Raw genomic sequence first — 144,179 nt, 5'->3', positions numbered from 1 at the left:
AAAATATATTTTAAAATGCATTAGCCTACATTAAAACTGTACATGAAATAGGGCGCTTGGGATGGTGTGGAAAAACTATTATTGGTGTATTTTTTTACCACATGTATATGGATGCCTCGGGACCTGTGCTCCCTGGGGTGTGATCTTTATAAGTGAAAGTGCATTGTTGTCCTGGGGGAGGAAGTGCTGTAGGCTAATTGTGGCTATCCAGGTGTCCATAATGAAAACTGCACAAAGAAAAGGAATACGGATTTATTAGAGAAAACATTATTGCCACCCAAAGATGGATATGATATGTACAAAACGTTAGGATAATATATAGGCTTAGGGCATATAACAAAAATGTGAACTTGTCTTGCTCTCAAAATGAATAAGTGTATTCATATTTTTGTTAGGCTACTTTATATATTCGATGCTGTACATTTTGATTTATGTCAAATCAATTCAATGACAAGGCATTGAAATAGTTATTGACGCCTAGTATTCCCACATACTACCCAGATTCGCGATGACGACTCGGAAATTAAATATATTAACTATTATGACTGTTCAATGTATGTTATTGTCTCATTTTGGCATTGCTAAGACGATGTTTCTGGTTTAATGACAAGTCCTATACATTCGTAATTTTGACAGCTGTACTTTCAGGGAGAGGTAATAAAACACGGTCTGTTTGGACAGCTCTGGAGCGTTGACAAAACTGGAATCCATCAAGATGATACTTGGGGTGTGAAATGTCGCTCCGCAAGAACACGCCCGATCATAACCTTGATTTAATTGTTTTGTTATCGGCCATAAATCAGGTAGCGAACATTGTGGCTGATGTAGACTATAACAATAATTTTCAGAAGTTAAAATAAGGCTGTGTAATGTTATAGGCCTATTGAACCTTATTCAGCTCTAGTAGGCCAAATCTGGGAAGTAGAGGTGCTAAGGGTGCTGCAGCATCCCCTCGCAATTGTTTCCACAGCGGCTTGTTATTACAACAATTTTACAGTGTGTGACATTGGTACAGATCTATCGCCTCGGCCCTTTTAGAGGCTCTGCTTTACCTCAATGGTGAAGGGTTGCGCTAAATACATGCAAAATGGATCACTCTAGCACACAGTCGCAGACAATACTTAAAGAGAGCTTTAGTTTTTTTGGCCCACGGGGTTGCCAAGTGACCTGGGCCATCGGTCACATGGGCGTCATTACACAGAGTGCGCACTGTTCCTCGAATCTTCTCGGCCTCACGGGATGCCTGCCAGGACACTGGGAGAGAAAAATAAGTAATGGTTTGTTATGATGACCTTTTACGTTTCCATTAGTCTCCTCTCTTATTTAGCGCTGTAACCCCGGAGTACTCAGCAAATGTGATTTAACCCTGTGTACATTGACCCAGCGAGTAATCAGAAGGCCCTAAATGCACCAGTCACAAGAGGCGAAGAGGGGAGCGACTTTAATCTGCAACGGGGCTGTTTTTATGTAAACACAGAGGTTGTTAATGTACAGACACTGGGACACCATCGTATTTAAAAGCTTCCATTAAATAAGCCCTTCGATTGTTTAAACCACAGGGCAGACTGAGGCGAGTGTAGTTAGTCTACCACTCCTAATGTCCATCTAATGACCCCGTAATGTTTTATCTACACTCTTCTGTGGGGCAAAGGTAGGAGAACAGCATAATTCTATGACCACAAATGGAGAGAAAAAAATATATAATGTCGCCCACACTGTAGCCTTTCAGTATCTTCTTTTTCAATTATGTGATTTTAATGATGTGCCTTCTGGTTAATTATTTTTATTTGAGTTTAATATGGCCTAAAACCACAATAACTGTGGAGACTAGGCTACATTTAGGTTTGGTTGTTTGCATTATAAATCTGGATGTTTCTGTTTGAGTGGTAAGTATAGGGTTTTGCTCTCTTTTTTCTCAAAGAGATGGGGAAAGAAAAACATTAGACAATTATATTTAATTGGGAGGAGTGAGTTGAAATACAGCTAGGCCTACTAACTTTGAAAAGTCATTATATATGGATTTAATAAAATGTGTTTGTGACTTATTCAATAGCTAAATATACCAGGGATATAGATCACTTCCCCATTTGGATTGGAACAAGGGGGCATTTATGTGTCACTTGTCTGGGGTGGACATATTCAGAGACAATCACTGTTATAGCCTGTGATGAAGTTTGTGGAGTTAAATTTAATGGCCATATGAGTGGAACTCTCCGGAAGGTGATTGCTGGCCTAAAGGATAGGGGGAAATCCATGAGGTTTCCATATTTTCCCATGATCAGTGGTGGAAGATAAGGACATTTCAATTGTTATGTTTCCTGCGTGATGAGCCCTGTCTCCACTGATGGGCAGCTGGGCTATAGCTCCTCTCCTCTTGGCTGGTCCTATCAACAGACCAACACTGATAGGCCTCCAAATATCCAAACAAACAGCCTAAGTCTCCCAAAGGGTCCTGATGGATTTAGATGATGTTTTAATCGCAAATAAAGGAATACATTAAGAGCTCTCTCCTATTAGATTCAAAACCTGGATAATGTGGTCTGTGTCCTAATGTGGCCTACTGAGGCCTATAGGGATATATTTTATGTGCTAGCCTGGTGTTCCAACCCTCTGTCACAGAGGTCATGGGAATACTCATATGGACCAACACAGACATAACACAGACAATTGATGTTTGTTGAACCAGTGGGCGGACAGACACCCTGAAACAATCCTCAAAAACATCTAGACCTTTTCACATGATGGAGAGCCCATTTCCCTCATAACATGGGGGTCAATTAAACAGAACTGATTAAAATATGAATACATATAATAAAACCACATTTGGGGTTACAAACGGGACAATCCTGTTTTCAAATGACGTTGGATAACTCCCTTAACATTTTTTTTTGCTTTGAAAATAATGGCACTATGCCATACAGAAGGCCGTGTACAATGGCCCAGGTCCCATTAAATCTACGAAAGTTCCTTCCTGAGACAAACATTGCCAGAAATAGTCATCTTGGCCTGGGTGGACGTTTTACCAGAGTGGAGTAATAATTCTCAGTGTAGTAATGGAAATGATTTAATTGACTCCCAAAATCTGATCCGAGAGAGTTGTTAGATGAGGCGCTCAATCAGCCTTCCTGAGCTCGGATAAGGCTTCCTGAAAAATACACACTGAGGAATCAACTGACAACAATAGGCTTGAAGACAGCTGTAGCTGTCAAACTTATATATCTTTTTATCTGCCACTGTTTACTGGGACTATGCATGGGTTGACATTTTCTTTTTCAACGTGCTTATACAGTTGTCTTAGGAAGTTCTGATAGCCTCAATCAACATTTCCAGGATAAAGTATAATACAAAGCACTTTTAAATGGACTATGTGTAGCTATTACAATGTTGTTGGTGTTTAAACACAAACTTGCATTGATATAATTGAAAAACAAAGGCAAATGAACAATTTTATCAGAGCTGAAACAATAACTGAAGGCCTTTGTCACATGGGTCATACTTTCATTTTCAACTGGACAAACCTGACATTCACTCACTATGAAATCATTTCCTTAATTAAATGGCACTATTTTACTGACTTACTGACATTCTTGAGTGTCAAGACTCCAGTGCTTTGACATTTTTTAGTGTGCATGTTTTAATGCTTCCCTCTGAAGGCTCATCAGCACCTGAAATAACTTAGGCGTGCTAACCCTTTGTGCCTCTGCTACATCCTTTTCCCTGGATTGTTTTGACTGCATGATCGGGGGCAAACGTTAGCCTACATTTAATTTGTAATTTGAACCCGGAAAAGTGTCATCTGAAAACACCACGATAGCAGGCAGTCGCCAATAGACCCTGCCGCCAATGAATCAAGTCTAATGAATGCAGTAATGACAATGGGTTAAACAGTGCATGGGCCTATATCTGTGGCGTGGGAATTTGGGAACGTGTACCTGCACGATACAAACTCGTCTCCATGTCAGACATGCACGCATGCAGGCACACAGGCAAACAAACACACACGCACACTACTTTCTCAATTTTAGAGGAGTGTATGAGAATGTAAGCATGTTATAAAGATTCGGTTTGATTAAAAAACAAAAACAACAACAATATTCCATGTATATTATATTATTATAAAAGTAAAGCATGTCTTTATTCATTATTATCTATATGGATATGATTGTACTTTTATTATTATGATGATGCTGATTATGATTGTGATTATTTTTATATTATTATCCATATAAAATGACAAAAAAGTATAGACCTATTCCTACTTACAATAATACTTAAAAAAAAAATACAATTTACCCTTACATATTTGTCATTGTTATAATAATCAGCCCCCCATTATGTTCGTTACCCGGTGAAGTATTGCCTCTGAAGTTAATTTTGTTTTCGTTTAAGAGGGGAATAGATTTCCTCTGTTTATTATGAGCATAGGGACGGATTTGCGTCACCCTGCAACTTGCAGGTCGAGATAAAGTTGCACAAATATTGAAAAAAGGAAGTTCTAACAGTAATTATAAAGTTTCCCCCTCTACTACGGAAGAAATAAGGATTGCTGCTGTATCCTAAAATAGTAGAACATGTTCTATTTTGAGACAAATTTAACAGGCATATCTGCTCATTTCGCACAAATCACAGCCCATAAAAACAGAGTAATCTGAAGCTAATAGAAGCTATAGTTTCCTGCGCTCGGCGCTGCATATACAATGTAGATCATGGTACCTCACTTGTATTAGCTTGTAACCTAAATGTATGATATTCGATTGATGATATTGTCAGAAATTAAACATGGCACAAAAATATGAAATCTTTGTCAAATGCAATCTTCAATATTGTCCGTGTTTACTTTGTGTATCCTAAATCGTTTAATTGACAGTTGTTTTGCAATGCAGAAAATATGAAAATGTGATTCCAGTTGTTCAGCCTAATCATTTTTGTATCAACTTTTTAAAAACGTATTTTGAAACAAATAAAGCTGAATACATAACAGCCGAGTGCAAGGAGAAACGTAATTACATTATTAGATACATGTTCATCTTGCAGAAGACGTTTGCCCTTGCATTTATTGTTGTCGTTGCTGCATGCCATCCATGATGAACAAGATAGTGACGAAGATGATGTTGTCTGTGACTGCTGTTGAAAATGGTTATGAAGATATTCAATATATGGTCATTAGCAACACTTAACTCTGCACATCTCCATCACAAGGGCGTGTTTGGGTGTCGAAACCAAACTTCTATTGGCTAGAAAGCAACCAATCCGTGTCAGAGGAAAAACTTCAACGTTGAAGTACTTAGACCAAAGACTAACATGTCAGAGTTGTGTGAGAGATTTCTGGCACTTACACAAAGACTGCAGCCTTTCTGACTACAGTTAACTCAACGTTACATGCCAAATTTATTGTTGTATCATCGTTTGTGATCAACCGAGGGGCAACATTACGAGTTCAGGATGTATACGGCAGGACTCAATCCGTTTTACGCATCAAATTTTAGTCTTTGGTCTGCTTATTGCGCGGGTGGTTTCGCTGTGGATACAATGAAGAAGCCCTCATTTTGCATTGCTGACATTTTGCAGGTTGGGGATGCCGAGAACATCCCCGGATCCTCGGCCCTCATGGCTCATATGGGACACCGTTCTCAGGTCCACACCTCTGGATCTCCGTTGCGTCCTTCCCCGGTGGGGCCAGAACAGTCGGTCTACGGTGGGAGACTGAACCCCGGGTCTCCATATCACAGGCACGGAATACACTTAACGTCTGTATCTAGAACGAGTTTCAATTCCCAACAAGCTCCCCCACCATCAAGCAAGGACCTCAAGTTCGGAATCGATCGGATATTGTCAACAGACTTCGACCCAAAAACAAAAGACATATTGTCTTTAAGAGGTAACCTTTTAAATGAACTTTCATACCGTTGTCAAAATGAATTCTCTAAAATAACTATTTATAGGCCCACATCAAGATTCTCTTACTGCCATAGAAAGCATTCAATAATTTCATCATGTTGTAAAGGCACTTTTTATTTTTTATAATGTGGCTGTATTGACTTAATTAAAAGCTACGTTTATAAATTACTGACCTCGAAGGCAGTGGCAACATCATGCACTTTATTATTTACGCACACAAAACCTCTATATGAATATCCAAACTGCCACAGTTGCCTCACTATAAAACGAGGTATTATTTAGCTTGGGACGGCAGATAGCCTAGTGGTTAGAGTGTTGGGCCACTAAGCGAAAGTTTGATAGATCGAATCCCCCCGCTGACAAGGTAAAAATCTGTCGTTCAGCCCCTGAACATGACACCAATTTTCTAGGATATCCAACTATAATTTCCACTGGTCCTAAACCGTCATTGTGATTAAGAATTTGACTTGCCTAGTTAAATAAAGGGTTAAACATTCAGACTCGCACACCAAAGTCATTTTTAGGTGAAAAGTTTTATCATTGACAAATACTCTTATATATCATACGTTGCGGTCATTTCTTACTTATTTATCTCTCGCCCTGTGACAGATCTTACGTCCATTGTTAGCTCGAATCGTCAGTCAGGGATCCACATGCCCGTGCAGCCCTCGGCGAACCAGTACTTCGCATCCATAGACCCAGCGATGAGCGACACGTCCTCCATGATGAGCTCACTAAACTGCGCCAGGCAATCAGGGCAGCATCAGTTTCAGGACACCTTCCCAGGTAGTGTAGCCGTCAGCACATAGGCTACATAGGGACTTTTCCAGCACACATGGCATTTAAGGACAAACAATATTTGTACATAGCCTTTATTATTCAGACTTTGCTCAGTGTTTTTAAACCATAGGCCTATCTTCTGTTGATCGTGTTTTTCAAGTGAATATAATTTGCCTTGTATGTTTGCTTGATACCACTTTTCTAGGATATCCAACTATAATTTACCAGTGCACTTTGACATTTTAACGAATAAATAACATTGCTCAACCTTTATGTCCCTTTATTTATACAGGTCCGTATGCTGTCCTCACAAAAGACACGATACCACAGACATACAAAAGGAAGAGGTCCTGGTCGCGAGCGGTCTTCTCCAACCTGCAAAGAAAAGGACTTGAGAAGCGATTCGAAATACAGAAATACGTCACCAAACCCGACAGAAAACAACTGGCTGCAATGCTTGGCCTAACAGATGCACAGGTACGTTACTTGCATCATGTTGTAGCCTATAGGCCCCAATTTTATGGACATGTTTGAGTTATTTTAAGAATTCTTTCTTCTTGAGATGGAAAGACATATGCCTAATAGTGTAATACATATATTCAATACGTTTAGCTGAAGCGTTAAAGATTGCGCGATAGAAATATACCATAAAAGCCATTTGCGACTTGAGCCGACATATGGAGCGTTTACCGTGAATGCAGTCTCCGCTAAATCATGAACATTGTCTTTAAATTTCAATAATGCTGTAACGGTGAACTTTCGCGATACGGATTGAATAGAGCCCTGGTCTTGTGTTGTTAAGACAGGAAGCCGCCACTCAGAGGACACACCCGGTAATATATCCTAGTAGGCAACTGTATAATTGCGCAATCGAGAACTTTTAGGGAAATGAAAGTCGATTACAACGAATTATTGCAAATGGAGAAAGGTCATAATCTTACGTAACTCCATTGGGTTAAGCAATACACATAATACTAGCCTACAGCCCATCTGATGTGTTTAATAGCCATATGTTTTTGTAGGCTATAGGCCCACATTTACGCAACGTATGCCCACCTTTACCCACACGGTTGTTTTATTCTGCATTAACTTTATTGTAGCCTACCTAGGCTACTGTCAAGTTATTCATTATGAAATGTAGGCTATGATTTCCTTATCAATACGGTTTTGTTGTGTTATGTAGAGACTGTCCTTTTATGCTATCAATTAGGTCTCTGGGTCATATTTCCATGGAGCAAAAATCATTGTCAACATGTTGGCGAGTAGCCTAGGAATCAGGATCATGCTGTTGACATCTAAACGAGCTTTTGCACTTTCTCGTCAGGTCAAAGTGTGGTTCCAGAACAGGCGAATGAAGTGGAGGCATTCGAAAGAAGCCCAGGCACAGAAGGACAAGGACAAGGAGACACTGGACAAGTCACTGACAGAGGCCGAGCCCAAAGAGCCGGAAGTGTCTGAGTGTGAGAGTGAAGCGAGCTGCGAGTCCGAATTCGAGGAAGGACAGGAGGACAAGAGTGACGTGGACATTTCTGAGCATAACAAGACTAGTGTGATCATGACCGGGGCCACCCCTGTGAGTACGGAAGAGGCAACTTCAGTCGGAGCCCTCACAGAAACTGTGGCATCATCACAAATGTAAATATGAGTGCAAAGTCAAACGTAATTTTAAAAAAATGTAACAATAATAATTTAATATAAATATTATTTTGTTAAATTGATATACAGTGAAGTTTGTCTTAAAGTGGAGGGCCAGTAGGATGCCCTACAGCAGAGGCTATGGGTTATTATTATTTTTACTTTCGACTCCTTCAATCTTTCAGCTCTGTTAGTCAGTATTAGGCGATGTGCATGACTTTTTCCTCAAATTAAGGAAATATTCTGTTGTGAATTTTAATCTGAAACAGCGTTTCGCGTTCTGAAATCCCAGAAAATGACACAATGTTAATGTATTTTACTCTGGAAGCGTTAATACATATTGTTGTATTTTATATTTTTCAATAATTATTTGCACTGGAAATATTGTAAATAAAACATTTCTTTCTTTCGATTTTCGATTAAATGTCACATGTTATATATATATTATTATTAATGATATTATTATTTTTTAATTGCATTATTTTGCCCATTATTACTTCCTCTTTCGGGTCTAATCGAATGCTGAAAACATCACTGAAGGAGAGAGAACTTCACAACTGACATGGTCTTTGACTAGCCTAGCCTATAGGCTAGTCAAGACCATGTCAGTTGTGAAGTTCTCTCTCCTTCAGTGATGTTTTCAGCATTCGATTAGACCCGAAAGAGGAAGTAATAATGGGCCAAATAATGCAATTAAAAAATAATAATATCATAATATCATAGGCTAATATTCACTCCCAAAACAGTTATCTGAAGTGGATAATACCATTTTATTTTCATCATAGGCTATACATTTAGGATTGTACATTTCTTTCCTACAGTATATACAAAGTAAGATGATGGTCATGATGATGATATAGGTTTACTATTTAATTCCTCACAGCTTACATGCCGATAAAATAATATTTGTCTAGGACTTCGCTGCCACGTATGCCTTATTTCACCGTGTGAAGTGATCAGAGGGGTGGGATATATGTTTATGTTTCATGCTTAAAAGAATCAATAAATCCTACCTAGTCTATCATTCTATATTGCAATTATGTAATTCATAAAGTAATATTTAGCTTTTTGGGAATAAGCATAAAACCCAATAATGGGTACACTCAAGATGAAATGGAATGTGAAAACATGGTGGAGCCTGTAATAACTTATCTCAACAATTTGGTGTAAATAGATAAAACTTATCAAGGGTTTTGTCTCTCACAAGTCCAACACCATCTAACCGTTTGCATTTACGAATGCAAGTTACGCAAGTCGTTTAAAAAAAATGGTAGCCTATCGATGCGTTTTCAATGAGCCGTTTGCCTTAGTTAATTTTATTTTCAGTAGGTTACCTTGTTCTGTTACATTAATTAAATCATTCTGAGGTAAATGAAAGTGTCTAAAATAAACTGAGGGCAAAAAAAAAAATGGTTACACCAAGGCCCACAAATAGGTATCCTCCTAACTCCGGGAGTCAGTGGCTGCATTTACACAGACAGCCCAATTCTACTCTTTTTTTCTCAGTAATTGGTATTTTGACCAATCACATCAGACCTCTCCACATCAGATATTTTTCAGAGCTGACATGATTGGTCAAAAGTCAAATTAGTGAAACATATAGAATATGTAGGCTACCTGCGTAAACGCAGCCAGTGAGTAACAGACCATTAAAGTTAGTCCGCTGAACTAATGAAGAATTAGATACGCCTTATTTAGCAGTCACTACTTGCTGAGTTCGTTGTAATCCACACAGTAATGGCATAATAACAACTTTGAATTACATTTAAAAACATGCCTATATTATTTATAGCAGGTTATGTTAAACTCCATGTATTAAACTAGGCCTATAGTCTATACCCTTACTGACAGCCAATATTGTAGTGCAGTATTATGGATACCTCACTTTGTCCAGTCCCAATGGAAGTGTGAAAAGAAGCATGCGGTGCCTTCAGGAAGTATTCACACTTCTTGAGTTTTTCCACATTTTGTTGTCTACAGCCTGAATTTGAAATTGATTAAATTGATATATTTTTGTCACTGGCCTACACACAATAACCCAAAATGTCAAAGTAGAATGATGTTTTTAGAATTTTTTGCAAATTAAAACAAAATAAAAAGCTGAAATGGCTTGAGTCAATAAGTATTCAACCCCTTTGTTATGGCAAGCCTAAATAAGTTCAGGAGTAAAAACTTGCTTAACAAGTCACATAATAAGTTGGATGGACTGACTCTGTGTGCAATAATAGTGTTTAACATTATTTTTGAATGACTACCTCATCTCTGTACCCCACACATACAATTATCTGTAATGTCCCTCAGTCGAGCAGTACATTTCAAACACAGATCCAACCTCAAAGACCAAGAAGGTTTTCCAAAGCCTCAAAAAGAAAGGTACCTACTGAATATCCCTTTGAGCATGGGGAAGTTATTAATTACACTTTGGATGGGGTACCAATACACCCAGTCACTACAAAGATAAAGGTGTCCTTCCTAACTCAGTTGCTGGAGAGGAAGGAAACCGCTCAGGGATTTCACCATGAGGCAAATGGTGACTTTAAAACAGTTATAGAGTTTAATGTCTGTATTGGTATTTTTGGAATGTTATTAGGATTCCCATTAGTTGTTGCTAAAGCAGCAGCTACTCATCCTCAGGTCCACACAAAACATGAAACATGACATAACACAGAACATTAATCAACAATAACAGCTCAAGTACAGAACTACATTAATTAAAAAAAAAGTACACACGCAGCCTACATATCAATACATATGTAACAGTATAGCTTCCGTCCCTCTCCTCGCCTTGAACCAGGGACCCTCTGCACACAACTGACACCCACAAAGCATCATTACCCATCGCGCCACAAAAGCCACGGCCCTTGCAGAGCAAGGGGAACAACTACTTCAGGTCGCAGAGCGAGTGACGACACCCGATTGAAATGCTATTAGCGCGCACCACTGCTAACTAACTAGCCATTTCACATCGGTTACACATACATACACACTATCTAGGTCAAATAAGGGGATTGGCGTTGTGTCGTGAGGTGTTGCTTTATCTGTTTTTGAAACCAAGTTTGCTGTTCATTTCAGCAATATGAGATGGAAGGGAGTTCCATGCAATAATGGCCCTTTATAATACTGTATGCTTTCTTGAATTTGTTCTGGATTTGGGGACTGTGAAAATAACCCTTATGGCATGTCTGGTCGTGTAAGTGTGTGTTTCAGAGCTATGTGTAAGTTGGCTATGCAAACAATTAGGAATTTTCAACACATTGTTTCTTATAAAAATAAGAAAGATTGCAGCCTGTCTCTCCTCAACTCTTAGCCAATCGAGAATGGCATGTGTAGTATTTATATTAGACATCTGATTGCAATGAAGAGCAAGATGTGCTGCTCTGTTCTGGGCCAGATGCAGCTTATCTAGGTCTTTCTTTGCAGCACTCGACCACATGACTGGACAATAATCAAGATTAGACAAAAGTAGAGCCTTTTCGAGTGTGGTGTCAAAAAAGCAGAGCATCTCTTTACAACCATTTAATCTATATGTTTTGACCATGACAGTTTACAATCTAAGGTAACACCAAGTAATTTAATTTCTTCAACTTGTTCAACAGCCACATGAATCATTGCCAGATGCAGCTCAGGTCTAGAACTTAGGGAATAATTTGTATCAAATACAATGCTCTTAGTTTAAAAGATGTTAATGACCAGTTTGTTACTGGTCACCCATTCCAAAACAGACTGCAACTCTTTAAGGGTTTCAGTGACTTAATAAGATGTGGTTGCTGATGTGTATATGGTTGAATCATCAGTGTACATGGATACACATGCTTTGTTTGATGCCAGTGGCAGGTCATTGGTAAAAATAGAAAAAGAGTAGAGGGGCTATAGAATCGCCCTGCGGTACACCACACTTAACATGTTTGACATTGTAGAAGCTTCCATTAAAGAAAACCCTCTGAGTTCTATTAGATAGATAGCTCTGAATCCACGAAATGGCAGAGGTTGAAAAGCCATAACATTTTCTCAACAACAGGTTATGGTCAATAATGTCAAAGGCTGCACTGAAATCTAACAGTACAGCTCCCACAATCTTCTTATTATCAATTTCTTTCAACCAATCATCAGTCATTTGTGGTAGTGCAGTACATGTTGAGTGCCCTTCTCTATAAGCTGCCCTTCTCTATAAGCATGCTGAAAGTCTGTTGTTAATTAGTTTACAGAGAAATAACATTGTATTTGGTTGAACACAATTTTTTTCAACAGTTTGCTAAGAGTTGGCAGCAATCTGATAGGTCTGCTGTTAGATCCAGTAAAGGCCGCTTTACCACTCTTGGGTAGCGGATTGACTTTGGATTCCCTCCAGGCCTGAGGACCAAGACTTTCCTCCACAGTAGGCTCAGATTAAATATATGACTGATATGGGTGGCTATAGAGTCAGCTACCATCCTCAGTAGCTTTCCATCTAAGTTGTCAATGCCAGGAAGTTTGTCATTATTGACAATGATTTTTCCACCTCTCCTACACTAACTTAACAAAATTCAAACTTGCAATGTTTTTCTTTCATTATTTGTTTTCTTATGCAAGACTATGATGGCTCACTGTTTCTTGTTGGCATTTCCTACCTAAGTTTGCCCATTTCCCCAATGAAGTAATCATTAAAATATTTGGCAACATCAAATGGTTTTGTGATGAATAAGCCATCTTATTCAATGAAAGATGGAGTTGAATTTTTCTTTCTGCCCATAATTTAATTGAAAGTACTCCAAAGTTTTTTTCCATAATTCTTTATATAATTCTTGGCTTAATAAAACAGTTTATTCTTCTTTTTGTTCAGTTTGGTCACATCATTTCTCAATTTGCAGTAAGTCAGCCAGTCAGATGTGCAGCCAGACTTATTAGCCATACCTTTGCCCCATCTCTTTCAACTATACAGCGTTTCAATTCCTCATCAATCCATGGAGCCTTAACAGTTCTAACAGTCAGTTTCTTAACAGGTGCATGTTTATCAATAATTGGAAGAAGCAATTTCATAAATGTATCAAGTGCAGCGTCTGGATGCTTCTTATTAATCACATCAGACCAACACATATCTTTAACATCATCCACAACAAACTAATATGATCTCTTATACACTCTTTTGGAACTTTGGCTTTCCTGGATATAGCCATTACATTGTGATCACTGAATCCACTGGGTATGAATATAGTTTTAGAGCGAAGTTCAACAGTATAAGTGAAAATGTGATCAGTACATGTGGATGATCTTGTTCCTGTATCGTTTGTAAACACCCTGGTAGGTTGATTAATAACCTGAACCTGTAACGTCCTGACCAGTAAAAGGGGTTATTTGTTATTGTAGTTTGGTCAGGGCGTGGCAGGGGGTGTTTGTTTTGTGTGTTTCGGTGTTTTTGGTTTATGTTCTATGTTATCTATTTCTGTGTTTATCTAGTTCTTATATTTCTATGTTGTGTATTTTGGGTTGATCTCTAATTGGAGGCAGCTGAATCTGATTAGAGATCACATTTAAGTAGGGATTTTTCTTTATGGGTTTTGTGGGTAGTTGTTTTTCGTATAGTCCTTGTGTCCTTACGGAACTGTTGGTTGACGTCGATTTATTTTGTTTAAAGTGTTCACTTATATAAATAAAAGAAGATGAGCATGATACCTGCTGTGCCTTGGTCCACTTTCTACGACGCGCCTGACAGAACCAGATTACAGGCACTGGTTACAGTGAGAAGCTTCCTCTTGAGTGGACAGCCTGATGAAAACCTGTCAATATTCAGGTCTCTAAGAATGTAGACTTCTCTGTTTACATAACACATATTATCAAGCATTTCACACATATTATTTAGATACTGACTGTTAGAACTTGGTGGCCTATAGCAACACCCCAAAATAAAAGGTTTTAAATGTGCCAGGTGAACCTGAAACCACAACACTTCAATAACACTTGACATGAGATATTTTCTAAGCATTACAGGGATATGGCTCTGAATTTATACAGCAACACCTCCCCCATAAGCATTCCTGTCTCTTCTATAGATGTTATATCCTTGTATTGCTACTGCTGTATCATCAAATTAATTATCTAAGTGATTCTCAGAAATGTCTTATATATTACTGTTATCTGATGTTAGCAAGTTATTGATTTCATTAACCTTATTTCTCATGCTACATATATTAAAATTGGCTATTTTCAGCCCTTCCTGGGTAGCTTAACAGAGATAGACAAAATATGGAAAAGAGAAAATAAAGCAAGAGAAAAAATATACATTCAACAGTACATTAATCAGTTGGTGTGTGTAAGTATTTGTGTGTGCTGCAGGGTTGAAGCTACCAACTCATAGGCTTGGCTCTCTCATCCCTTCCAGGCATTTGGGAGGGAGGGTGGACAATGAGCCTGTCATAGTGGATGTAAGCAATGCCCCCATGTGCTCTGGCAGCTTTCAAGGTTGGAATAAGTTCTTTCCTCTTCAGGCACACATCTTCAGGATGGTCCACATTGAAGAACATATAGACTCAGCAATAAAAGAAACGTCCCTTTTTCAGGACCCTGTCTTTCAAAGATAATTCGTAAAAATCCAAATAACTTCACAGATCTTCATTGTAAAGGGTTTAAACACTGTTTCCCATGCTTGTTCAATGAACCATAAACAATTAATGAACATGCACCTGTGGAACGGTCATTAAGACACTAACAGCTTACAGTTGGTAGGCAATTAAGGTCACAGTTATGAAAATTTAGGACGCTAAAGAGGACTTTCTACTGAAAATGAAAAACACCAAAAGAAAGATGCCCAGGGTCCCTACTCATCTGCATGAATGTGCCTTAGTCATGCTGCAAGGAGGCATGAGGACTGCAGATGTGGCCAGGGCAATAAATTGCAATGTCCGTACTGTGAGACGCCTAAGACAGCACTACAGGGAGACAGCTGACCGTCCTCGCAGTGGCAGAGCACATGTAATAACACCTGCACAGGATCAGTGCATCCGAACATCAGACCTGCGGGACAGGTACAGGATGGCAACAACAAATGCCCGAGTTACACCAGGAATGCACAATCCCTCCATCAGTGCTCAGACTGTCCGCAATAGGCTGAGAGAGGCTGGACTGAGGGCTTGTAGGCCTGTTATAAGGCAGGTCCTCACCAGACATCACCGGCAACAACATCGCCTATGGGCACAAACCCACCGTCGCTGGACCAGATAGGTTTTGTCTCAACAGGGGTGATGGTCGGATTCGCGTTTATTGTCGAAGGAATGAGCGTTACACCGAGGCCTGTACTCTGGAGCAGGATCGATTTGGAGGTGGAGGGTCCGTCATGGTCTGGGGCGGTGTGTCACAGCACCATCGGACTGAGCTTGTTGTCATTGCAGGCAATCTCAATGCTGTGCGTTACAGGGAAGACATCCTCCTCCCTCATGTGGTACCCTTCCTTCAGGCTCATCCTGACATGACCCTCCAGCATGACAATGCCACCAGCCATACTGCTCGTTTTGTGCGCGATTTCCTGCAAGACAGGAATGTCAGTGTTCTGCCATGGCCAGCGAAGAGCCTGGATCTCAATCCCATTGAGCACGTCTGGGACCTGTTGGATCGGAGGGTGAGGGCTAGGGCCATTCCCCCAAGAAATGTTTGGCAACTTGCAGGTGCCTTGGTGGAAGAGTTGGGTAACATCTCACAGCAAGAACTGGCAAATCTGGTGCAGTCCATGAGGAGGAGATGCACTGCAGTACTTAATGCAGCTGGTGGCCACATCATATACTGACTGTTACTTTTGATTTTGACCCCCCCTTTGTTCAGGGACACATTATTCAATTTCTGTTAGTCACATGACTGTGGAACTTGTTCATTTTATGTCTCAGTTGTTGAATCTTGCTATATTCATACAAATATTTACACATGTTAAGTTTGCTGAAAATAAACGCAGTTGACAGTGAGAGGACGTTTCTTTTTTTGCTGAGTTTATGTTCCTTTCAAGTTCTTGGCTCTTTCCAGAACAGCTACCTTGTCCTTGAACCTCAGGAACTTGACCACTATTGGCCTGGGCCTGTCACCTGGGCCGGTGGTGGGTTTTCCAGTTCTGTGGGCGCGCTCCACCCCAAACCTCCTGTGGTCCATCTTCAGTTTCTCCGAGATAATTTCCTTCACTTTGTCCTCAGACTCCGTTCAGGTCTATTTTGGAGATTCTGCAATTCCGACCACAGCCGTGTTGTTCCGCCTTGATTGTCCCTCATGATAATCTGATATCTTTATCATTCTTATCATGGATTCACATACATAACTTATATCCTCTCTCAATGACTTACAGATTGCTATCATCTTGCCGTTCTCCTGTTTAAACGTATCGAGCTGACCCTGGGAGAACTGCAAACTGGACCTCTCTGGACCTCTCTTCAGGTCGTCCATTCTTTTATTAGTTGACTCCACCAGTATTTAGACAAAAAACTTCCTTCACATCAACATCAACATCCTTCACCTGTGATAGATAGACACCAGTGTTCTCAACGGTACTCCCGCCAGCTTTGGTCTTTGTCATGGTAGCAACACTGTTACCTCTCACAGTTCCAGACAGGGCAGGTCGCAGGGAAGATTGAAAACAACAACAAACAGCAGGGATCTAGACAGCCACAAGCCTGGGACAATCCGCAGTCCCAGCCACAATGTCTAACCGCATCACAGACTGTGTTCAAGCCCTCAGGAAAACCCTGCTAGCTTGAAAGGCAGCTAGCTAACAGCTGGGCTATTTGCTACGCCAAACAGCTCCTCAGACCCGGCCTTGGTGGGCAGGATCACTGGAGAGATAGTAGCAGTCCCATCAACTGATGCCAACCGCGTCGCGGGATCCAAACTCAAAAGATAGCTACTGTAGCTACTAAGTAACTTTCAATAGACTTTCAAAATATTCTAAAACAATAAACTTTCCAAAAGAACAGTCCGAGCTCTCCCTTGTTCCGCATTCAACAGGAAGTGTTGTGTACTGTGGTTGGAGAAAACTGAGTATGGATCAACAGCATTGTAGTTACTCCACAATACTAACCTAGTTGACAGAGTGAAAAGGAAACCTGTACAGAAAAAACTATTCAAAAACATCCATCCTGTTTGCAATAACTGCAATAACTGCTAAAAATATTGCAAAGAAAGGAACTTTTACAAAACATTATGCTTGGGGAAAACCAACACAACTCATCACTGAGTACCGCTCTCCATATTTCCAAGCATAGTGGTGGCTGCATCATGTTATGGGCATGATTGTAATTGTTAAGCACAGGGGAGTTTTCAGGATACAAAATAAACGTAATAGAGCTAAGCATCGGCAACACTCTAGATGAAAATCTGGTTCAGTCTGCTTTCCACCAGACACTGGTTGATGAATTGACCTTTCAGCAGGACAATAACCTAAAACACAAGTTCAAATCTACACAGGAGTTGCTTACCAAGAAGACAGTGAATGTTCCTGAATGGCCTGCTGAAACTTACCCAGAAAGACTCACAGCTGTAATTGATTCCAAAAGGTGCTTCTACAAAGTGTTGACTCAGGCGTGTGAATACTTACTGTATGTAAATTAGATATTTCATTACATTTGCAAACATTACCAAAAATGTGTTTTCACTTTGTCATTATGGGCTATTGTGTGTAGATGGCTGATATTTTTCTTTAATGTAATCCATTTTGAATTCAGGCTGTAACATAACAAAATATGGTGTAAGTCAAGGGGTATGGGAAATGTATTAAGGCACTGTATGTATCTGCAATAGTTGTATAATATTGCAAACTTGACTCAGTTCATATAATTTGGTCATTTTTTTTATATCCCTCCATTTTGTATAATATCGAGGCCTATTTGTCTTTCTCTTAGTGAGACATTTTCTATCCATAAACAGTTTCTAAAGCAGAGTCAAGAGTTGGCTATGGTGATTAAAGTGAAAACATGCTATGTCCTAAGCGCAACACTAATAGCATGCATCACCGAGACAGAATAACGATGCCAACCTGTCAAGCCTCAGTGCTTCACAAAGACCATTTGTTGCATATCGGAATCATAAGCTCTTGATAAATGAGAATTTGGACATCTCTTGGCTTATAAGACCTTTCCCTAAGCATGTTCATGTAATTCCGCTAAGCCCTTTCCTCTAAAGAATGTTAGTCAGAAGAAATCTGTCGCGCCAAAGAAAGTGCAGAGAAGAAGGGAAATGTATAGTTTGTATACATTTGCTGGCTCCAGATGTCAGCGACGAAACGGATGAGTATATTATATAAGATATAAGAATATCTTATATAAGAATCAAGCCCTACTCCATTTATGGACCTCTAATGCTTCTCTTTTAAGCTGCCCGACAGACAATAAAGTTGGTAGATAATTGCCTTGTTTCGATAACAGATATATTTAATTGATTACAGCAATAAGGCAATACATTTCACATATATAAATGTTGCATATAATGTCTGTTTCTCACCACATTCCTTTAAGACTAGTGTATGTTCTATATCAGCTAGGCCTTCTTGGTACATGGAATGCAAATTAATAAAATGTAGCCTAAGTCGGCATTCTGTTTAGGTGTAGGCCTATAAAGTTGGCCAAAATATACACCATTTGTAAAGGAGTCTGAATGACAATATATCATTTATATAAACACAAATCTCTCATTATCCATGAAAATAAAGGAACGGACAACGTCAAGTAATGAAACAGTGTTAAGCTTCATAATTTGGCCAATGTATAAGGGAAATATATTGTAAATATCAATATCATACAACATGTTCCATACATCTAAAATGTGTATTGTAAAGCAAAGGTGTTTATCAAATTGAATATTGAATATTTGTAACGATCGTCGTGCAGGAAGGAAGAAGTGGACCAAGGCGCAGCTGGGAGCGAACACATGTTATTTATTACAGATTGAAATAACACGGTCAAAACAGAGAATACATGTATCGCTACTGCTCCAACAAAAGAGACAACAACCCACAAACATCGTGGGGGGAAAAGGAACTTAAATATGATTCCCCAATCAGAGGCAACTAGCGACAGCTGTCTCTGATTGGGAATCGACAGCACCCAACATAGAAATACGCCCCAAAGCAAGGCTATACCAAAAACATAGAAAATAAACTATAGAAATGCCACACCCTGACCAAAATAGAAGAGTTCACCTGGTCAGGGCGTGACAATATTAACTAAAGGGGACAGCGTGTCTCATTTTTATGAACTGGGGTGCAAAGTGTTTCTTGGTAGTCTTAAACAAATCTACTTTGAAACAAAACTATACACCTCACACACATAGTTATGGGCTTAAACAAAGAAGACATGTACCCTGTGAGATATAGAGTTGAAATGTATTACATTTTTAGTTTGCATCTCAATATAACACTTTATATACATCACAGAAGATTGACATATAACAAAACCATTTGACATAGAAACATCACATTTTCTGCTTTTATTTGTATATTTATTAATTATAAAATTATGAAAAATATGAATACAATTCCACTCATGAGGCCACTAGAGGGTGATTTGGTCATTTGACCACAGAAAAGGGGTATGCATAGGCTAAGCGTGATTTCATGGTATATCTTTATGAGGGGAGTTAGGCTACATGCATCGATTACCATGTTGTACACAAAAGACATGATCAACATGTTTGTCCAAACTTTGCTGTCTGTTGTAACAGTATTGCCAAACATAAGCACGGCACAAACAGTCAGTCAAGATAATAATTTAATATACATTTAATTTTCATCTGCCCAAAAGTGGAAAAGCTAGGTAGCCTAATCCTGCGGTACTTCCATGGTCATTGAGAAGTAAAATAGCTGTTAGTATGGTCTGTGTGTGGTTAAAACGCAGATTGATTTTTGCCCCAATGCAAAACTCAAGTAGGGAGAAACATGCATCATACATACATATATAATACATACAGTACCAGTGAAAAGTTTGGACACACCTACTCATTCAAGGGTTTTTCCTTATTTTTATAAGGAATCATGTAGTAACCAAAAAGTGTTAAACTAATCAAAACATATTTTACGTTTTAGATTCTTCAAAGTAGCCGGTCTTTGCCTTGATGACAGCTTTGCACACTCTGTTGTAAAATTCGCGGACGGCGTCGGGCCGTGCACCGGGGCCTGATCTTCCGGGAAGTCATCGAATGGAGTCTCTCGGACATTCGGTTTCTGTTTTATAAAATGTTCAAATTTTGGTCATTTCTCACCTGTCCCGGATTATACCACAAGAGGGCGAATGGAATCATATTGCAAATGTAACAAACATCACGAATCACGACGTGGCCTTTTCTCCTAAACGGAAAAGACTTTGAAGATGAAACTTGGTGAGGATTGGTTTGGCATAATGGGCAGTTGGCCGCGAACAAGTCAAGGCCTCAACGCTTTTTGAGATAAGGCCATTTTTCTGGGATTAAAGGTCAAAAATTAAAATAGAGGGCAAATTTGACCGCTTCACGTCAAAGTACATGAGCCTACAGTGTCAGGAAAAAAAGAACCAGACATTTATCTATCGTCATTTAACCTGTTATGGCTAGGGGGCAGTATTTTCACGGCTGGATAAAAACGTACCCGATTTAATCTGGTTACTACTCTTGCCCAGTAACTAGAATATGCATATAATTATTGGCTTTGGATAGAAAACACCCTAAAGTTTCTAAAACTGTTTGAATAGTGTCTGTGAGTATAACAGAACTCATATGGCAGCCAAAAACCTGAGAAGATTTCATGCAGGAAGTGGCCTGTCTGACAAGGTGTCGTTCTTCTTGTCTCTGTATATTGAAGAGTGAGGATCTTAGCTGTCCCGTGACACTTCCTACGGCTGCCATAGGCTCTCAGAAGGCGGCAAAACGCTGAATCGTGGCTTTGCAGGCTCTGGCTGAAACAAAGTAGCTCGTTTGGGTAGTGGCTGGTTACAGTACTGTGAGACTCAGGCTCGTGCCCGCGTCGACCGAAAGCTTTGTTTTCTTTCCTCTGTTTAGCTAAATGGACATTCCCGGTCGGAATATTATCGCTTTTTTACGAGAAAAATGAAATAAAAATGGATTTTAAACAGCGGTTGACATGTTTCGAAGTACGGTAATGGAATATTTAGATTTTTTTGGTCACGAATTGCGCCATGCGCACGACCCTTCTTTACCATTCGGATAGTGTCTGGGACGCACGAACAAAATGCCGCTATTCGGATATAACGATGGATTATTTTGGACCAAACCAACATTTGTTATTGAAGTAGCAGTCCTGGGAGTGCATTCTAACGAAGACAACAAAAGGTAATCAAACTTTTATAATAGTAAATCTGATATTGGTGAGTGCTAAACTTGCCGGGTGTCTAAATAGCTAGCCCGTGATGGCTGGGCTATGTACTTAGAATATTGCAAAATGTGCTTTCACCAAAAAGCTATTTTAAAATCGGACATATCGAGTGCATAGAGGAGTTCTGTATCTATAATTCTTAAAATAATTGTTATGCTTTTTGTGAACGTTTATCGTGAGTAATTTAGTACATTCACCGGAAGTTTGCGGGGGGTATGCTAGTTCTGAACGTCACATGCTAATGTAAAAAGCTGGTTTTTGATATAAATATGAACTTGATTGAACAAAACATGCATGTATTGTATAACATAATGTGCTAGGGTTGTCATCTGATGAAGATCAAAGGTTAGTGCTACATTTAGCTGTGGTTTGGGTTTATGTGACATTATATGCTAGCTTGAAATATGGGTGTCTGATTATTTCTGGCTCGGTACTCTGCTGACATAATCTAATGTTTTGCTTTCGTTGTAAAGCCTTTTTGAAATCGGACAGTGTGGTTAGATTAACGAGAGTCAAGCGTCCCACCTAGCCCATAGAGGTTAAAAAACAACAGTCCCACTTCTCCCTCATCATGCATGACAAATAGACCATCTAGGTTGATTCATGGCTTAACATAGGGCTATATATCATTTGAGCAGTATAAATGCCATTTGTACATGGTTCACTGACTTTTGGGTTTGGAAATCGACTTCCTATGATCGTACATGGCAAATGGACAAACATCCTGATTTGGCACATTCAATTCTTTCATACATGTATAATTGACAAAAAAATATTTGGACATTTCTAATGGCATTTGGCAAAAAAAAGAAAAAATTATGTCACTTTTGCAAATGGACAAAACATATGCCTTATGTACAAGCAAAAACAACAAAAAAATGATGTCAATTAAATATGTCAATAGTATGTTCATACAGCTCTTATACGTGTGTAATTGACAAAAAAAATCGAAAGAATTCGAAAAACGGTCCAGAAAGCACTTTTTTAAGGGGGTGATAAGTTTTACATTTTTTTTAAAAAATTCAAAATTTGACTCTTGGGTGTTGACTTGTTTTACATTTGCAATATGAAAATCCACGGTGGCGCACGCTCGCCATCTATAGGATTTTTGGGGTGTGACACTTGGCATTTGCCATATGAAATTTGCAATATGATTTGGATGAATGTGGACCAAATTGGGTGGTATTGTCCATTGGGTTTATGATTCATACAGTGCCAATATGTTCCCAATTCATTTTTGTCCATTTGGAGGGGGTCTTCCCTTACAATAAGGACCGGTGGAGGCAGGTTTGGGACGACTCCCACTGGTCCCGTGTGTTGTCCCTTTGTGGTCTGTAGGTGGAGTAGTGTGGTAGGGTAGTCCTTGGTCTCACCGTGTATGCATGTGATGGCCATGGTGTCAGTCAGGTTCTGGGACTGGGCGAAGTCAGGTCGGATCAGGGTCACCATACTCCCAGACTCCAAAAGTTCCATGGTGTCCTTTCCGTTGGCTCTTACTGTGGGGAAGGACCGCTCTCCTCAGCCCAGCATGCCCACAGTAAACCGCTGGGATGCCCGGTGGTTACCTCACTGGCTGAGGTGAAGGCATCGGGACATTGCGGTCTGGACAGTTCCATGCAATGTGTTCCGTCTCACGACACTCATAGCACTTCCTGCTGTCCAGGTTCAGGAAGGGGCGTTGTCTCGGGGAGCTGGCTGTTGGTGTCACCGCATCCTTGGCTGGGGTCCCGGTGTGGTCCTCCTTCCTTTTTCGCTCCTTCGGGTGAGTGGAGGGTTCCGCCTTCCGTGGTTGTCCGCCGCGCAGGACCTCCAAAGCCACCTGTTGTCCTTCCACCAGCTGATCTGCACTCTGCAGGTTAGCTTGGCTGGCTAACTTTTTAGCTTAGAACGGAAGAGAGCTTATACATTTATCTATGACCACTTTCTCGATGGTCGTGAGCATTCTTGGCCAGCCTAATTAGATCATGCATTTGTGATTGGGGGGGATGCTGTAAGATCATACGCCCAATCATGGAATCTTTGTGTCCTGTTAATCAGGGTGTAACCATACCGGCGCAAGATCTCCTTTTTCAGCACTTCGTAATGCGTCGCCTGGTCAACCATCAGATACTGATAGGTATTCTATACCACGCCTGATAGAAAGGTTTCTAGCAGGCTGGCCCATTGCTCATGGGGCCATTTATCCCTAGCTGCTGTCCTCTAGAAGGCTTGTAGGGAAACCTCGATGTCGTCAGACTCTGTCAGCTTCAGTATAAACCTACTAGGTTTTGGACAAGAGACTGCTGTGCCTGCCGCTATGCTGGCCTGGGCAGCTATCAGCTGGCTGAGTTCAGCTCGCAGGAGAGCGGTCTGCTGACGTGGTTCCTCCAGCAACTCCCGATGCATAGTCGCTGTGCTATGTTCGCTTCCATCAGTTGTCTCACCAATGTGCTCTGTGTCTCACCATCGTGCTCTGTGTCTGTTTAATTATGGAGCTTGGTTTGGGTTGCCCGCATTCTCCACCATATATATGTAGCAGGCACAAGGGTGTGGGGTTTCCACGTCACCAAGTTCAATAACAAAACATGCACCAGTAGCACAAATAGAATGCAAATGTGGAGTTTATTAGGGATTTTGGTACACTTTGAAAGAAGGGGGAATTCACCAGTCACCTCACAGTCCACAAGCCGTTCTCTTTGTCCGTTCCATTTTCCAGGGATAATACTCACACTCGGGTCCTCAGCCAATCCGGTCCGGTACACAAGGGAGGTAGTCCGACAGTCCAGGTCACAATGGGTAATCTCACAGTTATTGCCCTCTCTTCTTCCACTCTTCATCACGCACTTGGCTCTCTCCTACTCTGCCCCTTTGTGCAGGCTGCTTCCTCCTTTATCTCCAAGCACTCCCTGGCTTAACAAATGACATCCTTGCCTCATTGGGGCAGGAAGTCCATATAAGGCCCGGGGGTGGAGCCAACAGACTGCCAGATATCTCCCCTCAATAACCAATCCCCTCACCTCTCCCTGCAGTCTGCCACAATATGTTGATTTGTTTAACACTTTTTTGGTTACTACATGATTCCATATGTGTTATTTCATAGTTTTGATGTCCTCACTATTATTCTACAATGTAGAAAATAGTAAATATAAAGAAAAACCTTGGAATGAGTAGGTGTGTCCAAATTTTGACTGGTACTGTACATCTGGGCAGCATATCAAACAGAAGACACAGATACACAGTATTTGGCGATTTAATGCTATTTTTTCATCATCATTGCAAACATTGGCTAAGCAGAACGCAGACAGGCAGTCAAAGTAGTGTTCTTTTTTTCAAGAACTCTGTCTTGTGGCTACAATATGGTAGCAACTATAAAGACTGGCCTACATCATCACTCAAAAAGCTGATTGTTTTTGCTCCAATGCAATGTGGAGGGACTGCATCCTGCCAGCCTGGTCTCCGGGACACTCAATTAGTATGACATTTTACGTTTGGTATGGTTAAATAAGACTGAAGTTTACTTAAGGCAAAAACAAAAGGTGGGTGGGTGTACAATGCAAACATCTAGCACTCCAAAAGTAGCGTGTTCGAATCTCATCATGAACTTTATAATTTTAGCTTATTAGCAATTTGCAACTACTTAGTACTCTTGAGCTAATTTGAAACTACGTAGCATGTTAGTTAACCCTTCCCCTAACACTAACCTTAACCCTTTAACCTAACTCTTAACCTTAACCCTAACTTTAACCTTAACCTTAACCCCTAACCCCTAGCCATTAGCCCTAGCCTAGATAACATTAGCGTTAGTCATATTGCCAACTTGCTAACATTAGCCACAACAAATTGGAATTCGTAATGTATCATTCGTATTACAAATTTGTAACATATTGTACAAATAACTGTTCATATCATACGAATTGTAATTTGTAACATATCATACGAAATGGATGATGGACAGCCACAAATTAATACCTACCATACAAAATGTAACATATACTAAATTGTGACAGGCAGATTTATATACTATACCTTTAAATCTGAGTCCAGGTTGGTTCTGCTTGTGCAACTGCAACATTTATTACAACAAAGAAGATTGTAGCCTTCATAATAGGATATCTAATTTTGGGAATGTTTGTTCAAATCGCAGCAGGGTTTTTATTTCAGCTGTTCAGAAATATGAGGCAGTGGACATACAACATCATGGTTCAGAAGAGGGTGAGTAAAGAGTGAAACGTGAAGGGTCGGGGAGTGTGAGCAGCAGCTACGGAGAAAAATGTGTGCGTAAATCAACACCAATTTCTGATTCTAGAGCTTACTCCAAAATTCAGATATCGAAACAACTTCATGATATCAACTGTTGTTTTCATTTTCAATTGTCCACTCATCCCACTGGTCACAGATGTCAATTCATCGTCTATTCCTTGTTGGTTCAATGTAATTTCATTGAAATGACGCCGGAAGCAATGTTAATTCAACCAGTGTATGCCCAGTGGGATGGCATCATGACATTAATAACATTACATCAAGGAGGTTGAGACCATTGTGACCATTGAAGGTCCTTTATCTGAGACTTGTGTCAGGGATACAACTTCATAGACAGTGACCCCGGCAGCCGGCTCAGACCACCAGAAGCTCTCTCCACCATGGGGTCCACTTTCCTTCTCCAGAAAGACGACTGACCCCTGGAGATCAACTGTTTTTCCGTTTAAGCCCAGCGCCATCTTGAATTTCACTTTTCATTTTCCCCTATCCTCGCCTGCTACCTGCTGCCTTTTGTTTCTTTCCATATAGGAGGATATTTTACACCAGAACAGTTGGACTAAATAAATAAAATGCCCTTTCCCATAAAACAAAGAGCCTATATTTATAAAGTAGGTGCAGTTTTATAATCCGAGGTCTTAATTCAAAACTGTAGAAAGTTGGTTTGTTTTCAAAACTGTAGAAAGTTGGTATTATGTTGACCATGTTTCCATGGAATATATCCTCACAGCTCTGGACAGTTTATCAGCCAAGTATTACCTGTTAAGCACACACATATAAAATGTCAGGGTGGGTTGATTCTCGACTGATCCTTGAAAAGTTGTAAATTACACGAGTATTTGCAAACATAAAATAACAATAACAATCCCATAATACTGCAAGGCCTTGATTTGTGATCTGTCTTAAGAACATTTATTACCAGTATAGGAGAAAGTCCATCTGGCCCATGTGTAATGTCAGCCTCCCGCCCTCCCTTAAAACCTGTCCTGTAAGTTCTTTTTGGCAATCCAGAACAGGACTAGCCCATAAAACAAATCAACCACACAGATGTCCTCATATTCAACCTTTTTGAAAAAGTAACTGTGTAAAACAAATTGCCTTCGGAAAAAACGTGGAGTTTCTGCCTTCAAACACATTGGTTGAGGGATTAGTATGATGACTTAAAAACTGTGAAGTCTCGAGCACTTTGAGGCATTATCTGTGAGGTTGGTGGATAGGCTGATGGAGAAGTCTCCTGTAACTCCACGTCTCAGTATTAGCAGCCAGAGGTTCGCCATTGAAAGACAAAAAGCAACATCATGATTCACCAAGTGCCTGGAAAACTGGAGACGGTCGAAGACAAAAATGACCAAAGCCAAAGGCTGAGTTGTATTTGAGTTGTGTTTTGACATACAGCATTTGTTTGAAATTAGTTTACCTTGTCATTTACATACCTGGCAGTGTTCAAAGTTGATCTAACTGCAGCATCCTAGGGAGGACAGACACTTCGCTTTTTTTATTACCTAATTTCATCAATAATGTAGATATCATATTTGATTTTGAGGTGTAACAGGTCGGAGTTATTTTTCTAATCATATTAAATTTGTTCCATATACACCTGTACTGAATACAGTGTCTCAAAACAATACAAACTGTTCCTTAAAGGAAAAAGGAAAAAAGGAAGTCATACTGGCTCAAGAAGAAATAATTTCTGAAGTGTTTCAAGCAAGTCAGACAGCTGTGCAGTTGAACCAATTGAATAGTCCCAAAAGTACAAAACCCATCCATTTGGCAGGCTCAAGCAAACCAAACTCAGAATTTTACCCCAGGTATTCTCCAGAAGTAATATAAGCGCCTTTTAATTCTATTCAAATTGTTCAAGGCTGAAGACTCAATAGGAACACAGAAACCCCCCAACTTAATTTGCAATAAAGTGCCATAAATTAAAGTTGTAATAGATGTTATTCTACTGAATTGGTTTAAAATGATGACTGGAAGCATTTTGTTGGCAGGCTAGCAAATGAGTTAGTCTTTATACAGTGCAATAATATTATGCTAGTCTCATGTGGAAGTCATCCTGTCTGAACTGATGACTCAGGGCAAATTTAGGACAGAGCATCCTAGCCCAATGTCATAAATCACACCATACACACACACACACACACACACACACACACACACACACACACGCACACACACACACACACACACACAAATTCGCACACACATGCACAGTCGTGCGCGCGCACACACACACACACACACACACACACACACACACACAAACACACACACTCATTTATCAAGGCTTTGATGGATCAAACATACCTCTGGTGCAGAGACCCATACCTCCAGAGCGTAGACACTTCCCATTGGAACAACTGAATAAAATGCACCATTGAGATGAACAAATTTAATGCATCTAAAATGTAACTCTCCCGAAAACTTCCTAGCTCAAAGTAGCTGGAAAGCTACCCAATTGACCAACTGGTGCCAGGAAAGGGCGTCTGTTTAATATTGATGTAAAATTTTCACAAAACAGGGATCTGTGGAAAATGAATGTTGCATTTTTATTAATGATGTCTTCTACAGTAGGTATCAATATATCCTTAGATTTTCTCATGGACCATTAATAAATTATGTCACAAAATTAGTCTTTCTCCCTTTTATCAAAGGTGTATTATATGTCAGTATTCTCAAGTCTGAACACTTGGAATTTCAGGTTATTCTGGACTAACCCAAATTTCAGTCTGAACCCAAGCATGTTCACCGAAGCTGGAAACTGAGCTCCTAATACAGAAGCCTGTCGCCACATAAAAAAAAATGCATTATTGAGTGCTTTTTTAACATGGTTGCAGTTTCTAAGCAACTTGGCCTTGCTTTCGAAACTGAGCCTTTGCCAACTGTTGGGGAGAGGAGGAGGAAGAAAAAAAGGCATCTCAATTTAAATTTAAAGTTGTGTTGCTCTTGGAAGGTTGTCTGTGCTGCCATAAACCAAGGGAGACATTTTCATACTCCACATTTTTCATGGTTTCTCTCCGGGTTTCCTCCCTTCCTTTCTCACTCCACCTTGGCTCCGGAGTTACCTACTGCTGCACTGGCTTGGAGACCACAGCCAGCAGGGCACCATGGGGCAGTGAACACCCCATTGTGAGTCCCACTTCCACCCCTCCATTACACCCTTCTCTCTCTATGGCTGAACAGAAGCTCTCCCACTGGACTGGGCTTGGTTGTCTTTGGATGGCCGACAGAAAGGAAAGAGCTTGCCACCTGGATACAACTACTTAAGAGCTCTTTCACCACTCCTCTCCTTCAATAATATGCTCAGTATACGGCGTGCACACACACACACACACACACACACAGACAGCTGCGCTCAAATGGTCTATATATATATATATATATATATATATATATATATATATATATATATATATATAACAGACCACAAAAAAAACTATGTACAATACATAAGAACAAAAATAAAAAAGGGTTGTTAAAACAGATAACAAAACCTACTAATTATAAATGTAGAAATGAATTGATCAGTCATTTTTATTTAAATTTTATTTTGTTTAAATGTGTGTACATGTATGCATGTGAGTGTGTGAGAGTTAGGCTATGTGGAGGAAATTACTGAATAGTTTGGTTCATCAGGCTGACACCCAGTCTTCGCTTGAAGTTACTGAGGGATTATGTGAAATGTGAAGATAAGAATTTTAGAGTATGGTACCTCTATATTTGATAACAGGGGCTCCCGAGTGGCACAGCAATCTAAGGCACTACATCTCAGTGCTAGAGCTGTCACTACAGACCCTGGTTCGATTCCAGGCTGTATCACAACCGGCCGTGATTGGGAGTCCCAAAGGGCGGTGCACAATTGGCCCAGCACCGTCCGGGTTAGGGTTTGGCCGGGGTAGGCCGTCATTGAAAATATGAATTTGTTCTTAACTGGCTTGCCTTGTTAAATAAAATAAAAATAATACATTAATTAACAGAGGCGTCATCCACATAGGGGGCACGTGCCCCCTCAAAATTGAATTTTTATTTATTATTATAAATGTTATTATGTTGATGTAATACTACTAGCCACCTAGCAATTTAGGAAGTTGGCTTTATCTAGCCCAGGTTCCCAGTATCCCAACCTCATAACTAGCTACCAAGATCAATCAAGTTAGAGTAGCTAGCTTGTCTAACTATCTTAGCTGGCATGCCTGCTGGCAAGGTTGGTAGACTTTATAAAGCAAGCAATAACTAAATGTACTGGATAAGACACACATTCCTTTCAATCTTTTATCCAGATTTTAGCAGAGATGCAGAGTAGCATAATTTAGTTTATTTAAAAAATAACCACCAGTCAGAAGGATACAGATTTTTTAAGCATAATGATTTTGGCTCTAGATTGCAGGAAAAAGTTGTTTCAGGTGTTTGAAATATGCAAAAATCTCCAATTTCTGGACCTAGCCCCCCTCCAGACCACCCCCAGCCACCCTCACCTACTTTGTACCCGCTCAGATTTTTGCAGTGCAAGACGCCCCTCGTCATTAGTTCACATCTAAAGGCTCTCTGACCTACCTCCCCCCTACCCCTTTCACCTCTTCCTTATAAAGGAACCGTTTTAAAACATATACGAGACCTGGTCGCCCTGACCCAACCGAGAATATAAATTGTAAGTAGTGGTAGTGTAAAGCTTGCTATTAGTCTTCAGTGCTCCTCTCTGAAGCGGCTTTAGCCTCCTCTAGCCCCCTGTCTGTTTTCATGGTGTGGGGATTCACAGAGTGATGGAGAAACAGGGTGGGGGATTATGGCTGGCATGACCGGACTGCCTGCTGAGACTTAAACACAAAAGGGTGGATGTAAAAAAAGCTCTTTCATTTCACGACTGTCATCAAAGGTATTGACAACCATGACATTCATTCCCTGTTTCTAAAAAAAGAGCTGAACTTAGGCAGCGTCTTAGAGATTTCTGTTGCATTTCAGACAGTCGAAGCATGGTGGTGGGTGGCTAACATACAGGTCATCTGCAAAAGTATGTGGACACACCTTCAAATGAGTGGATTTGGCTTTTTCAGCCACACCTATTGCTGACAGGTGTATAAAATCTAGCACACAGCCATGCAATCGCCATAGTCCAACATTAGCAGTAGAATGGTGCGGCAGGTAACCTAGTGGTTAGAGTGTTGGGCCAGGAACTGAAAGTTTTCTAGTTTGAATCCCCGAGCTGACAAGGTAAAAATCTGTTGTTCTGCACCTCCAAGGCACTTAAACCCACTGTTCCTAGGCCGTCATTGAAAATAAGAATTTGTTCTAAACCTGTTAGGGCTAGGGGGCAGTATTGACATGGCCGAATAAAAAACGTACCCGATTTAATCTGGTTACTACTCCTGCCCAGTAACTAGAATATGCATATAATTATTGGCTTTGGATAGAAAACACCCTAAAGTTTCTAAAACTGTTTGAATGGTGTCTGTGAGTATAACAGAACTCATATGGCAGGCCAAAACCTGAGAAGATTCCATGCAGGAAGTGGCCTGTCTGACAAGTTGTGTTTCATCTTGGCTCTTTTTATTGAAGACTGAGGATCTTTGCTATAACGTGACACTTCCTACGGCTCCCATAGGCTCTCAGAGCCTGGGAAAAAGCTGAACGATATCGAGGCAGCCTCTGGCTGAAACACATTATCGCTTTTGGCAAGTGGCCGATCAGAGTACTATGGGCTTAGGCGCGTGCCCGAGTCGACCCCATGCTTTATTTTCTTTCGTCTGTTTACCTAAACGCAGATTCCCGGTCGGAATATTATCGCTTTTTTATGAGAAAAATGGCATAAAAATAGATTTTAAACAGCGGTTGACATGCTTCGAAGTACGGTAATGGAATATTTAGATTTTTTTTGTCATGAATTACGCCATGCTCGTCACCCTTATTTACCCTTTCGGATAGTGTCATGAACGCACGAACAAAACGCCGCTATTTGGATATAACGATGGATTATTTGGGACCAAACCAACATTTGCTTTGAAGTAGAAGTCCTGGGAGTGCATTCTGACGAAGACAGCAAAGGTAATAACATTTTTCTTATAGTAAATCTGACTTTGGTGAGTGCTAAACTTGCTGGGTGTCTAAATAGCTAGCCCTGTGATGCCGGGCTATCTACTGAGAATATTGCAAAATGTGCTTTCACCGAAAAGCTATTTTAAAATCGGACATATCGAGTGCATAGAGGAGTTCTGTATCTATAATTCTTAAAATAATTGTTAGGCTTTTTGTGAACGTTTATCGTGAGTAATTTAGTAAATTCACCGGCAGTGTTCGGTGGGAATGCTAGTCACATGCTAGTCACATGCTAATGTAAAAAGCTGTTTTTTTATATAAATATGAACTTGATTGAACAAAACATGCATGTATTGTATAACATAATGTCCTAGAGTTGTCATCTGATGAAGATCATCAAAGGTTAGTGCTGCATTTAGCTGTGGTTTGGGTTTATGTGACATTATATGCTAGCTTGAAAAATGGGTGTCTGATTATTTCTGGCTGGGTACTCTGCTGACATAATCTAATGTTTTGCTTTTGTTGTAAAGCCTTTTTGAAATCGGACAGTGTGGTTAGATTAACCTCTTGGGGCTAGGTGGGACGCTAGCGTGCCACCCGTGGTGCACTCCATCAACAGCAGGTGCATTTCAAGAGCGGCAAATTTGAATCCAAATAAATGTCAAAATTCAAATTTTTCAAAAATACAACTATGTTACACCATTTGAAAGATAAACATCTCCTTAATCTAACCACGTTTTACGATTTCAAAAAGGTTTTACGGCGAAAGCATAAATTTAGAGTATGTTAGGACAGTACATTTACAAGAGTTGTGTGTAATGTTTTGTCAAGTCAAAGACAGGGTCACCAAAACCATAAAACCAGCTAAAATGATACACTAACCTTTTACAATCTCCATCAGATGACACTCCTAGGACATTATGTTAGACAATGCATGCATTTTTAGTTCTATCAAGTTGATATTTATATCCAAAAACAGCGTTTTACTATGGCATTGATGTTGAGGAAATCGTTTCCCTCCAATAACCGGCAGTCAAGTCAGCGTCACAAATTAAATAATTAAAATTAGAAAACATTGGTAAAATATTATATTGTCATTTAAAGAATTATAGATTTACATCTTTTGAACGCAATCAACTTGCCAGATTTAAAAATAACCTTACTGGGAAATCACACTTTGCAATAATCTGAGCACTGTGCCCAGAAAAATACGCGTTGCGATACAGACTAGACGTCATGTTGGGGAGATCTAAAATCGAAAATACTATGTAAATAATCCATTACCTTTGATTCTCTTCATCAGATGTCACTTCCAGGTATCACAGGTCCATAACGAATGTAGTTTTGTTCAAAAAAGCTCATCATTTATGTCCAAAAATCTCCGTCTCGTTAGCACATGATGTAAGCCAGCCGGACTTCTCGTCATGAACGAGGGGAAAAAATATATTTCCGTTCGTTCAAACATGTCAAACGTTGTATAGCATAAATCATTAGGGCCTTTTTTAACCAGAACATGAATAATATTCAAGGTGGACGAATGCATAGTCTTTTATAACGTATTGGAACGAGGGTACCCAACATGAAGTAGCGCGCCAGGTGTCTAATGGGACATCACCGTTCCATGGCTCTTGTTCGGTCAGATCTCCCTCCAGAAGACTCAAAACACTTTGTAAAGGCTGGTGACATCTAGTGGAAGCAATAGGAAGTGCCAAAATATTCCTAAACCCCTGTGTTTTTCAATGGGATAGGTTTAAAGTCAATACAACACATCAGGTATCCACTTCCTGTCAGAAAATGTCTCAGGGTTTTGCCTGCCAAATGAGTTCTGTTATACTCACAGACACCATTCAAACAGTTTTGGAAACTTTAGAGTGTTTTCTATCCATATATAATAAGTATATGCATATTCTAGTTACTGGGTAGGATTAGTAACCAGATTAAATCGGGTACATTTTTTTTATCCAGACGTGCAAATGCTGCCCCCTAGACCCAACAGGATAACGAGAGTCTTGTCTTTAAAATGGTGTAGAATATGAAAGATAAACCTCTACTGAATCCAACCACGTTGTCCGATTTCAAAAAGGCTTTACAGCGAAAGCAAAACATTAGATCATGTTAGGATACCACCACAGCAAAAAAACAACAACACAGCCATTTTCCTAGCAAGGACAGCCATTTTCCAAGCAAGGATAGCCGTCCAAAAGCACAAAACCAGCTAAAATTATGCACTAACCTTTGACGATCTTCATCAGATGACACTCCTAGGACATTATGTTCGACAATACATGCATTTTTTGTTCCATCAAGTTCATATTTATATTAAAAAAAAAACATTTTAAATTGGCACGTGACGTTCAGAAAATGTATTCCCACCAAAATCTTCCGGTGAATTTACAAAAATACTCATCATAAACGTTGACAAAAAACATAACAATTACTTTAAGAATTATAGATACAGTACTCTTTTATGCACCCGCTGTGTCAGATTTCAAAATAACTTTACGTAGAAAGCACATTGTTCAATCTTCTGAGTACTGAGCCCCAAGCTATTCAGTTAGCCATCCAGCCATGGCATCCACAAAACGCTGAAATATGTTACAAATATTATCTTACCTTTGCTGATCTTCGGCTGAATGCACTCGGAAGGTCTCCCACTTCCACAAAAAAAATTAATTTGTTCGATAAAGTCCATCATTTATGTCGAAATAAATCCGTTTTGATGGCACGTCCAGATCACCATTCCAAAATGCATCTATCCACCATCGACGAAAAGTTATAAAGTTCCCTCAGCGTTTGTAGAAACATGTCAAACCATGTTCACAATCGATCTTTAGGGTGTTATTATTGTAGAATTTCGATAATATTCCAACCAGACAATAGCAGATTCATTACAAAAGAAAAAGAAAATGGCTAATCCTTTGTGAGTGCCCGCGAGGTAAAGCAACGACACCAGGTCGACCACATACTGTTCCGGGTATTATTCAATCAAATTGTATTCTAGAAGCCTCAAACGAGGTTCTAATGACTGATGACATCTAGTGGAAGCCTTAGGAAGTGCAATATGACATCACAGACACTGAAGTTTAGACAGAACATCATTTGAAATGACTACAGCAATCTGAGGTCAAACTTCCTGGTTGGATTTTTCAAAAGGTTCTTGCCTGACATATGAGTTCTGTTATACTCACAGACATCATTCAAACAGTTTTAGAGACTTCAGAGTGTTTTCTATCCAAATCTACTAATAATATGCATATCCTACCTTCTGAGTCTGAGTAGGAGGCAGTTTAATTTGGGAACGTTTTTCATCCGGCCGTGAAAATACTGCCCCCTACAGTGAAGAGGTTAATGTGCTTCTTCTGGAGCCACTCCTTTGTTGCCTTGGCCGTGTGTTTTGGGTCATTGTCATGCTGGAATACCCATCCACGACCCATTTTCAATGCCCGGCCTGAGGGAAGGAGGTTCTCACCCAAGATTTGACGGTATATGGCCCCGTTCATCGTCCCTTTGATGCGGTGAAGTTGTCCTGTCCCCTTAGCAGAAAAACACCCCCAAAGCATAATGTTTGCACCTCCATGTTTGACGGTGGGGATGGTATTCTTGGGGTCATAGGCGGAATTCCTCCTCCTACAAACACGGCAAGTTGAGTTGATGCCAAAGAGCTCCATTTTGGTCCCATCTGACCACAACACTTTCACCCAGTTGTCCTCTGAATCATTCAGATGTTCATTGGCAAACATCAGATGGGCATGTATATGTGCTTTCTTGAGCAGGGGGACCTTGCGGGCGCTGCAGGATTTCAGTCCTTCACGGCGTAGTGTTTTACCAGTTGTTTTCTTGGTGACTATGGTCCCAGCTGCCTTGAGATCATTGACAAGATCCTCCCGTGTAGTTCTGGGCTGATTCCTCACTGTTCTCATGATCATTGCAACTCCACGAGGTGAGATCTTGCATGGAGCCCCAGGCCAAGGGAGATTGACAGTTCTTTTGTGTTTCTTCTATTTGCGAATAATCGCACCAACTGTTGTCACCTTCTCACCAAGCTGCTTGGCGATGGTCTTGTAGCCCATTCCAGCCTTGTGTAGGTCTACAATCTTGTCCCTGACATCCTTGGAGAGTTCTATGGTCTTGGCCATGGTGGAGAGTTTGGAATCTGATTGATTGATTGCTTCTGAGGACAGGTGTCTTTAATACAGAAAACAAGCTGAGATTAGGAGCACTCCCTTTAAGAGTGTGCTCATAATCTCAGCTCGTTACCTGTATGAAAGACATCTGGGAGCCAGAAATCTTTCTGATTGAGAGGGGGTCAAATACTTATTTCCCTCATTAAAATGTAAATCAATTTATAACATTTTTGACATGTGTTTTTCTGGATTTTTGTTGTTATTCTGTCTCTCACTGTTCAAATAAACCTACCATTAAAATGACAGACTGATCATTTCTTTGTCAGTGGGCAAACGTACAAAATCAGCAGGGGATCAAATACTTTTTTCCCTCACTGTATCTATCCTACCCTGCCTTTCTAAAGTCTTTGAAAGCCAAGTCAACAAACAGATTACCGACCATTTTGAATTCCACCGCAACTTCTCTGCTATGCAATCTGGTTTCAGAGCTGGTCATGGGTGCACCTCAGCCACGCTCAAGGTCCTAAATGATATCGTAACCGCCATAGATAAGAAACAATACTGTGCAGCCGTATTCATTGACCTGGCCAAGGCTTTTGACTGTCAATCACCACATCCTCATCAGCAGACCCAATAGCCTTGGTTTCTCAAATGATTGCCTCGCCTGGTTCACCAACTTCTTCTCTGATAGAGTTCAGTGTGTCAAATCGGAGGTCCTGTTGTCCGGGCCTCTGGCAGTCTCTATGGGGGTGCCACAGGGTTCAATTCTTGGGCCGACTCTTTACGCTGTATACATCAATGATGTCTCTCTTGCTGCTGGTGAGTGTCTGATCCACCTCTACGCAGACGACACCATTCTGTATACTTCTGGCCCTTCTTTGGACACTGTGTTAACTACCCTCCAGTTGAGCTTCAATGCCATACAACTCTTCTTCCGTGGCCTCCAACTGCTCTTAAATACAAGTAAAACTAAATGCATGCACCGATCGCTGCCTGCACCTGCCCGCCCGTCCAGCATCACTACTCTGGACGGTTCTGACTTGGAATATGTGGACAACTACAAATACCTAGGTGTCTAGTTAGACTGTAAACTCTCCTTCCAGACTCACATCAAACATCTCCAATCCAAAGTTAAATCTAGAATTGGCTTCCTATTTCGCAACAAAGCATCTTTCACTCATGCTGCCAAACATAGCCTCGTAAAACTGACCATCCTACCGATCCTTGACTTCGGCGAAGTCATTTACAAAATAGCCACCAATGCCCTACTCAATAAATTAGACACAGTCTATCACAGTGCCATCCGTTTTATCACCAAAGCCCCATATACTACTCACCACTGCGACCTGTACGCTCTTGTTGGCTGGCCCTCGCTTCATACTCGTCGCCAAACCCACTGGCTCCAGGTCATCTACAAGACCCTGCTAGGTAAAGTTCCCCCTTATCTCAGCTCGCTGGTCACCATAGCATCACCCACCTGTAGCACACGCTCCAGCAGGTATATCTCTCTGGTCACCCCCAAAGCCAATTCCTCCTTCGGCCGCCTCTCCTTCCAGTTCTCTGCTGCCAATGACTGGAACGAACTACAAAAATCTCTAAAACTGGAAACACTTATCTCCCTCACTAGCTTTAAGCACCAGCTGTCAGAGCAGCTCACAGATTACTGCACCTGTACATAGCCCATCTATAATTTTGCCCAAACAACTACCTCTTCCCCTCTGTATTTCTTTATTTATTTTGCTCCTTTGCACCCCATTATTTCTATTTCTACTTTGCACTTTCTTCCACTGCAAATCTACTATTCCAGTGTTTTATTTGCTATATTGTATTTACTTCGCCTCCATGGCCTTTTTTGCCTTTACCTCCCTTATCTCACCTCATTTACTCACTTTGTATATAGACTTATTTTTCTACTATATTATTGACTGTATGTTTGTTTTACTCCATGTGTAACTCTGTGTTGTTGTATGTGTCAAACTGCTTTGCTTTATCTTGGCCAGGTCGCAATTGTAAATGAGAACTTGTTCTCAACTTGCCTACCTGGTTAAATAAAGGTGAAATAAAATATACTTTTTTTTTTACATAATGTTGCTACTACTGTCGATTACTCACCTCAAACTGGAAGAAGATTTTTTCTTTAACCTCTCTTGGGTAGGAGGCAGTATTTTCACCTTCGGATGAAAAGCATGCCCAAAGTAAACTGCCTGTTACTCAGGCCCAGAAGCTAGGATATGCATATAATTGGTAGATTTGGATAGAAAACACTCCAACCAGATGAGCTAAATGCCTTTTATGATTGCAATGAGGCAAGCAACACTGAAAGATGCATAACAGTCTGTTCCAGACAACTTTGTGATCACGCTCAATGTAGCCGATGTGAGCAAGACCTTAAAAAAGTAACATTCACAAAGCTGCGGAGCCAGACGGATTACCAGGGCGTGTACTCAAAGCATGCGCGGATCAACTGCAAGTGTCTTCACTAACATTTTCAACCTCTCCCTGACCGAGTCTGTAATACCTACATGTTTCAAACAGACGACCATAGTCCCTGTGCCCAAGAAAGTGAAGGTAACCTGCCTAAATAATTACCGCCCCGTAGTACTCAAGTCGGTAGTCATGAAGTGCTTTGAAAGGCCGGTCATGGCTCACATCAACACCATCATGACAAAAACCCTAGACCCACTCCAATTTGCATACCGCCCCAACAGACTGACAGATGACGCAATCTCAATCGCAATCCACACTGCCCTTTTCCACTTGGAAATAACTACACCTATGTGAGAATGCTGTTCATTGACTACAGCTCGGCGTTCAACGCCATAGTGCCTACGAAGCTCATCACTAAGCTGGGACTAAACACCTCCCTCTGCAACTGGATCCTGGACTTCCTGTTCACCCACGACTGTGTGGCCAAGCATGACTCCAACACCATCATTAAGTTTGCTGACGACACAGCAGTGCTTGGCCTGATCACCGACAACGATGATACATTCTATAGGGAAGAGGTCAGAGACATTGCAGTGTGTTGCCGGGACAACAACCTCTCTATCAATGTGAGCAAGACAAAGGAGCTAATCGTGGACTATAGAAAAAGGAGGGCCGAGCAGCCCGCCATTAACATCGATGGGACTGACGTGGAGCAGGTCTTCAGGTTCCTTAGTTTCCACATCACCAACAAACTATGGTCCAAACACACCAAGACAGTCGTGAAAAGGGCACGACAACACCTTATCCTCCTCAGGAGACTAAAAAGATTTGGCATGGGTCCCCAGATCCTCATAAAGTTTTATAGCTGCACCATCGAGAGCATCCTGACCGGTTGCATCACCGCTTGGTACGGCAATTGCTTGGCATCTGACAATAAGCCTCTACAGAGGGTAATGCATACAGCCCAGTACATCACTGGGGCTAAGTGTCCTGACATCCAGGAGCTACAGTACCAGTCAAAAGTTTGGACACACCTACTCATTCAATACATTGTAGAATAATAGTAAAGAATCACAACTAAGAAATAACACAGCAAAAAAGAACCTCTCTAGGATAGGGGGCAGTATTTGCACGGCCGGATAAAAAACGTACCCGATTTAATCTGGTTATTACTACTGCCCAGAAACTAGAATATGCATATAATTATTGGCTTTGGATAGAAAACACCCTAAAGTTTCTAAAACTGTTTGAATGGTGCTTGTGAGTATAACAGAACTCATATGGCAGGCAAAAACCTGAGAAGATTCCTTACAGGAAGTGGCCTGTCTGACCATTTCTTGGGCTTCTACACTCTCTTTATTGAAAACTGAGGATCTCTGCTGTAACGTGACACTTCCTACGGCTCCCATAGGCTCTCAGAAGGCGGCAAAACGCTGAATGATGTCTTTGCAGGCCCTGGCTGAAAAACAGTAGCGCATTTGGATAATGGTCGATCAGAGAACAATGAGACTGAGGCGCGTGCACGAGGCGACACCATGTTTTTATTTTTTCGTCTTTGAACGTAAACAGGGTTTCCCGGTCTGAATATTATCGCTTTTTTACGAGAAAAATCGCATAAAAATTGATTTTAAACAGCGGTTGACATGCTTCGAAGTACGGTAATGGAATATTTAGAATTGTTTTGTCACGAAACGCATCGGGCGCGTCACCCTTCGTCACCGTTCGGTAAGTGTCTTGAACGCACGAACAAAACAGAGGATATTTGAACATAACTATGGATTATTTTGAACCAAACCAACATTTGTTATTGAAGTAGAAGTCCTGGGAGTGCATTCTGACGAAGAACAGCAAAGGTAATCAAATTTTTCTAATAGTAAATCGGAGTTTGGTGAGGGCCAAACTTGGCGGGTGTCAAATTAGCTAGCCGTGATGGCTGGGCTATCTACTCAGAATATTGCAAAATGTGCTTTTGCCGAAAAGCTATTTTAAAATCGGACATAGCGATTGCATAAAGGAGGTCTGTATCTATAATTCTTAAAATAATTGTTATGTTTTTTGTGAATGTTTATCATGAGTAATTTAGTAAATTCACCGGAAGTTTGCAGTGGGTATGCTAGTTCTGGACGTCACATGCTAATGTAAAAAGCTGGTTTTTGATATAAATATGAACTTGATTGAACAAAACATGCATGTATTGTATAACATAATGTGCTAGGATTGTCATCTGATGAAGATCATCAAAGGTTAGTGCTGCATTTAGCTGTGGTTTGGGTTTATGTGATATTATATGCTATCTTGAAAAATGGGTGTCTGATTATTTCTGGCTGGGTACTCTGCTGACATAATCTAATGTTTTGCTTTCGTTGTAAAGCCTTTTTGAAATCGAACAGTGTGGTTAGATTAACGAGAGTCTTGTCTTTAAAATGGTGTAAAATAGTAATATGTTTGAGAAATTGAAGTAATAGCATTTCTAAGGTATTTGAATAACGCGCCACGGGATTCCAGTGGCTGTTGAGTAGGTGGGACGATTTCGTCCCACATACCCTAGAGAGGTTAAACAAATCAACATATATTTGAGATTTGAGATTTTTCAAAGTAGCCACCCTTTGCCTTGATGACAGCTTTGCACACTCTTGGCATTCTCTCAACCAGCTTCATGTGGTAGTCACTTGGAATGCATTTCAATTAACAGGTGTGCCTTGTTAAAACTTAATTTGTGGAATTTCTTTCCTTCTTAATGCATTTGAGCCAATCAGTTGTGTTGTGACAAGGTAGGGGTGGTATACAGAAGATAGCCCTATTTGGTAAAAGACCAAGAACAGCTCATATAAGCGAAGAGAAATTACAGTCCGTCATTACTTTAAGACATGGTCAGTCAATCCGGAAAAAGTTCTTGAAATTTTGCAGTTGCAAAAACCATCAAACGCTATGATGAAACTGTCTCTCATGAGGACTGCCACAGGAAAGGAAGACCCAGAGTTACCTCTGCTGCAGAGGATAAGTTCATTAGAGTTACCACTCAGAAATTGCAGCCCAAATAATTGCTTCACGGAGTTCAAGTAACAGACACATCTCAACATCAACTGTTCAGAGGAGACTGCAGGAATCAGGCCTTCATGGTTTAATTGCTGCAAAGAAACCACTACTATAGGACACCAATAAGGAGAAGAGACTTGCTTGGGCCAAGAAACCTGATCAATGGACATTATACCTGTGGAATTCTATCCTTTGGTCCGATGAGTCCAAATTTGAGATTTTTGTTTCCAACAGCCATGTCTTTTTGAGACTCAGAGTAGGTGAAAGGATGATCTCCACATGTGTGGTTCCCACCGTGAAGAGTAGAGGAGGAGGTGTGATGGTGTGGGGGTGCTTTGCTGTCAGTTATTTATTTCAAATTCAAGGCACACTTAACCAGCATGGATACAACAGCATTCTGCAGAGATACTCCATCCCATCTGGTTTGCACTTAGTGGGACTATCATTTGTTTTTCAACAGGACAGAGACCCAACACACCTCCAGGCTGTTTAAGAGCTAATTGACCAAGAAGGAGAGTGATGGAGTGCTGCATTAGATGACCTGGCTTCCACAATCAACCAACCTCAACGCAATTGTGATGGTTTGGGATAAGTTGGACCGCAGAGTGAACAAAAAACAGACAACAAGTGCTCAGCATATGTGGGAACTCCTTCAAGACTGTTGGAAAAGCATTCAAGGTGAAGCTGGTTGAGAGAATATTAAGAGTGTGAAACTGTCATCATGGCAAAGGGTGGCTACTTTGAAGAATCTAAAATCTAAAATGTAAAATATATTTTGATTTGTTTAAGACTTAGTTGTGGTGTGTTCACTATTATTCTAAAATATAGAACATTTTAAAAAATAAAGAAAAAAACCTTTTACTTGAGTAGGTGTGTCCAAACTTTTGACTGGTACTATATATACACTAGACTCCAGTCACTCAAGTCATAGACTTTTCTCTATGCTACGGCACGGCAAGCGGTACTGGAGCACCAAGTCTACCTTGAGACTCCTGAACAACTAATCAAATTGCCACCCAGACTATTTACATTGACCCCCCCCCCCCCCTTTGTTTTTACACTGCTGCTACTCGCTGTTTATTATCTATTATTGACTTTACAAATTACCTTGACTAACCTGTACCCCCGCACATTAACTCGGAAACGGTACACTCTGTATAGAGCCTCGTTATTGTTATGTAAATGTATGGTGTTACATTTTCATTGATTCAACTTTTTTTACTTTAGTTTATTTTGTAAATATTTTATTAACTCTATTTCCTGAACTGCATTGTTGGTAAAGTCTTGTAAGTAAACATTAAACGGTAGGGTACTTGGCCTTTGGTATTTTCCCTCATGATTTAAGTGATCATTGTGCAGTTGCTTGCATTAGAGACACTAAAATCCCCAAAGTGCCCCCTCGGTTCATATTCGGCTCATGTTGTATTCAGCTCATGTGACAAATAACATTTGTCTTCTCAATCACATCTATTGAATTTGAGGTCAATTTCAGTGGAAGACCAGAGGAGTTCGTGATAGTGTTCATGGATTTAATGGTTTTCCATAATTTCGTCGAGTTATTTAAGTTTGCCTTGGTAGATTCGTAATAGAAGCTATATTTGCATTTGGGTATTAACAAGGTGCACTTATTTCTAAGTGCCCTGAATAACTGCTATTCAGCCTGGGAATTACCCTTTCTGAATTTGGCCTGTTATGTATTTCAATTATGGATCAACTCAGATAATTCCCCTGTAAACCTCTACTGTACCTCTTACCCGGTATTTTTTGAGAGGGGCGTGTTTATCACAGATAGTAGAAAACAGGTAATGAAAATAGGAGAATGCCTCTTCGATGTCTGGAATAAGCACAATCCTTTCCCAGTTGCATGCATAAAGTGCATGCAGGGATGCCTGTAAAATGTTGTTTGACTATGAACCGAGGGGGCACTTTGGGGATTTTAGTGTCTCTAATGCAAGCAACTGCACAATGATCACTTAAATCATGAGGGAAAATACAAAAGGCCAAGTATTTATGTGGATTGTTAGTTAGAATAACATCAATAAGTGTTGATTTAGAGATGTCTTTTGGATTGAGTCTTGTGGCTGCATTTATAATTTGAGTAAAATTCAGTGTATTGCACAGTCCTCTTATGGCCTCGGAGATTGGAGATAACCAGTCCCAGTTTAAGTTGCCCATGAGGACCATTTAATATTTCCCCCAACCATGCATCAGATAAACCAGATAATCCAGGGATTACACTTTTGCAGATGGAGGTCTATAACATCCTATTTCATCTAAATTCACAGCTTTCGATAACTGCAGTTTCAATGCTAAAAACTCAAACTGTTTTGGTTTAGATAAAGACCTTAGTTCAGTAACCACATATCTGTCTTTAATATAGATAGGCTATAAATCCCCCCTTACCTCGTCGGTCACATCGATAAACATTAGAACCATCCAAGCCTATACACTGATTTCGAACAGATTTCTTAAACCAGGTCTCGGACAGAGCTAAGACATCTGGGTCAGCAGTGTGAACCCAGACTTTGATTATGTCCATTTTTGACATCAGACTCTTCACATTATTATGCATCAGTCCCAACCCTGATCTAGTTTTAAAATCATTTGGAGTCGGAAGTTCATCTGTAGCCAAGGGGCCTGAGTTTGGGTGAATGTTTCCCGACACCAAAAGCAGAAGAATGATAAAACACCTTGACTGGTTACTTCCTAAACTCTCTCTGCACTTAGATGATTTAAAATAATCCAAACTACAGTCATCTGATACAAGAAACACAGTTTTTAGACCAAACTCCATAGATTAGAAAGTTTTATGAGCATGTCACAGTAGGAGTCAAATGGTAACACAATCAGATCCCTCTGAAAGATAAAAACTGCTATACCATCAGTCAAAGTAGGGTTTAGCGATACCTCTGGGGTAAGGAGATTAGATTGTTTTTGATAATTGGGAATATGCAATGAGCCATAACCCATGTAGGCAGCAATTAAAACCATTTGTACAAAAATACAAATTTTAACAGCTGAATCCAACAATTCACTAAAACAAAAAGAAAACAAATTAAAATATGCTGAGTCAGTCTTTTGAAACCTTAAATGCCCTACAAATGTTCAGCTGTAGCCTACAGGTCTAGTAGAGTCAGAAACCAAGTGTGTGCCCGAGCGTTGCTGCCTTAGTTAGAATGCTAGTGCGTTCAACAGCCGCTGCAGGAACGTGTTGACAGGGATTTTATCCAGTGTGTGGATCTGGTCAGATCCAGATGCCTTGCAGTAGGCTACCGCACAGTGAGGCAGCAGCGGGCCCAGTAGACCAGCCAATCACTGGTGGTAACACTTGAAACAAACAAACAGTGTGACCCAACACGCTCAGCGAAACTGCCCTGCCACTATCTTGATTAGAGATGACCGGAAAATGGGATGGGTGGTGGTGGTGTGTGTGTGTGTGTGTGTGTGTGTGTGTGTGTGTGTGTGTGTGTGTGTGTGTGTGTGTGTGTGTGTGTGTGGCCTGGCGGCACAGGGACGAGAACATGGACGACAGAGAACAGAAAATTGAGAGGTGAGCAGGCATGAGGGAAAACATAGACACGGATGTGTTTTCTGTGACCTCCGTCCCAGCACGGAGAGCAGCATCGGAATCGTACTGAACCTGCATGAACCTGTATCACTGGGCCAGTAGAGGGGTATGTGGAGTTGTTGGTGGAAACAGCCAGGCCAGCAGAGGGAGCAGAAGCGGCGGCTCTGACATCTGGAGACCGTTATGTGACGTCACGGCGAATGGGATTTTGGGGTGTGATGTCATTGTCGGCAGTCCGGTGTTCAGCGCTGTCGGTGGTGGATGTGCTAGCAGGGCCCTGTCCGTCGAGGGACCTGGTGTAGAATGAAAACATCACTACTATGGGACCTCCCCGGCAAGAAAGGATTGCCCGCTCGCAGACGATCCTCTGGAGGCTGACCACCATCTAGTTTGTGAGGCTAGTGGCTTGTTGTCACTATACGCTTGCTCTTGGGAGTGGCAAGATGGGCTAGCTAGCTAGTGTGGTGGGCATTCTGGCTGGGCGACGCTCGTCAGGAAAGACCGGGGATGTGCGGCGTCGGCGAGAAGATCTATTGGAGTAGGCTGGGCATCGTTCAGGAGACGACAGGAATTCACGGGACCGGCGAATGGGTCTGAAGGTCTGGCTGGTGATCTGGGCCTTGTGTCCTGGCGGTGGTGTTTCTCGGATGCGTGCGTCGTGGAGATCTCGTTGGCTCCCGGTGTCTGTCGTGTTGACAGGATTGTGGATCTTGAAGTTGGTCGTTCTTGGTCTGGCTGAACGCTGTAACGGGGTATCCTGGAAAAGGTGGTGAGAAACAAACCAAATATTGCTCTAGGACATCCACAAGACTCATCTGAAGGTCCCCCGGTACCAGTTTAAAAAATGAATGGAAGTATAAGGAGATGGTTTAGTGCCAAAAATAAGAGTTAAAATACCTATGAAATAAATAAAACAATTCTGATCTTTCTTATATCTTTGGGAGGACTATCTGTTTATCCATGTAGTGAATCTGTTATTCAATGTGTTTGTATGGGTTAAAATGTTAATCAATGATTCTTCAAGGGGTCTTAAAATTCTAAATCAAATAGCTAAATGATCCTTGGTATGACCTTCTTAAAGTGGCTAGTTGGTAATAGCAAGAGAAATAGCAAAAGCTGTCGGGCAGGCAAGAGTAGCGAACTACGAAAGCATGCCACGCTTAGTGTAAAGCAGGAAGCAAACACACAGGTTAGTGGTCGAACAGTGCCTTTAGAAAGTACTCACACCCCTGACGTTTTTCACATTTTGTTGAGTTACAAATTGGGATTAAAATTAATTTAATTGTCTTTTCTTTAAACGATCTACAGAAATTACTCTGTAATGTCAACGTGGAAGACAAATTCATTTCTTAAGAGTAATGAAAAATGAAGCACTAATGTATCTTGATTAGATACACTACATGACCAAAAGTATGTGGACACCTGCTCATCAACTATCTCATTCCAAAATCATGGGCAATAATATTGAGTTGGTCCCCCCTTTGCTGCTATAACAGCCCCCACTCTTCTGGGAAAGCTTTCCATTAGATGTTGTAACATTGCTGCGGGGACTTGCTTCCATTCAGCCACAAGAGCATTAGTGAGGTCAGGCACTGATGTTGGGTGATTAGGCCTGGCCCCCAGTCAGCGTTCCAATTCATCCCAAAGGTGTTCGATGGGGTTGAGGTCAGGGCTCTGTGCAGGCCAGTCAAGTTCTTCCACATCGACAAACCATTTCCGTATGGACCTCGCTTTGTGTATGGTTACAAACTGTTACCACAAAGTTGGAAGCACAAAATCGTCTATAATGTCAATGTATGCTGTAGCATTACGATTTCCCTTCACTGAAACTTAGGGGCCTAGTCTGAACCATGAAAATGGCCCCAGACCATTATTATTCCTCCACCAAGATGCAATCGGGCAGGTAGCATTCTCCTGGCATCCTCTAAACCCAGATTTGTTCGTCGGACTGCCAGATGGTGAGCTTGTGTGGCCTACCACTACGCGGCTGAGCCGTCGTTGCAACTAGACATTTCCACTTCACATTAACATTTCCACTTCACAATAACAGCACTTACAGTTGACCGGGGAAGCTCTAGCAGGGAAGAAATTTGACAAACTGACTTGTTGGAAAGGTGACATCCTATGACAGTGCCATGTTGAAAGTCACTGAGCTCTTCAGTAAGGCCATTCTGCTACCAATGTTTGTCTATGGAGATTGCATAGACAATGGTTGTGTGCTCTATTTTGTGTGCTCTATTTTATACACCTGTCAGCAACGGGTGTGGTTGAAATAGCCCAATCCAATAATTTGAAGGGGTGTCCACATACAATACTTTTGTAGATTAAGTGTAAGTATTTAACCCCCTGAGTCAATACATGTTACAATCACCTTAGTCAGCGATTACAGCTGTGAGTTTGGGTTATTCTCTAAGAGCTTTGCACATCTGGATTGTACAATGTTTGCCCATTATTCTTTTTGAAACTCTTCAAGCTCTGTCAAGTTGGTTGTTGATCATTGCTAGACAGCCATTTTCAAGTCTTGCCATAGATTTTCAAGACAGTTTAAATCAAAAATGCAACTCAGCCACTTAGGAACATTCAATGTCCTCTTGGTAAGCAATTCCAGTGTATATTTGCCCTTGAGTTTTAGGTTATTGTCCTGCTGAAAGGTGAATTTGTCTACCAGTGTCCGTTGGATAGAAGACAACCAGATTTTCCTCTAGAATTTTGCCTGTGCTTAGCACTATTCCATTTATTTTATCAACAACAACAAAAACTCCCTAGTTCTTGCTGATGGTCGAGCATATCCATAACATAATGCAGCCACCATGCTTGAAAATATGAGGAGTGGTACTCAGTGCTGTCTTATGTTGGATTTGCCCCAATCATAATGCTTTGTATTAAGGACAAAACGTTAATTTCTTTGCCACATTTTTAGCAGTTTTACTTTAGTGCCTCATTGTAAACAGGATGCATGTTTTGGAATATTTTTTATTCTGTACAGACATCCTTCTTTTTAGTCTGTGTCACGCCCTGACCTGAGAGAGATCGTTTATTTCTATATTTTGTTAGGTCAGGGTGTGGGGTGGGCATTCTATGTTTTGTATTTCTTTGTTTTGGGCAGAGTATGGTTCCTAATCAGAGGCAGCTGTCTATCGTTGTCTCTGATTAGGAATCATACATAGGCAGCCTTTTCCAACCTGTGTTTGTGGGTAGTTGTTTTCTGTTTTGTTATGTGTGACCTGACAGAATGGTTGGCTTTGGTTTTGTGTCTTTGTTCTCAGCATTAAATAATTATGAACACTTACCACACTGCGCTTCGGTCCCCTTCCTCTAACGACAGCCGTAACACTCAGTCATTTAGGTTATCATTATGGAGTAATTACAATGTTGTTGATCCATCCTCAGTTTTCTCCTATCACAGCCATTAAACTCTGTAACTGTTTTAAAATCACCGTTGGCCTTATGGTGAAATCCCTGAGCGGTTTCCTTCTCTCCGGCAACTGAGTTAGGAAGGACACCTGTATCTTTGTAGTGACTGGGTGTATTGATAAACCATCCAAAGTGTAATTAATAACTTCACCATGCTCAAAGGGATATTAAGTGTCTGCTTTATTGCTCTTTGGATGGTTTATTGCAAAAATAGGTGCCTTTTTTTGTGAGGCATTGGAAAACCTTTCTGGTCTTTGTGGTTGAATTTGTGCTTGAAAATCTCAACTCAACTGAGGGACCTTACATATAATTGTATGTGTGGGGTACAGAGACAGGGTGATTGTTAAAAAATCATTTTAACCACTATTATTGCACACATAGTCCATGCAACTTATAATGTGACTTGTTAAGCAAACCTTTACTGCTGAACATATTTAGGCTTGCCATAACAAGGGAGTTGAACACTTACTGACTCAAAACATTTCAGTTTTACATTTTTCATTGATTCCAAAAATATATATATATTTTTAAATCAACTTCGATTTTGTGGGGTATTTTATGTGTAGATCAGTGGCACAAAATCTCTATTTTAATCCATTTTAAATTAACACAACAAAATGTTGAAAAAGTCAAGGGGTGTGAATACATTGTAAGTGCAGGTAATGAAGGGAGGGGTTGAGAATGCTTTGCGTGTGGTCTTTCCTCCGGAACTTCGGCTACATAAATATACAGGTAACTGCCAAAATAATAGAAACACTTGAGTAAATGAGGGATACAAAGTATATTGAATGCAGGTGCTACCAAACAGATATGGTTCCTGACTTAATTAAGCCGTTAACATCCCATTATGCTTAGGGTGGTGTATAAAAATGCTGGGAAGGCCATTATTTTGGCTGCCATGGCTATGTCTCCCATAGGATGACAATTCCCCAATCCACAAGGCATGAGTGGTCAGTGAATGGTTTGATGAGCATGAAAACGATGTAAACCATGTGCCACAGCTGTCTCAGTCACCAGATCTCACCCAATACAATTGCTCAGTAATATTTTTTTTATCAAAAGGTAGTGGTCAAAATGATTGAAACCCCTAAATATATAAAGTAATCAAAAGTGTAGTAGTTGATCCCATATTCCTAGCACACAATAACTACATCAAGCTTGTGACTCTACAAACATGTTGGCTGCATTTGAAGTTCATTTTGGGTGTGTTTCAAATTATTTTGCGCTCAATAGAAATGAAAGGTAAATTCTGTATTGTGTCATTTGAGTAATAAAAAAAAAAGAATATAATATGTTTCTAAACACTTCTACATTAATGTGGATGCTACCATGATTACGAATAATCCTGAATAAATCTTGAATAATGATAAGTGAGAAAGTTACAGAGGGTCAAAGATCATACGCCCAAGACAAACTAACCTCCCCTGGTATTGGCGATGGTCAGAGGTTAGAATGTGTGGTGGGTATGATATTTGACCCCTACCTTTTTGAGAAAAATAACATTACTTGTTAAACAAAATAACCTTCTCAGAGCAATTGTATTAGTAAAAAATGATATAAATTCTATGAGCATACAATATAGCTCAGTATTTGAATTGCATGTCTTTTTTTGCATTAGCAGACGCCCTTATCCCGAACAACTTACAGTAGTGAGCGCATACATTTTCATACTTTTTTTGTGCTGGTCCCCCTTGGGAATCACACCCACAACCCTGACATTGCAAGTTCCATGCTCTACCAACTGAGCCACTGTCACGTCCTGACCAGTAATAGGGGTTATTTGTTATTATAGTTTGGTCAGGACATGGCAGGGGGTGTTTCTTTCATGTGGTTTGGGCTATGTATTTAGGTAGAGGGGTGTTTGGTTTATGTGGTTCGGGGTTTGTTAGTCTATGTTCTATGTTAGTATATTTTCTATGTTCTATCTAGTCTTTTGTATTTCTATGTGTAGTTAATTGGAGTTGGACCTTCAATTGGAGGCAGCTGGTTATTGTTGCCTCTGATTGAGGGTCCTATAATTAGGAGTTTATTTTTCATGGGTGTTTGTGGGAGATTGTGCTTGTTTAGCTGTGTGCCTGACAAGACTGTCCAGTTCGTTTGTGTTTTGTATATGTTTATTGTGTTTCCCTTCTTCACCAAATAAAAAGAAGATGAGTATGTATTTTCCCGCTGCGTCTTGGTCTTTACCGTACGACACCCGTGACAGAATCTCCCACCAACCACGGACCAAGCAGCGAAGGGAGCAGCAACAGTGCCCAGTAGAATCATGGACATGGGAGGAAATTCTGGACGGGGCTGGACCTTGGCACCAGGCTGGGGAATATCGACGCCCACCGGAGGAGATAGAGGCAGCCAGGGCGGAGCGGCGCTGGTATGAAGCCTTGTACGCACCGAAGGGGAAGCACGAGAGGCACCCCCAATACATTTTTTTGGGGGGGGGCACACGGGTAGTTTGGGGAAGCCAGGATTGAGCCGCAAGCCAACTCCCCGTGCTTATTATGGGAAGCAACTGGAGGGGAGAGCGCCGGAGTATGCGGAAGTGCACATGATCTCGCCTATGCGCACGCACAGTCCGGTGCGAGCAATCCCAGCCCCTCGCAAGTGCCATGCTAGAGTAGGCATCCAGCTTGGAAGGAGGATGCCTGCACAATGCATCTGGCCACCAGTGCGCCTCCTAGGTCCAGGCTACCCTACGCCTGCTCTACGCACGGCAACCATCAGGCCTCTGCACAGCCCAGTTCGCCCTGTACCAGCACTCCGCTGCTATTTCCATCCAGCCAGGACGGGTTGTGCAAGAGGTGCGCTCCAGACCTCCAGTGCTTACCCATGGCCCGGTATATCCAATTCCTGCTTCTCGTGCTGACCCTAACGTGTGTAGTCTGGCATCTCCTAAACCAGCACCACGCACCAGGCTTCCAGTGCGTCAGCCCAGTCCAACTCGTCCTGTTCCTGCTCCTCGCACTAGCCCTGAGGTGCGTGTCCCCAGTCTGGTACCTCCACTACCAGCCCCACTTATTAGGCTTCCAGTGCGTCAGCCCAGTCCCAGTCCAGAGTGTCCAGCAACAGTACCTCGTCCAGAGTGTCCGGCAACAGTACCTTGTCCAGAGTGTCCGGCAACAGTACCTTGTCCAGAGTGTCCGGCAACAGTACCTCGTCAAGAGTGTCCGGCAACAGTACCTCGTTCAGAGTGTCCGGCAACAGTACCTCGTCCAGAGTGTCCGGCAACAGTACCTCGTCCAGAGTGTCCGGCAACAGTACCTCGTCCAGAGTGTCCGGCAACAGTACCTCTTCCAGAGTGTGCGGCAACAGTACCTCGTCCAGAGTGTCCGGCAACAGTACCTCGTCCAGAGTGTCCGGCAACAGTACCTCGTCCAGAGTGTCCGGCAACAGTACCTCGTCCAGAGTGTCCGGCAACAGTGTCTAGTCCGGAACCGAGTGAGACGACCTACTGTCCGGAACCGAGTGAGACGGCCTACAGTCCGGAACCGAGTGAGACAGCCTACAGTCCGGCACCGAGTGAGACAGCCTACAGTCCGGCACCGAGTGAGACGGCCTACAGTCCAGCACCGAGTGAGACGGCCTACAGTCCGGCACCGAGTGAGTCTGCCTACAGTCCATAGCTCCTAGAGTCACCCTACAGTCCAGAGCTTCTAGAGTCGCCCTACAGTCCAGAGCTCCCAGAGCCCAGTCCAGGGTCTTCAGTGAGAGGTATGCAGTGGGGGTGGTTTGGTCAGGTAGGGGATTAAGGCCTGAGCCTAAGCCACCTCCACTCTAGGAGGTTTGGGGAGGGGGGGTGTAGCACAGGAGCCGTCGGTGACGGCAGCCACCCTCCCTTCCCTCCCTTCCCTCCCTTCCCTCCCTTTAGTTTTGTGATTTATTTTTTGGGGGTTATTTTTGGTTATTTGTGTGAGGTGCATCCGGGGTCTGCACCTTTGGGGGGGGGGGGGGGGGGGTATTGTCATGTCCTGACCAGTAATAGGGGTTATTTGTTATTATAGTTTGCTCAGGACGTGGCAGGGGGTGTTTGTTTCATGTGGTTTGGGCTATGTATTTAAGTAGAGGGGTGTTTGGTTTATGTGGTTCGGGGTTTGTTAGTCTATGTTCTATGTTAGTATATTTTCTATGTTCTATCTAGTCTTTTGTATTTCTAAGTGTAGTTAATTGGGGTTGGACCTTCAATTGGAGGCAGTTGGTTATTGTTGCCTCTGATTGAGGGTCCTATAATTAGGAGTTTGTTTTTCATGGGTGTTTGTGGGAGATTGTGCTTGTTTAGCTGTGTGCCTGACAAGACTGTCCAGTTCGTTTTTGTGTTTTGTATACGTTTATAGTGTTTCCCTTCTTCACGAAATAAAAAGACGATGAGTATATACACTGCTCAAAAAAATAAAGGGAACACTTAAACAACACATCCTAGATCTGAATGAAAGAAATAAATCTTAATAAATACTTTTTTCTTTACATAGTTGAATGTGCTGACAACAAAATCACACAAAAATAATCAATGGAAATCCAATTTATCAACCCATGGAGGTCTGGATTTGGAGTCAACTCAAAATTAAAGTGGAAAACCACACTACAGGCTGATCCAACTTTGATGTAATGTCCTTAAAATGGTGTAAAATAGTCATATGTTTGAAAAATTGAAGTTTTCGGATTTTCGAGGAATTGGATATTGGAGCGGTGTTCCGCAAGCGGAACATCTAGATGTAAGAGGTTAACCTGTTATGGCTAGGGGGCAGTATTTTCACAGCCGAATAAAAAACGTACCCGATTTAATCTGATTATTACTCCTGCCCAGAAACTAGAATATGCATATAATTATTAGCTTTGGATAGAAAACACTCCAAAGTTTATAAAACTGTTTGAATGGTGTCTGTGAGTATAACAGAACTCATTTGGCAGGCCAAAACCTGAGAAGATTCCATGCAGGAAGTGCCCTGTCTGACAATTTCTTGCTCTTCTTGATTATCTCTATCCATTACAGGGGATCTCTGCTGTTACGTGACACTTCCTACGGCTCCCATGGGCTCTCAGAAGGCGGCAAAAAGCTGAATCGTGGCTTTGCAGGCTCTGGCTGAAAAAAAGTAGCTCGTTTGGGTAGTGGCTGGTCACAGTACTGTGAGACTCAGGCTCGTGCCCGCGTCGACCCCATGCTTTGTTTTCTTTCGTCTGTTTACCTAAACGCAGATTCCCGGTCGGAATATTATCGCTTTTTTGCGAGAAAAATGGCATAAAAATTGATTTTAAACAGCGGTTGACATGCTTCGAAGTACGGTAATAGAATATTTAGAAATCTTTTGTCACGAAATGCGCCATGCTCGTGACCCTTATTTACACTTCGGATAGTGTCTTGAACGCACGAACAAAACGCCGCTGTTTGAACATAACTATGGATTATTTTGAACCAAACCAACATTTGTTATTGAAGTTGCAGTCCTGGGAGTGCATTCTGACGAAGAACACCAAAGTTAATCAAACTTTTGTAATAGTAAATCGGAGTTTGGTCATGGCTAAACTTGGTGGGTGTCTAAATAGCTAGCCGTGATGGCTGGGCTATCTACTCAGAATATTGCAAAATGTGCTTTCACCGAAAAGCTATTTTAAAATCAGACACCTCGATTGCACAAAGGAGTTCTGTATCTATAATTCTTAAAATAATTGTTATGTTTTTTGTGAACGTTTATCGTGAGTAATTTAGTAACTTCACCGGAGGTTTGCGGGGGGTATGCTAGTTCTGAACGTCACATACTAATGTAAAAAGCTGGTTTTTGATATAAATATGAACTTGATTGAACAAAACATGCATGTATTGTATAAAAAAATGTCCTAGGTGTGTCATCTGATGAAGATCATCAAAGGTTAGTGCTGCATTTAGCTGTGGTTTTGTTTTTGTGACATTATATGCTAGCTTGAAAAATGGGTGTCTGATTATTTCTGGCTGGGTACTCTGCTGACATAATCTAATGTTTTGCTTTCGCTGTAAAGCCTTTTTGAAATCGGACAGTGTGGTTAGATAAAGGAGAGTCTTGTCTTTAAAATGCTGTGAAATAGTCATATGTTTGAAAAATTGAAGTTTTTGTATTTTTGAGGAATTTGTAATTCGCGCCATGCCTATCATTGGATATTGGAGCAGGTGTTCCGCTAGCGGAACGTCTAGATGTAAGAGGTTAAAACAAGTCAAAATGAGGCTCAGTAGTGTGTGTGGCCTCCCCGTGCCTGTATGACCTCCCTACAACGCCTGGGCAAGCTCCTGATGAGGTGGCGGATGGTCTCCTGAGGGATCTCCTCCCAGACCTGGACTAAAGCATCCGCCAACTCCTGGACAGTCTGTGGTGCAATGTGGCGTTGGTCGATTGAGCAAGACATGATGTCCCAGATGTGCTCAATTGGATTCAGGTCTGGGGAACGGGCGGGCCAGTCCATAGCATCAATGCCTTCCTCTTGCAAGAACTGCTGACACACTCCAGCCACATGAGGTCTAGCATTGCCTTGCATTATGAGGACCCCAGGGCCAACCGCACCAGCATATGGTCTCACAAGGGGTCTGAGGATCTCATCTCGGTACCTAATGGCAGTCAGGCTACCTCTGGCGAGCACATGGAGGGCTGTGCGGCCCCCCAAAGAAATGCCACCCCACACCATGACTGACCCACCGCCAAACCGGTCATGCTGGAGGATGTTGCAGGCAGCAGAACGTTCTCCACGGCGTCTCCAGACTCTGTCATGTCTGTCACGTGCTCAGTGTGAACCTGCTTTCATCTGTGAAGAGCACAGGGCGCCAGTGGCGAATTTGCCAATCTTGGTGTTCTCTGGCAAATGCCAAACGTCCTGCACGGTGTTGGGCTGTAAGCACAACCCCCACCTGTGGACGTCGGGCCCTCATACCACCCTCATGCAGTCTGTTTCTGACCGTTTGAGCAGACACATGCACATTTGTGGCCTGCTGGAGGTAATTTTGCAGGGCTCTGGCAGTGCTCCTCCTGCTCCTCCTTGCACAAAGGCGGAGGTAGCGGTCCTGCTGCTGGGTTGTTGCCCTCCTACGGCCTCCTCCACGTCTCCTGATGTACTGGCCTGTCTCCTGGTAGCGCCTCCATGCTCTGGACACTACGCTGACAGACACAGCAAACCTTCTTGCCACATTGATGTGCCATCCTGGATGAGCTGCACTACCTGAGCCACTTGTGTGGGTTGTAGACTCCGTCTCATGCTACCACTAGAGTGAAAGCACCGCCAGCATTCAAAAGTGACCAAAACATCAGCCAGGAAGCATAGGAATTGAGAAGTGGTCTGTGGTCTCCACCTGCAGAACCACTCCTTTATTGGGGGTGTCTTGCTTATTGCCTATAATTTCCACCTGTTGTCTATTCCATTTGCACAACAGCATGTGAAATGTATTATCAATCAGTGTTGCTTCCTAAGTGGACAGTTTGATTTCACAGAAGTGTGATTGACTTGGAGTTACATTGTGTTGTTTAAGTGTTCCCTTTATTTTTTTGAGCAGTATATTTTCCCGCTGCGTCTTGGTCTTTACCCTACGACAACCGTGACAGCCACATGGGACACCTTTATCAAGGGTGTAAATAATTTCGGACCCCAGTGTAAGTAATATGTCAGCATAGGGGATATAAAACTATAATGGTTTAAATGTCACTATTTTGACATATTCCAATGAGACCATGTTGTCATTCCAGGGCATACTGTAATATGTGTCAGAATAAATGCTGAGTGTCCTATGCATAGTCTGAGGTTTACTCATTTCCCCTTTCCAGGCTTATCAAGGCTCACAGATGCAGTTTTATTTGGAGAAGAGCAGCTAAAATGAAACTCCAACCGTGGATAACAATAACAACTCTATGATGTCTCAACCTCCTCCAACGGCAACAAACATTTTCTTTGTGCAATCATTAATAAATGAAGAAATATATGTTCACACTTGAATTACAGAGGGTTCTTTGATTTATCTTAGGTAAATGTGGTCAACTATGGGTGTCTATGTGAAATAAATTATCAAAATGATTAGACCTAAGCGCCTTTAAATAATCACCTCTTTTGAGTTTTGTGTTCTTTCTTAATTACAAAGCTAAAACATGAATGACATTGCGATATTATTTACAAAGTGTGAATGATTGAAACATAGTTATTACATTATTCATGTGAATAAAATGAGAATTATTTGTGTGTGTTGCTATGGGGGCAGCAGAATGACTGAGGACTTGAATGGGACCACCCTGCGGACCTATCACATCAGCTTAAATGGATTCATTCTTCATGTCCCCTTATCTGATAACAACTTCATTACCTGGTCCTGGGTCGTAGCACCAGTTCTGGTCAAGCTCCATTGACCGTGTGTGTGTGTGTTTTATGTGTGTGTGGGGGGGTGCGTGTGTACATGTGTGGACGTGTGCCTGCCTGAGTATGTGCGCCGGTGTGTATGCTGGTGTGTGTGTGTATTTGTATGTGCGGGGGTGTGTGGGGGAGCCGCAAGATGTCAACACCCTTCTGAGAACACACTTTGCTCCCACTGATACTGACGGATTATCAAGGAATTTTTCTTCACGGCTCGGCTTGTTAGAGGGAGAGGGTAAGAGAGAGAAAATAAATAAAGCATCTCTTTAGTTAGTCTTACTCTTGTTCCAAAATAAACAGAGCAGACATAGGGGGGAAATGGGCTACAGAACCACTGACTGGTATTTGTAAGTGTGATGATACCTTGGACCAAAACAAAACAGCCAAGCAGGACCAACAATGTGTGTGTGTATGTGTGTATGTACGTGTGTACGGGCCACTGTGCATGTGTGTGTGACTGTCCATGTATGTGAATGTGTATGGGTCAGCATTCCTATCACTACAGAAACCAAAGTGGAGTCACACCACCAGAGAGAGAATACAGGCGATTTATAGAAAGCACTGCTCGGTTTCACATCCTTTATTCACGTTTCCTTCCAACCGACATGGTTGAGAGACAGACACGGGTGACAGACTATTATTGCTTTTCTTATTTGCATCCACACGGTCATGCCTCTGTCTGTCGCAGAGCTGTAACACACAACAATGCTCTGTGATAGAAAGTGCAAAATGTATTACACCGGTGTAAGACACAGAGCTTTTATATGGTTGGGCGTGTGTGTGTGTGTGTGTGTGTGTGTGTGTGTGTGTGTGTGTGTGTGTGTGTGTGTGTGTGTGCGTGTGCGTGCGTGTGTACATGTGTTTGTATGACTGTGTGTTAACACAGTCTCTATGATTTTGTGTACGAGTGTGTGTATGTGAAAGTGTGCAAGTGAACTCTGTAACCCATGTGTGTGAGGGGTGAAAGTTCAGTTCCTGCAGGGTTTGTTTGGGAATATATGATACTTCACAGCTGGCCTGATCATCTGTGCACATCTGACTATAAAACTTTGCAGAGCGTCGTCAGAGCCAGCTGCTTTTATCAGCTGAGATAGAGTCATTCCCACTATTATTCCTGGTTACTCCTAGTTACTCCAGACAGAGCCCTCAGCATCAGGCCCGGTGTGCCTCTCCTTTCCCTTTGGCCTTTCGCTTGCAATGGCCTGGGCTTCCATTATATTGACCACTTAAACTTGCTAAAAATATAAACAGCATATTATATACATGGTAATCAGAGGCAGGAGCCGTGTAACCACAAGGTATAGTAACTTGTTGCCTCATTTGTTACTGTAATAAGTGTGAAAATTGTTTGTGGTTTGTGTGAATATACAATAGTATTTTTATAAATACTACATTGACAAACATCCTAATTACTTATGTGAAAATCTTACTTCACTCTAGAATAATATCAGTAGTAATAAAGTTTTTGCGAGATTTTATAGAAAGTTGGATAGATTAAAACCTCTTTGGGATCGGTGTCCCACTAGCGTTCCACTACGACAACATCCGGTGAAATTGCAGAGCACGAAATTCAAAATACAAAAATCGTAATATTAAACACTCATGAAAATACAAGTGTCTTACATCGTTTAAAAGCGTAACTTCTTGTTAATCCAACAGCTTTGTTAGATTTCAAAAAGGCTTTACGGCGAAAGCATACCATGCGATTATCTGAGAACAGTGCCCCACAAAATACTTTTTCAAACCAGCAATGGCGTCACAAAATCTCAAATAGCGATAAAATAAATCACTTACCTTTGAAGATCTTACTCTGTTTGCAATCCCAAGGGTCCCAGCTACACAATGAATGGTTGTTTTGTTCAATAAAGTCCCTCTTTATATACAAAAAAGTCAGTTTAGTGGGCGCCATTGATCTCAGTAATCCACTCGTTCAACATGCATACAAACGAATCCAAAAAGTTACTAGTAAAGTTTGTCCAAACAAGTCAAACTATGTTTCTAATTAATCCTCAGGTACTCTAATATCTAAATAAACTATCAAATTTAAGACGTATGTTCAATTGGGAAGATAAATAACGAAGAGCACGCACCTCATTCACGCGTGCAACAAGACAACTTTTCTAATGAGAGACACCTTGGAAAAACTACAACTACTTGTTCATTTTTCAAAAAACAAGCCTGAAACCCTTTCTAAAGACTATTGACATCTAGTGGAAGCCATAGGAACTGCAATCTGGATCCTATCTATTTGTTTTTCCCATAGGCTATCATTGAAATGGCCTGTGACCTAAAAAAACAAATTCCGGATGGATTTTCATCTGATTTTTGCCTGCCATATCAGTTCTGTTATACTCACAGACATTATTTTAACAGTTTTAGAAGCTTCAGAGTGTTTCCTATCCAATGCTACCGTTATATGCATATCCTAGCTTCTGGGCCTGAGTAACAGGCAGTTTATTTTGGGCACATCATTCATCCGAACTTCTGAACACTCCCCCAGAGCCTCAAGAGGTTTTAATTAATTAATCAATCATGGTGTTTTGCAAAGCCTATATTTCTACCTCTCTCTCTTCTTCCACCTTCTCCCCCTCTCCTCTGACACATGTTTGAACTCAGGCTCACAACATCCATCAGGTGATCATTACAAGCTCGGGGTCTTGACCTCTACAGACTCCACTCCTGACACCTACCTCTGCCTCTCTGGATGGGAGCACTGTGCAGCAGTGTGCTCAGTGCTTTTGCCAGGGAACAATGTATATGTAATGTTTCTCCACCACGGCCTAGTTGATTGAGATATAAAGCAATCCTCCATGAATGCAGGAAACAGTCACAGGAAATGGAGATGCACTGCATCGCTTCGAGTGCCACTTCAGGTTATTTATTTTGACAGGGAAAAATGTTTTCTGCGGAATTCCCCCATCTCCCGAAATTCCCTGAAATGGCTTAGAACGGCAAGGAGCAGACCTGGAGGTGTCATGTAGCTTGTTGAGGCTGTAGGGAGGGATCACTTCCCTGACCCCAGACACACACATACACACCACCCCTAAACCCTGTTTCCCCACACTAACCCCCCACTAACAAAAACCCATGTCCAGAATCCAATTAGCTTATCTCACTCTTGACACACTTTCAGTTGTTTGTGCTACAGACACGCCATTTCCTCACAGATCCTCTCATAACAAGCTGTTAGTACGAGTCGGGCCGGGCCGGGGGCGGCGTTGAGCAGGGCTATTGATTATGAGCCTTAAACAGACAAGCATGCAGCCATCTGGCTTTCATTAATGGATCTGTGTGGGGATGTAGTGCTCTAAGACTTACACAGCCAACAGCAGCATCTCGGGCCACATGGCCGCTCGACCGTAAAGACAAATGTTACACAGCCTTGTAATGACAGCCTGTGACGGGCAGCAGGCTGCAGGCAGCATGGGGGGATTAAAACCAGCCGAGGTTCATTCAACTAAAACATGTTTACTATGTTTTTTGTTTCTCTCTACCCTTTTGAACCTTTTGAATAACTGACATAGTCCGAATTGAGAACTCAGATATTTCGACGATTATAACATAAAATGATGCCCTATACTGAGATAATATGCATGTAGGTCTACCCAAAACATGACGATTGAGTATGTGAGTAGATTTCAGGATTCAGACTTTCAAATAATCTTGCACATATATTGCACTGTGACCAAGCAGGAAAGCATATTGGTGTGGTGGTGAGGGACTTCCCTTTCCTAATAGCACTATGGTCTCTGAACACTTTAGATTGCTCACAGTTTTCTAACCAGATAATTGTGTAATTGACCAAAGTGTCTGCTTAACCTTGGTGTCATTTTCACGCTCATTAGTAGGTTCTCACGGTCATTTGTGAAATGTTTCCCCATGTTACCATATATACTACATGACCAAAAGTATGTGGACACCTGCTCATCGAATATCTCACTACAAAATCATGGGCATTAATATGGAGTTGGTCCACCCTTTGCTGCTATAACAGCCTCCACTCTTCTGGGAAGGCTTTCCACTAGCTGTTGAAACGTTGCTGCGGGGACTTGCTTCCATTCAGCCACAAGAGCATTCGTGAGGTCGAGCACTGATGTTGGCCGATTAGGCCTGGCTCGCAGTCAGCGTTCAAATTCATCCCAAAGGTGTTCGATGGGGTTGAGGTCATGGCTCTGTGGAGGCCAGTCAAGTTCTTCCAGACCGATCTTCACAAACCATTTCTGTAAGGACCTCGCTTTGTGCACGGGGGCAATGTCATACTGAAACAGGAAAGGGCCTTCCCCAAACTGTTGCCACAAAGTTGGAAACACAGAATCGTCTAGAATATCATTGTATGCTGTAGTGTTAAGATTTCCCTTCACTGGAACCAAGGGGCCTTGCCCGAATTGTTAAAAACAGCTCCAGACCATTATTCATCCTCCACGAAACTTTACAGTTGGCAAGATGCATTCTGTGTGGTAACGTTCTCCTGGCATCTGCCAAACCCAGATTTGTCCATCGGACTGTCAGATGGTGAAGCGTGATTCATCACTCCAGAGAACAATTTTCCACTGCTCCAGAGTCCAATGGCGGCAAGCTTTACACCACACCAGCCTGCACTTCGCATTGAGCATGGTGATCTTAGGCTGCTCGGCCATGGAAACCCATTTAATTAAACTGCCGACGAACAGTTCTTGTACTGACTTTGCTTCCAGAGACAGTTTGGAATTCGGTAGTGAGTGTTGCAACCAAGGACAGACGATTATTTACACGCTACACGCTTCAGCACTCACCGGTCCCTTTCTGTGAGCTTGTGTGGCCTATCACTTCGCGACTGAGTCGTTGTCGCTTCTAAACGTTTCCACTTCATAACAACAGCACTTACAGTTGACCTGAGCTCTTCAGTACGGGCCATTCTACTGCCAATGTTTGTCTATGGAGATTGCATGGCTGTGTGCTCGATTTTATACACCTGTCAGCAATGGGTGTGGCTGAAATAGCTGAATCCACTAACTTGAAGTGGTATCCACATACTTTTGTATATATATTGTAATAAGCCTCTTACAAGAGGGGGGTGTGTGTGGAATCAGGAGCACGAGAGCAGAAGGGTTCCATGGAATCAAATTTATTTTAATACAGGTGGTCCCACAGCTACAGCACAAACACACAAGGTAACCGCACAAAATGTATCTTCCACCCACAGGGATAGGAATACAGTTCACACAGAGGAGAAATCTCAACTCCGAAATCTAGCGAACACAAATGTCCACGGTAAAACACATACCGCACAAAACGAAACAAAATCCCGTGGTGCAGGCATGCACCCCTTACCGTACTAACTAGTAACAATCCCGCACACAGCCTAACCTGCAGCGGGGAAATATAAACCCACCGAATCAGACACAAGACACAGGTGTGACAAACCAGACAGTGCTAAACGAAAAAGGAAAATGGGATCGGTGGCAGCTAGTAGGCCGGCGACGACGATCGCCCGAGCACCGCCCGAACAGGGAGAGGAGCCACCTTCGGTGGAAGTCGTGACATATATGGGGTATTTCAACAAATGCCAAGAAAATAACAGTTGCAATAGCATGGCTGCAAAATGTGTTTGTGCAAAATGTTATAACAATAAATGCACTCTATTTTTCTCAATCTTTGTATTTTGTGAACGTACTGTATCATAAAGATTAAACACATTTTCTCAAAAACACTGACTAAACATTTAACACTTTCAATCTGACTGACTTAACATTTTAACCCCCATTTTAACACTGACTAGCTATTTTAAATTAGGTAAGATAATATCATGTTACCATTGGTGTACTTAAATTAGAGACAAGGTAATGTCACCTTGTCCACTTAATAATGAATCAAAGTGTTTGACATGGGGGAGGGGACAAGTAACTTTATGATAAAACATTATCAACGTAGAAGCATCAGTTATTTTTTGTACTTTTGTCATCACACTTTGATCTGGTTTCCTTGAAATACCATCCAATTTTGTGAAAAACATGATTTTAACTGTTCATGACCTTTAAAATGTTCAGTCAGTGTTATAGGTGTAAAGTGTTAAAATGGTTCGTCAGTGTTATAGGTGTAAAATGTTTAATCAGTGTTATAGGTGTAAACTGTTAATGTTCAGTCAGTGTTATAGGTGTAACGTGTTAAATAAGTACCGCCTTGGAAACATCATCAAAGAAGCCCTCTTTGCACAGAGACACTGGTTTATATAGCTAGATAGCTACGCTACTGTATTGTGTCAGCAAATATAGTTAAAAGTTTACCCTAGTTATCTATGGCAAAGAAACGTATAGGTTTCCCCTTTCATCTGTGTCTGGTGTTAGGTAGTTACAGGCTAGCTAGGTCTTCAGCCAGCATGGAACAAAAGGGGAGTGGAAGGGTCGTTCAACACTCCAACGCAGTTTAAGTCAACACAGCTGTCCATGCTACTGTGAACCACATCACAAGAGACATGCCAAATGGGAGATTATATCATTGATACAATTTCAGTGTTGTTTGAGTTGCTTTGTGTATCACCAAATTTACTTGAGATGATTTTACTTCAACACTGCATCCAAGTTGCTTGTGTCACGTGTGCTCCCTCTCCGGCATCATCAGACTCACCTGGACTCCATCACTTCCCTGATTACCTTCCCTATATATATCACTCCCTTTGGTTCCTTCCCCAGGTGTTATTGTTTCTGTATCAGTTTCATGTCTGTGCGTTGTTCTTGTTTCGTATTATGTTTTCATTTATTTATTAAAACACTCACTCCCTGAACTTGCTTCCCGGCTCTCAGTGCACATCATTACAGCTGGACATACACTCCATTCATAAAGTATTCAGGCCCCTTCACTTTTCCAAATGTTGTTACGTTACAGCCTAAAATGGATTAAATAAAAACATTTCCTCATCAATCTAAACACAATACCCCATAATGACAAACCCTTTGCTATGAGACTCAAAATTGATCTCAGGTGCATCCTGTTTCCATTGATCATCCCTTGATTGGAGTCCACCTGCAGTGAATTGAATTGATTGGACATGATTTGGAAGGGCACACACATCTGTACAGTTAAAGTCGGAAGTTTACATACACCTTAGCCAAATACATTTAAACTCAGTTTTTCCCAAGTCCTGACATTTAATACTAGTACAAATTCCCTGTCTTAGGACATCTAGGATCACCACCTCATTTTAAGAATGAGAAATGTCAGAGAATGATTTATTTCAGTTTGTATTTCTTTCATTACATTCCCAGTGGGTCAGAAGATTACATACACTCAATTAGTATTTGGTAGCATTGCCTGTAAATTGTTTAAGTTGGGTCAAACATTTCAGGTAGACTGGTGCACTTCACAAAATAGATGGCATCATGAGGGAGGAAAATGATGTGGATATATTGAAGCAACATCTCAAGACATCAGTCAGGAAGTTAAACTTGGTTGCAAATGGGTCTTCCAAATGGACAATGACCCCAAGCATACTTTCAAAGTTGTGGCAAAATGGCTTAAGGACAACAAAGTCAAGGTATTGGAGTGGCCATCACAAAGCCCTGACCTCAATCCTATAGAAAATTTGTTGGCAGAACTGAAAAAGCGTGTGCAAGCAAGGAGGCCTACAAACCTGACCCAGTTACACCAGCTCTGTCAGGAGGAATGGGCTAAATTTCACCCAACTTATTGTGGGAAGCTTGTGGAAGGCTACAAGAAACGTTTGACCCTAGTTAAACAATTTAAAGGCAATGCTACCAAATACTAATTGAGTGTATGTAAACGTCTGACCCACTGGGAATGTGATGAAAGAAATAAAAGCTGAAATAAATCATTCTCTACTATTATTCAGACATTTCACATTCTTAAAATAAAGTGGTGATCCTAACTGACCTAAGACAGGGAATTTTTACTAGGAGTAAATGTCAGGAATTGTGAAAAACTGAGTTTAAATGAATTTGGCTAAGGTGTATGTAAACTTCCATCTTCAATTGTACAAATGAAAAGAGTATAGCAGTATGTAAACTTTGTTAAAGTGACTAGTGTTCCATTATTAAAGTGACCAGTGATTCCATGTCTATGTATATAGGGCAGCAGCCTCTAAGGTGCAGGATTGAGTAACTGGGTGGTAGTCGGCTAGTGATGGCTATTTAACAGTCTGATGGCCTTGAGATACAAGCTGTTTTTCAGTTTCTTGGTCCCAGCTTTGATGCACCTGTGCTGACCTCACCTTCTGGATGGTAGCGGGGTGAACAGGCCATGACTCGGGTCGTTGAAGTCCTTGATCTTTTTGGCCTTCCTGTGACATTGAGTGCTGTAAGGTGTCCAAAAGAGCCTCCCCTCAGGTAGGTTACCCCCCCCCTTACTCCCTCAGGTAAGTATTATTATACCTTCAGCTCCCTGTCCTGGAACGCGCCATCTGAGACTCTGATTGGCGATGACACCGAAGGCCCCACCTCCGATGTTGAACGAGAGGGAGACAGACAGCAGGGCAACCTGCTGACAATAGTGGCTTTCAGTGGTGTGGCAAGACAGCCCAGAGAGAGAAAGAGTAGTCCAAGTCAAACATAGGAAGAATTGTCATGACTGTCCTGATCAGGTCAGGGTACAGGAGACCACCACCCTACAGATTATCTCCCAAACCCCCAACAGAGGAGGAGAGATCGAGGGGTATGAAGATGTGGGGGTTTTATGACCCCTCACGCCCATAATAAACCTTAGGCCACAGAGAAATTCCTTTGTCCTCACAATGGAGAACTGGCCTCAGAACATTAAACATGCAATAAAGGGACTTTGGAACAATGGTTTCCGTCAGCCACAATGGTGGTCATGACGAGAGGTGGAATATGAAAATGTATGTAACTTTTGTATTGTTATTAAAGTTTAAGAGATGACGTTATTATGAAAACATTGTGCCTTTAAGAGTTTTCCCAGTATATGCCTGATGTTTATACATTGTACGTTGTGTGGAAAATATCCAAATCAAAGAGAATGTTTTGGTAAGGATGAAATGTGAAGTTAGTGTCTAAAATTGGATTTTAGTCAAATCTAGGCCTTGTCCCTTGGTACGCCCAGAGAATTGCCCTAAAGGCGGTTACGCCCACTTCTGACCCGAGGGTATAAGACAGGAGAGTGAAGAATTAACATAGGAGACTAAGTGACCCCACGTAATTACATCATTATATTCTGACCCATAAGAGCGGCAGTTCGGGGCAAGGCTAGGTTTAAATAAGCATAGCTGACAAATGAACCCAAATGTATATTTCTCTCGTGTACTTTCTTTGTTTCTCTCTCTTTTAAATCCCCATTTTGGGTAACACGTGCCATAGTGTGTTGGCCCGTTATACTAAGTCCTAATCAATAGCCTAGACTGTGTTTTGTGTATGTGTATTTTTATCATAATTTTAGCTTGCTAGTAAATAAATAATCAACTAAGATTGGTGTGGTAAACTCATTGGTGTAGCCCGGGTTCGTGCAGATTCCCGGATTATGCGACGTTCAGACATGAGACAAGAGGTTGATTGATTTAGCGACTGTTGTAAAATCGATATTCTGATATTCTTTGAGTTAATTTGGGAAATAGAAACTCAATCAAAATAATTTTCCCATGGTGCCCCAGGTTGATGAGTTAATAATTGCTTGATTCATTGCTTAATTCATTTAATCACGCAATTATAAACCGTTAATCATTCGATGAGCAACAGTCGTCACATTAACCTCTTACATCTAGACGTTCCGCTAGCGGAACACCTGCTCCAATATCCAATGATAGGCGTGGCGCGAATTACAAATTCCTCAAAAATACAAAAACTTCAATTTTTCAAACATATGACTATTTCACAGCATTTTAAAGATAAGACTCTCCTTTATCTAACCACACTGTCCGATTTCAAAAAGGCTTTACAACGAAAGCAAAACATTAGATTATGTCAGCAGAGTACCAAGCCAGAAATAATCAGACACCCATTTTTCAAGCTAGCATATAATGTCACAAAAACCCAGAAGACAGCTAAATGCAGCACTAACCTTTGATGATCTTCATCAGATGACAACCCTAGGACATTATGTTATACAATACATGCATGTTTTGTTCAATCAAGTTCATATTTATATCAAAAACCAGCTTTTTACATTAGCATGTGACGTTCAGAACTAGCATACCCCCCGCAAACTTCCGGCGAATTCACTAAGAATTTACTAAATTACTCACGATAAACGTTCACAAAAAGCATAACAATTATTTTAAGAATTATAGATACAGAACTCCTCTATGCACTCGATATGTCCGATTTTAAAATAGCTTTTTGGTGAAAGCACATTTTGCAATATTCTAAGTACATAGCCCAGGCATCACGGGCTAGCTATTTAGACACCCGGCAAGTTTAGCACTCACCAATATCAGGTTTACTATTATAAAAGTTTGATTACCTTTTGTTGTCTTCGTCAGAATGCACTCCCAGGACTGCTACTTCAATAACAAATGTTGGTTTGGTCCAAAATAATCCATCGTTATATCCGAATAGCGGCGTTTTGTTCGTGCGGCCCAGACACTATCTGAAATGGTAAATCAGGGTCGCGCGCATGGCGCAATTCGTGACAAAAAAAATCTAAATATTCCATTACCGTACTTCGAAGCATGTCAACCGCTGTTTAAAATCCATTTTTATGCCATTTTTCTCGTAAAAAAGCGATAATATTTCGACCGGGAATCTCCTTTTAGCTAAACAGAGGAAAGTAAACAAAGCTTTCGGTCGACGCGGGCACGAGCCTGAGTCTCACAGTACTGTAACCAGCCACTACCCAAACGCGCTACTTTTTTTCAGCCAGAGCCTGCAAAGCCACGATTCAGCTTTTTACCGCCTTCTGAGACCCTATGGCAGCCGTAGGAAGTGTCACGGGACAGCTAAGATCCTCACTCTTCAATAAACAGAGACAAGAAGAACGACACCTTGTCAGACAGGCCACTTCCTGCCTGAAACCTTGTCAGGTTTTTGCCTGCCAAATGAGTTCTGTTACACTCACAGACACCATTCAAACAGTTTTAGAAACTTTAGGGTGTTTTCTATCCATATGTAATAAGTATATGCATATTCTAGTTACTGGGTAGGAGTGGTAACCAGATTAAATCGGGTACGTTTTTTATTCAGCCGTGAAAATACTGCCCCCTAGGCATAACAGGTTAACTAATACAACGTCACGACAGAATCATGTCCCTTTCTTGGCAGAGCTAAATCGCCTAGATATGCATTGTACCCATGCCTCTCTCGGTCCTCTGCTCTCAGATCACTACTCAGCTCCACAGCCCAAGTTCGTCTTCAGTGCAGCCGCCCACTTCCCACAGACACTGGTCCAGCAAACGCCCAAGACACGAAAACTTGCATAGAGGACCGATCCCCACGGAGAGGCATTCTCTACTCAACTCCTAGCGGCCGAAAAAAACAAAACATGGGGCTTTTAAAAGGAAATGACAGCCAATCCGCAGATACCGGTCTGATTAGCCAACTGGCTGTAGGTGCGTCTGATCACACCAGCCCCGCCACCCACTTATCCACTTATCTACCAATCCATCTTGTGACATATACTAAACACAAATAGCAATAAGTACGCTATTAATTATCATGTGCTATAACCGTGGCACCCTTTTTCCGAGGCACCTTTGTCTTACTTTTCAAGTCATCACATTTCTACAGAGCAAGACAAAAGAGTGCATTGACTGCATATTCCTGAGAAAAGGGGGAAAGAACCCAGGCCGTGTCATTTGGTGTGAGTGATTTTCCTTTAAAACCTGTTGGGGCTAGGGGGCAGTATTTGCACGGCCGAATAAAAAACGTACCCGATTTAAACTGGTTACTACTCTTGCCCAGAAACGGGAATATGGATATAATTAGTCGATTTGGATAGAAAACACTCTAAAGTTTCTAAAACTGTTTGAATGGTGTCTGTGAGTATAACAGAACTCATATGGCAGGCCAAAACCTGAGAAGATTCCATACAGGAAGTGCCCTGTCTGACAATTTGTTGTCCTTCTGTTGCATCTCTATCGAAAATACAGCATCTGTGCTGTAATGTGACATTTTCTAAGGCTTCCATTGGCTCTCTAAAGCCGCCAGAAAGTGGAATGGGGTGTCTGCTGTCTCTGGGCGAAGAACAGCAGGAGAGTTTGTGAGTGGTCAGCCTGGGGACAGTGAGACTGAGATGTGCGTTCACGAGAATTCTCAATTTTTTTCTTTCAGCCTTTGAATGAATACAACGTTGCCCGGTTGGAATATTATCGCTATTTTACGAGAAAAATAGCATAAAAATGTATTTTAAACAGCGTTTGACATGCTTCTGAGTACGGTAATGGAATATTTTGACATTTTTTGTCACGAAATGCGCTCGCCCATCACCCTTCGGATAGTGACCTGAACGCACGAACAAAATGGAGCTATTTGAATATAACTATGGATTATTTGGAACCAAAACAACATTTGTTGTTGAAGTAGAAGTCCTGGGAGTGCATTCTGACAAAGAACAGCAAAGGTAATCTAATTTTTCTAAGAGTAATTCTGAGTTTAGTGAGCCCCAAACTTGGTGGGTGTCAAAATAGCTAGCCGTGATGGCCGAGTTATGTACTCAGAATATTGCAAAATGTGCTTTCGCCGAAAAGCTATTTTAAAATCTGACACCGTGATTGCATAAAGGAGTTCTGTATCTATAATTCTTAAAATAATTGTTATGTTTTTTGTGAACGTTTATCATGAGTAATTTAGTAAATTCACTGGAGGTTTTCGGTGGGTATGCTAGTTCTGAACATCACATGCTAATGTAAAAAGCTGGTTTTTGATATAAATATGAACTTGATTGAACAAAACATGCATGTATTGTATAACATAATGTCCTAGGAGTGTCATCTGATGAAGATCATCAAAGGTTAGTGCTGCGTTTAGCTGTGGTTTTGGTTTTTGTGACATATATGCTTGCTTTGAAAATGGCTGTGTGATTATTTTTGGCAGGGTACTCTCCTGACATAATCTAATGTTTTGCTTTCGCTGTAAAGCCTTTTTGAAATCGGACAATGTGGTTAGATTAACGAGAGTCTTGTCTTTAAAATGGTGTAAAATAGTCATATGTTTGAGAAATTGAAGTTATAGCATTTTTTAGGTATTTGTATTTCGCGCCACGCGATTCCACTGGCTGTTGACTAGGGCGTCCCACCTCGCCCAGTAACACCAGCAACACTAAATCACCTTAAAACTTAAACTAATCAGAAGACAGTCCACACACAGATACATAAAGAGTGTGACAGAGCAGATCCCTGGAGAATGTGTGTTTGTGTGTGTGTGTGTGTGTGTGTGTGTGTGTGTGTGTGCGTGTGTGTGTGTGTGTGTGTGTGTGTGTGTGTGTGTGTGCAGAGGAGTCATGCCCGTAGGCAGCACAGGGGCACGTGCCCGCACCTCTCTGATTCAAAGGGGTTGGGTTAAATGCAGAAGACACATTTCACTTGAATGCATTCAGTTGTACAACTGACTAGGTATCCCCTTTCCCTTCCTCAGATTATATATATTTTTTCATCTTCATTATAATGCTACTTGCCACCTAGCAATTTCATGAAGTTGGCTTTAGCTTGCCCAGATACTGTAGGTTCCTAATCTCCCAACCTCATAACTAGCTACCAAGAAGCCATTTCAGGGTAACAATCAAGTTACAGTAGCTAGCTTGTCTAACTATCTTAGCTGGCATGCCTGCTGGCAAGGTTGGTAGACTTTAGAAAAGCAAGCAATTACTAAATAAAGTTAGTTTTTCTTCATTTACGTAACTTAGCAGTCACTTACTTACAGTAGTGAGTGCATACATTTTCTCTGTACTGGTCCCCCCATGGTAATCAAACCCATAACCCTGGCATTTCAAGCACCATGCTCTACCAACTGAGCCACACCGGACCGCCTGAATAACATTCACATTCCTTTCAAACTTTTACCCAGATTTTAGCAGAAAATAATATTTAGTTTAAAAAATATATATATCCACCAGCCAGGAGGATACAGACAGCTCAAGGTATGATTAGATATGCAGATAAATATATTTTTTTTTACATAGAATTAAGCATAATGTTTATGCTCTAGATCGCAGGAAAATCTGTTTCAAGTGTTTGAAAAATACACAATTCTCCAACTTCCCTAGACCCCCTCCCAACATAATGTACTTTGTGTCCCTTCAGATTTTTGGGGTGCATGACGCCCCTGTGTGTGTGTGTGTGTGTATTTGTGTGTGTGTGCGTACGTGCATGTTCATGAGGGATGAGCGGTCTAAGGCACTGCATCTCACTGCTTGAGATGTCACCACAGACACCCTGGTTTTGAATCCAGGCTGTATCACAACTGGCCGTGATTGGGAGTCCCTTAGGGTGATGTACAATTGGCCCAGCATCGTCTGGGTTTGGCCAGTGTAGGCCGTCATTGTAAATAAGAATTTGTTCTTAACTGACTTGCATAGTTAAATAAAGGTTAAATAAAAATAAATTAAAAAATGAGTGCGTGTGTGCGTGTGCACATTTGTATGTGTGTGTGAGACCTAATGGACACAGTGATTAAGCCATCACGCCGTAATTTCCAAATATCCTCCACAGTCGGGCTGTCTGTGGGTCCTGATGGATGGTGACGGCTCCAGAGATGGACTGCTAGTGATAGGGAGTGACCAGCGGTGAGCCTGATTAAAAGTACTGGAGCACGGCAGAGCCTGATAACCCCAATCTAGCAGTGATGAATCCACCCTGGACAGGCTACTGTCTCATTAGCTCCACTCGGACCAAGTCAGAGTTTTCTAAATAAACTTGGTGTGAAACAGACTAGTCTCTTGCTTTATCATCAGTCAGGATTATGTTTGTTTTCCTTTCTGGATCTTTCCCTGTGTGGGCCCCATGTTTCTTTAAGAGAGTGTCTTCCCTCTGTCTCTATAAACTGGAGGTGTGACTCCACCACCCCAGACATTCTAATGTTTATCTTACTCTGTGCTGTATCTTGTTGAGTTAATAAGACCAACAGCACCATTAGACAACAATTTGCCTGGGGACGATGAATTAGTGAGAAAAAGTTCAAATAATTGTCCTTTAATTTAACAGAGATGTGTTAAGAAGAAGATAACAATAAATGTTGGGTCTGTGAGGGGGAGGAGGGTTGTTTACATTCTTGCTAGAGTAGTCTTGATAACAGGCCAGCAGGAATATGAGCTGCTTTAAATGTGTGCATTAGTGTAATTTATTGGGCTTCCCACTCTGCTCTGCATTTCCTCCGGCCTCCTTTCCCAAACAAAAGACAGGCCCAGGCTTCGAAAATGTATGGGAGTGAAAAATCATTTGCAGTTGATAATCGCATAAAACAACACCATATTTGCAGACTAAAAAGCACCAAACCTTCCTATGGCGGCCTCCTCTCAGATCTGTATTAGAGAACTCCTCCGAACTGTCCGGGTGATTTATGTGGCGCGATTTGGAAATGCTTTTCGTTTGGAATGGGGATGGGAGAAAGAGAGAGACAGAGAGAGAGGAAAGAAGGGGCGGGGGAGGGCTCGGGATTTCATAATTCTTTGTGTATGTCTGGAAGTTGTCCACGCATTCAGATTTTTAACCAACTTATGTTGAAATGGAATGACCCCCGGAATTAATGAGGCTCTTGCATTGAGTTCCAGCTCAGCGAGGTCAAGTAAATCATGCTTTAGGGCTCCATACTCCACCCCACTCCCTCTCTCGCTCTCCTTCTCTCTCCGACACCACATCCTGCGATATTGGACAGACAAGGGGGCCTGAGAAATACCACCTCATCGACACATCTGCTGAAACATGTAAAGCCTGCTTTTAATTGAGTCTGTAGCAACTGATGAATTGGAGTAAAGGTAGGCTACAGCAGTGAGGTCAAAGGTCATTTTCTTCATTTCACATTTCATTTGCAGATTGTTGATGTTATGCACATTGTTCTCTCCAGAATTGCATTTTTCTATTCAGTTCCCAGTCTTTTAAAGACTTTATACATGATTAAGCGACATCATATCCCTTTGAATTATTGCTTGATGGTGTAATTGTTAAATAATTCGGAACACGTTTATAGTGTGGAAAATAATGACATCATAGACATTAATACAAATAAACCTAATAGAGTAACACCTAGGGCTTGCATAAAGACCGCTGCAAATCAATCAAGCCTTTTTTACACCACAAAAAAAGTATTTGTCATTATATTTAATAGCAATTAAAATGCTATATGCCGTATTCTTGTGTTTAGCATTTCATATTTAAGAGGAGAAAAAGGTGACAACATCCCCTCACAGGCATGAAATTGGGATACATGTCATCAGTCAATGGAACATAAAAGCAAGATTATTGCTTTGGTACTAATCCAAAGCCTTGCCAAGCCTTTAGCTGCTTGCTTTAAACCAGCCCAGGCCAGGGGATACCCAAAAAGTTAGTATTGCACTGAAAAGTTAAAATATGCATGTGTGGCAATGCTTCTATGTCATCGCTGATTGTTTTATGCGCTCGGTCCTGTACAAACATGTCAACATTTATCACCCCAATTCATTCCTATCCCTCTATATATGTGACATCATCCCACGAGGAGGTCTCACTCTTGTAGCCGCTAGCGATGAATGAGAAGTGCCAGCCGGCAACTCACGATGCGTTCCTCTCTTTCTCTGGTCTGGGTAATACTTTATCTTGTTTATAAGATTATTCTCCAGTAACAGTTAAATTGATGCATGGATTAGGCCGGGGCGACAGCGCTCCATATAAATCTGACTTGTCTGCAATTACACCGCCATTACATACTTCAGGCCCTTTTAAAATAAACGGGGAGATGATGTCAAGCATCAGCTGCTGAGAGGCGCTGAGGAGAAGCAGTCAAGACGCTCTTGGCCAATGTCTCCAACTGAAGCACCTTGATAGCTGTAATTACTGTCATGTTCCAAGGCAGGGCCAGATTGGCCATCTGGCAATTCTGGCAAATGCCAGATGGGCTGGACCATTCTTTTGTTGGGTGGGCTGGTCAAAAATGATTTAAAAAAAAATAGAACAATGAAAAGGTGATATGGCCGGCGGCTCATGGGCCTGTTAAGATGAATTTTGTTAATATTTCTTTGCTCAATTTCTCTGTTATACTAATCTATAAAAAGCCTTTGGCTGATCAGTGGGCAACAGTCGGCCCCCCTACCAAGATGGGCCGGCCTGGTTCTTAATTAGCCTATGATATTAGTTCATTTAAAGATTTATGTAATTAATCTCTATTAAAAAAAATTATCAGGAAATTCTGGAGTCCTATTTGTACAGTAAAATCACAACTATAGTTTAATTGTCCACCCAAAATTCATGACAATCATTGAATTAGGTTGCACATAAAAATATCTTGAATCATGCATTTCCGCTTGGACGTGTTAGATGAGTGACAGCAGAGAATATGTTGAGACAGACAGCACAACAGGGAGTCAAACAAAATGGCCAGAGCAGAGGCCAGTTATAGTGGAGTTACAGAGTTGTATCTCTTGATTTTACATATTGTATTTGTTTTAAACATGAGCTGGTTAAAAAGAGGAGGAGGACCATGTCTCCCTAGTCATTAGTACAGAAATGGTTCAGAAACTCTGTACTGTACTACCAAAATGATATGTCAGCACTACTGCCTGTGTCTAGGTAGGGTGTGTAGGGTCAGGGTGTGTATGTATGGATGGAGGCCCACCGGGGGGTTTGGGTGAGTTGGCGGTGAGCGCAGTGATGTGGCTGCTGTGGATAAAATACCAGGGCTCAATTCTTGTCCCAGTCTGCCCCTGCAAGAGGGATAAGAGATACTGTACCATAGGCCCTAATTAAACTTAAAATGGTTTTGATATGATCGATGTCCACCGACTTTGTTTGGACAATCCTTGAACTGTCTGCCTGGTGTTTTCAGAGAATGACTTGTGCTCCGACCTTCCCACCCGTCCACTCAATCCTCTTCCCAGTATTTTAGATTTATTGCAATAGTCAAAAAATGATGGTTCTATTCGTGATACAACTAGACTCATCTTCGGTTGACTTGTTTGATTGTTGCTTGTTCTTTTGTGTCTGGTTAAGGCCTGTTATTTTGTGTTTATATTGTAAGTATTGCTTTTAGATAAAATAAAATAAAATGGTATTCGTCACATGCACCGGATACAACAGGTGTAGACCTTACCATGAAATGCTTACTTCCGATCCCTTAACCAACAATGCAGAGTTTTAAAAAAGTAAGTAAGAAACATTTGCTAAATAAACTAAAGGAAAACTAGTGTAACACAATAAAATAACAATAACGAGGCTATATAAAAGGGGTACCGGTACCGAGTCAATATGCAGTTTTACAGGTTAGTCGAGGTAATTGTGGTAATATGTACATGTACAGTAGATAGGGATAAAATGTCTATGCATAGATAATAAACAGAGATATGCAGCAGCGTATGTGAAGAGTGTGAAGGATTGTGAATGTATGCGCGTGTGTGTGGCGTGTGTGCGTGTGTGTGTGTGTGTGTGTGTGTGTGTGTGTGTGTGTGTGTGTGTGTGTGTGTGTGTGTGTGTGTGTGTGTGTGCGTGTGTGTGTGTGTGTGTGTGTGTGTGTGTGTTGGAGTGTCACTGTAATATGGGTGAGTGTGTGGTTAGAGTACATCAAGCCTGTGCAACAGTCAGTGAAAAAAATACAAAATAAGTAATAATAAAATAAGGGGGTCAATGTAAATAGTCTGGGTAGCCATTTGATAAACTGTTCAGCAGTCTTATGGCTTGGGAATAGAAGCTGCTTGCCATGCGTTAGCAGACAGAACAGTCTATGACTTGGGTAGCTGGAATCTTTAACAATTTTTAGGGCCTTCCTCTGACACCGCCTGCAATAGAGGTCCAGGATGGCAGGAAGCTCAGCCTCATTGATGAACTGGGCTGTACGCACTACCCTCTGTAGTGCCTTGAGGTCGGATTCTGTGCAGATGTCATAACAAGTGGTGATGCAACCAGTCAGGATGTTCTCGATGGTGCAGCTGTAGAACTTTTTGAGGATCTGAGGTCCCATGCCAAATCTTTTCAGCCTCCTGAAAAGGGGGAATAGGCATTGTTGTGCCCTTTTCATGACTGTGTTGGTGTGTTTGGACCATAATAGGTCCTTAGCGATGTAGACACCAAGGAACTTGAAGCTCTCGACCTGCTCCACTACAGCCCCGTCGATGTGAATGGGAGCGAGCTCGGCCCCCTTATTCCTGTAGTCCACGATCAGCTCTTTTATCTTGGTCACATTGAGGGAGCGGTTGTTGTCCTGGCAACACACTGCCAGGTCTCTGACCTCCTCCCTATAGGCTGTCTCATCGTCGTCAGTGATCAGGCCCACCACTGTTGTGTCGTCGGCAAACTTAATGGTGTTGGAGTCATGGGCCACGCAGGGCCACGCAGTCGTGGGTGAACAGGGAGTACAGGAGGGGACTAAGCATGCACCCTGAGGGACACATGTTGAGGGACAGCATGGTGGATGTGTTGATGCCTATCCTCACCACCTAGGGGCGGCCCAGCTTAGTGATGGGCTTGGAGAGCGCTATGGTGTTGAACGCTGAGCTGTGTTCAATGAACAGCATTCTCACGTAGGTGTTCCTTTTGTCGAGGTGGGAAAGGGCAGTGCAATTAAAGATTGTGGCAGCTGTGGATCTGTTGGTGGGTCCAGGGTTTCTGGGATGATGGTGTTGATGTGAGCCATGACCAACCTTTCAAAGCATTTCATGGCTACAGATCTACGGGGCGGTAGTCATTTAGGCAAGTTACCTTAGTGTTCTTGGGCAAGGGGACTGTGGTGGTCAAATACAATACAAAGATACAAAGAATATCTAGTTAACCTGTTGGGGCTCGGGGGCAGAATTGAGACATTTTGAAAAAATATGTGTGTCACGTTCCTCGTATTCTCCCTCATCGGAAGATATGTCGAAATCACTCGATGACCAATACGCAGCAGGTTGACTGTTCCACATCATATTTATTTTAGATGGAAACGACAAAACAAAATAAACACGCAGAGGAGAAAGGTGACAGTTTCACAGGTGAAACGAAACACAGTGCAAAATTACAATTACCCACAAAAATCAAACACAAACACACCCCACTATATGGGACTCTCAATCAAAGGCAGATAGACAACACCTGCCTTCAACTGAGAGTCCCAACCCCAATTAACCCAACAGACATACACTCACCAAACTCCACATAGAAATACCTAACCTAGAACCTACCCCAACACTCACAACCCCACTATACCATAACCAAACATAACTGCCACGTCCTGACCAAATATAATACAAAAAAACCTAAGTATATGGTCAGGACGTGACATTACCCCCCCCTAAAGGTGCATACACTGAATGCACAAAACCAACAGAAAAAAACAAAACAAAAAAACAACACACAATTAACCTCCTAACTAAAGGGAGGGAAGGGAGGGTGGCTGCCGTCAACGACGGCACAGTGCTACACCCCCCCTCCCCAACCCACCTATATTGGAGGTGGCTCCGGTTCTGGCCTACTGTCCAACAGACCGTAGACAGACCTGTTGGGCTTAGGACAGTAGGCAGACTTCTTTGGTTCTGGTTCGTGGGCTGACTCCGTCGGTCCCAGGCTGTAAGCAGACTCCTTCGGTTCTGGGTTGTAGGCAGAATCATCCACAGTCATAGTTAATCAACTTTATTTTAGAATTGTGACCAGACTCACCCGGTTCTGGGTCACAGGCAGCTCCCCTCAGTCCCGGGTCGCAAGAGGTTGTCGGATACTCTGGTCCGCACCCCGGTGTCGGATCCTCTGGGCCGCACCCCGGTGTCGGATCCTCCGACGGCCCTGACCCAGGATTCACCAGGCTGGGGAGACATGATGGATGCCTGGCCCTGGGCACAGGCACAGGACTCACCAGGCTGGGGAGACCCACTGAAGGCCTGGTCCTGGGAGGTGGCACAGGATGAACCAGGATGGGGAGACCCACTGGAGGCCTGGTCCGAGGAGGTGGCACAGGACGGACCAGGATGGGGAGACCCACTGGAGGCCTGGTCCTGGGAGGTGGCACAGGATGAACCAGGATGGGGAGACCCACTGAAGGCCTGGTCCTGGGAGGTGGCACAGGACTCACCAGGCTAGGGAGACCCACTGAAGGCCTGGTCCTGGGAGGTGGCACAGGATGAACCAGGATGGGGAGACCCACTGGAGGGCCTGGTCCGAGGAGGTGGCACAGGACGGACCAGGATGGGGAGACCCACTGAAGGCCTGGTCCTGGGAGGTGGCACAGGACTCACCAGGCTGGGGAGACCCACTGAAGGCCTGGTCCTGGGAGGTGGCACAGGACGGACCAGGATGGGGAGACCCACTGGAGGCCTGGTCCTGGGAGGTGGCACAGGATGAACCAGGATGGGGAGACCCACTGAAGGCCTGGTCCTGGGAGGTGGCACAGGATGAACCAGGATGGGGAGACCCACTGGAGGCCTGGTCCGAGGAGGAGGCACAGGATAAACCGGGCTGTGGGGGAGCACTGGAGTTCTGGTACGGACACTCTTTACCCACACTCCAGGCTGAATGCCCACTTTGGCCCGGCACGGGCGGAGAGCAGGCATTGGGCGAACTGGACCCTCCCAGCGCTCTGGAGACACAGTGCGCAACGCCGGCGCAGGATAACCTGGACCGAGGAGGCGCACTGGAGACCAGACGCGCTGAGCTGGCACCATCCGCCCTGGCTCGATGCCTGCACTCGCATGGCACTTGCGGGGGGCTGGTATGTAGCGCACCGGGCTTTGAACGCGCACTGGGGACACCGTGCGCTCCACAGCATAACACGGTGTCTTACCAGTACCACGCTGCTTCCGGTAAGCACGGGGAGTTGGCTTAGGTCTACCACCTGACTCCGCCAATCTCCCCGTGTGCCCCCCCCCCAAAAAATTGTGGGGCTGCCTCCCGTGTCCGTTGCGCTCCCTCTCCTCATACCAGCGCCTCTCAGCTCTCGCCGCCTCGATCTCCCACTGTGGGCGGCGATAATCGCCAGCTTGAGTCCATGGTCCTTTCCCGTCCAGGATTTCCTCCCAAGTCCATGACTCCAGATAGCTTTTCTCCTGGTGCCTCTCCTTGTGCTGCTCCTTCCTCTGCTGCTTGGTCCGTTGTTGGTGGGTAATTCTGTCACGTTCCTCGTATTCTCCCTCATCGGAAGATATGTCGAAATCACTCGATGACCAATACGCAGCAGGTTGACTGTTCCACATCATATTTATTTTAGATGGAAACGACAAAACAAAATAAACACGCAGAGGAGAAAGGTGACAGTTTCACAGGTGAAACGAAACACAGTGCAAAATTACAATTACCCACAAAAATCAAACACAAACACACCCCACTATATGGGACTCTCAATCAAAGGCAGATAGACAACACCTGCCTTCAACTGAGAGTCCCAACCCCAATTAACCCAACAGACATACACTCACCAAACTCCACATAGAAATACCTAACCTAGAACCTACCCCAACACTCACAACCCCACTATACCATAACCAAACATAACTGCCACGTCCTGACCAAATATAATACAAAAAAACCTAAGTATATGGTCAGGACGTGACAATGTGCCCATTTTTAACTGCCTCCTACACCAACTCAGAAGCTAAGATATGCATATTATTAACACATTCGGATAGAAAACACTCTGAATTTTCTAAAACAGTTTGAATGGTGTCTGTAAGTATAACAAAACTCATATTGCAGGCAAAAACCTGTGAAAAATAGATAAAAAAAAATGTGAATTTTGTGACTGTACTATTTAGTGTCATTGTTTTATAGATACCATAGTGAGAAAGGATTCATTTCGCAACACCTACGGCTTCCACTAGATGTCAACGATCTTTATAAAGTTGTTTGAAGCGTCTATGATAAACAGAGAGCAAATTAGAATGCAAGGAAGTTGACATGTCATCACTTCATTTTTTTACGCCTGCGCATAAATCTGAGAAGCGTGAGTTTGTCATCATTGTTTATCTAGACATAGGATAGGTTGTGTGAAAATATTACTGATGTTTAACGTTAAAAATGGACCAAAAGATTAATGCTAAACAAGGTTTGACATGTTTGAACGAACGTAAATAGATTATTTACTAGTTTTTTTTAGCTTTTCGGCGTGATTTTACACCCCCCCCCCCCCCCACCACGTTTTGTGGGAGCATAATGAACGCTAAGTACTTGGTGTTATTTGGACATAAATTATGAACTTTGTCAAAAGAAACCACATTTGTTCCGGACCTGGGATATCCTGGCAGTGCCTTCTGATGGAGGTAATCAAAGGTAAGGGGATATTTACAATGTTATTATCGATATTAGATGATGCTAACTGTATAGCATAGCTTATTGTTCTTAGCATAGCACCCCGTTTATTGCAAAACGTGATTTCCCAGTAAAGTTATTTTGAGATCTGGCCATTCGGTAGCAATTACGAGATGATAATATATTATTCTTTGAATGACAATATTATAATTTACCAATTTTTTCGAATAGTAATTTTGTTATGTTCACCGGAAGCATTTCAGAGAAGAAAAAAATCTGAATTTCACGCTACTGTAAAATGCTGTTTTTGGATATAAATATGAACTTGATGGAACAAAAAATGCATGTATTGTATAACATAATGTCCTAGGAGTGTCATCTGATGGAGATTGACAAAGGTTAGTGCATAATTCACAATAAAGTGTTCCGGAACTCCAATTTGAGCAGCAGCAGCTGAAAAATGAGCTCCTACAAATATTGAAATTTACATGGTTTTTAGAGTGAAGTACATCGGAAAAAAGCAAAAGAAAACTGCAAGACTGAATAGGAGAAAAAACAAGCAACAAACAAAGAAGATAGGCTTTTGAAAAATAACTATTTTTCATAAAATTGTAGTTATCTTAGCAAGCTGAATTGTTTACCAGTTGCTAAGCAGTTGCTAGGGACTCTTTTGGAAGAAGCTAGCTAGCTAACGAAGAACAACAAAGAATATCTAGTTAACCTGTTAGGGCTAGGGGGCAGCATTGACACGGCTGGATAAAAAACATACCCGATTTAATCTGGTTACCACTCCTACTCAGTAACTAGAATATGCATATACTTATTACATATGGATAGAAAACACCCTAAATTTTCTAAAACTGTTTGAATGGTGTCTGTGAGTATAACAGAACTCAAATGGCAGGTCAAAACCTGAGAGATTCCTTTACAGGAAGTGGCCTGTCTGACCATTTCTGGAACTTCTTTGCCATCTCTATCATTTACTAAGGATCTCTGCTCTAACGTGACACTTCCCACGTCGTCCATAGGCTCTCAGAGCCCGGGAAAAAAGAGAATGTCGTCATTCCAGCCCCAGGCTGAAACACATTATCGCCTTTCTCAAGTGGCCCATCAAGAGACACTAGCTTATGCGCGTGACCCCGACCGCCCCCGCCTTTGGGATTTTTTCCTCTGTTTGCCGAAAAGGAGATTCCCTGTCGGAATTTTATCGCTTTTCTACGAGAAAAATGACGTAAAAATTGATTTTAAACAGCGGTTGACATGCTTCGACGTACGGCAATTGAATACTTTGAATTTTATTGTCAGGAATTGCGCCAAGCGCGCGACACTTCTTTACTATTTCGGATAGTGTCTGGAACGCACGAACAAAACGCCGCTATTCGGATATAACGATGGATTATTTTGGACCAAACCAACATTTGTTATTGAAGTAGACGTCCTGGGTGTGCATTCTGACGAAGACAACAAAAGGTAATGACATTTTTATAATAGTAAATATGATTATGGTGAGTGCTAAACTTGCCGGGTGTCTAAATAGCGAGCCCGTGATGCCTGGGCTATGTACTTAGAATATTGCAAAATGTGCTTTCACCAAAAAGCTATTTTAAAATCGGACATATCGAGTGCATAGAGGAGGTCTGTATCTATAATTCTTAAAATAATTGTTATGCTTTTTGTGAACGTTTATCGTGAGTAATTTAGTAAAATGTTAGCGAATTCCCCGTAAGTTTGCGGGGGGTATGCTAGTTCTGAACGTCACATGCTAATGTAAAAAGCTGGTTTTTGATATAAATATGAACTTGATTGAACAAAACATGCATGTATTGTATAACATAATGTCCTAGGGTTGTCATCTGATGAAGATCATCAAAGGTGAGTGCTGCATTTAGCTGTCTTCTGGGTTTTGGTGACATTATATGCTGGCTTGAAAAATGGGTGTCTGATTATTTCTGGCTTGGTACTCTGCTGACATAATCTAATGTTTTGCTTTCGTTGTAAAGCCTTTTTGAAATCGGACAGTGTGGTTAGATTAACGAGAGTCTTATCTTTAAATGGCTGTAAAATAGTCATATGTTTGAGAAATTTAAGTAATATGATTTTGAAGATTTTGAAAATCGCGCCACAGGATGGCAGTGGCTGTTACGTAGGTGGGACGAATTCGTCCCGCCGGTCCCATAGAGGTTAACAGAAGAAAAGAAAGAGAAAATCAGGACAGAAGAAAAAGGATATCAAAGTGAAACAGTTCTCTAAAGACACAGGAGACAATAATACAAGAAACAACACTTCTGTAGCTTGTCAACTATGTGTCTGTCTATCCCTGTTCTCTCCTCTCTGCACAGGCCATACAAACGCTTCACACCGCGTGGCCGCTGCCACTCTAACGTGGTGGTCCCAGCGCGCACGACCCACGTGGAGTTCCAGGTCTCCGGCAGCCTCTGGAACTGCCGGTCTGCAGCCAACAAGGCTGAGTTCATCTCAGCCTATGCTACCCTCCAGTCCCTAGACTTCCTGGCGCTGACGGAAACATGGATTACCACAGATAACACTGCTACTCCTACTGCTCTCTCTTCGTCTGCCCACGTGTTCTCGCATACCCCTAGAGCATCGAGCCAGCGGGGTGGTGGCACTGGAATCCTCATCTCTCCCAAGTGGACATTCTCTCTTTCTCCCCTGACCCATCTGTCTATCTCCTCATTTGAATTCCATGCTGTCACAGTTACCAGCCCTTTCAAGCTTAACATCCTTATCATTTATTGCCCTCCAGGTTCCCTTGGAGAGTTCATCAATGAGCTTGACGCCTTGATAAGTTCCTTTCCTGAGGATGGCTCACCTCTCACAGTTCTGGGTGACTTTAACCTCCCCACGTCTACCTTTGACTCATTCCTCTCTGCCTCCTTCTTTCCACTCCTCTCCTCTTTTGACCTCACCCTCTCACCTTCCCCCCCCTACTCACAAGGCAGGCAATACGCTTGACCTCATCTTTACTAGATGCTGTTCTTCCACTAATCTCATTGCAACTCCCCTCCAAATCTCCGACCACTACCTTGTATCCTTTTCCCTCTTGCTCTCATCCAACACTTCTCACTCTGCCCCTACTCGGATGGTATTGCGCCGTCCCAACCTTTGCTCTCTCTCTCCCGCTACTCTCTCCTCTTCCATCCTATCATCTCTTCCCTCTGCTGAAACCTTCTCCAACCTATCTCCTGATTCTGCCTCCTCAACCCTCCTCTCCTCCCTTTCTGTATCCTTTGATTTTCTCTGTCCCCTATCCTCCAGGCCGGCTCGGTCCTCCCCTCCTGCTCCGTGGCTCGATGACTCACTACGAGCTCACAGAACAAGGCTCCGGGCAGCCGAGCGGAAATGGAGGAAAACTCGCCTCCCTGCGGACCTGGCATCCTTTCACTCACTCCTCTCTACATTCTCCTCTTCTGTCTCTGCTGCTAAAGCCACTTTCTACCACTCTAAATTCCAAGCATCTGCCTCTAACCCTAGGAAGCTCTTTGCTCCCTTCTCCTCCCTCCTGAATCCTCCTCCCCCTCCCCCCCCCCTCCTCCCTCTCTGCGGATGACTTCGTCAACCATTTTGAAAAGAAGGTTGACGATATCCGATCCTCGTTTGCTAAGTCAAACGACACCGCTGGTCCTGCTCACACTGCCCTACCCTGTGCTTTGACCTCTTTCTCCCCTCTCTCTCCAGATGAAATCTCGCGTCTTGTGACGGCCGGCCGCCCAACAACCTGCCCACTTGACCCTATCCCCTCCTCTCTTCTCCAGACCATTTCCGGAGACCTTCTCCCCTTCCTCACCTCGCTCATCAACTCATCCTTGACCGCTGGCTACGTCCCTTCCGTCTTCAAGAGAGCGAGAGTTGCACCCCTTCTGAAAAAACCTACACTCGATCCCTCCGATGTCAACAACTACAGACCAGTATCCCTTCTTTCTTTTCTCTCCAAAACTCTTGAAAGTGCGTCCTTGGCCAGCTCTCCTGCTATCTCTCTCAGAATGACCTTCTTGATCCTAATCAGTCAGGTTTCAAGACTGGGCATTCAACTGAGACTGCTCTTCTCTGTGTCACGGAGGCTCTCCGCACTGCTAAAGCTAACTCTCTCTCCTCTGCTCTCATCCTTCTAGACCTATCTGCTGCCTTTGATACTGTGAACCATCAGATCCTCCTCTCCACCCTCTCTGAGTTGGGCATCTCCGGCGCGGCCCACGCTTGGATTGCGTCCTAACTGACAGGTCGCTCCTACCAGGTGGCGTGGCGAGAATCTGTCTCCGCACCATGCGCTCTCACCACTGGTGTCCCCCAGGGCTCTGTTCTAGGCCCTCTCCTATTCTCGCTATACACCAAGTCACTTGGCTCTGTCATATCCTCACATGTTCTCTCCTATCATTGCTATGCAGACGACACACAATTAATCTTCTCCTTTCCCCCTTCTGATAACCAGGCGGCGAATCGCATCTCTGCATGTCTGTCAGACATATCAGTGTGGATGACGGATCACCAGCTCAAGCTGAACCTCGGCAAGACGGAGCTGCTCTTCCTCCCGGGGAAGGACTGCCCGTTCCATGATCTCGCCATCACGGTTGACAACTCCCTTGTGTCCTCCTCCCAGAGTGCTAAGAACCTTGGCGTGATCCTGGACAACACCCTGTCGTTCTCCACTAACATCAAGGCGGTGACCCGATCCTGTAGGTTCATGCTCTACAACATTCGCAGAGTACGACCCTGCCTCACACAGGAAGCGGCGCAGGTCCTAATCCAGGCACTTGTCATCTCCCGTCTGGATTACTGCAACTCGCTGTTGGCTGGGCTCCCTGCCTGTGCCATTAAACCCCTACAACTCATCCAGAACGCCGCAGCCCGTCTGGTGTTCAACCTTCCCAAGTTCTCTCACGTCACCCCGCTCCTCCGCTCTCTCCACTGGCTTCCAGTTGAAGCTCGCATCCGCTACAAGACCATGGTGATTGCCTACGGAGCTGTGAAGGGAACAGCACCTCCATACCTTCAGGCTCTGATCAGGCCCTACACCCAAACAAGGGCACTGCGTTCATCCACCACTGGCCTGCTGGCCCCCCTACCTCTGAGGAAGCACAGTTCCCGCTCAGCCCAGTCAAAACTGTTCGCTGCTCTGGCACCCCAATGGTGGAACAAGCTCCCTCACGACGCCAGGACAGTGGAGTCAATCACCACCTTCCGGAGACACCTGAAACCCCACCTCTTTAAGGAATACCTAGGATAGGATAAAGTAACCCTTCTAACCCCCCCCCCCCCCCCTAAAAGATTTAGATGCACTATTGTAAAGTGGTTGTTCCACTGGATATCATAAGGTGAATGCACCATTTTGTAAGTCGCTCTGGATAAGAGCGTCTGCTAAATGACTTAATTGTAATGTAATGTAAATGTAGTCTGCTTGAAACATAGGTATTACAGACTGGGTCAGGGAAAGGTTGAAAATGTCAGTGAAGACACTTGCCAGCTGGTCAGCTCATGCTCTGAGTACTTGTCCTGGTAATCTGTCAAGCCATACGGCCTTGTGAATGTTAAGCTGTTTAAAGGCCTTACTCACATAGGCTACGGAGAGCGTGATCACACAGTTGTCCAGAACAGCTGGTGCGCTCATGCATGGTGTGGTGTTGCTTTTCTCAAAACAAGCATAGAAGGCATTTAGCTCATCTGGTAGGCATGCATCACTGGGCAGGTCGCGGCTGGGTTTCCCTTCATAATCCATGATTATTTGCAAGCCCTACCACATCTGATGAGTGTCAGAGCCGGTGTAGCATGATTCAATCTTAGTCCTGTATTGAAGCATTGCCTGTTTGATGGTTCGTCAGAGGATGTAGCGGGATTTCTTATAAGCGTCCGGATTAGTGACCCGTTTCTTGAAAGCGGCAGCTCTAGCCTTTAGCTCAGTGCGGATGTTGCCTGTAATCCATGGCTTCTGGTTGGGATATGTATGTACGGTCACTGTGGGGCGACGACATCGATGCACTTATTAATGAAGCCGGTGACTGATGTGGTATACTCCGCAATGCCATCGGATGAATCCCAGAACATATTCCAGTCTGTGCATGTGAAACAGTCCTGTTGCTTAGATGATATTGAATCTAAACACATTCACATAGAGACTGTCTGGAGAGCTAAAAGGCACATTCCAAGTAATCGTTATTAATTTCATGGTCTATCCATCCAGAGAATGTAACTACACAGTAGTAATTATACATTTATTTGAAATGAAATTTGTTGAAGTTGAAGATTTACTTAATCCTAGGATTAGTAAAGACACTAACAAAGTCGTAAACACTGAATTTTAAGTGTTAAATAATGTTTTAAATCATTTGTGGAGCTACTATACTGTAAATATAGGGCAACATACATTTTCAATTGATCTGTGATTTCTGCAGAGAAGCTACATTTTAAAGTGATCTGAACAGGGTTTCTTCAACAGCACAAATGTATATAACATACAAAAATATATAAATTACATTAACAGAATAATGCTATTTTCTAGAAATGTTTTGATTGTAAAAATGTAACACGTTATGAGTTAAAAAGTACGAACAGCTCATTTGTATACCTCACATACTTTTGTCTTAACATATTCAAGGGATGTCAAAGTGAACTATCCCATTATTATTAATAGCAGTCACCACTTCTTCTTGGAGCATGCCAAAAAAACAATTACATAAATGGCTTTAGTGATCACTTGAGGTTTCACAGACAGTTTTCTTAACAGTGTTGTCGGATTGGAATCGCCAGGGAGATACAAATCTAATTTTAGCAAATGGGATTAAAGCACGTAGCATAATAAGAAAGGAATAAATGGGGTTACTGTACTAAACAAAAGATGTACCTCAATCTCTCTGAGTTCTGCTCTACCAATACTTCTATAAATGTGGAATGGTTTGGCAAAAAACAGATCCATTTAAGTCTGGGGTAGGATAAGATATTATTCCGAATGAAAAGCCACTATTTTGAGACCAGAGACAGGGGTTGCCCACAATTGGTACTTCCCTATGAGGGGAACGATGCTTTGGGATGCTCCTGGAAAGCCTATTAGATTTTGAAGCCATAATATGCATATCGTTGATTATGTAGAATATTTCTAACATGGTCTCATTACAATATGTAAAAATACCGACATTTAACCATTGTAGTTTGTCAGGTCAAAAATTATTGACACCCTTGATAAAGATGAGCAAAAAGACTGTATAAAATAAATAATAGAAATACTATGTTTTTTTGTATATTTTATGCTCAATTAAAAAATATATATATATTATTTTATACTAATACATTGCTCAAAGAAAAAGATTTTGTTTAGCAAGAAATTAAAAAATGTAAAAAAGATAGGTGTCAAAATAATTGCCTCCTCTGTTTTCAATACTCTGGCGCTCTCCACTTGCTTGGATAACAGCACTGAGCCTTTTTCTAAAATGTTTTATGAGATTGGAGAACACATTGCGAGGGATCTTAGACCATTCCTATATACAGAATATTTCCAGAACCTTGAAATCCTTTGGCCTGCGCTTATCGGCTGCCCTATTAATGAGTCGGATGCGAGGGATTTACTTCAGACAACCAACAAGGCTAACATCCCCGTCATTCGCAGGAGAAAGTGATGGAGATATCGGGGACGTAGGTCGGGGTGCCTTCTAAGGATCCGAAGTCGAGTGGGTAATCTGCCTCTACCATCAGTCCTATTAGCCAACAACGTACAATCATTGAATAACAAAATAGACAAGCTACGGTCACGAATATCCTACCAACGGGACATTAAAAACTTTAAGTTTCACCCAGTAATGACTGAATGACGACATGGATAAAATACAGCTGGCGAGGTTTACGCTGCATCGGCAAGATAGAACTGCTGACTCTGGTAAGACAAGGGGTAGCGATTTGTGTGTGTTTGGAAACAACAACTGGTGCACAAAATTTAATATTAACCTGTTATGGCTAGGGGGCAGTATTTTCACGGCTGGATAAAAACGTACCCGATTTAATCTGGTTACTACTCCTGCCCAGTAACTAGAATATGCATATAATTATTGGCTTTGGATAGAAAACACTCCAAAGTTTCTAAAACTGTTTGAATGGTGTCTGTGAGTATAACAGAACTCAAATGGCAGGTCAAAACCTGAGAGATTCCTTTACAGGAAGTGGCCTGTCTGACCATTTCTTGAACTTCTTTGCCATCTCATTCAATTACAAAGGATCTCTGCTCTAACGTGACACTTCCTACGTCTTCCATAGGCTCTCAGAGCCCGGGAAAAAACAGAATGTCGTCATCCCAGCCCCAGGCTGAAACACATTATCGCCTTTGTCAAGTGGCCGATCAAGGGATTGTGGGCTTAGGCGCGTGCCCTGGCTGCCCCCGTCTTTGTGATTTTTCCTCTGTTTGCCGAAAAGGAGATTCCCGGTCGGAATATTATCGCTTTTTTACGAGATAAATTGCATAAAAATTGATTTTAAACAGCGGTTGACATGCTTCGAAGTACGGTAATGGAATATTTAGACATTTTTTGTCACGAATTGCGCCATGCGCACGACCCTGATTTACCATTTCGGATAGTTTCTGGAACGCACGAACAAAACGCCGCTATTCGGATATAACGATGGATTATTTGGGACCAAACCAACATTTGTTATTGAAGTAGCAGTCCTGGGAGTGCATTCTGACGAAGACAACAAAGGTAATAACATTTTTGTTATAGTAAATCTGATATTGGTGAAGGCTAAACTTGCCGGGTGTCTAAATAGCTAGCCCGTGATGGCTAGCTATTTACTTAGATGTACTTAGAATATTGCAAAATGTGCTTTCACCAAAAAGCTATTTTAAAATCGGACATATCGAGTGCATAGAGGAGTTCTGTATCTATAATTCTTAAAATAATTGTTATGGTTTTTGTGAACGTTTATCGTGAGTAATTTAGTAAATTGTTAGTAAATTCTCCGGAAGTTTGCGGGGGGTATGCTAGTTCTGAACGTCACATGCTAATGTAAAAAGCTGTTTTTTGATATAAATATCAATTTCTCAAACATATGACTATTTTACAGCTATTTAAAGACAAGACTCTCGTTAATCTAACCACACTGTCCGATTTCAAAAAGGCTTTACAACGAAAGCAAAACATTAGATTATGTCAGCAGAGTACACAGCCAGAAATAATCAGACACCCATTTTTCAAGCTAGCATATAATGTCACAAAAACCCAGAAGACAGCTAAATGCAGCACTAACCTTTGATGATCTTCATCAGATGACACACCTAGGACATTATGTTATACAAAACATGCATTTTTTGTTCAATCAAGTTCATATTTATATCAAAAACAAGCTTTTTACATTAGCATGTGACGTTCAGAAAAAGAATACCCCCCGCAAACTTCCGGGGAATTTACTAACAATTTACTAAATTACTCACGATAAACGTTCAATTAGCTAAACAGCCGAAGGAAAATACTGCACGGGGTCGAATCGGGCACGCGCCTAATTCCATTGTCCTCTGATGGGCCACTTGGAAAAGGCGATAATGTGTTTCAGCCTGAGGCTGCCTCGTCATCGTTCAGGTTTTTCCCGGGCTCTGAGAGCCTATTGGAGCCCTAGGAAATGTCACGTTACAGCTAAGTCACTTTAACTCTACCTACATATACATATTACCTCAATTACTTTGACTAACCTGTGCCCCCGCACATTGACTCTGTACCAGTACCCCCTGTATATAGCCTCGCTACTGTTATTTTACTGCTGCTCTTTAACTATTTGTTGCTTTTAACTTATCTATTTTTTACTTAACAACTTGATTGTTGGTTAAGGGCTTGTAAGTAAGCATTTCACTGTTGTATTCGGCGCATGTGACAAGATGGCCATTGCAAAATGTAGATTTTTTGGTCAATTAACCTTAACTTTGTGGATATTGATGTGTGCTTGGGCTTATTGTCTTGCAGGAAGATCCACTTGCGGCCAAGTTTTAGCTTCCTGGCAGCGGCAGTCAGGTGTTTGGCTAATTTGTGCTGGTACTTGGTTGAATTCATGATGCTGTTTACCTTAACAACCCTGCAAACAATAATGAGTTGTTAGTACGTCCCTGGAAGATCATGAAATGGTCACCTAAAGTGGTCTGGATGTTGTAACCCCTGGTCTGGTTCCCGGTTTGTCCCGGGGACAACCCCGAGGATGTTTTTAGGACGTTCTTGGGACATTGTGTCCTGTTAACTTACAGGGAACTAAACAAAGGTGAAAGTGACATTGAAACACGGTAGTTATATTAGTTATATGTCACTATAATGACTGGATTATCTATACTGTTTGCACTTCAGATACAATACTATACTTGTAAACACATTTTCATCAGTAAACATTCTAGTTGATCATTAGAATGATTTTTCTCCCCACTTACCTCTGTATGTGTATGATGTTGAGAAAGCAGGCCTGTTTATGCTTCTGCTTAAACTGTAGGGCAGAGGGTGAAATTAGTAGCTAGTATTCACCACAGTTTCCTCACTAAAGTAGCTCTAACACTGGAATAACACAAATGTGCCAGAAAGAAGACTATGCCAGAAGTAAAAGTATGTACAACTATGTCTAACCTGTCCAGACTACTCTAACTTTATGCCATGAGTACCGTCGATGAAACGAAACTAAACCTCAAACTTTCCGTCTCAGTACCAAGGGTTGATATGAAATTCCGAAGCGTTAAGTGCATGTTCAAGATGAAGAGCAGACGTTGTCTCCACTCCCTGTCTGTGAGAGAGAAAGAGAGAGAGAGAAAGGGTGTGAGAGAGCCAGCGAGAGACCCTCCTGACATAGCCGCAGAAAGATGTTTGGGAGTGGGGGTGCAGCAAAAACACATTTCTTTTGAGATTTTAGGACCTTTAGCTGAATAGTCAAAAATAAAATCTCCTGTGGCCAAAACTCAATGGCCACTGCTTGTAAGTAGTTAGGCCTACTGTCCTCTTCAAGTTTAGCTGGATCAAAGATGATGGATATACTGACAAGATACATGTCTCTCCGCCATAACGACGTAGCCTGCGCTACAGAGGGCTATATCGGTCCGCTAATACAGGACTAGTAAAGGTCCAGTGCACTACTTTTGTGAAGAAAAAATAAATAATAATAATATAATAATATACAGCGCATTCAGAAAGTATTCAGACCGCTCGCACGCGCCAACGAGCGTCTGCGTTGCCAGGCGCTAAAATAGAAGTTGCTTCTATTTGTGGTGCAGAACGCTCTGAAAGTCCTGCCTCTCCCATCTCCTCATTGGTTTATAGTAGCAAATACCCACGTGCAATCTCCTCATTGGTTATACCCATGTGGGTGATTGAAAGACGAACTGAGGACGGTCATCGTCATGGTAATACTATTAGATGCCAATCGCCATATAAAGTCCAAAGGATAAAAAGCCTGGAAGGAGGAGAGATGACTAGAAACGATTCGGTTGACTGTTTTATGTGTGGATTAATTGTCGGAGTAGACAACGTTTATATCCCAAGACAAATTAGCTAGCAACAGCTGCAAGATAGCTAGCTAAATTGCCTTAAATGTTTAATGCTTTTTGACCTGTCCCCATATTAATATAATTGGGTCTGAGTTTGTTTCGATATTTCAACCTGCGTGTCGTGATCGCATTTGGTGTGTGGGGACAAAATCAATTTGTGCACGATGGCGCACGATGTCACACGATGGCACACAATGGTGCACGACCGCAACCGGTTTGGGTAAGGTGTTATTCTAAAATGTATTCAATATTTTTTTTCTCACCAATCTTCACACAATACCCAATAATGACAAAGTGAAAACAGGTTTTTTGAAATTTTTGCAAATGTATAAAAAATGATTATACAAAAAATACCATAGTATTTAGACCCTTTGCTATGTGACTCCAAATTGAGCTCAGGCGCATCCTGTTTCCATTGATCATCCTTCAGATGTTTCTACAAATCTTTGACTAGAGACACTTTTCCTGTCCAAAACTCTAATGTCAAACGTGGATAATGGAACAATATTTCTAACATAAAGAATGTGGGGAATGGTCATTGGGGAACGATGGAAAAAGAGAGTGTCAGATGGACAAAGCCGTCCCCTTTGGCCAGAGTGCATAAAAAGCTTTGGTGACTAAATTAGCATTATACCAGAAAAGTGTGGAGCGGTAGCTTTATGTTGGAAATGGTTGAAATTTTGAACCTCAACACGAGGTGAAGAAATAATCTCACTTTCTTTTAGGCCAGAAAGACGAAGAGCTGCAGCTCATGTCCATCGTGGTCCGAATCCTGAATAACAACAGAGGAGGAAGAGGCAAGAAGTTCACCTCAGACAATCACTAGTACAGCTGATTAGCTGTCTTAAAACCTCTTACATCTAGACGTTCCGCTAGCGGAACACCTGCTCCAATATCCAATGATAGGCGTGGCGCGAAATACAAACTCCTCGAATATCCGAAAACTTCAATTTTTCAAACATATGACTATTTTACACCATTTTAAAGACAAGACTCTCCTTTATATAACCACACTGTCCGATTTCAAAAAGGCTTTACAGCGAAAGCAAAACATTAGATTATGTCAGCAGAGTACCCAGCCAGAAATAATCAGACACCCATTTTTCAAGCTAGCATATAATGTCACAAAAAACAAAACCACAGCTAAATGCAGCACTAACCTTTGATGATCTTCATCAGATGACACTCTTAGGACATTATGTTATACAATACATGCATGTTTTGTTCAATCAAGTTCATATTTATATCAAAAACCAGCTTTTTACATTAGCATGTGACGTTCAGAACTAGCATTCCCACCGAACACTTCCGGTGAATTTACTAAATTACTCACGATAAACGTTCACAAAAAACATAACAATTATTTGAAGAATTATAGATACAGAACTCCTTTATGCAATCGCGGTGTCCGATTTTAAAATAGCTTTTCGGTGAAAGCACATTTTGCAATATTCTGAGTAGATAGCTCGCCATCACGGGCTAGCTATTTTGACACGCACCAAGTTTGGTACTCACCAAACTCAGATTTACTATAAGAAAAATTGGATTACCTTTGCTGTTCTTCGTCAGAATGCACTCCCAGGACTTCTACTTCAATAACAAATGTTGGTTTGGTTCCAAATAATCCATAGTTATATCCAAATAGCGGCGTTTTGTTCGTGCGTTCAAGACACTATCCGAAGGGTAATGAAGGGTGACGCGCCTGGCGCGTTTCGTGACAAAAAAATTCAAGATATTCCATTACCGTACTTCGAAGCATGTCAAACGCTGTTTAAAATCAATTTTTATGCGATTTTTCTCGTAAAAAAGCGATAATATTCCGACCGGGTGTCGTTGTTTTCGTTCAAAGACTGAAAATGAAAACATGGAGTCGTCTCGTGCACGTGCGCGCCAGTCTCATTGTTCTCAGATCGACCACTTACCAAATGCGCTACTGTTTTTCAGCCATGGCCTGCAAAGTCATCATTCAACGTTCTGCCGTCTTCTGAGAGCCTATGGGAGCGTTAGAAAATGTCACGTTACAACAGAGATCCCCTGTTTTGGATAGAGATGATCAAGAAGGCCAAGAAATGGTCAGAGAGGGCGCTTCCTATTTGGAATCTTCTCAGGTTTTGGCCTGCCAAATGAGTTATTTTATACTCACAGACACCATTCAAACAGTTTTAGAAACGTTGGAGTGTTTTCTATCCAAAGCTAATAATTATATGCATATTCTAGTTTCTGGGCAGGAGTAATAATCAGATTAAATCAGGTACGTTTTTTATCCGGCCGTGAAAATACTGCCCCCTATCCATAACAAGTTAAATCAGATATCTGGAAAAGCTAATCTAAGTGAGACTATCCTACTACACTCATCACCAACGGGAACCATCGAACATGGCTGATTATCTTCCAGAGTGAACAACAGTAGAAGACTGGAAAGGGGAGACCCCTTTCGGACAATCAGAGCCATACCACTGGAAGGGCAACAGCTTTCCGAGAAGGCTTGGTTCCGACCGAGATAACTTAATGGGAGAATAGTTATAGAATGTGTCCCTTTTTCTCTCTCTCTCTTCCCCCCCTTTCTATTTGTGTTGTAACAAGCCATCATATCTTGTCAGTCCACTAGGTACCTTTGTCTCATGTAAATGTGTGTGTGTAGTCTGTGTTATTCTTTAGTTAGCTAGTAAATAAATGATTAAACCATATTGTGTAGTACTGAATAATGCACAAGGCTGTTTTTTTGCAGATTCAAGAAGGTTACGATCGTTCAGAATGAGTATTTGATAAGAGGTAATGATTAACAAGATGACTGTTTATCGATGTTATAGGTTAAGAACTTATAGAGTTTAATTCGGGAGATGGTAACTCTTTAAAGAACTTATTCCGTGGTGCCCCAAATCCTAATGAGTTAATTGTTACATGATTAATTTAATCGGGAAACAATTAAACATAGTTAGTGGATAAAATAAATAACAGTCATCAGATTATTGACTGTTAAGTCACGACAATATATAATGTCCCACATTTGACAGTGCATGTCAGAGAAAAAAGGAATTGTCCGTAGAGCTCCGAGACAGGACTGTGTTGAGGCACAGATCTGGGGAAGGCTGCTAAAAAATGTCTGCAGCATTGAAAGTCCCCAAGACTTCTTAAATGGAAGAAGTTTGGAACCACCAAGACTCTTCCTAGAGCTTGCCACCCGACCAAACTGAGCAATCGGGGAGAACGGCCTCAGTCAGGGAGGTGACCAAGAACCCGATGGGCATTGTGACAGAGCTCCAGAGTTCTTCTGTGGAGATGGGAGAACCTTCCAGAAGGACATCCTCTGCAGCACTCCACCAATCAGGCCTTTATGGTAGAGTGGCCAGATGGAAGTTTGCCAAAAGTTTGCCAATAGGATTCTCAAACCATGAGAAACAACACTCTCTGGTCTGATGAAACCAAGATTCAGACTCTTTGGTCTGAATGCCATGCATCACATCTGGAGGAAACCTGGCACCATCCCTACGGTGAAGCATGGTGATGGCAGCATCATGCTGTGGGTATGTTTTTCAGCGGCAGGGACTGGGAGACTAGTCAGGATCAAAGTACAGAGAGATCCTTGATTTAAACCTGCTCCAGAGCGCTCAGGACCTCAGACTGTCCTTCTAACAGGACAAATGACTCTAAGCACACAGCCAAGACAACGCAGGAGTGGCTTCGGGACAAGTCTCTGAATGTCCTTGAGTGGCCCAGCCAGAGCCCGGACTTGATCTAACATCTCTGGAGAGACCTGAAAATAGCTATGCACCAATGCTCCCCATCCAACATGACAGTGCTTGAGAGGGTCTGCAGAGAATAATGGGAAAAGCTCCATAAATACAGGTATGCCAAGCTTGTAGCGTCATACCCAAGAAGACTCAAGGCTGTAATCGCTGCCAAAGGTGCTTCAACAAAGTATTGAGGAAAGGGTCTGAATACTTATGTAAATGTGATATTTCAGTTTTGTATTTGTAATAAATTTGCTAAAAATATATTCAAAGCTTTGTCATTATGGGGTAGTGTGTGTAGATTGATGAGGGGAGGCTGTAACGTAACAAAATATTGAAAAAGTCAAGAAAAAAATATGTATTCTGAGTTTCAGCAGGTGCTGCAGCACCCTCAGCACCCCTCTTTCCAACGGCTATGCCTCGAGACCATTCTAAACCACAGGTTTGATTTATGGAGCAGGGCTGGTCGCCTTCGGTAAATTAATAATAGAAAATGCAAGAGTAGCCCAGCAACTCCAATATACACTTTTCCTGATTCTCCAGACCCCTGGAAAGCCTGGGTGGCCCTTACCCTAACCTCCTCTGGTTTCCAATGTTAATGTCATTGCTTTAGTCCGTGTGACAGGGGCCCCAACCACAAGCGTGTTTTGGGTCAGACAAACGGATGATAGGATTGTGATGTTTGCTCAAACAAGCACAAATAGCAAGCAGCTTTCTGATCATATACATATTCCAGAAATGCATAAAAACTTTATAGAGCATGTATTTTGGTCAGTGAAAGTGTTTATTAACATGGAAGAGGGAAATACTTTTTTGTTGTTGCTTGGATTGTTTTAAGTATTTCAGTTTTCCAGACTATCCAAAACCACACAGTGCATTATGATAAGTGGATGTTTTGAATTACTTGAACTACCTAATGGTTGCTCCTTACATAGTCCACAGAATTGTTTCACTGTGGTTTGAAACCTTTGCCTAAGTCATTGAGTTGGATGTTGAGTAATCTCCACCCTCATTTTGCAACATTGTGAATAGAGTGAAAACCATGCTATTGCAGTTCAACTATTGCATGTTTAACATCTTTATTCATTATTTCACACATTTTGAGTTCACTTTTAAATATTCTATAACACAAAACTATTCTTGAAAATACTTTAGGCGTATACAAAATAAAAGTAATGTGAACCAAGCAATGTGAGCCTGTCTTACTAACATTAACCATTGTGCGGTGAAATCATTTCCAAACAATTCATGAAGAATCCTAACCCCTCTCCATTAGATTGATACAGTATGTGTCAGTAATCGACGGTGATGAGGACACCCCGCCATTATTGGTCCTCAGGTTTCCATTTTGCTCAAATTGGCATCGTTTAGAGTATCCCATATTTTCTGAAATAACAGAGGATCTAAGGCCCATTACTCTATATTTGGAATATTGTAAAGAGGTAAATGGAGGTGGGTGTAACATTTTGTAAATCTTGTGTCACCAAAACCGCTGCGGAAGAGGATAAATGAGTCTGGTTACCCAACAGGATATCCCCTCAGACGTTGCTTGGTGCGTCTATGATGAGCATAACAGAGGGGCATTATTTTTATTTAACAGTTCAGGAAGGTTATAAAGGGCTCCGAGATCCTCTCTCAGGGTGTAGCAGTACACACACATTCATTCACGTGCTCGCAACATTTAATCTCCCCGAGTGGAGTGCTTTCTCTGGCTTCAACCCCTAGCAGTAAGGCCAGGGCTAGTACCTGCTGTTGTAGTGGGGTCAGGAGACACTAAAAAAGCTTTTCACACTACTGAGCTGACCTGAGACGAGCCAAACCAAACTCTACTGAGCTGGCTTGGTTAGGCATCCACCATAGTTGCTGGAACCATGCTGAAAAGGACAATGTAAAATAAAAAAATATTTTGGTTAGCTCCCCAACCAAATTGGCAAAATTAGAAAATGAAATCACTTCATAGAATGTTAGACTGGGGTAAATTCAGAGGAAACCTATCATGTAGGCATAACTCTGAACCCACATGTGTATATGGCTGTGTCCTCTATCTTGATAATTCACACTGTATATTTACATCTAATTCTTTAAAAATAATATGAAAACTGGAAAGTGAGATAAAATGGTGTGGATTATACAATTTCTGTCCAAACCAGCCGATTAAAGATTAAATCAAACCCATTACACTTAATTCCCCAAATCTCACCATACTCCCCACTTGTATTGTCTTTTAAGTCTGTGCTATTGTGGATTTATACTCTCATTGATTAATTTTCAATTTCTCCCTCTGTGCAAATCACTACTGTACTATCTATATATTTTTTTAATTCACAGGTGAAGAAACTACATTATGTTTGATGAGCTAAACTTTTCGAAGCAAGGGCTTTTCGTTCATCGTTATAAATTAAATTACTTGTTGAGGGGAAATTGCTCTTATTCTCAGTATGGGCAGTATAAAACAGTGTTTTCTTTATTGCTCTGAAATCATTTCACAGGCACTGGTAGCGCAAGCATAATTTAAAAAAAGCTCAGGTCTGAGGTAGCCCCGTTAAAAACAGTCCTAAACTTTCATTTTGCCAGTGGCATGTGATATTGTGTTACACTCTTGGCAGAACATGTATGAAATATGTGGTTTAGCGTCTACCCAAATTGTTACCAGACCTTAGCTTCTATGAAAAAGTATATAATAAACCCCCAATCTGTTTGTCAACCCCAGTGTTAAGAAACTTGCCTTGTCACAGTGATCATGGCCATTGTGACACAGTAGCAAAGCTGCAAAGCCAGAAAATGTGCTAAGTTGTTCATACCCCATGCCTCGTATTTGTAAGAAGGAATAGACTGTTTTATACTTTCCAGGGGTCTGATTCTCAAACAATAACCAGAGGTGATGCAGTGCACTTTTGACTTGTGATTTGTATAGCTGAAAATATTCAAATAGACTTCAGATAGTATCTATAACAACGAGTCACAAATAAAACAGGCTCTGTGCCCTTTGACCTATAGTAACATTGTGTAAGAGGAGAATGAAGGCCTGAGTACATGGCCCATGACAATCTGTGCAAACATATTAATAATAATCCCAAGTGGTACGATTGGTATGGAGCATCACGATTTCTGCGATGCAAAGGGCCAGGCCTCCAGTAAAAAAGGTACACCTTGACAATGTTCAGCCAATACTACTGTGCATAGAACCACATTTATGGCTAGATATTTAGCTTGTCTCCGCCACTTTATAGGGCTGGAAGAATAACATTGAACTCGCCCTTCATTGCCTATGTGAGTATGGAGGTTTCCCATCAAATGATTCAAGTAGACTAGTCTGGCTATACTTCATAGGCTTGGTCAGGCTAAGTCTTAAATGTTAAAATCACCCAGCTTCTGTTGATTTCAAAACTTTATTCCATGTGGTGTCCTTATTTATTATTATGTTCAAATTTTTGGTCAGCAGACCCGAGTTGGAACGGGTTGCCATGATAACACAAAGCTTATCCTTTGAATTTACCAACCTTGATTTAGCTAACATCTTGCAAACCTTTAGGGAGGGACTTTATTTGATAAACTTTACTTTTGAGACTATTGCATAAGGGATTTTGTCATCAGGTAAGCCCACTATTTGTATCTTTGTCTTAGTGCTTATCCGTAAATGAGGATGTCTGTGTATCGATGAGACTAAAATGTAAAACCAAGCACCATGATAACAGACCAGGAAGCAGTGACAATGTATGATTATCAGAATAAGGAAGTAAAGATGCTGCTGTGGTATTAATATAGTTTTCAGGAGAAATTATGAGTTGGAACAGTCACTGTGGTTTCGCTGACTTTTACATTGATCAAATTGACAAATCTTGACCAAATCTCCTTCACAACAAGCCAAAACAACACCAAATAGAACAGAACAAAGCTAGAACAAAGATGCCTAACTTTGGATATATAATGACACTGCAATTATTTTAGAGAGTGATATATCTTATGGTATTTTAGTTTAGTTTTTTTTCTTCACTTGAAGCATAGAAAGAATTGGGGAAGTAGCTTTTATTGTCCCGTTACTTGAACCTCAGAACATATATTTCTCTCCAGCTGCATACCCCTGAGGTTGCACCCAAAAAAGTTTCAGTTCTCTGGAAATGCATATCTCCGTTTGAATTGCAACACCCTACAGTTAAGTGAGGTGTTCAATGTCTAACAGTAAGTAACAGTCATAACTTTCACTCTTACCACACTATGTGGCTTGTAACTGACTTTTCAAATGACTGAGATGACATTCTGGCTGGCAACATTCATGCTTTCTTTTATTATTATGCTCAGTATCACATTGTACTTTTCCATTTAACACTGTAAGCCACATAACTAAAGAGAATGACTCGTCATGTCGCGCTAAAAATAAATGTTATTTTCGATGTATCAGATTACGCTTACAGTCCAAACTTTGGAAACATATCAATATCAATATTCCAAATATTTTAAAGATCATTATCTGGAATAACAAGTGTAGACCATCAGTATAAGGGAGAGGGGAGGGAGGTGCAAGTGGCACGGTGTGGCGGGGATGAAGAGGAGAGGGGGAGTGTAGTCACTGTAAACTCTACAGGGCTTTTAAGCAACCCAAGCAGCACATTTGTCAACGTCACAGAGAAAGGGCTAATTTGTAGTACAGCTGTTTCCCTGTATAATGTGTCGAAATGGTCAATCAGGAACATTAGGCCAGACCAGCTTGTGTTTACTACAGCCTTTAATAATGGTCCACTCACAGAACTTGCGAGGTGTAACCAACCAGCTTGCCTGGGTCCCACTTCTACTGGCTGAGCTGGCCCCTTTTGAAGTAGCAGTAAACCTCAGCTGTCCTAATTCGTAAACTAGGAGAAGAAAAAAAGGCACCCCAGGCAGAGAGGGAGAATGTGTGTGGCACTGAGCATGGTGGTGCTGGTGGGGGCAATGGGTGGGCAGGCATACAGGGAACAGCATATGGTACTGATTGACAATGATTGAATCAAGTGCGGTAGTAGAGAGGCCTGTTTTTTGAGCCAGCGAGAAATTTGTGTGCGCTGAGGCATTGGGCAGAGCCACAGGGATAACTCACTCGAGCTCAAATAGGCACAACCAATCGATTAGTGCTGTCCCATTACTCTGAAGAGGCATTGGAATTACATCTGCACCTTGTAGCATTCTCTTCCTAGAGAATGCTAAGTATAAAGGAACACTGTATATTTTGCCATCCATAGGGGTTTTCAATGTTACAAACAACTCTAAAAGTCATTTTTTCATATCAATGACATAGAAATCCGATGACATTTTGTGATGTCATGAAATAAAATGGTCAGCAAAATTTGGTACATTTCTCCATAGTTATATCATGCTCAATATCAAGACAACATAAAGAAGAAAAAAGTGGACTTTTGTTGAAAAAACTAGGACATAAATGTTTTTCCCCCAAATGACGCATGCTCCTTCCTTGTGACATGATGGCCTCTAGTGGAGCACTGGCAATTGACACAGACAGCTCAATCATTTCCTTATAGGCGCGCGCTGCCAACCCCAGCTGGCTTTGACATTAACACCAGGCCCTGACTGACAGAGGCCCTGGCCTTGGGCTGGGCTCCCGGGGCCTCCACAGTACATTCAGCTCTCCTTTTAGCCTGTTGATTTACTGTCCCTGAAGCCACTCGTTGATCCATTTCCCCTCTCAGTTTGCTCACAGGGCACCCCGAAAACCGTCATCCAGCAATATATTTGCTTTATGATTTCCTCAGGAGCAAACGAAGAAAAACAAGCCCCGTTCACTGCACCTGTTCCAGTTAATGTGAAGCGAGCCGGCCCCAGCCCAGGCTCCTCTTGTCCTGGTGATTGGGGAAAAGGGTAAGGGCCAGTGGTGTCACAGGCTCCATGTGGATCTTCCATTTTCCACTGGTCCCTATCGGGGGCTGAACAGCAGGGGGAACAAGCAGGAATAGACAGTGTATTATATGTGTGTCAGTTTAACACACATAGGTCAAATGGGGCCCACATGAGTCTTGCTGCGTGTACATTATGAACATGTGTGTAGGTGTTTGTGTAGTGCAGCACTCAACATGGAGCTGACATTAATAAGGGAAAGTGATGGGAACTTGCTTACATCATTTTGGACAACGAGCAGATGTGAGCCAATGGAAGGTTTGAAACCAACTATTGAAACATCTTCCATTTGCACAAAGAGGTAACCAACTTGGCGTGCATGTGCATCTTCCCAAAAAACAGCCATAGATTTAATTACAATTTATTTTATTAGACCAACCTGTCCACTGACAACCTTTTTGTCCTCAAGGGCTCAATGGCAAGTAATGGCAAAACATACTATCCTCCAAGTTGGTGATGCCAGACAATTCAGTCCCTGGAATAGGGGAAATGTTACAGTAGTGCAACACTGGGTATACCTCTGTGTAAAGCACTGGACGACTTTCCCAGAGGACTTATGGACTACAGGGAAGAGATAGAGGTTTCCCCCATGTGTATCCCAGGTGGGTGACGTTCATTGACTCTCTGCACCATGTCCATTTTACGGGGGAAAGCAGGCTCTTATTTGACAACTAGTTCCTGTTTTTTCAGCCATTCATGTTTCCTCGAGTGTTAATGGATGACAGAGCTGTTTCACGACCCTCCTTCGACCTATGTCATTTTCCTGAGTTGGAGTTAAAAAGCATGGATATATCTTGTCAGTAATCCAAAGAAAATATTTAGTATATATCTGCCCGAGCTTTCTATTCATTATATCAACCCCTTAAGTAGAAGAACAGACAACGATCTCTGAAGTTTTTTATTTTCTCCTACTCTTGCAAATGTGACCCATTCATTTCATGGTAGGTTATTTCCATTGACTGGAGATGGGGATCACTTTTTCTCCAAGTTATAACCCTTTTTCTTATTCATTTCTCAATTTTGCAAAGGAAAAAGCTAATCCTTCTCTGGATTTTCTTGGAATCTTTTATTCCCTTGGTTACAAAGACAATCGTTATCCCAGATTCCCGGCCCACCCTTTTCCTCGCAATCAACATATTCTGAATATCTTCTGACAACACAAACTCGAGGATGACCATTATGAGCTTTATATCAGGAGTAATCTTAGCTTGCTAATGCTGAACAGGAGCGGGTCCAAGTTTCCGTCAGGGCAGGGATGAAGTAAAGTCTGCCTTTTTGGATATGGTGGAGAGCACCAATAGTCCATCTGAAAACAGTCCAGCCACTAGCTCTCTGGCCCAGTTCTGTTCTGCACATTTTCTTGTAAGTGGTCCAGTGGATAATGGAAGCTTTTAGGTCAAGAAGAGAGGTGAACTTACAGAATTATGAGAGGAAGCATGCATGTGGCAATGTCTGTTTTTTCAGTCATGTGTGCTTAAGTAGCAACCTGACAGAGTAAATGTATTTCAGGGGTGCTTTTTTCCAGCTTAACTCAAGTTGTCTTCCTGATGGTCGTTGTATTGGGACTCACCCTTGCGTGTCGTTGGTGAGTGTGTGTGAGTCCTTGTGCTTTTCCTTATGTTGTTTTTTGGGGGGGACTTTTTTTTCTTTCCCTGGACTTAAACAGTGTGTTAACCACCAAATCCCATTGCTATCAATCTTAATGGTAGTAGGTCAACATAAAATGCACACACGTGTGCGTTCATTTTGAAAGCTAACCTCCGCTTAAGAATAATTGCTCCCGCCGAAAAAAGAGTGAAAAAAGGTTCTGGGCCCATTACCAAAATAGGTGCTCAAAAAACACCCCACCCGGCCACAGTGATTGCTACTTCCTCAGCTTTTCCACTTCATTGATGGTTATGTGATTTAAAACAACGAGTTTAATGGAGACTCTGGTCTCTCCGGGGACTAATCATAGCCACGTGACTTCCTCCGGGGCTTCCATCAAAATAACTCTATCACAATGGCCTGTGATATTAATATCGGCTTTGGGAAAGTCAGGCTCGGGCTCCACCGGGAGGTCTCTGCAATAGCAAACATGGTGGAATGCACGGCATGTCATGGAGAGCGAGAGATAGAGAGCGAGAAGGTAAGAGACAGAGAGAGAGAGAGGGAAGAGAGAGAGAAAGGGAGGGCTTTGCATAGACAAATGCTATACGCCCCTCTAATTTGCAAGCAGTAGAGAAATTACAAAAACAGAATGTAGATCTTGGAAAGACAAAATGAAAATAAAAATGTATGTCTACATGTCTTTTTTTATGACCCTACCCAACAGTTTAGTAATCAATATCAAATTATTATAAATCACCCTAGAGTCGATGTCTGCGCCCCAGTGGAAATCTAATTAGTATAATAAAAAATCCCCATCAAAATCCGTCAGTTTAGAGCTAGAGCAGAGTTTTGTCAGACCATGAGACATCCCGAAAATCTGTCTTCTCACGAAAACGACTGTACGGTTTAGTGTACAAACGTCTATGACCCCTCTATGGAAGATGAGACTCTCACAAACACGAAGGTGTTCTCCGTTTTGTTCTAAGACTCCCACAAGCAGGACTCCTTTGAAGTTGGTACAGCTGATCTGTCAACATCTGTCTGTAGCGTACGAACAGTTTGGGCTACACATTAATATGAAAGGTGAGTCTCTCACAAACACGTACATGTCGGTTGTTTTACTATAGGACACCCACAAACCTCACAAGACTAGTCTGAAGGTAGCCGGGTAACAAAACAGTATACACTGAGGCTGAAAAACATTAAGAACACCTTCCTAATATTGAATGTACCTACCCCTTTTGTCCTCAGAACAGCTTAATTTTGTCGAAGCATGGACTCTACAAGGTGTTGAAAGCGTTACAAAGGGATGCTGGCCCAAATTGACTCCAATGCTTCCCACAGTTGTGTCAAGATGGCTGGATGGCCTTTGGGTGGTGGACCATTCTTGATACACATGGGAAATTGTTGAGCATGAAAAACACAGCAGCTTTGCCGTTCTTGACACAAACTGGTGCGCCTGGCACCTACTACCATACCCTGTTCAAAGGCACTTCAATATTTTGTCCTTGGTATGACAATCTTAAAACAATGTAATTTGTTATCTTAGTATAAACCTTAAGAGATCTTTGATGAAAACCTGTTCCAGAGCACTCAGGACCTCAGACTGGTGCGAAGGTTCACCTTCCAACAGGACAACAACCCTAAGTACACAGCCAAGACAACGCAGAAGTGTCTTCGGGACAAGTTTCTGAATGACCTTGACTGAACCAATCCGGGGCTGGACTTAAACCCTATCTAACATCTCTGGAGAGACCTTGAAATGGCTGTGCAGCAACGCTCCCCATCCAACCTGACAGAGCTTGAAAGGATCTGCAGAGAAGAATGGGAGAAACTCCCCAAATACAGGTGTGCCAAGCTTGTAGCATCATACATAAGAAGACTCGAAGCTGTAATTGTTGTCAAAGGTGCTTCAATTAGCAACAATTTCGAAAATCCTGTTTTTGCTTTTTCATTATGAGGTATTGTGTGTAGATTGATGAGGGAAAAAAACGATCTAATACATTCACATTCACAAAATGTGGAAAAAGTCAAGGTGTCTAAATACACTGCTCAAAAAAATAAAGGGAACACTTAAACAACACAATGTAACTCCAAGTCAATCACACTTCTGAGAAATCAAACTGTCCACTTAGGAAGCAACACTGATTGACAATACATTTCACATGCTGTTGTGCAAATGGAATAGACAACAGGTGGAAATTATAGGCAATTAGCAAGACACCCCCAATAAAGGAGTGGTTCTGCAGGTGGGGACCACAGACCACTTCTCAATTCCTATGCTTCCTGGCTGATGTTTTGGTCACTTTTGAATGCTGGTGGTGCTTTCACTATAGTGGTAGCATGAGACGGAGTCTACAACCCACACAAGAGGCTCAGGTAGTGCAGCTCATCCAGGATGGCACATCAATGCGAACTGTGGCAAGAAGGTTTGCTGTGTCTGTCAGCGTAGTGCCCAGAGCATGGAGGCGCTACCAGGAGACAGGCCAGTACATCAGGAGATGTGGAGGAGGCTGTAGGAGGGCAACAACCCAGCAGCAGGACCGCTACCTCCGCCTTTGTGCAAGGAGGAGCAGGAGAAGCACTGCCAGAGCCCTGCAAAATGACCTCCAGCAGGCCACAAATGTGCATGTGTCTGCTCAAACGGTCAGAAACAGACTCCATGAGGGTGGTATGAGGGCCCGACGTCCAGAGGTGGGGGTTGTGCTTACAGCCCAACACCGTGCAGGACGTTTGGCATTTGCCAGAGAACACCAAGATTGGCAAATTCGCCACTGGCGCACGGTGCTCTTCACAGATGGAAGCATGTTCACACTGAGCACATGTGACAGATGTGACAGAGTCTGGAGACGCCGTGGAGAACGTTCTGCTGCCTGCAACATCCTCCAGCATGACCGGTTTGGCGGTGGGTCGTCATGGTGTGGGGTGGCATTTCTTTGGGGGGCCACACAGCCCTCCATGTGCTCGCCAGAGGTAGCGTGACTGCCATTAGGTACCGAGATGAGATCCTCAGACCCCTTGTGAGACCATATGCTGGTGCGGTTGGCCCTGGGTTTCTCCTATTGCAAGACAATGCTAGACCTCATGTGGCTGGAGTGTGTCAGCAGTTCCTGCAAGAGGAAGGCATTGATGCTATGGACTGGCCCGTTCCCCAGACCTGAATCCAATTGAGCACATCTGGGACATCATGTCTCGCTCCATCCACCAACGCCACGTTGCACCACAGACTGTCCAGGAGTTGGCGGATGCTTTAGTCCAGGTCTGGGAGGAGATCCCTCAGGAGACCATCCACCACCTCATCAGGAGCATGCCCAGGTGTTGTAGGGAGGTCAAACAGGCACGTGGAGGCCACACACACTACTGAGCCTCATTTTGACTTGTTTTAAGGACATTACATCAAAGTTGGATCAGCCTGTAGTGTGGTTTTCCACTTTAATTTTGAGTGTGACTCCAAATCCAGACCTCCATGGGTTGATAAATTGGATTTCCATTGATTATTTTTGTGTGATTTTGTGTGATTTTACATTCAACTATGTAAAGAAAAAAGTATTTCATAAGATTATTTATTTCATTCAGATCTAGGATGTGTTGTTTAAGTGTTCCCTTTATTTTTTTGAGCAGTATACTTTCCAAAGGCACTGTATGTACAGGAATTAGGAAAAAGTGACTGGTAGCAGGATAAATAATAATAATAGATAACAGTATGGAAGCAGTGTGTGTGTGTGTGTGTGTGTGTGTGTGTGTGTGTGTGTGTGTGTGTGTGTGTGTGTGTGTGTGTGTGTGTGTGTGTGTGTGTGTGTGTGTGTGTGTGTGTGTGTGTGTGTGTGTGTGTGTGTGTGTGTGTGAATGTCAGTGTGGGCATGATAGGCGAATAAACATGTAAACATGGCTGAAAAGTGACTCGTAGCAGGAATATATAAATACTTATGGCAATATGCTAATGGTAATATATACATGTAAACAGAAGTAATAGTGACCATTAGCAGGAAAAATAGATAGATACTAATGGTAATGCAAATAATAATAATCAATGAACAGAAGCATAGTGGTAGTAATAAATCAAATCAATAATAATTTTACCAACAGCGTAGGTGTGAGGTGGAGCAGTAGTTGTTAATAGTCGTATGGCCAGGGGATAGAAGTTGTTTAGGAGTCTGTTTGTCTGAGCCTTGATGCACCGGTACAGCCTGCTGGACAGGAGCATGGAGACCAGTCCATGTCTCAGGAGGCTGGAGTCTTGGCAATTTTTCTGGACTTTCTACAGTTGAAGTCGGAAGTTTACATACACTTAGGTTGGAGTCTTTAAAACTCATTTTTAACCACTCCACAAATTTCTTGTTAACAAACTATAGTTTTGGCAAGTCGGTTAGGACATCTACTTTGTGCATGACACAAGTAATTTTTCCAACAATTGTTTACAGACAGATTATTTCATTTAGAATTCACTGTATCACAATTCCAGTGGGTCAGAAGTTTAAATACACTAAGTTGACTGTGCCAGAAAATGAAGTCATGGCTTTAGAAGCTTCTGATAGGCTAATTGACATCATTTGAGTCAATTGGAGGTGTACCTGTGGATGTATTTCAAGGCTTACCTTCAAACTCAGTGCCTCTTTGCTTGACATCATGGGAAAATCAAAAGAAATCAGCCAAGACCTCAGAAAATAAATTGTAGACCTCCACAAGTCTGGTTCATCCTTGGGAGCAATTTCCAAATGCCTGAAGGTACCACGTTCATCTGTACAAACAATAGTACGCAAGTATAATCACCATGGGGCCACGCAGCCATCCTACCTCTCAGGAAGGAGATGCATTCTGTCTCCTAGAGATGAACGTACTTTGGTATGAAAAGTGCAAATCAATCCCAGAACAACAGCAAAGGACCTTGTGAAGATGCTGTAGGAAACAGGTACAAAAGTATCTATATCCACAGTAAAACAAGTCCTATATCGACATAACCTGAAAGGCCGCTCAGCAAGGAAGAAGCCACTGCTCCAAACCCGCCATAAAAAAGCCAGACTACGGTTTGCAACTGCACGTGGGGACAAAGATCGTACTTTTTGGAGAAATGTCCTCTGGTCTGATGAAACAAAAATGGAACTGTTTGGCCATAATGACCATTGTTATGTTTGAAGGAAAAAGGGAGAGGCTTGCAAGCCGAAGAAACACTATCCCAACCGTGAAGCACGGGGGTGGCAGCATCATGTTGTGGGGGTGCTTTGCTGCAGGAGGGACTGGTGCACTTCACAAAATAGATGGCATCATGAGGGAGGAAAATTATGTGGATATCTTGAAGCAACATCTCAAGACATAAGTCAGGAAGTTAAAGCTTGGTTGCAAATGGGTCTTCTAAATTAACAATGACCACAAGCATACTTCCAAAGTTTTGGCGAAACGGCTTAAGGACAACAAAGTCAAGGTATTGGAGTGGCCATCACAAAGCCCTGACCTCAATCCTATAGAAAATTTGTGGGAAGAACTGAAAAACCTTGTGCGAGCAAGGAGGCCTACAAACCTGACTCAGTTACACCAGCTCTGCCATTAGGAAGGGGCCAAAATTCACCCAACTTATTGTGGGAAGCTTGTGGAAGGCTACCCGAAACGTTTGACCCAAGTTCAACAATTTAAAGGCAATTCTACCAAATACTAATTGAGTGTATGTAAACATCTGACCCACTGGGAATGTGACAAAAGAAATAAAAGCTGAAATAAATAATTCTCTCTAGTATTATTCTGACATTTCACATTCTTAAAATAAAGTGATGATCCTAACTGACCTAAGACTTAAGACTAAGATTTTTACTCGGCTTAAATGTCAGGAATTGTGAAAAACTGAGTTTAAATGTATTTGGGAAAGGTGCATGTAAACTTCCGACTTCAACTGTACGTCCTGGACGGATGGAAACTCACCACCTTCTGTAGACCCTGCCGGTTAGAGGTGGTGCAGTTATACAGAGCTGTAGTTTGTACAGAGATAAAGAGAACTTAACCTTTGGGTCTGGATACTTATAAGGACACAGAACAGGTGGCAGATTATTCAGCTCTGTGCATGCGGTCTGACTTGGTCTTACTTGTCTGAGTTACAATACCCTTTTAACCAATTTCCCCTATACAGTTACTGCATATTGCTGCCTTGCTTGAAATCTACAATTTTGATACATTTAAATAATAATCTACACAGCATATTCCAAACATAGAATCCATTTTTAAAGATGAAAAATGAATACAACTTTGTGGGAGAACCTTATGCATTAATACAGCTGTGTGTTATTATTACTAATTCATGATTTCCATTGCCAAGGAGATGAAGTATTAACAATAATTCTTAATATACATTTAGCTGAAATTGCATCAGTAATTAGAACTATCAATTCTGGAGATACAATTGTTTCTTCCGACAGCGACTACACAATAGTTTTTGGGGTGCATCACAGAATTGAAGTGTTAACCGCAACTGAGAATGGGTGGTAAATGTATGCCATAATAAACCAGGAAAATATACTTTAAGGGTAATGACACAGCAGAAGGCAAAGCGTGCAAAAAGGTATATTTCATGGGTGCAAGGCCACTATACTGTATAGTGGTCCAAAATGCAGACCAGAAAAAGTTGAACAAACCTCTACTTACCTTGTCTTAACCACAGGTAGGATTATACAGTATATTACCTGTTTGCCTTCCCTGACATCAGACCTATCTCATTAGAAATATGTCAGAATGTTGACATTTAACCATAGTCGTTTTATATCACTTACGGTGACATATTACTTATATATCACTGTAATGAAATACAGTGTCTCAGTTATGGTTCTAACAACAAGACAGAAGATGTCTGCATCCCCAAAACCACATGAGAAACTGACTCCTAACCTGAGAAAAGGTCATAAAAAAATTATTTTGCCACTGGTATAAGTGAAACATAAATAATCAAAATTCATACTGTTCAAGTATAAAGCGTCTTTCAAACACAAGTAACCCACTAGGTTTAGGCCACTGATAGTAGGTTTTGAGCGTCTATCTGAAAGTGTTCAGGAGGAGGGTTTCACATAGGGAATCTTTAAGTAATGATTCCAAAGCAATTTCAAGAAACTCCTTGCAGATGATACTGTGGCCAGGATTCCATTTCAACATCCTCTCTCTCTATAAAGCTGTCATGCTGTCAGTCTGCTGTCCGAAAAGGCTATAATTCAACATCTGTATTCACCACAATTATAAATTCTATCGAGGAGAAGTCGCCCACCTCAGAGTTCAATAAGCGGTTTAAGACTCATAGTACTCTTCCCCTTCCCTGGGACTCTAACAGACACGTGAAGCACCTCAGCCGACCGAGAGGGACATCTTATAGAGCTAGCTGAACTCTCGTATAAGTAGTCACTTGTAAAAATACTTGAGTTCACTGTACTGTAAGCCAGGCAAAATCTTTTCTTCATCCATTTGCAGGAGATTTATTGGATCTCCAACTAGAATCTTTACCTTTATTTTTGTTTGAAAAAATATACATCGCTTTAATAGTGCTCTTAAATTCTTCCTACATTCCCTTTAAGGTCACAGGGAGGAATCATCGAGGTTTCATTGTAATATTATTATATGTTTTAAAAGTTATAATACACTGTTTCCCCTGGGTTGAACCTGATGTTTTAAGCACAGAAGTGTGTATTGGAAAGTTAATGTCAGAGTGCTCGACGAGTAGGAGTGTCCAAGCGGAAAACGTTGACGAACGATTTGGGCATACATGTGTGTATAAATGGCCTTTAGGATTCAATAAGCTGTAGTTGGAACTGCTGTCACACAGTATGGCCCACCTGTAACAAATCTGTGACGGTAGCATTATTTAAATTTAGGAATCCCCCACCGCTCTTTTGAAGCACGTGAGTACATGACTCTCGCTTTTTGCGGGGATAGGAGTTGGGCCAAATAATTACCCAGTGCCAAACCAGATTAGAACATTGTTTCCTTGACCTTGTCTCTAGTTTGAGGAATTGATGTAAGTGCTTGGCTGAACCCTACAACAATTACAAAAATCCTCAAATCTGCAACACCTCTGTTCTCACAAACCTGGCTTGCATAGCTATAGGTTTTGCTGAAATATATTCTCCATTTACCAAATTACTCTCTTTAGGCCAGGTATAAAGACATCTCTGTCCATTTTCGCTCTGAGGTAGTGGCTTAGTCACAACAGACTCAGTTTAGAGGATAAATCCACATATCTGACATATAAATTCTATTAGAAGACAAGATAATTATTAAGTACATATATGACAGACTATGTTTTTTTTATGCATTGAGACAAGTCTAATATATGTAACAGAGATATTCATGTCAAGTGGGTATCTATCAAAAATCCACAATTTCTCATATTCTCATTCTCTTGTGCCCTAAACAGTCAAACGAGTGATAGGCTATGTGAATATTTGTTTAAAAATTATAGCAATAAAAATGTATTTATTAACCACACTTACACTATATCACTACACTGTAAACAGGTGTTCTGTTTTACTTTTCAGTTGAAGGAAGGGAATATACTACTATTCAACAATGTACTGTAACAGTATCGTGTTGCTATTACAGAAAAACGTATTTGCGTAGGAATTCACATCTGCCCAAGAACAGCCGGTTGCCTCATTGTCTCTTTGTTTCAACATCAGATGAATTTGAGGAAGTTACAAAGATGAAGGTACAGGGAATGCCATGCCTTTATAATTATATATTTAGGGCCTGATGCAGTCCAACCACAAAGTGTTTATTATGCCTGTGAACATACCACATGTTATTTTCTCTTACCTTAACACAAAATGTGTTCTTGTCTTAAATCATAATTAATGCAGACGTTTTAATCTCAATATCAAATCATTTCTGGGTAAGAATTAAGTACCTTACTGTGAAGATGTCACCAGGCAGGCCAAAACTCCATCCCACAAAAACAGGCTGAAATTCAAACAACTCTTACACTAAAATGGCATTATCATCATGTTCAGTGTCACAGTATTATTCCAACCTCATATTGTTGAAATATATTTATAACACAGGAAAATCTCGTTTCTGACTGCACTGTGCCTTTGACCTGTTGATATAAAATTTAGTAACTATACTTTTTGAAAATATAGCACGCACAATGTACAACGAAGTAATGATTAATAGGAATCCACATTGATATTACATTAATGTTACAATGAAACTGATTTCAGCCAGAGGTCCAGTCCCTTTGTCAATATCCTCAGGCCTTCCTGTCAGGTGTGACCCTCATCTGCTCACATAGCAGTTTGGCCCTCTAATGACTTAATTGGAGGAAATGTGATCCATTAACAATCCAACACTCCCAATTGTTTATCATTCTTAGAAATCCTAAGGGAGGGAATAAAGGATGGGCCAGTGCTGTGGGAAGACAAAACAGCCTGTGATACCAAACTCTCAATAAGAATGTCAGGAAAACAGAACAATGCAATAATGAATAAGTCTGCAACATGGTCTCATTAGAATATGTCAAAATAGTGACATTGATTGTGTTTATACAGGTACAGTGCATTCAGAAAGAATTCAGACCCCTTCCCCTTTTCCACATTTTGTTACATTACAGCCTTATTCTAAAATTGATTAAATATAACATTTTCATCATCAATCTACACACAATACCCCATAACTTATTTATTTTTTATAAAAAGAGAAATACCTTATTTGCATAAGTATTTTGACCCTTTGTTATAACACTTGAAATTGAGCTCAGGTGCATCCTGTTTACATTGACCATCCTTGAGATGTTTTTACAACTTGATTGGAGTCCACCTGTGGATCTTTGAAGGGTACCAAAAACAATCTGCAGCATTGAAGGTCCCCATCATTCTTAAATGGAAGCAGTTTGGAACCACCAAGACTCTTCCTAGAGCTGGCCACCCGGGCCAAACTGAGCAATCGGTGGAGAAGGGCCTTGGTTGGGGGTGACCAAGAACCCGATGGTCACTCTGACAGAGCTCCAGAGTTCCTCTGTGGAGATGGGAGAACCTTCCAGAAGGACACCCATCTCTGCAGCACTCCACCAATCAGGCCTTTATGGTAGAGTGTCCAGACAGAAGCCACTCCTCGGTAAAAAGTACATGACAGCCCGCTTGGAGTTTGCCAAAAGGCACCTAAAGGACTCTCAGACCATGAGAAACAAGATCTGGTTTGATGAAACCAAGATTGAACTCTTTGGCCTGCATGCCAAGCGTCAAGTATGGAGGGAACCTGGCACCATCCCTACGTTGAAGCATGATGGTGGCAGAATCATGCTGTGGGGATGTTTTTCAGCAGCAGGAACTGGGAGACTAGTCAGGATCGAGGGAAAGATGAACGGAGGAAAGTACAGAGAGATCTTTGATGAAAACCTGCTCCAGAGTGCTCAGGACCTCAGACTGAGGCGAGGGTTCACCTTCCAACAGGACAACGACCCTGAGCACACAACTAAGACAACGCAGGAGTGGCTTCGGGGCAAGTCTCTGAATGTCCTTGAGTGGCTCAGCCAGAGCCCGGACTTGAACCTGATCGAACATCTCTGGAGACACCTGAAAATAGCTGTGCAGCAACGCTCCCCATCCAACCTGACAGAGCTTGAAAGGATCTGCAGAGAAGAATGGGAGAAACTCCCAAATACAGGTGTGCCAAGCTTGTAGCGTCATACCCAATAAGACTCGAGGCAGTAATCGCTGCCAAAGGTGCTTCAACAAAGTACTGAGTAAAGGGTCTGAATACTTATGTAAATGTAATTATTATTTTTATTTTTTTTATAAAAAAACTGTTTCAGCATTGTCATTATGGGGTATTGTGTGTAAATTGATAAGATAATGATTTTTTTAATCCATTTTAGAGTAAGGCTGTAACGTAACAAAATGTCTAAAAGGTCAAGGGGTCTGAATACTTTCCAAATGCACTGTATCTGCCAAAATAAAGGAAATGTTTGAGTAAATAAGGGATGCAAAGTATATTCTACACAGGTTCCTGGGTTAATGAAGCAACTAACATCCCATCAAGATTAGGGTCATGTATCAAAATGCCCAGTTGCCCATTATTTTGGCTGCCATGGCTAGAAGAAGCGATCTCAGTGACTTTGAAAGCGGGTTCTCAAAGGAGCATAGGGGGTTTATTAAGGAGTGTGTGTGTGTGCATGCGTGTGTGTGTGTCTCACTCACCACATATCAGTCCAATTGTGCACTTGTGGGTGATCCTGGAGCGGTGCCTGAGACATCCCTCCAATAGAGTTCCAGACACTGGCCAAACGTCCTATTAAGACACTTTGTTGGTGTTTCCTTTATTTTGGCAGTTACAGTTGAAGTCGGAAGTTTAAATACACTAAGGTTGGAGTCATTAAAACTTGTTTTTAAACCACTCCACAAATTTCTTGTTAATTAACAAACTATAGTTTTGGCAAATCGGTTAGGACATCTACTTTGTCCATGACACAAGTAATTTTTCCAACAATTGTTTACAGACAGATTATTTCACTTATAATTCACTGTATCACAATTCCAGCTTGGAAAATTCCAGAAAATTATGTCATGGCTTTAGAAGCTTCTGACAGGCTAATTGACATAATTTGAGTCAATTGGAGGTGTACCTGGGGATGTATTTCAAAGCTTACCTTCAAACTCAGTGCCTCTTTGCTTGACATCATGGGAAAATCAAAAGAAATCAGCCAAGACCTCAGAAAATAAATTGAAGACCTCCACAAGTCTGGTTCATCCTTGGGAGCATGTAATTATTGTGGGAAGCTTGTGGAAGGCTAAACGTTTGACCCAAGTTAAACAAAAAAAAGGCAATGCTACCAAATACTTATTGAGTGTATGTAAACTTCTGACCCACTGGGAATGTGAAATAAAATCTGAAAAAAATTATTCTCTCTACTATTATTCTCACATTTCACATTCTTAAAATAAAGTGGTGATCCTAACTGACTTAAGACATGTAATTTTTATTAGGATTAAATGTCAGGAATTGTGAAAAAAATTTGATTCAATGTATTTGGCTAAGGTGTACGTAAACTTCCGACTTCAACTGTACATTTATGATGACATATTACTTTTTTGGCACTATAATGACATATTCGTTTTATATCACATAGCAGACATATGCTGCATAAATTCAGAAGTAACATTATTAGTCTACAGTAATGTGTCACTATACTTATCCAGAGACATTTAATGAATTACAGAGTAAACACTTTCTCTCTCTCTCTCAGATGGCGTCAACAAATCCATCAGCACTCCTGCTCAGCACTCCGGCCACCTGTTAGCAATCTGACCACCGTCAACATTCCTGTCCCGGTCACAAATAACCCCACATTCACTGGGGATATGACAGATGCACACTTCAATGTTAATATGCTAACTAACACACAGTAGCCCTATGTGCCACACAATGCTCAGTCCCGATAGCAAAAAAACTCCAAAGAAAGAGTCCGAGCACTCAGTGGTATTGCTGTGACTGATTTAAGATAGAACTGGGGCTGTTCCCTTCTTCTTTAAATGGAAATCTTTTCTTTTGTGCCACCCTTAAGAATTCAGTTTTAGTTTTCAGGAAGGGGATATATTTATTGGCATATAAATTACATAGGTTTCTGTGGCAGCACAATGCAATCTACATATGTGCGCCGATGTGTAAGTGTGTGGGTGAGTGTGAAGTTGATGTTATACTACGTTCACTTATTCCATTTTGCAGAGCTAAGTTATGGTCCCCAAGCCATTTTTGTGGACTCTTACACTTTACAGAAATAATTCTATGATATTTTGATGGTAGTATTTTCACAAGGTTAGTATAGCTCATCTATGAACTTAAAGTCTCACTGTGCTGCAACGATTATTATTCATGAAATCTGATCCGGCCAAACTGCAATGTACTTGACTTGCATTTGTATTTCAGTTGCCTTCTAGTGAATCAATAATCATTTATATAGTTTTATAAATATGAATTTCAAGTTTAGAACAGGGCGATGCTAGAGTTGATGTTATCTACCCTAATTTAATAAACCTTTTGCCTTGAATGTTCTAAAGATAGTAGTACTACTATCTTTCAATGGTATCAATAGACTGCAAATATGTCCACTTCACTTAACACAGAGAAAGGAATATTATGATTTACTCACAGGATCTCTTCAATGAGACAAAGATAACGACAGAGGAAGCACTTTATGCATAGACAAAATTCACATGAAAATCGGCACAGAATTTATACATTTTCTTGATTAATTATAGTAAAGAGAATGAGAATGAATTGATGTCCCATATAAAAATTGAATTCCAGAAGTTTGGCAGTTTTTTTCTCGTTTTTTTCAGAGCATCCTTTTTTTTTCGCCAAATTGGTTTTCCTCCCTGACCTTACAGTCACCGCTAGGTATCATGAGATCGATACTACTGGGAGCCATAACGGTCGCCAAAGGACTCTAAATCCTCCATTTGATGGCTTGAGGGCTCGGCAGGAGGATTTGAAATGGATGAAAAGGAGAAAATTGCACATCCGAAAGAAAACACTGAGCATTTCCTTCCCTGTGTCAGGATGCAGAAAAAAAATAAAAAGGAAAAAAATAAGAAAAATACATACTAATTCATCACTGGTCCTTTACTGCTCCTCTATGGGCTGTAAGTCACCCGGGCCGTGATTCCCTTCTTCCCTCCGTACTGTCGGATTCACGATCCACTGGGCTTGTTTTAATGACCTTATTACAGGCAATTCTACACTGTCCAATAAAAGGTTTACACTTTGAACTGTGGTCCATGGTATGAGTAACATATTTTATAATATTTCATGAGATGTAGAGTAATGGAACCATGGAAAAGGAGCCCAAAAAGAGTTGGAGAGTTTTGCTTTTATAAAAAACTGAGAGGGATGGATGAAATATCTCAATCTCCATCTTTGTTTACCAGAAAAAGAAATAACTACCATAGTCACTACAGTAACTACAATACAATCATTTCTATGTGTTATTATCATTGTGCATTTTGAAAAAGTTGTGCTAGCCATGAAGCTGATAGAGATGGCATGTGACATGGATGCTTAACCTGTCTCCAGGCATAAGTTAAGCAGCGGTGCCATATGGGAACTCAATATTGGAAGTGCTGCTTCAGTGGATTTCTAAAAAATGTCTGGTACTGTCATTGCTCGTCCTGCGTAAAGGAGAGTGGATATAGCATTCAAGCTTCCCATTCCCCCATTCCTTTTGGGGAATTATTTGTTGTGTAATTGGTTTGAGGGATTTTGGTGTAGCGGAATCCATTTGGGCACTCCCTATTCGAATCTCTGAAGGGAGGTACATTTTTTGCTATGGCATTTATAGGAGTATTTTTCCTTCACTGGCCCCTGAATCTCCAGGTTTTCTTAAAGCAGTCACTTTAAAAAAATCTGCAGCGCTGTAAATTACAAAAACCTGGGTGCCCAGCTTCACAATAATTCATAATGGGCAAATAATAATGCTTTCATAGAGATGAACTTCACTGGCAGTATCCTTTGGAAACTGGTCCCATACATTTTATTACTATTAAATGTTTCTAATGGGAGTTGACAAATAGTCGAACGGAGTTGCTTTTCACCTCCTGCTCTTGGCACAGTAGAGCAAAGGAAAATTCCCTGCCTATGAAAAAAATTGGACTCACATGAATAATGCCAATCCATTCATCTCAATGCTGTTTGAGTGCCAATGAAACCTTTTTTAAATGGCTGCTGAAAACACAATGTCCTTAAGGGCAATTGCAAACATTTTATAAGTACAATAAAATTGTCATTGCATATGGATTTGATGGTGGATAATACTGTATATGGGCATGTATTAGAGGTGTGTGTGCGTGTGTGTGTGTGTGTGTGTGTGTCGTGTGCGTGTGCGTGTGCGTGTGTGTGTGTGTGTGTGTGTGTGTGTGTGTGTGTGTGTGTGTGTGTGTGTGTGCGTGTGTGCGTGTGTGCATGCGTGCGTGCATATGTGTGTGTTTATGCCCTTATGTGTGTCCATGCTATAATGGTAAGCAGTCTTCATGGAATATTACTGACATCTAAATGAGCATTGCCAAAATACGAATGTTTGATTGAGGTGTACAGTAGAAGCTATGATCCAAACAGTAGTTCTTCATGTAACCTTGACCTTCAGTGGTGGACATCTGGGGAAAGAGAAAACTGAATGGATTCAGTTTATATCAGGTCAGAGCATCAGTGGTTTTCAAATCCAATGTGTTCTTCCCGCTGGTGAGGTCGCGTTGCAAACTTCCCTGCTCAACATCAGGCCATCAGGATATCTGGAGGTGCCTAGCCTCCTTGTTTGGGCACCACTGTTTGAGGACAGGCTCTCGTAACTCATCCACAATAGCACACTCAGCAACTGGGAACTGCCTCTGCGATGTCCGGTGGTTAGCCTTACAGTCATCCCCACCACAAGACCATTTCGAGAAGAGAGTTTTCTTCTCGATCCTCCATCCTCCCATCATGATCGGCTCTGTGTGATTTATGTGTGTGTTTACTGACGTGTTTCAGATGGGGCCTGCTTACTGGTCATTGTCTTTCTCTATTAGTTCCCAGATTAATCAGCGTCGGACAAATTGGGGGCAATCCCAGAGTATCTCAGCAATATTTACTGAGGATACGCATCGCAATGGACCTCGCTGTTGGTTTCCCAATGTGCTTTGGTAGAAAACAGATGGTGCACGGTCATGGCACGTTAAGACATTGAAACAGTTTGGTTTCATGGTGCTTTTTATGCCTTTACACACATTCAGATAAACATCTTACTTATTTTGTTGGAAGTGAGCAACAGACTTTCATCTGTTCGTGCTTTGCTCATACAGAAATGTAAATATCCAAGACAATTGGTGGTATTTATGCAATTTGCTTTATCATCTGGTTTTATGAGCGAGAGTTTGGGAGTGTGTTTAGATGAGCAATACAAAGACACTAGCTAATATCTGCTTGTACAATAAAAATTTGTTTCCAACTAGATGGTAACTTTATAAGTAAAGTTGTGGGGCTTGCTTTTGTGGTAGTGGAAGAAGTTCAAAACATTTCACTTAAGCGAAGCAATTAAATATATTTAGTTTTATTTTATTTATTTCACCTTTATTTTACCAGGTAGGCCAGTTGAGAACAAGTTCTCATTTACAACTGCAACCTGGCCAAGATAAAGCAAAGTAGTGCGACAAAAACAAGAACACAGAGTTACACATGGGATAAACAAACGTACAGCCAATAACACAATAGAAACATCTATGTACAGTGTGTGCAAATGTAGTAAGATTAGGGAGGTAAGGCAATAAATAGGCCATGGTGGCGAAATAATTACAATTTAACATTAACACTGGAGTGATAAATGTGCAGATGATGATGGTGAAGTAGAGATACTGGGGTGCAAAAGAGCAAAAAAATAATTAACAATGTGGGGATGAGGTAGTTGGGTGTGCTATTTACAGATGGCTGTGTACAGGTACAGTGATCGGCTGTGTACATGTACAGTGATCGGTAAACTGTGATCGGAGAGCATCCTATGATCCCGCTAGCCGTGACTGGCTGAGATTATGAGTGGGCTGGACATGCCGAGAGATGAGTTTGGATTGGTCTACCATATAACACACGTCTGTCTAATTGAGCTGGTCAGTATGTTTAGGTAATCGTGTCGAACGCGGCTTTTAATTATTTTTTTAATCGCATAGTAAAACTGCATAATGTCAAGTTAAAGTGTACTTTTAGCTAGCTAACGTTAGCTGGCTGGCTCACTAGCTAAAGTTATGTGTATGCTCTCCACTTTCTGGAGGACCGAGTTTTAAAATCAGTGGAATTCGAGTATGATAGCTAAAGAGATGTAGAAAACACCCATCTGGATTACATCATCAAACTAAGGCAACCATGCATGGCATCAGACAGGAGACGAGTCCAACCATGATGTATACTGGTAAGATTTTCAGATATTACACGTTTCTAATTTTGACAGAAAGTGGTTTAATTTCAAGTGTACTGTTAGTTAGCTAACGTTAGCTGGCTGGGTCACTAGCTAACGTTATGTGTATGATCGTATTCTTCGTATCTGACACATTTGCTTGACTAGTTATAGCCATAGAACCTGGTTGGTTAGGTACCTGCAGATTCATGCAGGGTAATAACGTCATAAATTGTGACTATGGTCCATTGTTTAGCTAGCTAGCTAACTACATGTCTTAATGAAAGACTCCACTCTAATTTTGACAAAGTATTTTCAATTCAAGTTAGTGTACTCTTAGCTAGCTAGCTAATGTTAGCTGGCTTGCTAACTAACGTTAAGTCATGCGTTGGGATTCATTGTTTACTTAGCTAGCTATCTAGCTACATTTCTTAGTGTGCCAGAGTGCAGAATAACTGATGCATTTTTGAACGCTCCACAGCCGTTGAATACGTCAGGTGTCAGTAAACATCGGCAACAAAGCTTAATCCAATTGTTGCAGCAGCACAGTTACAGTCAACAACGCGCTGGATAACATGAAAAAAGCCTAACAGCTCTGCTAGGACGAGTAAAATGGTCAGAGTGGGGCGTTCTCTCATTATGTGTCTGGAAGTAGTGAGCCAATGTTAGCCAGTTAGCTTGGGTGTTTGACTGTAGCTGTGAGGTCAGAGCTTTCGGAACAACCCTACTTATTGGCCAGAGCATCCAGTGTGCGCTCTGAACTCGAAAACACAGATATGTTCAGTGAGCTGTTCTCTCTCTCTCTCTTAGATGTCTGGAAGTAGCTGGAAAGTTAGTACAGAATGGTTGGATCAACCCTTAAAGAGATGGATGGGGCTAAGGCTTTATAGGGTGTGAACAATGGTGAATGGGTGTAGACAAAGAAGGGCTCTCCAAAGTAGTACCAAAACATTGAAAGACGGTTTTCTCAAAAGTGAGTTTATTAGTTGATCAACTTTCAAAGCAGAATTATTTTCCCATTGTTCCTCAAATGCAGTGTATGATATACCATTTTGTAGCTCTGAGTCTCTCCAATGTAAAAACCCAAAATTCAAATGTTGCTACATAAGACTGAATCCAGGTGGTGAGTCCAGGTGGCTGCTTTTCCTTCATTCTGCGCTCCAACTCATCCCAAACCATCTCAATTGGTTTGAGGTCGGGTGATTGTGGAGGCCAGGTCATCTGATGCAACACTCCATCACTTTCCTTCTTAGTAAAATAGCCCTTACACAGCCTGTAGGTGTGTTGGGTCATTGTCCTGTTGAAAAACAAATGATAGTCCCACTAAGCGCAAACCAGATGGGATGACGTATCGCTGCAAAATGCTGTGGTAACCATGCTGATTAAGTGTGCCTTGAATTCAAAATAAATCACTGACAGTGTCACCAGCAAAGCACCCCCACACCATCACACCTCCTCCTCCATGCTTCCCGGTGGGAACCACACATGCAGAGATAATCTGTTCAGCTACTCTGTGTCAAAGACACGGTGGTTGGAACCAAAAATCTAAAATTTGGACTCATCAGACCAAAGGACAGATTTGCACAGGTCTATTGTCCTTTGATCGTGTTTCTTGGCGCAAGCAAGACTTTTCTTATTATTGTTATCCTTTAATAGTGGTTTCATTGCAGCAATTCAACCATGAAGACCTTATTCACTCAGTCTCCTCTGAATAGTTGATGTTGCGATGTGTCTATTACTTGAACTCTGTGAAGCATTTATTTGGGCTGCAATTTCTGAGGCTGGTAACTCTAATGAACGTATCCTCTGCAGCAGAGAGACAGTTTCATCAAAGAGCTTGATGGTTTTTGTGAATGCAATTGAGGAAACTTTCAAAGTTCTTGAAATTTTCCACAATGACTGAACTTCATGTCATTTCTCTTTGCTTGTTTGATCAGTTCTTGCCATAATATGGACTTGGACTTTTACCAAATACGCCTATCTTCTGTATACCAACCCTTACCTTCTCAGAACACAACTGATTGGCTCAAACACATTAAGAAGGAAAGAAATTCCACAAGCTAACTTTTGACAAGGCACAACTGTTAATTGAAATGCATTCCAGGTGACTACCTAATAAAGCTGGTTGAGATAATGCCAAGAGTGTGCAAAGCTGTCATCAAGGCAAAGGGTGGCTGTAAGGGGTGCGTAACTGGTGGCAGGGAAGTCAGACGCAGAAGAGCAGAACTGGGTAATAACCGGAGCAGTTTAATTATCCAAACCAACAGCATCTAGAAATATAAAAATATGGGTACAAAACCCATCGCGCACCAGTCAAAATGTGCACAAGCACTTACAACAAACAATTTCACACACAGACATGGGGGGGAACAGAGGGTTAAATACACGACAAGTAATGAGGGAAATGTAAACCAGGTGTGTGGGAAAACAAGACAAAACAAATGGAAAATGAAAGGTGGATCGGCAATGGCTAGAAGACCGGTGACGTTGACCGCCAAACGCCACCCGAACAAGGAGAGGAACCGACTTCGGCGGAAGTCGTGACAGTGGCTACTTTGAAGAATCTCAAATATAAAATATATTTTGATTTGTTTAACACTTTTTTGGTTACAACATGATTCCATATGTGTTATTTCATAGTTTTGATGTCTTCACTATTATTCTACAATGTAGAAAATAGTAAAAATAAAGAAAAACCCTGGAATGAGTAAGTGTGTCCAAATGTTTGACTGGTACTGTGTATAAACCTTATTACTTTGGATTGTGGGGCAGTTAGATCACATATTTCATCACAAATAATTACACTCAGACGAGCCTACTAAACGTTTATACACTCTCCTACTTGATATGCAAACTGTTATAATAGAGTACAGAAGACAAGGAGGCATTGTTGAAGTTCTAAATACATTTAAAAAATATATATTTTATCACCATGCATTTGGATGACAGTGCGATGTTCTTGAATTCCTCTCTGGGCTGGAGGGGGATCAGTGGGAAAAGGGACCGAATGGCCGGAAAGGGGAAACCCTTTCCCTCGGAGCACTTCTGCCCATGTTTGCCAAGAGGATATGCTGTAATGTATGACACTTCTGTTCAACAATGCTCTGTTATACCTTGAGATAAAGAAAGAATGACAAATTATTTAATGACGAACAGACTTGCAATTTATTGATCATTATTAAGGTAGGTATTGAAACTTGAAAGACAATCGTTACTGGGCACTGTGTTCATTTCTAACATTTGACGAGACAATATTATTTTACTTGTATCTCTAACATCTCCCCCCTCGCTCTCCTTTACAGGACAGCACCGGCATCAGGAAGGAGAAAGATGTCCCCCTGAGGGAGAAAGACAAGAACATTAATGCCGCTAACCTGGACGGTCTCCAAAGAATCACCACATTAAACTTGAAAGTGCCAATGGAGCTGAAAAATAATAAGTAATCTAAGTCAAGCATATCATCACATCTTCACACAGTCAACAGAACAGATTGCTAATTGTTGTTAGTGGTTGTCACTTTTGAAAATGTTAGAGGTTGATGTTGAAGGTGGTGATTCTCCGGAGACGGTCAAGGTTGTCAGCGTCCTCGAAGACAAACGGAAGACTGAAGCAGGGGTTGTGGTGGTGGTGGGGGGGCTTAAGGTTAGGCCATGGTGAAGAGGTGGGGCTTTAGGAGGGACTTAAAGATGGTGATGGACTCAAGAGTTATAGGTGGCTGGAGGGAGGGAGTTCCAGATCCTTGAAGCAAACCTGGAGAAGGTCCTGTCGGGGAAGCTCTGGAGCTTGGATCTGGGAACGACAAGGTGGCGTGCTGTGGTGGAACGGAGTGAGCGTGTGGGTTGGAAGGAGAGAAGGTCAGAGAGGTAGGGACGGGGGGAGGTAGTGATGAGTTTTGTAAGTTAGAAGGAGGATCATGTAGTCAATGCGGTGGAGACAGGGAGTCAGTAAGTTGGATCTATGGACTCTTTGGCCTGGATGGCATTGCAGCTGTGTCACTGCAAGGCACAATTCGGTGGGAACTACAACTCGCTCTGGAAACACACAAAATAGTTTTTTGGGACTTATAGCAGAACCGTAGTTTTATTTACTATAGTGCAGACCAACATTTAACAGAGCAAGATATTATAAAACGAAGAAATAAGAAAACCTATCCTCGAGATAAACATCGTAATTTGTACGCTTTTTAAAACATTTTATTTTACATTTTATTGAAGCTATACATTGTTTGAAAAGAATGGAGTAAAACAAACTTCTATACAAATTAACTAAGCTAGTATATTCTTTCAGAATGAATGGCTATGAATCCTTCATTTTAAAATCCCCCAAAATGTATGAGGCAATCACAGACTGTACCTTTAATAGAGAAGAATACTTTGAACCCTTGTACAAAACAAATATTTCAGTGGCGCTGGGAGCTGTATCTGCCCACTCCGTACAGTGCTTGGCCATGGATGAGCAGTGTGGCAAGAACACAATCTTCTACTGCAGCCACTGTGAGAGGAGGAAAGACAGAACAACAAGTTTAAACAAGGTCTGAAACAAAAATAAGTGAACCTCTATTACTACTATGGTAATCTACACGATTAAGTGTATGTCAATCACAGCCTGTTGACTTACTTTCTGGTTCAGATTTAAGGGGTGTGTGTGTGTGTGTGCTCGCTCAGTGGTGTAAAGTAAGTATGTAAAAATCCTTGAAAGTACTACTTAAGTCGTTTTTTAGAGTATCTTTTAGAGTACATTACTATTTATATTTTTGACAACTTTTACTTCTACTTCACTACATTCCTAAAGAAAATGATGTACTTTTTACTCCATACATTTTCCTTGACACCCAAAAGTACTCATTACATTTTGAATGCTTAGCAGGACAAGAAAATGGTCTAATAAACACACTTATCAGGTGAACATCCCTACTGCCTCTGATCTGACACTCACTAAACACACGCTTCGTTTGTAAATTATGTCTAAGTGTTGGAGCGTGTCCCTGGCAATCCGTCATTAAAATAAATTATAGTTTGCTTAATATAAGGAATTTGAAATTATTTCTACCTTTACTTTTGACACTTAAGTATATTCTCACAATTACATTTACTTTTGATAGTATAGTTAAAACCAAATACTTTTAAACTTTTACTCAAGTGTTATTTTACTGGGTGACTCACTTTTACTTGAGTCAATTTCTATTAAAGTGTCTTTACTTTTACTCAAGTATGAAGGGTACTTTTTCCACGTGTGTGTGTGTGTGTGTGTGTGTGGACTATGTGTTATTAGGAAAGTTATGATGAATGTTGTTTTTTGGAGAAAATTACAGTTCATTGCTACAGTGTGAGGTGATATGTTGTGATTACTCACAGAGGATATACAGTTGAAGTCGGAAGTTTACATACACCTTAGCCAAATACAGTTAAACTCAGTTTTTCACAATTCCTGACATTTAATCCTAGTAAAAATTCCCTGTCTTAGGTCAGTTAGGATCACCACTTTTTTTTTTTTAAGAATGTGAAATGTCAGAATAATAGTAGAGAGAATTATTTATTTTAGCTTTTATTTCTTTCGTCACATTCCCAGTGGGTCAGAAGTTTACATACACTTAATTAGAATTTGGTAGCATTGCCTTTAAATTGTTGAACTTGGGCCAAATGTTTCAAATCAAATGTATTTGTCACATACACATGGTTAGCAGGTGTTAATGCAAGTGTAGCGAAATGCTTGTGCTTCTAGTTCCGACCATGCAGTAATATCTAACAAGTAATCTACCAATTCCACAACAACTACCTTGTACACACAAGTGTAAAGGAATGAATACGAATGTGTACATAAAAATATATAAATGAGTGATGGCCAAACGGCATAGGCAACATGTAATAGATGGTATGGAGTACTGTATATACATATGAGATGAGTATTGTAGGGTATAAAACATATAAAGCAGCATTGTTTAAGGTGGCTTGTGATACATTACATCAGGATGGCAAGATGCAGTAGATGGTATAGAGTACAGTATATACACATGAGATGAGTAATGTAGGTTATGAAAACATTATATAAAGTGGCATTGTTTAAAGTGGCTAGTGATGCATCTAATTACATCAAGATGGCAAGATGCAGTAGATGGAATGGCGTACAGTATATACATATGAGATGAATAACATTATCTAATATAAATAATATAAAGTGGCAAGTGAAAAATTGATTTCATAAATGTTCCCATTATTAAAGTGGCTTGAGTTGAGTCAGTATGTTGGCAGCAGCCAGTCAATGTTAGTGATGGCTGTTTAACAGTCTGATGGCCTTGAGATAGAAGCTGTTTTTCAGTCTCTCTGTTCCAGCTTTGATGCACCTGTACTGACCTCGCCTTCTGGATGTTAGCGGGGTGAACAGGCAGTGGCTCGGGTGGTTGCTGTCCTTGATGATCTTTTTGGCCTTCCTGTGACATCGGGTGGTGTAGGTGTCCTAGAGGGCAGGTAGTTTGCACCCGGTGATGCGTTGTGCAGGCCTCACTATCCTCTGGAGAGCCTTCCGGTTATGGGCGGAGCAGCTGCCGTACCAGGCGGTGATACAGCCCGACAGGATGCTCTCGATTGTGCATCTGTAAAAGTTTGAGTGTTTTTGGTGACAAGCCGAATTTCTTCAGCCTCCTGAGGTTGAAGAGGCGCTGTCTGTGTGGGTGGACCATTTCAGTTTGTCCGTGATGTGTACGCCGAGGAACCTAAAACTCTCCACCCTCTCCACTACTGTCCTGTCAATGTAGATAGGGGGCTGCTCCCTCTGCTGTTTCCTGAAGTCCAGGATCATCTCTTTTGTTTTGTTGACATTGAGTGCGAGGTTATTTTCCTGACACCACACTCCGAGGGCCCTCACCTCCTCCCTGTAGGTCGTCTCGTCGTTGTTGGTAATCAAGCCTACCACTGTAGTGTCATCTGCAAACTTGATGATTGATTGAGTTGGATGCGTGCATGGCCACGCAGTCGTGGGTGAACAGGGAGTACAGGAGAGGGTTAAGAACGCACCCTTGTGGGGACCCAGTGTTGAGGATCAGCAGGGTGGAGATGTTGTTACCTACCCTCACCACCTGGGGGCGGCCCGTCAGGAAGTCCAGGACCCAGTTGCACAGGGCGGGGTCGAGACCCAGGGTCTTAATGACGAGTTTGGAGGGTACTTTGGTGTTAATTGCTGAGCTGTAATCGATGAACAGCATTCTTACATAGGTATTCCTCTTATCCAGATGGGCTAGGGCAGTGTGCAGTGTGATGGCGATTGCGTCGTCTGTGGACCTATTGGGTAGGTAAGCAAATTGGAGTGGGTCTAGGGTGTCAGGTAGGGTGGAGGTGATATGGTCCTTGACTAGTCTCTCAAAGCACTTCATGATGACGGAAGTGAGTGTAACAGGGCGGTAGTCATTTAGCTCAGTTACCTTAGCTTTCTTGGGAACAGGAACAATGGTGGCCCTCTTGAAGCATGTGGGGACAGCAGACTGGGATAAGGATTGATTGAATATGTCTGTAAACACACCAGCCAGCTGGTCTGCGCATGCTCTAAGGACGCGGCCGGGGATGCCATCTGGGCCTGCAGCCTTGCGAGGGTTGACACGTTTAAATGTTTTACTCACGTTGGCTGCATTGAAGGAGAGCCCGCAGGTTTTGGTAGTGGGCTGTGTTAGTGGCACTGTATTGTCCTCAAAGCGAGCAAAAAACTTGTTTAGTCTGTCTGGGAGAAAGGCATCGTGATCTGCGATGGGGCTGATTTTTCTTTTGTAGTCCGTGATTGACTGTAGACCCTGCCACATACCTCTCGTGTCTGAGCCTTTGAATTGCGACTCCACTTTGTCTCTGTACTGACGCTTAGCTTGTTTGATTGCCTTGCGGAGGGAATAGCTACACTGTTTATATTCGGTCATGTTTCCGGTCACTTTGCCCTGATTAAAAGCAGTGGTTCGCGCATTCAGTTTTACGCGAATGCTGCCATCAATCCACGGTTTCTGGTTGGGGAATGTTTTAATAGACGCTGTTGGTACGACATCACCGATGCACTTGTTAATGAACTCGCACACCGAGTCAGCGTATTCGTCAATGTTGTTGTTCGCAGCAATGCGGAACATATCCCAGTCCACGTGATCGAAGCAATCTTAAAGCGTGGAATCCGATTGGTCGGACCAGCGTTGAACAGACCTGAGGGCAGGAGCTTCCTGTTTTAGTTTCTGTCTATAGGCTGGGAGCAACAAAATGGAGTCGTGGTCAGCTTTTCCAAAGGGAGGGCGGGGGAGGGCCTTATATGTGTCGCGGAAGTTAGAATAATAGTGGTCTAGGGTTTTGCCCGCCCTGGTAGCACAACCGATATGCTGATAGAATTTGGGGAGCCTTGTTTTCAGATTAGCCTTGTTAAAATCCCCGGGCAACAATAAATGCAGCCTCAGGATATGTCGCTTCGAGTTTACATTCGAGAACAATGAAGTTCTTTCAGGGCCGTCGATGTATCTGCTCGGCATTTGATAGTGAGGGATTCTAAGTCAGGTGAACAAAATGACTTGAGTTCCTGTATGTTATGATCACATCACGTCTCATTAATCATAAGGCATACACCCTCACCCTTTTTCTTACTAGAGAGATGCTTGTTTCTGTCGGCGCGATGCGTGAAGAAACCAGGTGGCTGTGCCGACTCAGATAGTGTGTCTCGAGTGAGCCATGTTTCCGTGAAACAAAGAACGTTACAGTCTCGGATGTCTCACTGGAATGCTACCCTTGCTCGGATTTCGTCTACCTTGTTGTCAAGAGACTGGACATTGGCGAGTAGTATGCTCGGGAGCGGTGCGCGATGTGCCCGTCTATGGAGCCTGACCAGAAGACCGCTCCGTCTGCCCCTTCTTCTGCGGTGCCGTTGTTTTGGCTCGCCGGCTGGGATCTGATCCATTGTCCTGGGTGGTGGGCCAAACAGAGGATCCGCTTCGGGAAAGTTGTATTTCTGGTCGTAATGTTGGTGAGTTGACATTGCTCTTATATCCAATAGTTCGTCCCGACTGTATGTAGTAAAACCTATGTAGGAAAACCTTCTGGGGTAACAATGTAAGAAATAACACATAAAAAAAGCAAAATACTGCATAGTTTCCTAGGAACGCGAAGATAGGCGGCCATCTTTGTCGGCGCCGGAAGTTTCGGGTAGCCTTCCACAAGCTTCCCAAAATACGTTGGGTGAATTTTGGCCCATTCCACCTGACAGAGCTGGTCTAACTGAGTTAGGTTTGTAGGCCTCCTTGCTCACAAACACTTTTTCAGTTCTGCCCACAAATTTTCTATAGGATTGAGGTCAGGGCTTTGTAATGGCCACTCCAATACCTTGATTTTGTTGTTCTTAAGCCATTTTGCCACGACTTTGGAAGTATACTTGGGGTCATTGTCCATTTGGAAGATCCATTTGCGACCAAGTTTTAACTTCCCGACTGATGTCTTGAGATGTTGCTCCAATATATCCACATAATTTTCCTGCCTCATGATGCCACCTATTTTGTGAAGTGCACCAGTCCCTCCAGCACCAAAGCACCCCCACAACATGATGCTGCCACCCCCGTGCTTCACGGTTGGGATGGTGTTCTTCGGCTTGCAAGCATCCCCCTTTTTCCTCCAAACATAACTATGGTCAATATGGCCAAACAGTTCTATTTTTGTTTCATCAGACCAGAGGACATTTCTCCAAAAACTGTGATCTTTGTCCCCACGTGCAGTTGCAAACCATAGTCTGGCTTTTTTATGGAGATTTTGAAGCAGTGGCTTCTTCCTTGCTGAGCGGCCTTTCAGGTTATGTCGATATAGGACTTGTTTTACTGTGGATATAAATACTTTTGTACCTGTTTCCTTCAGCATCTTCACAAGGTCCTTTGCTGTTGTTCTGGGATTGATTTGCACTTTTCGTACCAAAGTATGATCATCTCTAGGAAACAGAGCGTGTCTCCTTCCTGAGCGGTATGATTGCTGCGTGGCCCCATGGTGATTTATACTTGCGTACTGTTGTTTGTACAGATGAACGTGGTACCTTCAGGAATTTGGAAATTGCTACCAAGGATGAACCAGACTTGTGAAGTAATCTGTCTGTAAACAATTGTTTGAAAAATTACTTGTCATGCACAAAGTAGATGTCCAAACCGACTTGCCAAAACTATAGTTTGTTAGCAAGAAATTTGTGGAGTGGTTGAAAAACAAGTTTTAATGACTCCAACCTAAGAGTATGTAAACATCCGACTTCAACTGTAGGCCTACAGCAGAATTCCAAGGGCAGAGAAAAGCCCTTGCCAGTCGTTGACTACTCCAGCAAACATGTATGGAATCGATAACTGTGAGAGAGAAAGAGAGAGGAGTTGTTTAAAAATGTATCCATTTCCACAGATTAGAAAAACAGATTATCACACCATCAAAACAATGATGCTATTAACCTGTTGGGGCTAGGGGGCAGTATTTGCACGGCCGGATAAAAAACGTACCCGATTTAATCTGGTTACTACTCCTGCCCAGTAACTAGAATATGCATATACTTATTGGCTTTGGATAGAAAACACCCTAAAGTTTCTAAAACTGTTTGAATGGTGTCTGTGAGTATAACAGAACTCATTTGGCAGGCCAAAACCTGAGAAGATTCCTTACAGGAAGTGGCCTGTCTGACAATTTCTTGCCCTCCTTGATCATCTCTAACAAATACAGGGGATCTCTGGCATGACGTGACACTTCCTACGGCTCCCATGGGCTCTCAGAAGGCGGGAAAAAGCTGAACGATGTAATTCCATCCCCAGGCTGAAACACATTAGCGTGTTTGGCAAGTGCTCTATCAGAGGGCCATTAGACTGAGGCTCGTGCATGAGGGGATAGCATGCTTTTACGAGAGTCTTGTCTTTAAAATGGTGTAAAATAGTCATATGTTTGAAAAATTGAAGTTTTTGCAATTTTGAGGTATTTGAATATCGCGCCACGGGATTACACTGGCTGTTGAGTAGGCAAGCGTTTGAAAGATAAGACTCTCGTTAATCTAACCACATTGTCCGATTTCAAAAAGGCTTTACAGCGAAAGCAAAACATTAGATTATGTCAGGAGAGTACCCAGCCAAAAATAATCACACAGCCATTTTTCAAGCAGGCATATATTTCACAAAACCCCTAACCACAGCTAAATGCAGCACTAACCTTTGATGATCTTCATCAGATGACACTCCTAGGACATTATGTTATACAATACATGCATGTTTTGTTCAATCAAGTTCATATTTATATCAAAAACCAGCTTTTTACATTAGCATGTGATGTTCAGAACTAGCATTCCCACCGAAAACTTCCGGTGAATTTACTAAATTACTCATGATAAACGTTGACAAAATACCTAACAATTATTTTAAGAATTATAGATACAGAACTCCTTTATGCAATCGCTATGTCAGATTTTAAAATAGCTTTTCGGCGAAAGCACATTTTGCAATATTCTGAGTACATAGCTCAGCCATCACGGCTAGTTAATTTGACACCCGCCAACGTCGGGGCAACCTAAACTCAGAATTACTATTACAAAAATTGGATTACCTTTGCTGTTCTTCGTCAGAATGCACTCCCAGGACTGCTACTTCCACAACAAATGTTGTTTTTGTTCCAAATAATCCATAGTTATGTGCAAATATCCCTGTTTTGTTTGTGCGTTCAGGTCACTATTCAAAGGGTAACGCACGAGCGCATTTTGAGACAAAACATTTCAAAATGTTTCATTACCGTACTTAGAAGCATGTCAAATGCTATTTAAAATCTATTTTTATGGTATTCTTCTCGTAAAATAGCGATAATATTCCAACTGGACAATGCTGTATTCATTCAAAAAGGAAGAGAAAAAATGTTGAGGTCTCGTGAACGCGCATTTCCATTCCCATTTCCATTCCCTACCACTGACAGAGTTACTATACTTTGCCCAGAGACAGGAGATGCCCCAATCCGCTTTCTGGCGGCTTTAGAGAGCCAATGGAAGCCTTAGAAAGTGCAACAACCCCACGGATACTGTAGTTTCGATAGACAAGCAAAAGGAGAACTACAAAATCGCATACAGGCCACTTCCTACTTGGAGTCTTCTCAGGTTTTTGCCTGCCATATGAGTTCTGTTATACTCACAGACACCATTCAAACAGTTTTAGAAACTTTAGAGTGTTTTCTATCCAAATATACTAATACTATGCATATTCTCGTTTCTGGGCAAGAGTAGTAACCAGTTTAAATCGGATTCGTTTTTTATCCGGCCGTGAAAATACGCCCCCTAGCCCAGACAGGTTAATGATGTGTGTTCTGATCTGTTGTCAAGGTTTACACACACAGACTGTGAGGATGACACTGCTCAAGATAACAACATTAATATACATTTGACAGGGAAAAGTAGAACAATGGCAGCTAGCTAACGTTAGTTACAGATAACATGAACAAGCAAGCTATCTAACGTTACTCATCGTTCATTAGCTAACTCGCTAGCTACCTAAACCCACAGGTCATTCTAGCTAGTTAGTTAGTTAGTTACATTATGTGCATTACAGTCAGACCTTAACGTACATTTAGTTAGAGGAAGAGAATATAGCTAGCTATCATTGGCTATTATAGCAAGCCAGCTACTAAGTTAACACTAACACTAATGTTAGCTAGTAACACTTCTGTCTTACCGATCAAACCAAAGTTGGCTGGCTGCTGGTTGCTGCTGGCTAACCAACTAGCTGGCTAGCTACACTAACCGAATCCGGACTGTCAACTAACCCTATAATAAACTGTCTCTCTATGGGTAGCCTGCCTGGTAACGTTAGTCCTAAAGTTAGTTTGAAATTTGTTTGCATGCTCGGAACCTTAGCTGTGTGGGCACATGAAGTTTACGTAGTCGACATTGAATGTGTAAAGTAAGTGTGTGATAGCTGGCTAGCTACGCTAGGCCAGGCAACTAACCAAAGATATGAGAAGCATCCAGCTGAAAGACACTGATACTATATATATTTTTTAACCCTTATTTTACCAGGTAAGCTGACTGAGAACACATTCTCATTTACAGCAACAACCTGGGGAACAGTAACAGGGGAGAGGAATGATCCAATTGGAAACTGGGGATGATTAGGTGGCCATGATGGTATGAGGGCCAGATTGGGAATTTAGCCAGGACACCAGGGTTAACACCCCTACTCTTACAAGAAGTGCCATGGGATCTTTAGTGACCATAGAGAGTCAGGACACCCATTTAACATCCCATCTGAAAGACAGCATCCTACACAGAGCAATTTCCCCAATCACTGCCCTGGGACATTGGGATACTTTCTGGACCAGAAGAAAGATTACCTCCTACTGGCCCTCCAACAACACTTTCCAGAGATCGACCAGCACCAACACTTCCTAGCTTCAGAGGTATGCCAGCAGTGGGATGCAGGGTGGTGTGCTATCTAGGTAACATAGCCCTCTAACTAACGTGTGATAGACCTTTCAGTGTAACCCGTTTTTCACTGGGGTGTATTCGCTAGGCACAGTATATTCACTAGAAAACAAATGCAACGAAATAGAGAGTGATCGTACCAATAGACACTTGAATGTTATTACATAGGACCTTGTCTTCTTGGAGTTATGTAGTGTAACAATAGTCAGATACAAAAGTAGAGCCGTGCCATTTTCCTTCATTCATTTGAGCTTTGCTAAAATCCTATTTTTGGTTGTTGTGGGCCATCAAAAATTGCAGTCTGTGTTGAAACGAGAGAAAATAAATGATGGTTCTGCAATTGACTATTCATAGAAATGGACATGGGAGAGTAATTAGCTAACACTGGCTAGCTATTTTTTTATCAGTCAACTCTAATAAACAACTGTAATTTTTGATAGGTAGAATATATATTTCTGACTTCAGATTAAAATTTCTGAAAAGTAGACAAAGATTTCACATGCTCTTACTAGGGGGAGTGGTCAAAATGGCAGTTGTTTCTAAACGTACATTTTTGTTTTGTTTATGCGGTTACTAAAAAAGCTGTAACATTGTTTGGTACCAGATAATTATGTTCTGATTACAGATTTCAATAGCTTGGAAGCAGTGGAGGCTGGTAAGAGGAGCTATTGGAGGACGGGCTCATTGTAATGGCTGGAATGGAATACAGGGAATGGAATAACAAATGTGGTTTCTATATGTTTGATGTGTTTGATATCTTTCCATTTATTCCATTCCAGCCATTAAAATAAGCCTGTCCTCCTATAGCTCCTCCCACCAGCTTCCACTGCAGGGAAGAAGACCTAGATGTCATACCCTCCAATTTCTTGCCTAAATTGTTGGGAAAGTGGTCAAAGTAGCTGATTTCTGTCAAAAGTTACATGAATAGAATAAAATGTTGGGAGTGATGATATCACAAAGGGAACTTTAGAATGCTGAGGAAATCCCATGAAAGTGGATGGAGGACAAAAAGACGGACAAAAAGGTTAACAGTTAAAAGTATAAAATATATTAAAAAGGCGAATTTAAGCAACTCAATCCAGACCAGTCTACACTTGTTAAAGTTTGAAAGGCATTTCTAGCTTAAACGTGTAAGAGGAGTAGTGTGCTGAAGAATAATACTAATAATAAGTTAGAAATATGTAAAAGATTTATAGTGGGGACTCTTGCTTCGTAAGCCCCACTTCACAGTAAAAAAACATCTAGTTGTTTCAATGAAATATTATTAAGTAAATGGTTCTACAGACTTTTTTTTGTTTACTCAACTTGTCTGTGAAAGTGTTACCTGAGTTAAACATTTTTAGTTGGCCCAAAATGTTCTCCAAATGTAGGCCAACATTCAGTCATCTTAAAATGTGTTGCTCAAATTGCGTAATTTGTTATTAATAGTAGTTAGAAATTATTATTTGGGCATCTTACCAAAAAAGGCTTTGAACATAGTTACACACACAGTGCTTTTAACATACAATATTTTATCTTACAGTGCCTTCAGAAAGTGTTCATACCCCTTGACTTAGTCCACATTTTGTTACATCCTGAATTCAAAATGGATTAAATTGTTTGTTTTTTCTCACCCATCTACACACAATAGCCCATAATGACAAAGTGTAAACATGGTTTTTAGACATTTTTACAGATGTATTGAAAAATAAATACAGAAATATCAAATTTCCATAAGAATTCACACCCCAGAGTCAGTACATGTTAGAATCAGCTTTGGCTGTGATTACAGCTGAGTCTTTCTGGGTAAGTCTCTAAGAGCTTTGCACACCTGGATTGTACAATATTTGAATTTTTTTTTTTAATTCTTCAAGCTCTGTCAGGTTGGTTGTTGATAATTGCTAGACAGCCATTTTCAAGTCTTGCCATAGATTTTCAAGCTGATTTTAGTCAAAACTGTAACCAGGACAATCGTTAACATTTAATATAATATTTTTAAGTAACTTGGTAAGCGTTATGTTTGAGGAAAATCAACAGAACACATCACTGAGTACCACTCTTCATATTTTCTAAAATGGTGGTGGCTGCATCATTGGGAGTTTTGGGGATAAAAATAAACGGTATGCAGCTATAAGCACAGGCAAAATTCTAGAGAAAAACTTGGTTCAGTCTAATACAAACAGACACTGGGAGAAAAATGTACCTTTCAGTAGTACAGTAACCCAAAACACAAGGCCAAAAAACTCCCTATGATGCAGCCACCACCATTATAGAAAATATGAAGAGTGGTACTCAGTGATGTGTTCTGTTGACATTCTCCAAGATGGCGTAGCAGTTCAGACGTCCTCTACCCTCCTCTTGTCGTGTCCCGTGTATATATATATTTACATATTTTTTCTTCACTTATCTTTTTATATATATCTTTTTTTTTTTTTATTCTAAAAACTCAACCTCAAAGCACTCTCCTGCAACCCGCCTCACCAATTTAAAAAAAGAAAGTATTATTTACCTCATCTGAATTCCACAACAGAAGCTAGCAAGAGGTTAGCCATTTTCACTGGCTAACGTTGAAGTTCAGCTAGCCACGGTTAGCTGTCCTCAGCTATCCATTAGCTCGAAAAGCTATCGCCAGTTTTTGTACAGCGCGACTCAGACCAGAGCATACCGGACCTATTCTCTCTCCTTTCCCCGATTTCTACCGCAGGCTCTGGACATTTACACCTGGATCTTGCAGCTAACTAGCTGCTACCTGAGTGACTATTGGCAACGTCGATCACGGAATTAACACACATTATTACGGAGCTAGCCAGCTAGCCAGCTGAAGAGTTCCGTCAGCCACTCCTGGGCTATTCCTGAGCTAGCCAGCTGAAGTGTCTCCTGGGCTACAACTCACCTATCCTGACCCGTTTTACTGCCGATCCAGAGCCCCATCGGGTCTTCACGACTGGACCACCGACGTTATCTGCCCGAGGGAGTTATCCAACTGGCCCCTCCGTCGCGACGTAACCTGATCGCCCATCTGCGGCCCGCTAATCGTTAGCTGTCTTTTCGGCTGCGATCTGAATAGGTCTATCGGACACTTTTCTTGGGCCACTATAACTAACTATTTTGCCAACTTTGACAGGTCCCCCCTTCCACACGGAACCCCACTAACCCACAGACGGAAACGCACGAGCTGGCTAAAAACAGACCTCCCTCCCATCTTCCACCAGCTTGCTACCTATGGCCCGGCTAGCTGTCTGAATCTCACTGGACCCTTTGATCACTCGGCTAAGCATGCCTCTCCTTAATGTCAATATGCCTTCTCCATTGCTGTTCTGGTTAGTGTTTATTGGCTTATGTCACTGTAGAGCCTCTAGCCCTGCTCATTATACCTTATCCAACCTCTCAGTTCCTCCACCCACACATGCTATGACATCTTCTGGTTTCAATGATGTTTCTAGAGACAATATCTCTCTCACAATCACTAAATGCCTAGGTTTACCTCCTCTGTACTCACATCCCACCATACCTTTGTCTGTACATTATACCTTGAAGCTATTTTATCGCCCCCAGAAACCTGCTCCTTTTTCTCTCTATTCTGGACGTCACAGACGACCAATTCTTATAGCTTTTAGCCGTACCCTCATACTTATTCTTCTCTGCTCCTCTGGGGATGTAGAGGTGAATCCAGGCCCTGCAGTGCCTGGCTCCACTCCTACTCCCTAGGCGCTCTCTTTTGATGACTTCTGTAACCGTAATAACCTTGGTTTCATGCATGTTAACATTAGAAGCCTCCTCCCTAAGTTTGTTTTATTCACTGCTTTAGCACACTCCGCCAACCCGGATGTCCTAGCTGTGTCTGAATCTTGGCTTAGGAAGTCCACCAAAAACTCTGAAATCTTCATCCCTAACTACAACGTTTTCAGACAAGATAGAACGACCAAAGGGGGCGGTGTTGCAATCTACTGCAGAGATAGCCTGCAGAGTTCTGTCCTGCTATCCAGGTCTGTACCCAAACAATTTGAACTTCTACTTTTAAAAATCCACCTCTCCAAAAACAAGTCTCTCACCGTTGCCGCCTGCTATAGACCCCCCTCTGCCCCTAGTTGTGCTCTGGACACCATATGTGAACTGATTGCCCCCCATCTATCTTCAGAGCTCGTGCTACTAGGTGACCTAAACTGGGACATGCTTAACACCCCAGCCATCCTACAATCCAAGCTTGATGCCCTCAATCTCACACAAATTATTAATGAACCCACCAGGTACAACCCCAAAGCCGCAAACACTGGCACCCTCATAGATATCATCCTAACCAACGTGCCCTCTAAATACACCTCTGCTGTTTTCAACCAAGATCTCAGCGATCACTGCCTCATTGCCTGCACCCGTAATGGGTCAGCGGTTAAACGACCTCCACTCATCACTGTCAAACGCTCCCTGAAACATTTCAACGAGCAAGCCTTTCTAATCGACCTGGCCCTGGTATCCTGGAAGGATATTGACCTCATCCCGTCAGTAGAGGATGCCTGGTTATTTTTTTTAAATGCCTTCCTCTCCATCTTAAATAACCATGCCCCTTTCAAGAAATTTAGAACCAGGAACAGATATAGCCCTTGGTTCTCCCCAGACCTGACTGCCCTTAACCAACACAAAAATATCCTGTGGCGTTCTGCATTAGCATCGAACTGCCCCCGCGATATGCAACTTTTTAGGGAAGTTAGAAACCAATACACACAGGCAGTTAGAAACGCCAAGGCTAGCTTTTTCAAACAGAAATTCGCTTCGTGCAACTCCAACTCTAAAAAGTTCTGGGACATTGTAAAGTCCATGGAGAATAAGAACACCTCCTCCCAACTGCCCACTGCACTGAGGATAGGAAACTCTGTCACCACCGATAAGCCCACTATAATTGAGAATTTCAATAAGCATTTTTCTACGGCTGGCCATGCTTTCCACCTAACTACCCCTACTGCATTCAAAAGCACTGCACCCCCCACAGCTACTCGCCCAAGCCTCCCCCATTTCTCCTTCTACCAAATCCATTCAGCTGATGTTCTGAAAGAGCTGCAAAATCTGGACCCCTACAAATCAGCTGGGCTTGACAATCTGGACCCTTTCTTTCTAAAATTATCTGCCGAAATTATTGCAACCCCTATTACTAGCCTGTTCAACCTCTCTTTCGTGTCGTCTGAGATTCCCATAGATTGGAAAGCAGCTGCTGTCATCCCCCTCTTCAAAGGAGGTGACACTCTTGACCCTAATTGCTACAGACCTATATCCATCCTACCCTGCCTTTCTAAGGTCTTCGAAAGCCAAGTCAACAAACAGATTACCGACCATTTCGAATCCCACCGCACCCTCTCCGCTATGCATTCTGGTTTCAGAGCTGGTCATGGGTGCACCTCAGCCACGCTCAAGGTCCTAAACGACATCGTAACCGCCATCGATAAGAAACAATACTGTGCTGCCGTATTCATTGACCTGGCCAAAGCTTTTGACTCTGTTAATCACCACATCCTCATCGGCAGACTCAGTAGCCTTGGTCTCTCAAACGATTGCGTTGCCTGGTTCACCAACTACTTCTCTGACAGAGTTCAGTGTGCCAAATCGGAGGGCCTACTGTCTGGACCTCTGGCAGTCTCTATGGGGGTACCACAGGGTTCAATTCTTGGGCCAACTCTTTTCTCTGTATACATAAATGATGTCGCTCTTGCTGCTGGTGAATCTCTGATCCACCTCTACGCAGACGACACAATTCTGTACACTTCTGGCCCTTCTTTGGACACTGTGTTAACAACCCTCCAGACGAGCTTCAATGCCATTCAGCTCTCCTTCCGTGGTCTCCAACTGCTCCTAAACACAAGTAAAACTAAATGCATGCTCTTCAACCGATCGCTGCCTGCACCTGCCCGCCTGTCCAGCATCACTTCTCTGGACGGTTCTAACTTAGAATTTGTGGACAACTACAAATACCTAGGTGTCTGGTTAGACTGTAAACTCTCCTTCCAGACTCACATCAATCATCTCCAATCCAAAGTGAAATCTCGAATTGGCTTCCTATTTCGCAACAAAGCATCCTTCACTCATGCTGCCAAACATACCCTCGTAAAACTGACCATCCTACCAATCCTTGACTTCGGCGATGTCATTTACAAAATAGCTTCCAATACCCTACTCAACAAGCTGGATGCAGTCTATCACAGTGCCATCCGTTTTGTCACCAAAGCCCCATATACTACCCACCACTGCGACCTGTACGCTCTCGTTGGCTGGCCTTCGCTTCATAATCGTCGCCAAACACATTGGCTCCAGGTCATCTACAAGACCCTGCTAGGTAAAGTCCCCCCTTATCTCCGCTCACTGGTCACCATAGCAGCACCCACCTGTAGCACGCGCTCCAGCAGGTATATCTCTCTGGTCACCCCTAAAGCCAACTCCTCCTTTGGTCGTCTCTCCTTCCAGTTCTCTGCTGCCAATGACTGGAACGAACTACAAAAATCTCTGAAACTGGAAACACTTATCTCCCTCACTAGCTTTAAGCACCAGCTGTCAGAGCAGCTCACAGATCACTGCACCTGTACATAGCCCATCTATAATTTAGCCCAAACTACTACCTCTTCCCCTACTGTATTTATTTATTTTATTTATTTTGCTCCTTTGCACCATATTATTTATATTTTATCTTTGAACTTTCTTCAAACTACAAATCTACCATTCCAGTGTTTTTCTTGCTATACTTTATTTACTTTGCCACCATGGCATTTTTTTGCCTTTACCTCCCTTATCTCACATCATTTGCTCACATTGTATATAGTCTTATTTTTTTTTTTTTCTTCTACTGCATCATTGATTGTATGTTGTTTTACTCCATGTGTAACTCTGTGGTTTTGTATGTTGTCGAACTGCTTTGCTTTATCTTGGCCAGGTCGCAATTGTAAATGAGAACTTGTTCTCAACTTGCCTACCTGGTTAAATAAAGGTGAAATAAATAAATAAATAAATAAATAAATAAAATGTGTTCTGTTGGATTTTCCTCAAACATAACGTTTTGTATTCAGGACATAAAGTTTATTTCTTTGACACATTTGTTGCAGTTTTGGAATATTTTTATTCTGTACAGGCTTCCTTCATTTCACTCTGTCATGTAGGTTAGTATTGTGAAGTACTGTAACTACAATGTTGTTGATCCATTCTCAGTTTTCTCCTATCACAGCCATTAAAGTCTGTAACTGTTTTAAAGTCACCATTGGCCTCATGGTGAAATCCCTAAGTGGTTTCCTTCCTTTCCGGCAACGGAGTTAGGAAGGATGCCTGCATCTTTGTACTGACCGGATGTATTGATACACCATCCAAAATGTAATTAATAACTGTAATTAATAACACCATGCTCAAAGGGATATTCAATGTCTGCTTTTTTTTCTTCATTTTTACATATCTACCAATAGGTCCCTTCTTTGTGAGGCATTGGAAAACCTCCCTGATCTTTGTTGTTGAATCTGTGTTTGAAATTCACTGCTCGACTGAGGGACCTTACAGATAATTGTATGTGTAGGGTACAGAGATGAGGGAGTCCTTCAAAAATAATGTTAAACAGTATTATTGAGTCCATGAAACCTATTATGTGACATGTTGAGCAAATTTTTACTCCTGAACTTATTTAGGCTTGACATAACCTAGGAACTGTGTACGAAGAGGCCAAATCTAGTGTATTGCACAGGCTCTGGCTTTACTTTACCACAAGCATGGTACAGCTACATTAATAGAATAGTTTCATTGTTACCTTGCTATGATTTGTTAAGCCGTAAATTCATTATTCTTTACTTAAAGGTAATCAACGATTCTCTCTGGGCCAGACATTACAGGACACAATATTTATGTATTTGCTTTAATCATCGCGGTTCATTTATTTTAAGACTATTGAAATAAACTGACGAGAGTATTACCAGCTGGCTAATAGAAGAGGAATGCGAAAAACAGCTAGCATGCAAACGATATGGCAACAGTTAGTTGCCATGGTGCGCACTGTCCATGAGGCATTTCAAAACAAACATAATTGACGGGAGCAACTACCCTGAGGAGTTCTGGATTGACTGCAACATCTGTGCGGATCTGCAAACGAAGCTTCAGGACGATGTTTCACCTCAATCACAGTGAAGTGAGATTATCAATTATAGATACTTTATTGTAGTATCTTGGACCTGCAGATTATTTAAACAAAACAAATTGCATGGATTTAAACGGGTAGTAGAGGAACAAAATGTTTATAGCAAGTACGTATGAGACGTATACTTGGGGAAAAAAAGAATTACACTGTAAAAAAATTTAGTCGTTTCAACTTATTATTATTAAGTAACTGGTTGCACAGCCTTTTATTAGTTTACTCAACTTTTCGGTCCAAGTGTCACCTGAACTAAAAACATTTAGTTGGCCCAAACTTAGCTCCAACTTGAGAAAACGTTGCCAAAAATTCTGTAAATTTAAAATAATATTTGCTCAACTTGTCTCATATGTTCATCCAAGCATAAAATATTATTATTATTTTTAAATAAGGAAGGCTGTGCAAACACAAACAATGCTTTCAACTTACATATTTGACACACATAACTACATTGGCCATGATCTTTAATACAGTAATTATTATTCAACATGTCCTCACCTGGGATTTGAACTTACTACCTCTTGTTTCATGGTATTCTGATCTTCCTGCTATGCCACCATGTCTGTGTCAATTATCAGTTAATCTGACTATTCCCTCTTCATTTATTTGATTGATTTATTTCAGCAGTTTTTTCTCTATTGTTACATGATTGCATTGTGCAGGTTCATTTATACAGTATGTCAACGTGTGTCAAATATGTACAGTGCCTTCAAAAGGTATTCACACCCCTTGACTTTTTCCACATTTTGCTGTGTTACAGCCTGAATTTAAAATTGATTAAATTGAGATTTTGTGTCATTGGCCTACACACAATACCCCATAATGTGAAAGTGGAATTATGTTTTTATAAATTGTACAAATGAATAACAAATGATAAGCTCAAATGTAATAAGTACTCAATAAGTATTCAATCCCTTTGTTATGCTAGGGGCTGAGTTAGCTGATAATGTTTTTACAATGAGGTTAGCAGCCTTAAAATTGAATGTCAAGATGATTTTAGTGACTGCATTAACTGATAAACATCATAGAGAAAATAACTAAATATGTCTTACAGCTAGATATCGGTATATTGATTAATATGATTCAACTTGAGCAATTTGATTGATATGATTCAACTTGAGCAATTTGAAAGTTAACACCCTAATAATTGGCTAATAATCATCATTGGAATAATATTGGAATGAAAAATGGGGCACGTAAAGGATCCTGTGTTTTATCTATTTATTGTACTGTAAGATGAAGTGTCTGATGAGCCCACAAAGCACTCAGTGGTGTTTGGGATACCATTGACAAGCCAGTACACTTCTATTTATCTTAAAACAACAAGCACTTAGGGTTACCAGATGGTTGGTGTCTTCACTCCCCCACAACACGACACTCCCCTGTATCCTGATAACCATCTGAAAGCTATACATTTAGAAAATGCAAATTAACAGATTTCAGAGCGGCAGAAACACATTAGAGCAAATGGGGGAAAGAGAAGCTGGGAATTAAACAGACAGAACAAAAGCATCAACAACAAGGCGCTCTTGAAACAGCAATAGCTCAGTTTTGTTTCAAATCTCGAAAACATGTGGAAGGTCCTTTGAAGCGCGTGGGGAGCAGTTGACGTGGCTGCAGACCTTCTCATTGTTTACTTTTCAACCCCTAACCTCCTTCCTCCAATAAAAAAGGGAAAATGTTAAACCTTACAGCAGTGCACATCGGCTCACTTCATTACGGCCGGCTAAGTGAAGACTTCCTAATTCGTCCCCCTCTAGAGCATCTCCTGTGTGGTTTCAAACACTCCCACTTCCAGCAAGGAGATTCCCCCAAGCGGGACCTAGTCCACACTAATAGTTGCAATTGGGGCCTGAAAACCAAAACCAGATACCCCCTCACATAAAATCACGCTTAACCAAAAAGCACACGACGGCCACCTGCAATATATAAGTGTAACTTTTTAATCAAATGAATTACAGTTTCAAAAGTGAGTCGATATTATTTTATCATTATAACTTGCTCTCTGGCTAAATTTAAACCTCGGCCCGAGCCATTATTTTGAAGGGCTGGAAGATGACTCTCTAGAGAGGGGAATGCATTGGGCAAGAGGGGCTGGGTGTGTTTTTCTTTCTGTTTTTCACCTGTCTTCAGATAGCGTTTCCTTTAATGTCGAGCAGTAGGGATTTACTGGGCTGCTGTCTTCCGGGACCCAGTGGAATACAACATTAAACCGCGGGGAGGAGAGAAAACCTGTAGCGCACTAAAATAAAGTTATGTCAAAACCATTCTGCTCTTCCTGCAGTCTTTTCTCAACCTTGCAAGTATCCTCCAAGGAACTGAGAACATTACAAGCCATTCAGTTTATATGAATGGGCACTAACAGACTTTTTCGCCATTTTGATATGTCTAAATTTGCAGGCATATCCTGTGGTCCATCAGGCACAGCCTTAGTTTCAATTTAGTGTCTCCCCGAAGACCCTGTCTTCCTATTTCAAGTGGAAATTGTATAAGGGTTTTACCCCCATTCACATATAACTGCTTCAAAAGCTGGGGATCACTCTTTTACTTGCGAGATGAACGAGCTGACATTTTGATGTTTTGAGCAGGCTGGCAAATCATTTATAATCATAAAAAAAACCTTACTGTGATAAAGAAAGCTGGAAAGAGGGGATATCCTTGTGGTGGCCTGCTTGTGCCTGCTCCGTTCAACACAATGTATTGTCTCTCATCGTAAGACAAAGCAAAGATCTAATAGTCAAAGAAAAAGGAGAGGATGTCTTATTTTAATTATGTTGATTGAACAGAGGTCTATAAAAGTTTGTGAATAACGTTGATCTTTTTATTGCATCAGGCTTGCATTAAACTACCCTCAAAAGGTCTTGTAGAGACTCCTGCCAAGGGAATAATTTCTGATGATCTTTTGAACAGCAGCGCTGTGTTCCTCCTTTGTTCACACAAATCTGGTCATTTATCCAGAAACAGATGTGTTGAGAATGATGTCATGCTGGAGGACATGATCATGGTATTAACTGGA

At 41.7% G+C, this 144,179-nt stretch overlaps 1 protein-coding gene across 2 annotated transcripts; it reads left to right on the top strand.

The window, feature by feature from the left end:
- The first annotated feature begins 5,304 nt into the window (after window positions 1-5,304).
- LOC106607589 (H2.0-like homeobox protein) lies at window positions 5,305-8,725 on the top strand. Of its 2 annotated transcripts, XM_014204670.3 has the most exons (4): window positions 5,305-5,878; window positions 6,508-6,684; window positions 6,971-7,155; window positions 8,003-8,725. In XM_014204670.3, exons 1-4 carry the CDS (start codon window positions 5,443-5,445, stop codon window positions 8,315-8,317), a joined length of 1,113 nt encoding a protein of 370 aa, XP_014060145.1. In that variant the 5' UTR covers window positions 5,305-5,442; the 3' UTR covers window positions 8,318-8,725. The 2 variants fall into 2 exon arrangements, with proteins under 2 accessions (XP_014060145.1, XP_014060146.1); XM_014204671.3 differs by lacking the exon at window positions 6,508-6,684.
- Window positions 8,726-144,179: the final 135,454 nt, after the last annotated feature.

This window comes from Salmo salar, chromosome 06, assembly GCF_965601325.2.
Source record: "Salmo salar chromosome 06, fSalSal1, whole genome shotgun sequence".
NCBI classification, from domain to species: domain Eukaryota; kingdom Metazoa; phylum Chordata; class Actinopteri; order Salmoniformes; family Salmonidae; genus Salmo; species Salmo salar.
Note: the sequence above shows the minus strand (reverse complement) of the source record. Positions and strands in the feature narration are given on the sequence as shown.

Bases quoted from the DNA above. Each gene is read 5' to 3' on its own strand.
- LOC106607589 (XM_014204670.3), top strand. From the start codon at position 5,443: ATGTATACGGCAGGACTCAATCCGTTTTACGCATCAAATTTTAGTCTT. The intron at 6,685-6,970 runs GTAGTGTAGCCG...TTATTTATACAG, and splicing joins GTTTCAGGACACCTTCCCAG to GTCCGTATGCTGTCCTCACA. The intron at 7,156-8,002 runs GTACGTTACTTG...CTTTCTCGTCAG, and splicing joins TTGGCCTAACAGATGCACAG to GTCAAAGTGTGGTTCCAGAA.